The sequence below is a fragment of the Salmo trutta genome, chromosome 3 (assembly GCF_901001165.1).
Source record: "Salmo trutta chromosome 3, fSalTru1.1, whole genome shotgun sequence".
In the NCBI taxonomy this organism is placed as follows: domain Eukaryota; kingdom Metazoa; phylum Chordata; class Actinopteri; order Salmoniformes; family Salmonidae; genus Salmo; species Salmo trutta.
The window spans coordinates 11,634,045-11,778,223 of NC_042959.1; the positions used below are offsets into that span (position 1 = coordinate 11,634,045).

A 144,179-nucleotide genomic window follows, 5' to 3' on the forward strand; every position below is an offset into this window, starting at 1 on the left:
TCAAGGACATTCAGAGACTTGTCCCGAAGCAACTCATGCGTTGTCTTGGCTGTGTGCTTAGGGTTGTAAGGTGAACCTTCCCCCCAGTCTGAGGCCTGAGCACTCTGGAGCAAGTTTTCATCGAGGATCTCTCTGCACTTTGCTCCGTTCATCTTCGCCTCGATCCTGACTAGTCTCCCAGTCCCTGCCGCTGAAAAACATCCCCACAGCAAGATGCAGCCACCACCATGCTTCACTGTAGGGATGGTGCCAGGTTTCCTCCAGAAGTGACGCTTGGCATTCAGGCCAAAGAGTTCAATCTTGGTTTCATCAGACCAGAGAATCTTGTTTCTCATGGTCTGAGAGTCTTTACGTGCCTTTTGGCAAACTCCAAGCGGGCTGTCATGTGCCTTTTACTGAGGAGTTGTGTTCTTGAGGACCTTCAATGCTGCAGAATTTTTTGGGTAAAATTCCCCAGATCTGTGCCTTGACACAATCCTGTCTTGGAGCTCTACGGACAATTCCTTTGTCCTCATGGCTTGGTTTTTGCTCTGACATGCACTGTCAACTGTGAGACCTTATATAGACAGGTGTGTGCATTTCCAAATCATGTCCACTCATTTGAATTTAGCACTGGTGGACTCCAAGTTCTAGAAACATCTCAAGGATGTTCATTGGAAACAGGATGCACCTGAGCTCTGTTTCTAGTCTCATAGCAAAGGGGCTGAATACTTATCTAAATAAGGTATTTTTGTTTTTTATTTGTTTTCACTTTGTCATTATGGGTTATTGTCTGTACATTGCTAAGGACTTTTTTTTATTCATCCATTTTAGAATAAGGCTGTAATGTAACACAATGTGGAAAAAGTCAAGGGGTCTGAATGCTTTCCGAAGCCTGTACCCAGGTCATGTATTTTAACACAAGCAGACCCTCATTTGTGATTGATGTTTGCACTTTACTGAATTATTTCCTACTACCTGGAGATGGTTTATGGGTTGTGATAAATACATTAATAAATACATGTTCTCAGAAGACCAACACTCCCGTGTGTGTGTGTGTTTGTCTGCGTGTGTGTGTGTGTGTGTGTGTGTGTGTGTGTGTGTGTGTGTGTGTGTGTGTGTGTGTGTGTGTGTGTGTGTGTGTGTGTGTGTGTGTGTGTGTGTGTGTGTGTGTGTCAGGTGGGCTATTCACAGCTCTCCAGATGCAGGGTCAACACCTGTCTGTCCATTGGGTACTTGGTCAGGTCTACGTCACACAGGATTGACATAAAGGGTGGAGATCGTAGTGAACTGCATTTGAGACTCCGGTTCATTGAAATGCACAAGAAGGAGCATCTGATGTAGCTTGGTCCCAGATCTGTTGGTGCTGTCTCACCAACGACTGTAACAATTTCATAATAGGAGTTGGACAGACAACACAAACAGACCTGGGACCAGGAAACATTCCTTACCCCCAGACACTTCAACAGGTGACTATCCCAGAAATAAAGACAAAGGAGCACTCTGTTTCTGCATTGATCTGTTATTTATTGACCAAGTTAGATCTGATTGGCAGATTTTCTCATTTGATTATTGACGTGTAGACTAGGTTAAGGACAGATTTGCATACAGTACTGTATAGGTACACCTGCAGATACTCTCACCAGTCTTGATTCATTTCTAGATGATCTGTGATCAGTGTTTCTTCCTATCAACGTCAGCAGAGGATGTAGCAGCATTTAAAATAAACAGTGGTAAACTGGTGAGCTGTTTCCTGTGGTGGCTACCAACACTGATCACAGATCAGTTGTAAGAGCAGTAGGTTTGTTATTAGCATGAGGAAATGAGAACGCAAGAAGATGTATGATATAAATCCACTGCACTCTCCAGTCAATGTAAATATAAGCGGTGATATACAAGTCCACTCCACTCTTCAGTCAACTCTTCAGCCACCAAGCTAACACAGCTCAGTGGAGCCCCAGTTACAGACAGATATGATACCTGCAGTGATACTGATGGTCCTGTCCTGGAGCACAGGTAGGATTCTGTGGTAACACTTAACTTGACACCCAGCGTCATAACACGTTATGATACGGTCATAACCATGTCATAATATGTCATAACACTGTCATGACACATAGTGTATACAGTACCGTGAAAAAGTATTTACTTGTTTTTCTATATTGTTGATACTGAACATTATCAAATCTTCAACCAAAACCTAATATTAGATAAAGAGAACCTGAGTGAACAAATTACACAATTACATACTTGTTTTTTAAATTTAATTAACAAAGTTTTGCAACACCCAATGCCCCTGTGTGAAAAGTAATTGGCCCCTTACACTCAATAGCTTTTTCAAGCATGAACTGCTCGTTTCAAATCCTGCCACATCTCAATTGGGATTAGGTCTGGACTTTGATTAGGCCATTCCAAAACTTCAAATGTGTAGCTTTTTAGCCATTTTCATGTAGACTTGATTGTGTGTTTTGGATTATTGTCTTGCTGCATGACCCAGCTGTCCTTCAGCTTCAGCTCACAGACGGAAGGCCTGACATTCTCCTGTAGAATTCTCTGATACAGAGCAGAATTCATGGTTTCTTCTATTAAGGCAAGTCGTCCAGGTCCTGAGGCAGCAAAGCATCTCCAAACCATCACACTACCACCACCACCATGCTTGACCATTGGTATGAGGTTTTTACTGTGCTATGCAGTGTTTGGTTTTCACCAGACATAATGGGACCCATGTTGTCCAAAACGTTGACTCAAGTTTGCCAAAAAGCACCTGGAAGCACCTGGATGATCCTCAATACTATTGGAAGAATATTCTATGGACAGATGATTCAAAAGTCTAACTTTTTACGACATCTACATAAGTTTCAAAACCCCAAAAACCTACCACAAAAGGCAAAACATTCCATTACACCATACCGTTCAACAGTATATTTCCGTTGTATACATATATTTTTTAATTACCATATTAAATTATCATTGTAATTGTGCACACATTGATGTCAGACATGCACCTACCCCAATGCTGTGTTTCTGATGACTGGGATGAATGCAGGAGCAGATTTCAGGAGCAGGACAAGACACCCTCTTTTTAACTGATGACTGACATAAGGGCATGTACGTGAGAGGCCTGGGTTATAGGATTATGATGGCCATAATGCTTCTTCACAGTGTCACAAAGCGTATATTTTTAGTCCAAGTAGTCTCATAACATCTCCTCTGAGAGTGAGCTCCTCTCCCTCACTGTCACAGGTAATTGAGAACGAACCAGACTTTTTACTTTGTCAGAGTTTCCCTAGACGGATCTCATGATAATCAATCCACTTCCTTATCAAATGTGTTTCTGTTGCAGCCTCTCCTATGACAGCTTTCACTATCAGACTGGTAGTAGTGCTGCTGATCTTGGTCACCACCTCTATCTGCACTTCAACACCACCACGGCCCTCAATCTGTACTTCAACACCACCGCGGCCCTCTATCTGCACTTCAACACCACCACGGCCCTCTATCTGCACATCAACAACACCGCGGCCCTCTATCTGCACATCAACACCACCACGGCCCTCTATCTGCACTTCAACACCACCACGGCCCTCTATCTGCACATCAACAACACCGCGGCCCTCTATCTGCACATCAACACCACCGCTGCCCTCTATCTGCACTTCAACACCACCGCGGCCCTCTATCTGCACATCAACAACACCGCGGCCCTCTATCTGCACATCAACACCACCGCGGCCCTCTATCTGCACTTCAACACCACCGCTGCCCTCTATCTGCACATCAACACCACCGCGGCCCTCTATCTGCACATCAACACCACCACGGCCCTCTATCTGCACTTCAACACCACCAGGGCCCTCTATCTGCACCTCAACACCACCAGGGCCCTCTATCTGCACATCAACACCACCAGGGCCCTCTATCTGCACCTCAACACCACCAGGGCCCTCTATCTGCACATCAACACCACCAGGGCCCTCTATCTGCACCTCAACACCACCACGGCCCTCTATCTGCACCTCAACACCACCAGGGCCCTCTATCTGCACCTCAACACCACCACGGCCCTCTATCTGTACTTCAACAGGCTCCTTCCCCCTCTTCCTTTGCTCTCACCATATTTACTCAATAACTTCTACATCTGCATTGCTTGCTGTTTGGGGTTTTGGGCTGGGTTTCTGTATAGCACTTTGTGACATCGGCTGATGTAAAAAGGACTTCATAAATACATTTGATTGATTGATTGATTGATTGATTGATTGACTGATATAAAATGCTGTTCAGACCACTTAGCGTATGCATATGATTATTATTGGCTGTAAATGACAGAAATGTAATTAAACGTGTGTGTGTGTGTGTGTGTGTGTGTGTGTGTGTGTGTGTGTGCGCGCGCCCATACCCAGGGCCAGTTGTTTGCAGGAGTGTTTACCCAGGAGAGAGAATCAGCTGCAGCTGTAACACCAGTAATCTCTTCCCTAATGCCAACTCTCCTTCCCCTTAAGTCAACAGCATAACGTTACAGCTGGCATTGGAGTGATTCATTCCTCTGACAGCCCTCCCCAGCGGTTTAGATTAGAATATGACAGCTTCCCAAATGGCTCCCTTCTTAGGGCACTACCTTTGAGCAGAGCCCATAAGGAATAGGGTTCTGTTTGGGATGTACTGTAGACACAACATCTGCTGCATGTGAAAAATTCAACATGTAAAGGTTTTGAATGAGTCATTCATTTTAATAGAGTTTTGTCGGGTACATTACTCTACATGGCAGTGAAACTAAGCAGACGTGCTACCTGTCACTCTCTCTAGTCAGATCCCTTAGAAATAATGTTCTGTACATTTCTGTCCTCTATATGTTGTAATATTAACGTCATTACCATAGTGTATGTTCTCATATTAACGTCATTATCATAGTGTATGTTCTCATATTAACGTCATTACCATAGTGTATGTTCTCATATTAACGTCATTATCATAGTGAATGTTCTCATATTAACATCATTATCATAGTGTATGTTCTCATATTAAAGTCATTATCATAGTGTATGTTCTCATATTAACGTCATTACCATAGTGTATGTTCTCATATTAACGTCATTATCATAGTGTATGTTCTCATATTAACGTCATTATCATAGTGTATGTTCTCATATTAACGTCATTATCATAGTGTATGTTCTCATATTAATGTCATTATCACAGTGGATGTTATCACATTAATGTCATTATCATAGTGTATGTTCTCATATTAAAGTCATTATCATAGTGTATGTTCTCGTATTAAAGTCATTATCATAGTGTATGTTCTCATATTAATGTCATTATCACAGTGGATGTTATCACATTAATGTCATTATCATAGTGTATGTTCTCATATTAAAGTCATTATCATAGAGTATGTTCTCATATTAATGTCATTATCATAGTGTATGTTCTCATATCAATGTCATTATCATAGTGTACGGTCTCATAATGTCATTATCATAGTGTATGTTCTCATATTAAAGTCGTTATCATGGAGTATGTTCTCATATTAATGTCATTATCATAGTGTATGTTCTCATATTAATGTCATTATCATAGTGTATGTTCTCATATTAACGTCATTATCATAGTGTATGTTCTCATATTAACGTCATTATCATAGTGTATGTTCTCATATTAAAGTCATTATTATAGTGTATGTTCTCATATTAACGTCATTATCATAGTGTATGTTCTCATATTAATGTCATTATCATAGTGAATGTTCTCATATTAATGTCATTATCATAGTGTATGTTCTCATATTAAAGTCATTATTATAGTGTATGTTCTCATATTAACGTCATTATCATAGTGTATGTTCTCATATTAACATCATTATCATAGTGTATGTTCTCATATTAACGTCATTATCATAGAGTATGTTCTCATATTAATGTCATTATCATAGTGTATGCTCTCATATTAAAGTCATTATCATAGTGTATGTTCTCATATTAACGTCATTATCATAGTGTATGTTCTCATATTAACGTCATTATCATAGTGTATGTTCTCATATTAACGTCATTATCATAGTGTATGTTCTCATATTAAAGTCATTATCATAGAGTATGTTCTCATATTAACGTCATTATCATAGTGTATGTTCTCGTATTAAAGTCATTATCATAGTGGATGTTCTCGTATTAAAGTCATTATCATAGTGGATGTTCTCGTATTGATGTCATTATCATAGTGTATTTTATCGTATTAACGTCATTATCATAGTGTATGTTCTCATATTAACGTCATTATCATAGTGTATGTTCTCATATTAATGTCATTATCACAGTGGATGTTATCACATTAATGTCATTATCATAGTGTATGTTCTCATATTAAAGTCATTATCATAGAGTATGTTCTCATATTAATGTCATTATCATAGTGTATGTTCTCATATCAATGTCATTATCATAGTGTACGGTCTCATAATGTCATTATCATAGTGTATGTTCTCATATTAAAGTCATTATTATAGTGTATGTTCTCATATTAACGTCATTATCATAGTGTATGTTCTCATATTAACGTCATTATCATAGAGTATGTTTTCATATTAATGTCATTATCATAGTGTATGCTCTCATATTAACGTCATTATCATAGAGTATGTTTTCATATTAATGTCATTATCATAGTGTATGCTCTCATATTAAAGTCATTATCATAGTGTATGTTCTCATATTAATGTCATTATCATAGTGTATGTTCCCATAATGTCATTATCATAGTGGATGTTATTACATCAACTGTCCTTCCAGCACAGCTGTCCTCACCCACAAATGTTTCATGTATTAGAGTGGATAAAGTAAAAGCATATACATATAATAACATATAATAACATATAGGGGCTGTTTCCCAGACACAGACTAAGCCTGGTCCTGACATTAAAAGCAAAAATGGATCATCTCCATTGAACATGCTTTAGTCCAGGATCAGGCCTAATCTGTGTCCAGAAATCCACCGGTTTCCTCTTTTTCACTGTTTTTTAAATTAGCAAAATAATGAATAAACTTGATCTGACTTGACATCTTCATGCATATAATCTGTGAATACAGGTTCAACCTAAGACTAAGGCACTAGAGTTGATTACACCACCTTCAGTTTTATCAGTAGAAGGACCTTAACCTTTCAGGATTACCAGTTTTCCTCTACTCAGGTTTATAAATCACCAGATGAGGCGGGTTCAGACGAGGCGGGTTTAGAAAATAATAGTTTTTATTATTATTACAGCTTCAATAGTTTTACAGAGGTATTTAATGATTGATTTAGTGTTGTCCATATTATTATGTCTAGATAGGCCACCAGATCCTTTATAAAAAATCTAATACAAATTAAAAAAGTGCAGAAGTAATTGTCATGTTTTGCAGAGGGGTCAAATACTTATTTCCCTCATTAAAATGCAAATCAATTTATAAAATGTTTTACATGCGTTTTTCTGGATTTTTTTGTTGTTGTTATTCTGTCTCTCCCTGTTCAAATAAACCTACTATTAAAATTATAGACTGATCATTTCTTTGTCAGTGGGCAAACGTACAAAATCAGCAGGGGATCAAATACTTTTTTCAATCACTGTATATACTATAGTAAAAGAAACCTGTAGTATATACTTTAGTAATTTAGTAGAGTTTTTGCAGACTGTAGTATACTGTATAGTATTTACTGTACTGTTTTGAAGACTGTAGTATACTTAAGCAATAAGGCCCGATGGGGTGTGGTAATCAAATCATATAGTTTTAGTCACATACACATATTTAGCAGATGTTATTGCGGGTGTAGCGAAATGCTTGTGTCACGGTTGTCTAAAGGAGCAGACCAAAGTGCAGCGTGGTTGTACATTTACATTACATTTAAGTCATTTAGCAGACGCTCTTATCCAGAGCGACTTACAAATTGGTGCATTCACCTATAATATCCAGTAGAACAAACACTTTACAATAGTGCATCTAAATCCTTTAAAGGGGGGGGGGGGGGGGGTTAGAAGGATTACTTTATCCTATCCCAGGTATTCCTTAAAGAGGTGGGGTTTCAGGTGTCTCCGGAAGGTGGTGATTGACTCCGCTGTCCTGGCATCGTGAGGGAGATTGTTCCACCATTGGGGTGCCAGAGCGGCGAACAGTTTTGACTGGGCTGAGCGGGAACTGTGCCTCCTCAGAGGTAGGTAGGCGAGCAGGCCAGAGGTGGATGAACGCAGTGCCCTTGTTTGGGTGTAGGGCCTGATCAGAGCCTGAAGGTACGGAGGTGCTGTTCCCCTCACAGCTCCGTAGGCAAGCACCATGGTCTTGTAGCGGATGCGAGCTTCAACTGGAAGCCAGTGGAGAGAGCGGAGGAGCGGGGTGACGTGAGAGAACTTGGGAAGGTTGAACACCAGACGGGCTGCGGCGTTCTGGATGAGTTGTAGGGGTTTGATGGCACAGGCAGGGAGCCCAGCCAACAGCGAGTTGCAGTAATCCAGACGGGAGATGACAAGTGCCTGGATTAGGACCTGCGCCGCTTCCTGTGTGAGGCAGGGTCGTACTCTGCGAATGTTGTAGAGCATGAACCTACAGGATCGGGTCACCGCCTTGATGTTGTAGTTCCACATTTTATTAAATCCGTGAAACTTTGCAATACATAAATAACTGAATTAACAAAACAACAAACCTGTGACGCAGAGAGAAACAAACACTACTCAAAATATAATAACCCACAAAACCCAGGAAGAAAACCCCTACTTAAATATGATCTCCAATTAGAGACAACGAGGACCAGCTGCCTCCAATTGGAAATCAACCCAAAAAACAACAACATAGAAATAGAAAAATTAGAACTTAAACATAGAAATACAAAACATAGAAAAACACAAAACACCCCCTGTCACGCCCTGACCTACTCTACCATAGAAAATAACCTCTTACTATCGTCAGGACGTGACAGATTGTGTTCCTAGCTCCAACAGTACAGCAATATCTAACAATTCACAACAATACACACAAATCTAAAATTAAAATAATGGAATTAAGAAATATATAAATATTAGGACGAGCAATGTCGAAGTGGCATTAACTAGAATACAGTAGACTACAGTATGAAATGAGTAAAGCGGTATGTAAACATTATTAAAGTGACTAGTGTTCCATTATTAAAGTGACCAGTGATTCCATGTCTATGTATATAGGGCAGCAGCTTCTAAGGTACAGGGTTGAGTAGCTGGGTGGTAGCTGGCTAGTGATGGCTATTTAACAGTCTGCTGCCTTGAAATAGAAGCTGTTTTTCAGTCTCTCGGTCCCAGCTTTGATGCACCTGTACTGACCTCTCCTTCTGGATGATAGTGGTGGTAACAGGCCGTGGCTCAGATGTGTGGGGTTTTTGAGGACTGTAGTTTTATGGCAGACATTCTGTAGTAATTACTACAGTGTTTCTTTGCGGAAAATACTGTAGTATTTACTATAGTTTTCTACAGTATACAATAACATTCAAGAATATGTACTACACATGATCGAGGGATACTACAATGGATTATAGTATTCTACAGTATACTACAGTTTACTACAGAATTCTATTGTAATTATTGTAGTACTGTATAGTAAACTGTTGTATTTTTCCATGTGGGCCTCCACCCCTCCACTCATCCACCCCTCCACTATTCCACCCTTCCACTATTCCATCCCTCCACTATTCCATCCCTCCACTATTCCACCCCTCCACTATTCCACCCCTCCACTATTCCATCCCTCCACTATTCCATCCCTCCACCCCTCCACTATTCCACCCCTCCACTATTCCATCCCTCCACTCCTCCACTATTCCACCCCTCCACTATTCCATCCCTCCACTATTCCACCCCTCCACTATTCCACCCCTCCAATATTCCACCCTCCACTAATCCATCCCTCCACTATTCCACCCCTCCACTATTCCATCCCTCCACCCCTCCACTATTCCACCCCTCCACTATTCCATCCCTCCACCCCTCCACTATTCCACCCCTCCACTATTCCACCCCTCCACTATTCCATCCCTCCACTATTCCACCCCTCCACTATTCCATCCCTCCACCCCTCCACTATTCCACCCCTCCACTATTCCATCCCTCCACTATTCCACCCTTCCACTATTCCACCCCTCCACCCCTCCACTATTCCATCCTCCACCCCTCCACTATTCCATCCCTCCACCCCTCCACTATTCCACCCCTCCACTATTCCATCCCTCCACTATTCCATCCCTCCACTATTCCATCCCTCCATCCCTCCACTATTCCACCCCTCCACTATTCCATCCCTCCACCCCTCCACTATTCCACCCCTCCACTATTCCATCCCTCCACCCCTCCACTATTCCACCCCTCCACTATTCCACCCCTCCACTATTCCACCCCTCCACTATTCCACCCTTCCACTATTCCATCCCTCCACCCTCCACTATTCCATCCCTCCACCCCTCCACTATTCCATCCCTCCACCCTTCCACTATTCCACCCCTCCACTATTCCATCCCTCCACTATTCCACCCCTCCACCCCTCCACTATTCCACCCCTCCACTATTCCATCCCTCCACTATTCCATCCCTCCACTATTCCCACCCCTCCACTATTCCACCCCTCCACTATTATTCCTCCACTAGTTCCATCCCTCCACTATTCCACCCCTCCACTATTCCATTCCTCCACCCCTCCACTATTCCACCCCTCCACTATTCCACCCCTCCACTATTCCATCCCTCCACCCCTCCACTATTCAATCCCTCCACCCCTCCACTATTTCCACCCCTCCACTATTCCACCCCCTCCACTATTCCATCCCTCCACCCCTCCACTATTCCATCCCTCCACTATTCCACCCTTCCACTATTCCATCCTCCAACCCTCCTATTCCATCCCTCCACCCCCTCACTATTCCAGCCCGTCCACACCCTCCACTATTCCCCCCTTACATCCTCCACCCTCCACTATTCCATCCCTCCACCCCTCCACGATTCCATACCCCTCCACTATTCCCCCCTCCACTATTCCATCCCCTCCACTATTCCACTTCCATCCCCGTCCACTATTCCATCCCTTCCACTATTCCATTCCCGCCACTATCACCCTTCCACTATTCCATCCCGCCACTATTCCGATCCCTCCACTAGTATCCATCCCTCCACGATTCCATCCCTCCACTATTCACCCCTCCACTATTCCATCCCTCCACTATTCCAGCCCCTCCACTATTCATCCCCTCCACTATTCATCCTCCACCCCTCCACTATTCCCCCCTATCCACCCCTCCATATCCATCCTCCACTATTCCACCCCTCCACTATGCCAATCCCTCCACCCCTCCACTATCCACCCTCCACTTCCACCACTATTCCACCCTCCACTATTCCACCCCTCCACTATTCCACCCCTCCACTATTCCATCCCTCCACTATTCCACCCCTCCACTATTCCATCCCTCCACCCCTCCACTATTCCATCCCTCCACCCCTCCACTATTCCACCCCTCCACTATTCCATCCCTCCACCCCTCCACTATTCCACCCCTCCACTATTCCACCCCTCCACCCCTCCACTATTCCACCCCTCCACTATTCCATCCCTCCACTATTCCACCCCTCCACTATTCCACCCCTCCACTATTCCATCCCTCCACCCCTCCACTATTCCACCCCTCCCTATTCCACCCCTCCACCCCTCCACTATTCCACCCCTCCACCCCTCCCTATTCCACCCCTCCACTATTCCACCCCTCCACCCCTCCACTATTCCACCCCTCCACTATTCCATCCCTCCACCCCTCCACTATTCCACCCCTCTGCTATTCCACCCCTCCACCCCTCCACTATTCCATCCCTCCACTATTCCACCCCAATCCACTATTCCACCCCTCCACTATTCCACCCTCCACCCCTCCACTATTCCACCCCTCCACTATTCCATCCCTCCACCCCTCCACTATTCCACCCCTCCACTATTCCATCCCCCTCCACCCATTCCTACTTTCCACCCCTCCACTATTCCATCCCTCCACTATTCCACCCCTCCACTATTCCACCCCTCCACCCCTCCACTATTCCACCCCTCCACCCTCCACTATTCCACCCCCACTATTCCACCCCCTCCACTATTCCATCCCTCCACCCCCCACTATTCCATCCACCCCTCACTATTCCATCCCTCCACCCCTCACTATTCCATCCCTCCACTATTCCATCCCTCCACTATTCCACCCCTCCACCCCTCCACTATTCCACCACCCCTCCACCCTCCACTATTCCACCCCTCCACTATTCCATCCCTCCACTATTCCACCCCTCCACTATTCCACCCCTCCACCCCTCCACTATTCCACTCCTCCACTATTCCATCCCTCCACCCCTCCACTATTCCATCCCTCCACTATTCCACCCCTCCACCCCTCCACTATTCCATCCCTCCACTATTCCATCCCTCCACCCCTCCACTATTCCATCCCTCCACTATTCCATCCCTCCACCCCTCCACTATTCCACCCCTCCACTATTCCATCCCTCCACCCCTCCACTATTCCATCCCTCCCTATTCCATCCCTCCACCCCTCCACTATTCCATCCCTCCACCCCTCCACTATTCCACCCCTCCACTATTCCATCCCTCCACCCCTCCACTATTCCACCCCTCCACTATTCCACCCTTCCACTATTCCACCCCTCCACTATTCCACCCCTCCACTATTCCATCCCTCCACTATTCCATCCCTCCACTATTCCACCCCTCCACTATTCCACCCCTCCACTATCCATCCCTCCACTATTCCACCCCTCCACTATTCCATCCCTCCACCCCTCCACTATTCCACCCCTCCACTATTCCATCCCTCCACCCCTCCACTATTCCAATCCCTCCACTATTCCATCCCTCCACTATTCCATCCCTCCACCCCTCCACTATTCCATCCCCTCCACTATTCCATCCTCCACCCCTCCACTATTCCACCCCTCCACTATTCCACCCTCCACCCTTCCACTATTCCATCCCTCCACCCCTCCACTATTCCATCCTCCACTATTCCATCCCTCCACCCCTCCACTATTCCATCCCTCCACATTCCATCCCTCCACCCTCCACTATTCCATCCCTCCACCCCTCCACTATTCCACCCCTCCACTATTCCATCCCTCCACCCCTCCACTATTCCACCCCTCCACTATTCCACCCCTCCACTATTCCATCCCTCCACCCCTCCACTATTCCATCCCTCCACTATTCCATCCCTCCACTATTCCACCCCTCCACTATTCCACCCCTCCACTATTCCATCCCTCCACTATTCCACCCCTCCACTATTCCACCCCCTCCACTATTCCATCCCTCCACCCCTCCACTATTCCATCCCTCCACCCCTCCACTATTCCACACCTCCACTATTCCATCCCTCCACTATTCCATCCCTCCACTATTCCACCCCTCCACTATTCCATCCCTCCACCCCTCCACTATTCCATCCCTCCACCCCTCCACTATTCCACCCCTCCACTATTCCATCCCTCCACTATTCCATCCCTCCACTATTCCATCCCTCCACTATTCCACCCCTCCACCCCTCCACTATTCCACCCCTCCACTATTCCATCCCTCCACCCCTCCACTATTCCACCCCTCCACTATTCCACCCCTCCACTATTCCATCCCTCCACCCCTCCACTATTCCACTCCTCCACTATTCCATTCCTCCACTATTCCATCCCTCCACCCCTCCCACTATTCCACTCCTCCACTATTCCATTCCTCCACTATTCCATCCCTCCACCCCTCCACTATTCCATCCTCCACTATTCCACCCCTCCACTATTCCATCCCTCCACCCCTCCACTATTCCCCCCTCCACTATTCCATCCTCCACCCCTCCACTATTCCATCCTCCACTATTCCCCCCCCTCCACTATTCCATCCTCCCCCCTCCACTATTCCACCCCTCCACTATTCCATCCCTCCACCCCTCCACTATTCCACCCCTCCACTATTCCATCCCTCCACCCCTCCACTATTCCACCCCTCCACTATTCCATCCCTCCACCCCTCCACTATTCCATCCCTCCACTATTCCATCCCTCCACTATTCCACCCTTCCACTATTCCCCCCCTCCACTATTCCACCCCTCCACTATTCCATCCCTCCACCCCTCCACTATTCCACCCTTCCACTATTCCACCCTCCACTATTCCACCCCTCCACTATTCCATCCCTCCACCCCTCCACTATTCCACCCCTCCACTATTCCACCCCTCCACTATTCCACCCTCCACTATTCCACCCCTCCACTATTCCATCCCTCCATCCCTCCACTATTCCACCCCTCCACTATTCCACCCCTCCACTATTCCATCCCTCCACTATTCCATCCCTCCACTATTCAACCTTCCACTATCCCACCCCTCCGACTATTCCTCCCTCCCTCCACTAGTCCAACCCTCCAATATTTCCACCCCTCCACTATTCCATCCCCCACTATTCCATCCCTCCACATATTCCACCCCTTCCACTATTCCACCCCTCCCACTATTCCATCCCCTCCACCCCTCCACTATTCACCCCTCCACTATTCCACCCTTCCACTCTATTCCATCCCTCCACACCTCCACTATTCCTACCCCTCCACTATTCCACCCCTCCACTATTCCACCCTCCCACTATTCCACCCCTCCACTATTCCATCCCTCCACCCCTCCCACTAGTCCAACACCCTCCCCTTTTCCACCCCCTCCACTATTCCATCCCTCCACCCCTCCGACTATTCCACCCCTCCACTATTCCACCCCTCCACTATTCCATCCGTCTCCACCCCTCCACTATTTCCACCCCTCCACTATTTCCACCCCTCCACACTATTCCATCCCTCCACTATTCCACCCCTCCACTATTCCATCCCTCCACCCCTCCACTATTCCACCCCTCCACTATTCCATCCCTCCACCCCCTCCACTATTCCACCCCTCCACCCCTCCACTATTCCACCCCTCCACTATTCCATCCCTCCACTATTCCATCCCTCCACCCCTCCACTATTCCACCCCTCCACTATTCCATCCCTCCACCCCTCCACTATTCCACCCCTCCACTATTCCACCCCTCCACTATTCCATCCCCATCCCTCCACTATTCCACCCCTCCACTATTCCACCCCTCCACTATTCCATCCCTCCCCCCCTCCACTATTCCATCCCTCCCACTATTCCATCCCTCCACCCCCTCCACTATTCCATCCCTCCACCCCTCCACTATTCCACCCCTCCACTATTCCATCCCTCCACCCCTCCACTATTCCACCCTTCCACTATTCCACCCCTCCACTATTCCATCCCTACACTATTCCATCCCTCCACTATTCCACCCCTCCACTATTCCACCCCTCCACTATTCCATCCCTCCACTATTCCACCCTTCCACTATTCCATCCCTCCACCCCTCCACTATTCCATCCCTCCACTATTCCACCCCTCCACTATTCCATCCCTCCACCCCTCCACTATTCCACCCCTCCACTATTCCATCCCTCCACCCCTCCACTATTCCACCCCTCCACTATTCCACCCCTCCCCCCCTCCACTATTCCACCCCTCCACTATTCCACCCCTCCACCCCTCCACTATTCCACCCTCCACTATTCCATCCCTCCACCCCTCCACTATTCCATCCCTCCACTATTCCATCCCTCCACCCCTCCACTATTCCACCCCTCCACTATTCCACCCCTCCACCCCTCCACTATTCCACCCCTCCACTATTCCATCCCTCCACCCCTCCACTATTCCACCCCTCCACCCCTCCACCCCTCCACTCTTCCATTCCTCCACCATTCATCCTTCCATCCCTTAATCTTTATGCAGTCACCAGGATAGCAGGAAAGGATAATTATAATTATTATAGGATAGTAGTAAATTAATATAGGATAGTAGTAAATTATGGTAGTACGAGGATGCCCACTGGTGGTTAGTGGGAGAAAATGGAGCTAGATGTGGTCTATTTTGGTTTAGTTATAAAAAATATTTGGCCTTACCCTCCATTTTCCTTTCTGTCTTCATGCTTTTGTCTTTTTACACTGTATAGTACAGCCACAGGGGCTTGGCTGTGTAGAGCGCTGATATCCACACACACATTTACATTTACGTCACACACACACACACACACACACACACACACACACACACACACACACACACACACACACACACACACACACACACACACACACTGCAGTTCAATTGTCTCAGAGTTCATAGTTTTCACCATCAGAGGGAGTCATTGCCAACCTTGTGGAACCCGGACACCTCTTCGCTCCTATTACACAGAGGTTCAGCCCATATCTCTCTCTCTGTCTATCCTGAGGTACAGCCCATATCTCTTTATCTGTCTATTCAGAGGTACAGGCCATATCTCTCTATCTGTCTATCCTGAGGTACAGCCCATATCTCTCTATCTGTCTATTCAGAGGTACAGCCCATATCTCTCTATCTGTCTATTCAGAGGTACAGCCCATATCTCTCTATCTGTCTATTCAGAGGTACAGGCCATATCTCTCTATCTGTCTATCCTGAGGTACAGCCCATATCTCTCTATCTGTCTATTCAGAGGTACAGGCCATATCTCTCTATCTGTCTATCCTGAGGTACAGCCCATATCTATCTATCTATCTATCTATCTATCTATCTATCTATCTATCTATCTATCTATCTATCTATCTATCTATCTATTCAGAGGTACAGGCCATATCTCTCTATCTGTCTATCCTGAGGTACAGCCCATATCTCTCTATCTGTCTATTCAGAGGTACAGGCCATATCGCTCTCTCTGTCTATTCTGAGGTACAGCCCATATCTCTCTCTCTGTCTATGCTGAGGTACAGCCCATATCTCTCTATCTGTCTATCCTGAGGTACAGCCCATATCTCTCTCTCTGTCTATTCTGAGGTACAGCCCATATCTCTCTCTCTGTCTATGCTGAGGTACAGCCCATATCTCTCTATCTGTCTATGCTGAGTTACAGCCCATATCTCTCTATCTGTCTATTCTGAGGTACAGCCCATATCTCTCTCTCTGTCTATGCTGAGTTACAGCCCATATCTCTCTATCTGTCTATGCTGAGTTACAGCCCATATCTCTATCTCTCTATCCTGCAGTCTCTTCTCCAGTAGTGTGTGACTGTGTGAGTGTGTGAGTGAGTGTGTGAGTGAGTGAGTGAGTGAGTGAGTGAGTGAGTGAGTGAGTGAGTGAGCGAGCGAGTGAGCGAGCGAGTGAGTGAGCGAGTGAGCGAGTGAGCGAGTGAGTGAGTGAGTGAGTGAGTGAGTGAGTGAGTGAGTGGTAATACGTGGTTGATGTACACTGTTTGGTGAAAGACTATTTGGTTGATATTAAGACTGAATGAATGAGACACAGTGACTGAATGCTTGCTATTGAAACAAATTGACTGTTATCCAGGGTTGGGGTCAATTCAGGAAACACACTGAAATTCCAATTCTCTTAAATGCTTTTCAATTAGGAGAATTTGGAATTGGAATTTTGTTTAATTTCTGAATTGACTGGAATTGAAATGGAATTGACCCCAACCCTGCTGTTAGCTACTGAAACAGCCAGTCTAAGCTGAACCAGCAGCCAGCATAACAGACTCTGTTTCCATCTCTATCTCTCTCCATACCTCCCTCTCCTCTCTCACTCTATCTAGCAGGCCCTGCTCTCAGCCCCATGTTTACCCCATGTTGACATGTCAAATATTTTAGGGGGAAATAAGAGTGATCCACTCACACACACACACACACACACACACACACGCACGCACACACACGCTCACAGTGTGTTTGTTGTCTTTAAACTGTATTTTCCCCTAAATGTTGTATATAAGCCAGGGAGAGAGAACGGTGGGTCAGATCATTCACAGCAGACTGAAGCCCAGGGAGAGAGAACGGTGGGTCAGATCATTCACAGCAGACTGAAGCCCAGGGAGAGAGAACGGTGGGTCAGATCATTCACAGCAGACTGAAGCCCAGGGAGAGAGAACGGTGGGTCAGATCATTCACAGCAGACTGAAGCCCAGGGAGAGAGAACGGTGGGTCAGATCATTCACAGCAGACTGAAGCCCAGGGAGAGAGAACGGTGGGTTAGATCATTCACAGCAGACTGAAGCCCAGGGAGAGAGAACGGTGGGTCAGATCATTCACAGCAGACTGAAGCCCAGGGAGAGAGAACGGTGGGTCAGATCATTCACAGCAGACTGAAGCCCAGGGAGAGAGAACAGTGGGTCAGATCATTCACAGCAGACTGAAGCCCAGGACAGGAGATGGACAGCAGATGTACAGGAGGATTGTTTTGGTTTCTGTAAAGGGATTTGGACATGGAATATTGTGATTTGTATGTTGTGATTTTTTGGGAATCTCTGACTTGGAGAATGGTGATCCAGAAATGGAGCTGGAACGGGAATATGGCTCTGACCTTCGTTTTTTACCAGAAAACATAGGCTGGATACGGGTCTGAATTTAATAGCAACAGCTTTGATTAAGAACAAGCTTTTCTTTATGTTTTAGTCATTCTATGTTCCAGACATTGTCTGGATAGAATTGTGTTTCTGTTTCAATAGTATTTATGATTGACGCTCAGAATCCGGTTGAGTATTCTATCTTACCGACAAGTAGTTATGGCTAAACATCTGATTTACAAAAGTTAAATTATGCTGTCAATACATTGCTCGCAATTGATCGATCAAAAAGAGAGAGAGAGAGAGAGAGAGAGAGAGAGAGAGAGAGAGAGAGAGAGGGGGGGGGGGTTAGGGTTAGGGTTAGGGTTAGGGAGAGAGAGAGAAAGTTAGGGAGAGAGTTAGGGAGAGAGAGAGAGAGAGAGAGAGAGAGTTAGGAAGAGTAGTGTGTATGCAAAGCAAGGACATTATATATTTACAAGGACATTATATATATACAAGGACATTTAAGCAATCCCCTCATGTTCTGTGCGTGTGTCAGGAGTGTGTGTGTGTGTGTTTACACACAACAGTGGATTGGGAGACTGTGTGTCCTCTCCTAACTAAAATACAGGATGAGTGGGACAAGCCTTCAAGCCTGACGTCCTTTCTGAGTTTACTAAACAGCACAGATAGGTCATGACTGTTTTAATAAACACAGACGTGTGTGTGTGTGTGTGTGTGTGTGTGTGTGTGTGTGTGTGTGTGTGTGTGCGTGCGTGCGTGCGTGCGTGCGTGGTGTGTGTGCTTGTTGTTTTGTTTCAGAAGGAGGGCGGTTTGCCCGCTGTTTGGGCTGAAGACATTGAAAGTGCTGCTGTTTCTCTCTCAATCCTCTCACATTTTTTTATAGTGACAGACACACACACACACACACACACACACACACACACACACACAGACAGACAGACAGACAGACAGACAGACAGACAGACAGACAGACAGACAGACAGACAGACAGACAGACAGACAGACAGACAGACAGACAGTCCGCAGTGCATTATCTACATAGTTGCCGATCTCTGCCTATTCCCCCAGACACACATACTCCTTGATAGGTTTGACTGGCATCATAATCCTCAAATCAAATCAGATGTATTGATCACATACACGTGTTTAGCAGATGTTATTGTGGGTGTAGCAAAATGCTTGTGTTTCTAGCTCCAACAGTGCAGTAATATCTAACAAGTGATATCTAACAGTTTAACAACTATAGCCAAAATATACGTAAATCTACGTAAGGAATGGATTAAGAATATATACATATATGTCAGAGCGGCATTGGACTAAGATACAGTGGCATAGTATTGAATACAGTGTATACATTTACTTTTTTTTTTACATTTACGTCATTTAGCAGACGCTCTTATCCAGAGCGACTTACAAATTGGTGCATTCACCTTATGATATCCAGTGGAACAACCACTTTACAATAGTACATCTATATCTTTTTTTTGGGGGGGGGGTTAGGAGGATTACTTTATCCTATCCCAGGTATTCCTTAAAGAGGTGGGGTTTCAGGTGTCTCCGGAAGGTGGTAATTGACTCCGCTGTCCTGGCGTCGTGAGGGAGCTTGTTCCACCATTGGGGTGCCAGAGCAGCGAACAGTTTTGACTGGGCTGAGCGGTAACTGTGCTTCCGCAGAGGTAGGGAGGCGAGCAGGCCAGAGGTGGATGAACGCAGTGCCCTTCTTTGGGTGTAGGGCCTGATCAGAGCCTGAAGGTACGGAGGTGCCGTTCCCCTCACAGCTCCGTAGGCAAGCACCATGGTCTTGTAGCGGATGCGAGCTTCAACTGGAAGTCAGTGGAGTGTGCGGAGGAGCGGGGTGACATGAGAGAACTTGGGAAGGTTGAACACCAGACGGGCTGCGGCGTTCTGGATGAGTTGTAGGGGTTTAATGGCACAGGCAGGGAGCCCCGCCAACAGCGAGTTTATATACATATGAGTATACATATGAGATGGGTGATGCAATATTTACACACAGTTAAAGTGACTAAGACACCGTAGAATAGTGTAGAGTACAGTTTATACATTTGAGATGAGTAATGCACGGTACAGAGATATTATTCAAGTGGCCAGTGTTTCATTTCCTTAAAGTGACCAGTGATTCCTAATCTATGTCTATAGGCAGCAGCCTCTGATGTGCTGGAGATGGCTGTTTAACAGTCAGTGGTGTAGTATAGAATACAATACAGTATATACATATGAAATGGGTGATGCAATATGTAAACACAGTTTAAAAGTGACAGATACCGTAGAATAGTGTGGAGTGCAGTTTATATATATGAGATGACTAATGCTGGATACGGAACCTTATTACAGTGGCCAATGATCCATTTCTAAAAGTGGCCAGTGATTCCTAATCTATGCCTATAGGCAGCAGCCTCTGATGTGCTAGTGATGGCTGTTTAACAGTCTGATGGCCTTGTGATAGAAGGGATTCTGGGATCACTGTTCATTCTAAAACAAGCCATCACTCCCATTTTTCTATTAGACACTGTAATGCTGAAACAGGTGTGTGTTCTATTAGTTAAACAGGTGCTATGTGATGTGTGGGGGTGACAGCCACAATCCAGGCAGCAGGTTTATCTGTGGATGTATAGATTTGAATCCTACTGCAGTGATGAGCAGTACCACCCTGGGCCATATGACCTATATCTCCTACTGCAGTGTTGAGCAGTACCATCCTGGGCCATATGATCTGTATCTCCTACTGCAGTGTTGAGCAGTACCACCCCAGGCCACATGATCTATATCTCCTACTGCAGTGTTGAGCAGTACCACCCCAGGCCACATGATCTATATCTCCTACTGCAGTGTTGAGCAGTACCACCCCAGGCCACATGACCTATATCTTCTACTGCAGTGATGAGCAGTACCACCCCAGGCCACATGACCTATATCTCCTACTGCAGTGATGAGCAGTACCACCCCAGGCCACATGACCTATATCTCCTACTGCAGTGATGAGCAGTACCACCCCAGGCCACATTACCTATATCTCCTACTGCAGTGATGAGCAGTACCACCCCAGGCCACATGACCTATATCTCCTACTGCAGTGATGAGCAGTACCACCCTGGGCCACATGACCTATATCTCCTACTGCAGTGATGAGCAGTACCACCCCAGGCCACATTACCTATATCTCCTACTGCAGTGATGAGCAGTACCACCCCAGGCCACATGACCTATATCTCCTACTGCAGTGATGAGCAGTACCACCCTGGGCCACATGACCTATATCTCCTATTGCAGTGATGAGCAGTACCATCCTGGGCCATATGATCTATATCTCCTACTGCAGTGTTGAGTAGTACCATCCTGGGCCATATGACCTATATCTCCTACTGCAGTGATGAGCAGTACCATCCTGGGCCATATGATCTATATCTCCTACTGCAGTGTTGAGCAGTACCACCTTGGGCCATAAGACCTATATTTCCTACTGCAGTGATGAGCAGTGCCATCCTGGGCCATATGATCTATATCTCCTACTGCAGTGTTGAGTAGTACCATCCTGGGCCATATGATCTATATCTGCTACTGCAGTGTTGAGCAGTACCACCCTGGGCCATATGACCTATATCTCCTACTGCAGTGTTGAGCAGTACCATCCTGGGCCATATGACCTATATCCCCTACTGCAGTGTTGAGCAGTACCATCCTGGGCCATATGATCTATATCTCCTACTGCAGTGTTGAGTAGTACCATCCTGGGCCATATGATCTGTATCTCCTACTGCAGTGTTGAGTAGTACCATCCTGGGCCATATGATCTATATCTCCTACTGCAGTGTTGAGCAGTACCATCCTGGGCCATATTATCTATATCTCCTACTGCAGTGTTGAGCAGTACCATCCTGGGCCATATGACCTATATCTCCTACTGCAGTGTTGAGCAGTACCATCCTGGGCCATATGATCTATATCTCCTACTGCAGTGTTGAGCAGTACCATCCTGGGCCATATGATCTATATCTCCTACTGCAGTGTTGAGCAGTACCATCCTGGGCCATATGATCTATATCTCCTACTGCAGTGATGAGCAGTACCATCCTGGGACTTACATTTACATTTTAGTCATTTAGCAGACACTCTTATCCAGAGTGACTTACAGTAGTAAATACATACATTTCATACATTTCCTTTCATGCATTTTTATTTATTTATTTTTTATTTTTTTGTACTGGCCCCCCCGTGGGAATCACACCCACAACCCTGGTGTTGCACACACCATGCTCTACCAACTGAGCCACAGGGAAGAACTGTTAATCTCCCTCGGCCTGGGGCTCCATGCAAGATCTCACCTCGTGGGGTTGCAAAGATCATAAGAACGGTGAGGAATCAGCCCAGAACTACACGGGAGGATCTTGTCAATGATCTCAAGGCAGCTGGGACCATAGTCACCAAGAAAACAATTGGTAACACACTACGCCATGAAAGACTGAAATCCTGCAGTGCCCGCAAGGTCCCCCTGCTCAAGAATACATATACATGCCGTCTGAAGTTTGCCAATGAACATCTGAATGATTCAGAGGACAACTGGTGAAAGTGTTGTGGTCAGATGAGACCAAAATGGAGCTCTTTGACATCAACTCAACTCGCCATGTTTGGAGGAGGAAGAATGCTGTCTATGACCCCAAGAACACCATCTCCACCGTCAAACATGGAGGTGAAAACATTATGCTTTGGGGGTGTTTTTCTGCTAAGGGGACAGGACAACTTCACCGCATCAAAGGGACGATGGACGGGCCCATGTACCGTCAAATCTTGGGTGAGAACCTCCTTCCCTCAGCCAGGGCATTGAAAATGGGTCGTGGATGGGTATTCCAGCATGACAATGACCCAAAACACACGACCAAGGCAACAAAGGAGTGGCTCAAGAAGAAGCACATTAAGGTCCTGGAGTGGCCTAGCCAGTCTCCAGACCTTAATCCCATAGAAAATCTGTGGAGGGAGCTGAAGGTTCGAGTTGCCAAACGTCAGCCTCGAAACTTGAATGACTTGGAGAAGATCTGCAAAGAGGAGTGGGACAAAATCCCTCCTGAGATGTGTGCAAACCTGGTGGCCAACTACAAGAAATGCCTGACCTCTGTGATTGCCAACAAGGGTTTTGCCACCAAGTACTAAGTCATGTTTTGCAGAGGGGTCAAATATTTATTTCCCCCATTAAAATGCAAATCATTTTATAACATTTTTGACATATGTTTTTCTGGATTTTTTTGTTGTTATTCTGTCTCTCACTGTTCAAATAAACCTACCATTAAAATTATAGACTGATCATTTCTTTGTAAGTGGGCAAACGTACAAAATCAGCAGGGGATCAAATACTTTTTTCCCCCACTGTAGATAGATTAGATTAGATTACAGTAGATATGCCTCTGAGAACAATACAATCAATACAGGAAGACAATTACTAACCATCAAGACAGACCTAACAGCAGAATTAAGATGAGGATAAGGCTGGGGATAGGGGGAGACTGCAGATAAGGGGAGCAGTCCTAAAGCTCTTTCCTGCTTACTGCTCCTCTCTGTGTGGACACTCTACATCAGTCATGCTGCCAGTGTTTCTGCTCCTCTCTGTGTGGACACTGTACATCAGTCATGCTGATGGTGTTTCTGTTCCTCTCTGTGTGGACACTGTACATCAGTCATGCTGCCAGTGTTTCTGCTCCTCTCTGTGTGGACACTGTACATCAGTCATGCTGCCAGTGTTTCTGTTCCTCTCTGTGTGGACACTGTACATCAGTCATGCTGCCGGTGTTTCTGTTCCTCTCTGTGTGGACACTGTACATCAGTCATGCTGCCAGTGTTTCTGTTCCTCTCTGTGTGGACACTGTACATCAGTCATGCTGCCGGTGTTTCTGTTCCTCTCTGTGTGGACACTGTACATCAGTCATGCTGCCAGTGTTTCTGTTCCTCTCTGTGTGGACACTGTACATCAGTCATGCTGCCAGTGTTTCTGCTCCTCTCTGTGTGGACACTGTACATCAGTCATGCTGCCAGTGTTTCTGCTCCTCTCTGTGTGGACACTGTACATCAGTCATGCTGCCAGTGTTTCTGTTCCTCTCTGTGTGGACACTGTACATAACAGTCATGCTGCCAGTGTTTCTGCTCCTCTCTGTGTGGACACTGTACATCACTCATGCTGCCAGTGTTTCTGCTCCTCTCTGTGTGGACACTGTACATCAGTCATGCTGCCAGTGTTTCTGTTCCTCTCTGTGTGGACACTGTACATAACAGTCATGCTGCCAGTGTTTCTGCTCCTCTCTGTGTGGACACTGTACATCACTCATGCTGCCAGTGTTTCTGCTCCTCTCTGTGTGGACACTGTACATCAGTCATGCTGCCAGTGTTTCTGTTCCTCTCTGTGTGGACACTGTACATCAGTCATGCTGCCGGTGTTTCTGTTCCTCTCTGTGTGGACACTGTACATCAGTCATGCTGCCAGTGTTTCTGTTCCTCTCTGTGTGGACACTGTACATCAGTCATGCTGCCAGTGTTTCTGCTCCTCTCTGTGTGGACACTGTACATCAGTCATGCTGCCAGTGTTTCTGCTCCTCTCTGTGTGGACACTGTACATCAGTCATGCTGCCAGTGTTTCTGTTCCTCTCTGTGTGGACACTGTACATAACAGTCATGCTGCCAGTGTTTCTGCTCCTCTCTGTGTGGACACTGTACATCACTCATGCTGCCAGTGTTTCTGCTCCTCTCTGTGTGGACACTGTACATCAGTCATGCTGCCAGTGTTTCTGTTCCTCTCTGTGTGGACACTGTACATAACAGTCATGCTGCCAGTGTTTCTGCTCCTCTCTGTGTGGACACTGTACATCACTCATGCTGCCAGTGTTTCTGCTCCTCTCTGTGTGGACACTGTACATCAGTCATGCTGCCAGTGTTTCTGTTCCTCTCTGTGTGGACACTGTACATAACAGTCATGCTGCCAGTGTTTCTGCTCCTCTCTGTGTGGACACTGTACATCAGTCATGCTGCCAGTGTTTCTGCTCCTCTCTGTGTGGACACTGTACATCAGTCATGCTGCCAGTGTTTCTGCTCCTCTCTGTGTGGACACTGTACATCAGTCATGCTGCCAGTGTTTCTGTTCCTCTCTGTGTGGACACTGTACATAACAGTCATGCTGCCAGTGTTTCTGCTCCTCTCTGTGTGGACACTGTACATCAGTCATGCTGCCAGTGTTTCTGTTCCTCTCTGTGTGGACACTGTACATCAGTCATGCTGTCAGTGTTTCTGCTCCTCTCTGTGTGGACACTGTACATCAGTCATGCTGCCGGTGTTTCTGGGTAAATAAAAGCCTACGGTGCCAGAGACGGAAATGTATCAAAAGGGTTTATTTGGATACCAATTTCTCTACAAATATATTGAACAGACTATACATACTATTAATACTTACCAAAAGCTAGAATTTCATTTTCTCCTGATTGTACAACAGATTCAAACTATTTACTTTGTATAGTTTGTGTTAGGTTCAGTAGAAGTAATAAAACATCTACTCAAATATCAGCTGCTATTACTTTCTTTTGTAGTCAATGTCTTGTCCTTTTAGCATTGAAAAAAGGCCCACAGTGTCTCTAACCTGTTCATACCAGGGAGATGGTCATGTACAAAATATGTGCCAATGTAGTACATTAACCAAACTTGTTTTAGTGTGGAAGACAAATTCCCTTGCAGCAATAAAGGATTATCTTTTCATCTAGCTGTGATTGCTCATTTGAACTTTCAGTCAGCACTATGGAGGTAAGGAGGGGATTCGGAGGGGATTGGGAGGGGTTGATGGGTGATGTTTCAAAGTTGTATTTTATCTGGCTAACAGGCTCTATATCTTACTTTATTCTACAACTTACACATGGGAAAAGTACCTCAAACCTCTCACCTCAAAAGTCAACCCCTCCTTATCTCCTTCCCTAAATCCAAGTCTTGTCCAGTCAGCAGGACTGTGAGAAAGAGGGTGAGTTATTGTGCGATAGTAGAGAGAAGAGAGAGGGGTGAGGTATGGGGATTCTCACCATTTTACAACAATCAGTTTGCCCTCCAGGCTTCTATCCATCTACCCATCAGTATATCCTTATCATACCGTAGGATCGAGTTACCCTGACAAGCAGGTTTCCCTGGTTCGCTGGTCATCGTTTCTCTGACAAGGCTGTTTCTGTCCTACCTGTGTGTTTTAGGAGGGTCATTTTTCACTGAAGGCTTGATGCCGTTAACCATCTTTCACAAAGATTTGAGACAGATAACTCCCCTACAACATTAGCCAGTCAGACTGTTTTTTATTTCTGAGTTAAAAAGAGTAAGACGATGAAACATCAGAGAACGTTTTTCTGTATTTTATTATTCTTATCAAAAACAAACATCAGACCAATGTTGGTATAAGCCATACCTGACCTGGGTTTAAATACTACTTAAGGTATTTCAATTACTTTTCAATACATTTCAAAACAAGTATTCAGATTGAATTTATTGGAAGAAAAAAAACAAGTAGTTGAATATTGAAATGTATTTGTAAATACACTTGGAAAATATTAGGAAATACTCAAATACACTGACTCAAATACTCTCCCATGCGTTTAACCCAGGTATCTGAAATGTGTATATGAAATAAATATTTGAAAATACTTTCAAATTCAATCTGGTTGACTATTTGTTTTTTCACAAATAACCATTCAAATGCTCAATTAAAAGTACTTGTTTTGAGCTGTTTATTTGAAAATACTTAAATACACAGAAAAAAGTATTCGAATGACAAATACTCAATACACATGTATCTGAACCCAGGTTTGCACCGTCCATCGCACAATGGCACATGTTGAACAATGTTTTAGACGCAAGCACTCAGAGATAAAAACACATACATAACCAATAAAATACACAACTTAAATACAAATACAAATATATACAAAATGTCATGACAGTCAGCAATTATAGATTTGTGTGTCATGGCTGACTCTGCTGTTTCTGTGGGAACCAGGCCCTGCTAATCCTGCTGTCACATAGAACTGAGCCCTGCCCTGTCAGCGCTAACTGACTGTGTGTGTGTGTGTGTGTGTGTGTGTGTGTGTGTGTGTGTGTGTGTGTGTGTGTGTGTGTGTGTGTGTGTGTGTGTGCAGACAGTTCAGTTCAGTCTCAGGTAGAAGTCTCTTTCTCACTCTCCTTCTTTCTTCAGTCTCTTCAGACCTCTAGCTAACTTCTGCCCATCCCTGTCTCTCCCTCTATCAGTCTCTTCAGACCTCTAGCTAACTTCTGCCCATCCCTGTCTCTCCCTCTATCAGTCTCTTCAGACCTCTAGCTAACTTCTGCCCATCCCTGTTTCTCCCTCTATCAGTCTCTTCAGACCTCTAGCTAACTTCTGCCCATCCCTGTTTCTCCCTCTATTAGTCTCTTCAGACCTCTAGCTAACTTCTGCCCATCCCTGTTTCTCCCTCTATCAGTCTCTTCAGACCTCTAGCTAACTTCTGCCCATCCCTGTTTCTCCCTCTATGAGTCTCTTCAGACCTCTAGCTAACTTCTGCCCATCCCTGTTTCTCCCTCTATCAGTCTCTTCAGACCTCTAGCTAACTTCTGCCCATCCCTGTTTCTCCCTCTATCAGTCTCTTCAGACCTCTAGCTAACTTCTGCCCATCCCTGTTTCTCCCTCTATGAGTCTCTTCAGACCTCTAGCTAACTTCTGCCCATCCCTGTCTCTCCCTCTATCAGTCTCTTCAGACCTCTAGCTAACTTCTGCCCATCCCTGTCTCTCCCTCTATCAGTCTCTTCAGACCTCCGTGCCTTCCCGTGGGTATAGGATGCTTGCTGAGCCCAAGCCAGGGTAGAAATGCCCATTGAACTGGCTGAGGATGGGGCTGCTGTAACCCAGGGAGGAGTGGGTGGGCGAGGAGGAGAGGCCAGGGGGCGGCGGCAGCTGGGAAGCCCACTCCGAAGCACCTGAGCTAGGGCAGTAACTACCAAAACCCCCAGGCTGTGTAGGCCTCTGGGTCCCGTCCAGGGAAAGGGTTATGGGCAGGGCCTGGTTCAGCGAATCTCCTCCGATTACATTGGCTCCCCCAGACGCCACTCCAGACATCTCAGACAGGAAGCTGCCAAGGCAAGGGGCGGTACCTGAGGAGGAAGGGGAGGGGATTCTTTCTGGCGTGGGGGACATGTCGATCCCATGGTTGCTGGGGGGTTGGGGACTCCCCTGGTCATTGGGGTCACCTGACTCCAGCCCCACTGACTCCCCCTCTCCTCCAGACAGTGAATCAGACTTCCTCTTCCTCTTACGACGGAAGTTTCCGTTGTCAAACATCTTCTCACAGTTTGGGTCTAGTGTCCAGTAGTTACCCTTACCTGGAAGAGAGAGAGTGAGGAAAAGACAGAGGGGGGTGAGGGGGGTAGATTAGAATGTGTTTGGGGTTGACACATGGACTACTGACTGCATCATCTACTATCATTACGAAACACAGTTAATCTACCGTTCTATCACACGGCTGTTACACTGTAAAGACAAGCCGTTCTATCACATGACTGTTACACTGTAAAGACAAGCCGTTCTATCACACGACTGTTACACACTGTAAAGACAAGCCGTTCTATCACACGACTGTTACACTGTAAAGACAAGCTGTTCTATCACACGACTGTTACACACTGTAAAGACAAGCCGTTCTATCACACGGCTGTTACACTGTAAAGACAAGCTGTTCTATCACACGACTGTTACACTGTAAAGACAAGCCGTTCTATCACACGACTGTTACACTGTAAAGACAAGCCGTTCTATCACACGACTGTTACACTGTAAAGACAAGCCGTTCTATCACACGACTGTTACACTGTAAAGACAAGCCGTTCTATCACACGACTGTTACACTGTAAAGACAAGCCGTTCTATCACACGACTGTTACACTGTAAAGACAAGCCGTTCTATCACACGACTGTTACACTGTAAAGACAAGCCGTTCTATCACACGACTGTTACACACTGTAAAGACAAGCCGTTCTATCACACGACTGTTACACTGTAAAGACAAGCCGTTCTATCACACGACTGTTACACACTGTAAAGACAAGCCGTTCTATCACACGACTGTTACACTGTAAAGACAAGCCGTTCTATCACACGACTGTTACACTGTAAAGACAAGCCGTTCTATCACACGACTGTTACACACTGTAAAGACAAGCCGTTCTATCACACGACTGTTACACTGTAAAGACAAGCCGTTCTATCACACGACTGTTACACTGTAAAGACAAGCCGTTCTATCACACGACTGTTACACACTGTAAAGACAAGCCGTTCTATCACACGACTGTTACACTGTAAAGACAAGCCGTTCTATCACACAACTGTTACACTGTAAAGACAAGCCGTTCTATCACACGACTGTTACACTGTAAAGACAAGCCGTTCTATCACACGACTGTTACACACTGTAAAGACAAGCCGTTCTATCACACGACTGTTACACTGTAAAGACAAGCCGTTCTATCACACGACTGTTACACTGTAAAGACAAGCCGTTCTATCACACGACTGTTACACTGTAAAGACAAGCCATTCTATCACACGACTGTTACACTGTAAAGACAAGCCGTTCTATCACACGACTGTTACACTGTAAAGACAAGCCGTTCTATCACACGACTGTTACACTGTAAAGACAAGCCGTTCTATCACACGACTGTTACACTGTAAAGACAAGCCGTTCTATCACACGACTGTTACACACTGTAAAGACAAGCCGTTCTATCACACGACTGTTACACGCTGTAAAGACAAGCCGTTCTATCACACGACTGTTACACACTGTAAAGACAAGCCGTTCTATCACACGACTGTTACACTGTAAAGACAAGCTGTTCTATCACACGACTGTTACACACTGTAAAGACAAGCCGTTCTATCACACGACTGTTACACACTGTAAAGACAAGCCGTTCTATCACACGGCTGTTACACTGTAAAGACAAGCTGTTCTATCACACAACTGTTACACTGTAAAGACAAGCCGTTCTATCACACGACTGTTACACTGTAAAGACAAGCCGTTCTATCACACAACTGTTACACTGTAAAGACAAGCCGTTCTATCACACGACTGTTACACTGTAAAGACAAGCCGTTCTATCACACGACTGTTACACTGTAAAGACAAGCCGTTCTATCACACGACTGTTACACTGTAAAGACAAGCCATTCTATCACACGACTGTTACACTGTAAAGACAAGCTGTTCTATCACACGACTGTTACACACTGTAAAGACAAGCCGTTCTATCACACGACTGTTACACTGTAAAGACAAGCCGTTCTATCACACGACTGTTACACTGTAAAGACAAGCTGTTCTATCACACGACTGTTACACTGTAAAGACAAGCCGTTCTATCACACGACTGTTACACTGTAAAGACAAGCCGTTCTATCACACGACTGTTACACTGTAAAGACAAGCCGTTCTATCACACGACTGTTACACACTGTAAAGACAAGCCGTTCTATCACACGACTGTTACACTGTAAAGACAAGCCGTTCTATCACACGACTGTTACACTGTAAAGACAAGCCGTTCTATCACACGACTGTTACACACTGTAAAGACAAGCCGTTCTATCACACGACTGTTACACGCTGTAAAGACAAGCCGTTCTATCACACGACTGTTACACACTGTAAAGACAAGCCGTTCTATCACACGACTGTTACACTGTAAAGACAAGCCGTTCTATCACACGACTGTTACACTGTAAAGACAAGCCGTTCTATCACACGGCTGTTACACTGTAAAGACAAGCCGTTCTATCACACGACTGTTACACACTGTAAAGACAAGCCGTTCTATCACACGACTGTTACACTGTAAAGACAAGCTGTTCTATCACACGACTGTTACACACTGTAAAGACAAGCCGTTCTATCACACGACTGTTACACTGTAAAGACAAGCCGTTCTATCACACGACTGTTACACTGTAAAGACAAGCCGTTCTATCACACGACTGTTACACTGTAAAGACAAGCCGTTCTATCACACGACTGTTACACTGTAAAGACAAGCCGTTCTATCACACGACTGTTACACTGTAAAGACAAGCCATTCTATCACACGACTGTTACACTGTAAAGACAAGCTGTTCTATCACACGACTGTTACACACTGTAAAGACAAGCCGTTCTATCACACGACTGTTACACTGTAAAGACAAGCCGTTCTATCACACGACTGTTACACTGTAAAGACAAGCCGTTCTATCACACGACTGTTACACTGTAAAGACAAGCCGTTCTATCACACGACTGTTACACGCTGTAAAGACAAGCCGTTCTATCACACGACTGTTACACGCTGTAAAGACAAGCCGTTCTATCACACGACTGTTACACTGTAAAGACAAGCCGTTCTATCACACGACTGTTACACTGTAAAGACAAGCCGTTCTATCACACGACTGTTACACTGTAAAGACAAGCCGTTCTATCACACGACTGTTACACTGTAAAGACAAGCCGTTCTATCACACGACTGTTACACTGTAAAGACAAGTCACAATGGCTACTTAAAGTAAAGACACATGACAACTAAAGTAGACTGTTGACTTGACTAAAGATACATAGCAGGTTGACAGTAGTCTGTCATGACAGATTTGGTTCTGGGTGCCAAGGTTAGATTCAAAATGAATAATTCTACCATCAAATACTGTCATACCTTAGATTGATTGGTTATTTTATTTTATGGGCTTTTTGTAAACCAAACACATAATGTAGTCAGTCTTACCAGGATCGTCCTCATCTCTGGGGACCTTCTTAAAGCAGTCGTTGAGTGACAGGTTGTGCCTGATGGAGTTCTGCCAGCCAGCCTTGCTCTTGTTGTAGAAGGGGAAGTTATCGGCCACATACTGGTAGATCTGACTCAGGGTCAGCCGCCGCTCCAGGGCGCCGTGGATCGCCATGGCGATGAGGGCAGAGTAGGAGTAGGGCGGCCGTACCAGCTTCATCAGGTCTTCCTGTGAGGGCAGAGAGAACCAGCTCAGCTCCCCCCCAGGGACCCCCGCCCCGCTGGACCCCAGGTAGGGCCTCTGCATTCCGTAGTGCTGGGGGACGAAGGGGGGCCCGGGGTTACCTGGAGGCCCGGCAGTGGCCAGGTATGGGGGAGCGTTGATGCCGGATCCGTTGAACCACAGGTAAGGGTTGGGGGAGGAGGTGCTGTAGTCGTAGGAGGTGTTGGGGGTGCGCTGGGGGCTGGGGAGCGATGGAGGAGGATAGTAGCAGTCACTGTACATGCTGAGTTCTGGAGGTTCCTGGCCCAGGCTGGGGAACTGGGGGCCACAGCAAGGAGGAGACTGGCCCTGAGGTTCGAATGACGCCATGGTCAGAGTCTTTAGTCTCTCTCTCACCTGTGTTGGTCCTTGGAAGATGATGACTGTTTCAGTGTCTGAGTTGTGCCCACGGGATCTCTCTCTCTCTCTCTCTCTCTCTCGTCTGTCGCTCACTCTCTTTGTGTGTGTATGTCTCTCTCTCTCGCTCTCTCTCTCTTTCTCTATCTGTTACCTGTTTACTCCTTGCCCTCGCTCTATGTCAGCACTGTCAACTGTTGCACAGGTTTTATCCGTTTCCCTGGCAACACCCGTTTCTCCTGATTGGTTGTTTAGCCAGGTGAGGATTCTGACAGGATTGTCTGTCAGCCAGTTCCTTCAGGCTCCCTCTCTCCACAGGAATATACACCCATACTCTAGTATGTGTTTCATTCCATTTTTGTGTTAATTTGAATAAAAAAATTCAAATTAAATATACATTTCTTGAAACGTGTATGATTGCTGATAATCCGCCTACACAATTTCCGAATGCCTTTTCACTGAACCTAAAAAGTTGTCTAGATTGCTGTTGAATTCTAGAGCTGCCGTTGATGGGAAACATTATAAATATGTCTTTCTTCTCTCCCTCAATTGTGTCTGTTGTTGCCATAACTTTGTAAAGTGTATTTTTGGCATCTCAGTCAAATGAAAGGGTAGTGGTTCAGCTGTAACTTTGTTGCTTGGTTAGAACCTGGCGCCTCCGTGTGGGGAAAAAATGTGATAGCACCCAGTAAAATGTGATAGCACCCAGTAAAATGTGATAGCACCCAGTAAAATGTGATTGTGATAGCTCCCAGTAAAATGTGATAGCACCCAGTAAAATGTGATAGCTCCCAGTAAAATGTGATAGCACACAGTAAAATGTGATTGTGATAGCACCCAGTAAAATGTGATAGCACCCAGTAAAATGTGATTGTGATAGCTCCCAGTAAAATGTGATAGCACCCAGTAAAATGTGATAGCTCCCAGTAAAATGTGATAGCACCCAGTAAAATGTGATAGCACCCAGTAAAATGTGATAGCACCCAGTAAAATGTGATTGTGATAGCTCCCAGTAAAATGTGATAGCACCCAGTAAAATGTGATAGCTCCCAGTAAAATGTGATTGTGATAGCACCCAGTAAAATGTGATAGCACCCAGTAAAATGTGATTGTGATAGCTCCCAGTAAAATGTGATAGCACCCAGTAAAATGTGATAGCTCCCAGTAAAATGTGATTGTGATAGCTCCCAGTAAAATGTGATAGCACCCAGTAAAATGTGATAGCTCCCAGTAAAATGTGATAGCACCCAGTAAAATGTGATAGCTCCCAGTAAAATGTGATAGCTCCCAGTAAAATGTGATAGCTCCCAGTAAAATGTGATAGCTCCCAGTAAAATGTGATAGCTCCCAGTAAAATGTGATAGCACCCAGTAAAATGTGATAGCACCCAGTAAAATGTGATGGCTCCCAGTAAAATGTGATAGCACCCAGTAAAATGTGATAGCACCAGTAAAATGTGATAGCACCCAGTAAAATGTGATAGCACCCAGTAAATGTGATAGCTCCCAGTAAAATGTGATAGCACCCAGTAAAATGTGATAGCACCCAATAAAATGTGATAGCACCCAGTAAAATGTGATAGCTCCCAGTAAAATGTGATAGCTCCCAGTAAAATGTGATAGCACCCAGTAAAATGTGATAGCACCCAGTAAAATGTGATAGCACCCAGTAAAATGTGATAGCTCCCAGTAAAATGTGATGGCTCCCAGTAAAATGTGATAGCACCAAGTAAAATGTGATAGCTCCCAGTAAAATGTGATAGCACACAGTAAAATGTGATAGCTCCCAGTAAAATGTGATAGCACCCAGTAAATGTGATAGCTCCCAGTAAAATGTGATAGCACCCAGTAAAATGTGATTGTGATAGCTCCCAGTAAAATGTGATAGCACCCAGTAAATGTGATAGCACCCAGTACATGTGATAGCACCCAATAAAATGTGATAGCACCCAGTAAAATGTGATAGCTCCCAGTAAAATGTGATAGCACCCAGTAAAATGTGATAGCACCCAGTAAAATGTGATTGTGATAGCTCCCAGTAAAATGTGATAGCACCCAGTAAAATGTGATAGCACCCAGTAAAATGTGATTGTGATAGCTCCCAAAAAAATGTGATAGTACCCAGTAAAATGTGATGGCTCCCAGTAAAATGTGATAGCACCCAGTAAAATGTGATAGCACCCAGGTAAATGTGATAGCTCCCAGTAAAATGTGATAGCACCCAGTAAAATGTGATTGCTCCCAGTAAAATGTGATGGCTCCCAGTAAAATGTGATAGCACCAAGTAAAATGTGATAGCTCCCAGTAAAATGTGATAGCACACAGTAAAATGTGATAGCTCCCAGTAAAATGTGATGGCTCCCAGTAAAATGTGATGGCTCCCAGTAAAATGTGATAGCACCCAGTAAAATGTGATAGCACCAGTAAAATGTGATAGCACCCAGTAAAATGTGATAGCACCCAGTAAAATGTGATAGCACCAGTAAAATGTGATAGCACCCAGTAAAATGTGATAGCACCAGTAAAATGTGATAGCACCATTAAAATGTGATCCACACAGCACGAGGCAGCATGTTTGTTCCTCAGTGCGCGAGGGCATACAGAGGAAGAGGCCGCTAGATAACCGGATATCGTAAGTATTTAGTTCACTTGTAAATATTTATAAATAAGAAGGTGCCTGTTTAATTAAAGTACTCAAAAGTTGGTTATTTTATCCAAGATTGACAAGCTCACTGACTTCACATTTAGTTTACTTTGGATACATTTTGCAATGGTTAGCCTGGCCAGCCAACGGTACTAACGTCAGCTAACGGCTAGTACACCTGTCAATGAAAGACATTAAGAAAGATAAAATATTCGAAGTTTATAAATGTAAGCTTAAGCACGTCCTTGCATTATACCTACTAAGCTGTTTATCCATTGATTATGCTATGTTTCTGAAACATTTTCAGTGTGCTTAAGTTCTGCTTGGTTTTGGTGAGTTAATTCATTTATGATTCGAATGTTCATATGAATATCGCGCGTTTATAGATGGCGAATCTCCGGCTTACATTTTACATTTTTACATTTTGAGTCATTTAGCAGACACTCTTATCCAGAGAAACTTACAGTAGTGAATGCATACATTTCATACATTTTTTTTTTTTCTGTGCTGGCCCCCCGTGGGAATCGAACCCACAACCCTGGTGTTGCAAACACCATGCTCTACCAACTGAGCTACAGGGAAGGCTTCATCTGGCGACCATCAAAAGGACTGTGGCGAAGAGATGATGGCGTTGAACAAGGGTTTAGAGAGAATGATTGAAGACATGGAAAATCAATCAGGTATGTTGTCGTATTATGGTAATCGCTACCATTTGAATGTTGTAGGCTGTTTAATTTTGTAATATTTTTACATCTAGGTTTTCTGTATGACGATGTATGTAGCTATAGCTGTTATTTTCAGAAATAATAAAACCAAATAGTTAGTAGCAAAAATCATTTTACTTTACTTATGGCTCGATCACATAGACAGGGTTTTGCGCAAAATGTGCACAACATAAGTTCAACATTCTCGTTCTGCTACGATTTCTGTCAAGCCGTCTACGCATACAGTTTGACTTACTGTCAACGTTCAATAAATCCAACGTATGCACCACACAGATCGCACTGCAGCTGCCTCTGCAACGCAATGCTGCAGGGCAAACGCAGCGCTCCATTGGAAATGAATGTTCTTCTGGTGTACCAAAATTACACAGTAGGTGTGATCGAGGTGTTAGACTTAAACCCTACCTTCTTATCGCCTTATTATCCATTTACTACCCACTCTTTAATATTCCATTTAGAAAAGTTAATGGGTGTGTGTAATTCATTATAAATTCTGCCTTGTTTTTTTAAGTCGTACTCAGTATGGCCCACTTCTGATACTCACAGCCCTGTCCCTCTTGTCTCCCCTGTGGTTTCTCAGTGCAGCTGAAGTGGATGGCCTATGACATGGTGGTGCAGCGGACCAGTCCTGATCCAGTGGATGGTATTCCGCCTCCACCACACTAACAGAGATGCATAATTCACTAGGAGTGTCTGATGTTCCGACCTTTATTCAAATGAATATACCAGGCTACTATATGGATTTCTATGTGAATCAGTGACCATGCAGGTTGACATGACTTTGTTGCACTGACTGAATGGAATCTAGTTGACTGGTGTTTCAGATGGAGAGAAGAGAGAGGAGCACTGAACAGGGTGACTACTGATCTGGACCACATTCTGAAGGGGCTGGACTCCATGTCTGAGTGTCTGGACAGACTGGCATGTACGTATGTCTGTAGGGCTCTGGTCAACAGTAGTGCACTATTGGAATAGGGTGTCATTTGGGACTCAATCAGCGTTCTAATGTGTAGATACTATGCATATCGAGTGATGTAACTGTTGTGTTACCTCTGAAATGCGTCTTCCTGCACGTCCAAAATAGAATTTCGACCCGCCAGCCAACGAACCGCTGTGCAATTCAGCCATGATGTTCAGATGTTCAACCTGTCAGAATTTGGCATGTGGCTTATCGATGGCCTTTAGATAGGATGGGCCCCCAGTTGATGTGTTAGATATGGGGACATGTGTCTAGGCTATGACAGGCAGGCTGATTATGAGATGATTTGATGTGAAGACATGAAGCTGTGTCTCTGCCAAGGGAGACGGATAGTTGGCAAACAAGCGTTCATCACTACAACAGTGAGGCTGTGTCCCAAAAAGGCACCATATTCCCTACATAGTGCACTACTTTTGACCAGAGACATGGAGCCTGGTAAAAAGTAGGGCAGTATATAGGGAATAGGGTACCATTTGGGACACAACAGTCAGGCTGCAGTAATCCTTCCCATCATGCCGTGCTGTCTGACTAGACAACATATCAACTAGAGATCTCTGTGTCTCACCAAGCCTCCAGGCCAGAGAAAACATGAGGAGCTTTGTTTGATCAGAGAGAGAGAGCAAGAGAGAGATGGATACTCTTGGTTTTGCACAGGGACACTGACACATTAAACATATGTCCCTGGAACACAACAATAATATGACATCTTAATCTCAGAGATTATCATCTGTATCTTATTATACATAATGAACTGGTAGACATTTCCCCTCTTGATTTTCTTATGGGGTTTCTTGTTTGTTTCCTATAAGAAGAAAATCATTCAGCTCTCCTTTTGTATTGGATTGGATTTAGTTTGAACAAGAATATATTAGATGTTATTCTGTTGTGTATCACAGGTAGGACCAAGCTGAGACAGTGTGACCTGATCGTGTGCTTCAGCCAGCCAGAAAAGATGGCCTCTCTGAACAGAATGGACCAGGTGGTGACCTGGCCCAAGCCGACCTCAGGCTGAGGAGGGAGGGAGGAGAGGAGGTGGAGGAGGAGAGGATGAAGATGGAAAATAATATATAGAGGAGGAAGAAGAGGAGGCGGTAGAAGAAGAAGAGGAGGGAGAAGAGGAGGAGGTAGAAGAAGAAGAGGAGGAAGAAGAGGAGGAGGTAGAAGAAGAAGAGGAGGAAGAAGAGGAGGAGGTAGAAGAAGAAGAGGAGGAAGAAGAGGAGGAGGTAGAAGAAAAAGAGGAGGGAGAAGAGGAGGCGGTAGAAGAAGAAGAGGAGGAAGAAGAGGAGGAGGTAGAAGAAGAAGAGGAGGAAGAAGAGGAGGAGGTAGAAGAAGAAGAGGAGGAAGAAGAGGAGGAGGTAGAAGAAGAGGAGGAGGAAGAAGAGGAGGAGGTAGAAGAAGAAGAGGAGGGAGAAGAGGAGGAGGAGGAAGAGGAGGAGGTAGATGAGGAGGGGGAGGAAGAGGTAGAGAGGGAGGTAGAAGAGGAGGGGGAGGAAGAGGAGCAGGTAGATGAGGAGGGGGAGGAAGAGGTAGAGAGGGAGGTAGAAGAGGAGGGAGAAGGGGGAGGTAGAAGAGGAGGGAGAAGAAGAGGGGGAGGAAGAGGTAGAGAGGGAGGTAGAAGAGGAGGGGGAGGAAGAGGAGCAGGTAGATGAGGAGGGGGAGGTGGAGGAAGAGGTAGAAGAGGAGGAGGAAGAAGATGAAGAAGAGGGGGGTGTCGAAGAGGAGGGGGAGGAAGAGGAGGAGGTAAAAGGGGGGAGGTAGAAGAGGAGGGGAAAGATGAGGAAGAAGAGGGGGATGTAGAAGAGGGGGGGAGGAAAAGGAAGAGGAAGAAGGAGAAAATGGAAATGTGAAGGAGGAGGAGAAGATTAAGAGAAGAGGAGAAAGCATGTGTGTGAGGAAAGTAGAGTTAGAGGGTGGGTTATAAAACTGGATAGGCTCAACAGGAAATAGTCCATACATACATTTATTTTATTTGACATTTATTCTCTGAGTTTAATGATCAAAACTGAAAAATGATAGATCAAGATCAGTGTAATGTATACAACTTCACTACATTTAACTTGACGTGCAACATCAAACATTAACCTTATAACATAAAAATAAACCTTCAACTGTGAATTGGCTACTACACAATAAAAGCTACTTTATGTCATATTTTTTCCATTGTGCAGCTCCCTACCACACACACACACACACACACACACACACACACACACACACACACACACACACACACACACACACACACACACACACACACACACACACACACACACACAGTGTCTCCTGTGCTGCTGGTTCTGGTTAGAGTGGTGCAGGGTGCAGCAGGCAGCACTGGCTCTGTGCTCCAGGTCCTCTCTCCATGTTTATGAGCAGCAGAGGTGTGTGTGTGGTGTGGTCTATCATCTCTTTCACTCCTGGGAAACTCTGCTGCAGCATAGAATGGAAAGACCCATTGGTTAGTTTATGATGAATTAAGGCATCAAGTCAACAAGTGGGTGGCGTTTCTCCTTGCACAGCCAATAAGCCCTACAGCCTCGTCCCAGATCTGTTTGTAAAGTCTAAGCTCCTTTAGATAAAAGTGCCTGAAAGATAGACCAATGTTTAATTGCATTTGTATGCTATGCTGAACAGTCTTGAATTCCCCGGGCTGGTCTAGTGGTAATGACGCAGCCTCCATCAGTCTTGGTATAGGTACACGACCTCTATCTTTTCCCACTGTCATCCTCTCACTATCTGTTCAATAAAATCATTTAAAAAAAGAAGTAGAATTCTTGTTTGTGAGGGGATCCCTTGACGGAGCAGAGAGGAGGCTGTTTGTTTACCTCGCTACCCATGAGGCCGGTGCCCAGGTGGTATGTGTTGCCTTGGTGACATATCTGAATGTTGTAGACCTTGCCTTGGTTCAGCACCATGAGGGTGTAGGACTGCTCAGAAGAGCCTTGGAACTGTCCCTCACCAGAAATGCTCCATCCTGAAACACACACCACTACGTTGATACACACTGTGTGTGTGTGTGTGTGTGTGTGTGTGTGTGTCAGAGGAGGCTGGTGGGAAGAGCTATAGAAGGAGGGGCTCATTGTTAAGACTGGAATGGAATGGTCCTACATCAAACATGGAAACCAAATGTTTAACTGTGTTCCATTTATTACAATGAGCCTGTCCTCATAGCTCCTCCCACCAGACTGGTGTGTGTGTGTGCGTGCGTGTGCGTATGTTTGTGTGTCAGTGAGGAACACCAGGGGAGGGGTGTTCCTGACCTTGTTAACTCGCCTCTGGTCACCAGTCTTCCAAACCACCCAGGGTCCAAGCCTATACCCTGCAGACACACACACACACACACACACACACACACACACACACAGCAGGGAACAACACTGTTAAGAATCTTAGGAACTTTATCCCACTTTATTTGGGTGTGTTTGGTAGGTTTTGTAATAGAACTACATAGAATGCATATAGAATAGTGAATTATAGGATCTCCATGGGTTTTGTATTGTGTATTGTGTGGACCCCAACCCTAGTAGTTTTGTATTGTGTATTGTGTGGACCCCAACCCTAGTGGTTTTGTATTGTGTGGACCCCAACACAAGTGGTTTTGTATTGTGTATTGTGTGGACCCCAACCCTAGTGGTTTTGTATTGTGTATTGTGTGGACCCCAACCCTAGTGGTTTTGTATTGTGTGGACCCCAACCCTAGTAGTTTTGTATTGTGTATTGTGTGGACCCCAACCCTAGTGGTTTTGTATTGTGTGGACCCCAACCCTAGTGGTTTTGTATTGTGTATTGTGTGGACCCCAACCCTAGTAGTTTTGTATTGTGTATTGTGTGGACCCCAACCCTAGTGGTTTTGTATTGTGTGGACCCCAACCCTAGTGGTTTTGTATTGTGTATTGTGTGGACCCCAACCCTAGTGGTTTTGTATTGTGTATTGTGTGGACCCCAACCCTAGTGGTTTTGTATTGTGTATTGTGTGGACCCCAACCCTAGTGGTTTTGTATTGTGTATTGTGTGGACCCCAACCCTAGTAGTTTTGTATTGTGTATTGTGTGGACCCCAACCCTAGTGGTTTTGTATTGTGTATTGTGTGGACCCCAACCCTAGTGGTTTTGTATTGTGTATTGTGTGGACCCCAACCCTAGTGGTTTTGTATTGTGTATTGTGTGGACCCCAACCCTAGTGGTTTTGTATTGTGTATTGTGTGGACCCCAACCCTAGTGGTTTTGTATTGTGTATTGTGTGGACCCCAACCCTAGTGGTTTTGTATTGTGTATTGTGTGGACCCCAACCCTAGTGGTTTTGTATTGTGTGGACCCCAACCCTAGTGGTTTTGTATTGTGTATTGTGTGGACCCCAACCCTAGTGGTTTTGTATTGTGTATTGTGTGGACCCCAACCCTAGTGGTTTTGTATTGTGTATTGTGTGGACCCCAACCCTAGTGGTTTTGTATTGTGTATTGTGTGGACCCCAACCCTAGTGGTTTTGTATTGTGTATTGTGTGGACCCCAACCCTAGTGGTTTTTGTATTGTGTGGACCCCAACCCTAGTGGTTTTGTATTGTGTATTGTGTGGACCCCAACCCTAGTGGTTTTGTATTGTGTATTGTGTGGACCCCAACCCTAGTGGTTTTGTATTGTGTATTGTGTGGACCCCAACCCTAGTGGTTTTGTATTGTGTATTGTGTGGACCCCAACCCTAGTGGTTTTGTATTGTGTATTGTGTGGACCCCAACCCTAGTGGTTTTGTATTGTGTGGACCCCAACCCTAGTGGTTTTGTATTGTGTATTGTGTGGACCCCAACACAAGTGGTTTTGTATTGTGTATTGTGTGGACCCCAACCCTAGTGGTTTTGTATTGTGTATTGTGTGGACCCCAACCCTAGTGGTTTTGTATTGTGTATTGTGTGGACCCCAACCCTAGTGGTTTTGTATTGTGTATTGTGTGGACCCCAACCCTAGTGGTTTTGTATTGTGTATTGTGTGGACCCCAACCCTAGTGGTTTTGTATTGTGTGGACCCCAACCCTAGTGGTTTTGTATTGTGTATTGTGTGGACCCCAACCCTAGTGGTTTTGTATTGTGTATTGTGTGGACCCCAACCCTAGTGGTTTTGTATTGTGTATTGTGTGGACCCCAACCCTAGTAGTTTTGTATTGTGTATTGTGTGGACCCCAACCCTAGTGGTTTTGTATTGTGTGGACCCCAACCCTAGTGGTTTTGTATTGTGTATTGTGTGGACCCCAACCCTAGTAGTTTTGTATTGTGTATTGTGTGGACCCCAACCCTAGTGGTTTTGTATTGTGTATTGTGTGGACCCCAACCCTAGTGGTTTTGTATTGTGTATTGTGTGGACCCCAACCCTAGTGGTTTTGTATTGTGTATTGTGTGGACCCCAACCCTAGTAGTTTTGTATTGTGTGGACCCCAACACAAGTGGTTTTGTATTGTGTATTGTGTGGACCCCAACCCTAGTGGTTTTGTATTGTGTGGACCCCAACCCTAGTGGTTTTGTATTGTGTGGACCCCAACCCTAGTGGTTTTGTATTGTGTGGACCCCAACCCTAGTGGTTTTGTATTGTGTATTGTGTGGACCCCAACCCTAGTGGTTTTGTATTGTGTATTGTGTGGACCCCAACCCTAGTGGTTTTGTATTGTGTATTGTGTGGACCCCAACCCTAGTGGTTTTGTATTGTGTATTGTGTGGACCCCAACCCTAGTAGTTTTGTATTGTGTATTGTGTGGACCCCAACCCTAGTGGTTTTGTATTGTGTGGACCCCAACCCTAGTGGTTTTGTATTGTGTGGACCCCAACCCTAGTGGTTTTGTATTGTGTATTGTGTGGACCCCAACCCTAGTGGTTTTGTATTGTGTGGACCCCAACCCTAGTGGTTTTGTATTGTGTATTGTGTGGACCCCAACCCTAGTGGTTTTGTATTGTGTGGACCCCAACCCTAGTGGTTTTGTATTGTGTGGACCCCAACCCTAGTGGTTTTGTATTGTGTGGACCCCAACCCTAGTGGTTTTGTATTGTGTGGACCCCAACCCTAGTGGTTTTGTATTGTGTGGACCCCAACCCTAGTGGTTTTGTATTGTGTGGACCCCAACCCTAGTGGTTTTGTATTGTGTGGACCCCAACCCTAGTGTTCAAACAGGGAAATGCTTCCAACCGTTTTTTCCACCATTCATTTTCCCATAGGGAATTTTAGAAATAATGGCTGTGTTTTGTGTAGACTTCCCCTGGCGTAACGTTTTGATAACCATTTCAATCTCTCTCGGACAAGGTTACTTTTATGAATATATTTGGCTTTATTTATTCTCAGAATCGAAAATGCTACTTAGGATCAAAGTAGACATCATGCAAGACTACAAATCCCAGCAAGCTTCTGCACGTCATCTCTAGCTGACATCTTTGCGAACAGATATTGTGTCAATTTAAAACTTACACAAGACAGTTCACAGAATTGCAAATGTAAAGAAATGTAGCCAATGTATTCATTAATAAATGTAACTAACATTAGATATTTCATCCAGAGATTCTTACCTTTGCCGCGATTCGGGACCGAATTTGGGAAACCATGCTGTATGGTACTGTATGTTGAGATGGTCCTTTCCCAAATGCCTGGCAATGAATGATTCTGCCACTAAGTGGCGGCAGTGTTCCAGTTTATACTCCAAGCACCAGCACAGGACGGGCCGGGTTCCATTCTCTCCCTCCTCCCTCAGCCTCCCCCTTCCCTAACCTCTGCGCAGTCAGTTCAAATCACAGAGAGGGAAAGAGACAACGAGCAGGCAGGCGGCAGTGGTTCATTCTGCAGTGGCCATAGCGAAAATCTGCCTTCTCTGCAAAGTCCCGAGAGATGCCAACTTTATACAACAGATTTGATAGCTATTCAGTTGATTGGCTACCACACGAAACATCTATTGCCTGAGAAAGAATCTGCATGCAAAATATGGTAAGCGCCAATTTGTATTTTCTTGTCTTGCACTTGCAGCAGCTAGAATACACGCTGCTCCCACAACCACAAATGTTTACTAGTTTTCCCTAACTAAAACAGATTGCCGTTTTGAAACTGAAGTAAAAGTGCAGTAACTGCAGTCGACTGTGGTATTTTGGACGCAGTAATTGCAGAATTAGATTGTGTAAGTGCAGTTAAACAGCACTGTCACTGCAGTTACACTGCAAAATTACTGAAGTAAACACAACTGTGTTATTTTGGACGCAGTATTTGCAGCATACCGCAGTTATACTGCATTCTGATTGCAATCTTTTTTTTCGTAAGGGTTGACCTACGTTCTTCTTATGACTGACGTTTTACACAGGTTAGATCACTGGCTAATTGACATACTATTCAGAAGTTTTTGCAGTTACTTTACCCGCATACCGACGTCCCTGTCGAACATGCACGGGGCGGATTCATTTAGCCTCGCCAATAAAATAGGTAATACACCGCAATCGAGGCTAATCGCAGGTGTCCAGCAAATATCGCCAAATTACATCTGCAATTTATAACCAGTTAGTTACATGATTACTCCTTCCTCTTTGTTTAACTCATATTCACAACTCACTGTCGGGGCCTGGAATGCGTCGGACCCCTACTTCATTTGGAGCTACTCAGTCATCCTGCTAATTTTACAGGAATCCGACCGGTTTTATTGAGCAAATAGATGAAGGAAGCGAAGTGCAGCCCACGTCTCTCCAGCTTTGTGGACTCGAATCGCCTGAACCACTGTTGACATTGTTGGCGCCTGAAAAATGGCATTTTATACATTATAATATTAATGGTCCACGTATCATGCTAGAAAATCAGACACGTTGCATTTCTGCCAGATAGGTTCCATTTAATGTATTTTTGATGGTCCAAAAAAGCAGTTTATTTGAGCCTGACCTCTACAACAACACAACTCCTCTCTGGTGAAGTGTGTGTGTGTGTCAGCCTTAGTGTTTTTGGCTCCATCCATCTCCTCTGACAGCTGTAGGTGGTCTGTGGTGCCCTGCAGTGTTCAGAGTCAGACAGGGATGTGATCTGCTGTTAATGTTTGGGTACAATGTGTACACTGCACTCACAGAATACTCTCTCAATCGCTCTCTGTATCTCTCTCTCTCTCTCTCGCGCTCTCTATCTCAAATGAAACACAGCAGCTATGTTTTGTATTGATAACATTCCTATGTCTTTGACAGAATCTGAATATATTGACCTGTAGCTTGGCTGGATAGATAGCTAGCTGAAGGGGTTCTCACTGACAAGCCTGGTCATGGTGAGGTAATGAGCTTTGGGAGTAGAGGCCTGAGAGAGTACTGCTGATTGATGGAACACACAAACACACACAACACACTGTCAGGTGAGAAGTGACGAACTACATGCAGTCTCTGGTTGGACTCCTCACTCTCTCCAGAAATGCCTCCCCCGAAGATTTAAGGAGAGACAGCTAGGAGAGACCATGGCTGATATCTCCCTGTCCCTCAGACAGCTATTTGCTCTTACAAATCTTTTGATGAGAAGGAAAAACGTTAACCAGCAAGGTAGCTTATTAAAGGCACATCTTGTAATTTCAATACCTTGTTACTTTAGTCATTAAATTAAAGGGGCAATTCGGGATTTGGGGAAGAAAAGATAAACAGCTGTGCTGTACATCAGCACCACTAGCTGCACCTCTCCTCTCAGCACAGCAGCAGTACCACTAGCTGCTCCTCTCCTCTCAGCACAGCACAGCAGCAGTACCACTAGCTGCTCCTCTCCTCTCAGCACAGCACAGCAGCAGAACCACTAGCTCTCCTCTCAGCACAGCAGCAGTACCACTAGCTCTCCTCTCAGCACAGCAGCAGTACCACTAGCTCTCCTCTCCTCTCAGCACAGCAGCAGTACCACTAGCTCTCCTCTCAGCACAGCAGCAGTACCACTAGCTCTCCTCTCAGCACAGCAGCAGTACCACTAGCTCTCCTCTCAGCACAGCAGCAGTACCACTAGCTCTCCTCTCCTCTCAGCACAGCAGCAGTACCACTAGCTCTCCTCTCAGCACAGCAGCAGTACCACTAGCTGCTCCTCTCAGCACAGCAGCAGTACCACTAGCTGCTCCTCTCAGCACAGCAGCAGTACCACTAGCTCTCCTCTCAGCACAGCAGCAGTACCACTAGCTCTCCTCTCAGCACAGCACAGCAGCAGTACCACTAGCTGCTCCTCTCAGCACAGCAGCAGTACCACTAGCTGCTCCTCTCAGCACAGCAGCAGTACCACTAGCTGCTCCTCTCAGCACAGCAGCAGTCCACTAGCTGCTCCTCTCAGCACAGCAGCAGTACCACTAGCTGCTCCTCTCCTCTCAGCACAGCACAGCAGCAGTACCACTAGCTGCTCCTCTCAGCACAGCAGCAGTACCACTAGCTCTCCTCTCAGCACAGCAGCAGTACCTCTAGCTCTCCTCTCAGCACAGCAGCAGTACCTCTAGCTCTCCTCTCAGCACAGCAGCAGTACCACTAGCTCTCCTCTCAGCACAGCAGCAGTACCACTAGCTGCTCCTCTCAGCACAGCAGCAGTACCACTAGCTGCTCCTCTCCTCTCAGCACAGCAGCAGTACCTCTAGCTCTCCTCTCAGCACAGCAGCAGTACCTCTAGCTCTCCTCTCAGCACAGCAGCAGAACCACTAGCTCTCCTCTCAGCACAGCAGCAGTACCTCTAGCTCTCCTCTCAGCACAGCAGCAGTACCACTAGCTGCTCCTCTCAGCACAGCAGCAGTACCACTAGCTCTCCTCTCAGCACAGCAGCAGTACCTCTAGCTCTCCTCTCAGCACAGCAGCAGTACCACTAGCTCTCCTCTCAGCACAGCAGCAGTACCACTAGCTCTCCTCTCAGCACAGCAGCAGTACCACTGCCTGTCACTCTCCCCTCTCCTCCTATAAGCAGGGCCTGTAGGCTATCTGACATCTTTATGTAGCTGTTTGAGGCTCAGTGCTGGGCTTGGCCTGCCAGAGGGCCCGTCCCAAATGGAACCATATTCCCTGTATAGTGTGTGTGTGTTGTGTGTGTAGTGTGTGTGTGTGTGTGTGTGTGTGTGTGTGTTGTGTGTGAGTGTGTTGTGTGTGTGTGTAGTGTGTGTGTGTGTGTGTGTGTGTTGTGTGTGAGTGTGTTGTGTGTGTGTAGTGTGTGTGTGTGTGTGTGTGTGTGAGTGTGTGTGTGTGTGTGTGAGTGTGTTGTGTGTGTGTTGTGTGTGAGTGTGTTGTGTGTGTGTGTGTAGTGTGTGTGTGTGTGTGTTGTGTGTGTGTGTACAGTGTATGTCTGCTGCTAATCAACACACTAACCACCCTGTCAGAACACTGCTGCTCTCTATTCTATTCAATGGACTTTATTGGCATGAGAAACATGTTTTTATTGCCAAAGCAATAAAATAGATAATAAACAAAAGTGAAAAAAAACTGTAAAAAAAAAACAGTAAAGGAATAGAGACATTTAAAATGTCATATTATGTCTATATACAGTGTTGTAATGATGTGCAAATAGTTAAAGTACAAAAGGGAAATTAAATAAACATATATATGGGTTGTATTTACAATGGTGTTTGTTCTTCACTGGTTGCCCTTTTCTTGTGGTATTTCACCCAGTAGATATGGTAGTTTATCACAATTTGATTTGTTTTCAAATTCTTTGTGGATCTGTGTAATCTGAGGGAAATATGTGTCTCTATTATGGTCATACATTTGGCAGGAGGTTAGGAAGTGCAGCTCAGTTTCCACCTCATTTTGTGGGCAGTGTGCACATTATTTTTAAATATAAACTCAGCAAAATATAAACTCAGCAAAGATAATTCATAAAAATACAACTTCACAGATCTTCATTGCAAAGTGTTTTAACACTGTTTCCCATGCTTGTTCAATGAACCATAAACAATTACTGAACACACACCTGTGGAACGGTCGTTAAAACACTAACAGTTTACAGACGATAGGCAATTAAGGTCACAGTTATGAAAACTTAGAACACTAAATAGGCCTTTCTACTGACTCTGAAAAACACCAAAAGAAAGATGCCCAGGGTCCCTGCTCATCTGCATGAATGTGCCTTAGGCATGCTGCAAGGAGGCTTGAGGACTGCAGATGTGGCCAGGGCAATAAATTGCATTGTCCGTACTGAGACACCTAAGACAGCGCTACAGGGAGACAGGACGGACAGCTGATTGTCCTCGCAGTGGCAGACCTCGTGTAACAACATCTGCACAGGATCGGGACAGGTACAGGATGGCAACAACTTCCCGAGTTACACCAGGAACGCACAATCCCTCCATCAGTGCTCAGACTGTCCGCAATAGGCTGAGAGAGGCTGGACTGAGGGCTTGTAGGCCTGTTGTAAGGCAGGTCCTCACCACACATCACCGGCAACAATGTTGCCTATGGGCACAAACCCACCGTCGCTGGACCAGACAGGACTGGCAAAAAGTACTCTTCACTGACGAGTTGCAGTTTTGTCTCACCAGGGGTGGTGGTCAGATTCACATTTATTGTTAACACCCCTACTCTTACAATAAGTGCCATGGGATCTTTAGTGACCACAGAGAGTCAGGACACCTGTTTAACATCCCATCCGAAAGACAGCACCCTACAGGACAATGTCCCCAATCACTGCCCTGGGGTATTGGGATATTGTTTTAGACCAGAGTTGAAGGAGTGCCTCCTACTGGCCCTCCAACACCATCTGGTCTCCCATCCAGGACCAACCCTGCTTAGCTTCAGAGGCAAGACAGCAGTGGGTTGCAGGGTGGTATGCTGCCTGTCTTCTCTTGAGAGCTAGGTCTACCTACGGTGGCCTTTCTCAATAGCAAGGCTATGCTCACTGAGTCTGTACATAGTCAAAGCTTTCGTTAGGTTTGGGTCAGTCACAGTGGTCAGGTATTATGTCACTGTGTACTCTCTGTTTAGGGCCAAATAGCATTCTAGTTTGCTCCGTTTGTTTTGTTAATTCTTTCTAGTGTGTCAAGTAATTATCTTTTTGTTTTCTCATGCTTTGGTTGGGTTTGATTGTGTTGCTGTCCTGCGGTTCTGTGGGGTCTGTTTGTGTTTGTGAACAGAGCCCCTGGACCGGCTTGTTTAGGGGACTCTTCTCCAGGTTCATCTCTCTGTAGGTGATGGCTTTGTTATGGAAGGTTTGGGAATCGCTTCCTTTTAGGTGGTTGTAGAATTTAACGTCTCTTTTTTGGATTTTGATAAGTAGCGTATATTGGCCTAATTCTGCTTTGCATGCATTGTTTGTTGTTTTACATTGTAGCCAGAGGATAATTGTGCAGAATTCTGCATGCATAGTCTCAATTTGGGGTTTGTTCCATTTTGTGATTTCTTGATTGGTGAGCGGACCCCAGACCTCACAATCATAAATGGCGTTAGGTTTTATAACTTATTCAAGTATTTTTAGCCAGATCCTAATTGGTATGTCAATTTTTTTGTTTGTTTTGATGGTGTAGAAGGCCCTTCTTTCCTTGTCTCTCAGATCGTTCATAGCTTTGTGGAAGTTACCTGTGGCGCTGATGTTTAGGCCGAAGTATGCATATTTTTTTTGTGGGCTTTAGAGTAACGGTGTCTAGATGGAATTTGTATTTGTGGTCATAGCAATTGGACCTTTTTTGGAACACCATTATTTTTGTCTTACTGAGATTTACTGTCAGGGCCCAGGTCTGGCAGAATCTGTGGAGAAGATCTAGGTGCTGCTGTAGGCCATCCTTGGTTTGGGACAGAAGTGCCAGATCATTCAGCAAACAGTAGACATTTGACTTCAGATTCTGTTGTTGAGGCCAGGTGCTGCTGTTCTAGTGACCTCGCCAATTCGTTGATATATATGTTGAAGAGGGTGGGGCTTAAGCTGCATCCCTGTCTCACCCCACATTCCTGTGGAAAGAAATGTGTGTGTTTTTTGCCAATTTTAACCGCACACTTGTCATTTGTGTACATGAATTTTATAATGTGGTATGTTTTCCTCCCCAACACCACTTTTCATCACTTTGTATAGCAGACCCTCATGCCAAATTCAGTCAAAATATTTTTTTTAATCAACAAAGCATGAGAAGACTTTGCTTTTAGTTTGGTTTGTTTTTTTGTCAATTAGGGTGTGCAGGGTGAATACGTGGTCTGTCGTTACGGTAATTTGGTAAAAAGCCAATTTGACATTTGCTCAGTACATTGTTTTCACTGAGGAAATGAACTAGTCTGCTGTTAATGATAATGCAGAGGATTTTCCCAAGGTTGCTGTTGACGCATATCCCATGGTAGTTATTGGGGTCAAATTTGTCTCCACTTTTGTGGATTGGGGTGATCAGTCCTTGGTTCCAAATATTGGGGAAGATGCCAGAGCTAAGGATGATGTTAAAGAGTTTAAGTATAGCCAATTGGAATTCGTGGTCTGTATGTTTTATCATTTCATTGAGGATATCATCAACACCACAGGCCTTTTTGGGTTGGAGGGTTTGTATTTTGTCCTGTAGTTCATTCAATGTAATTGGAGAATCTCTGTCTCTGTCTCTCTCTCAATTTCAATTCAATTCAAAGGGCTTTATTGCCATGGGAAACTTATGTTAACATTGCCAAAGCAAGTGAAATAATGAACAAAATAAACAGATAATTGCCATGGCCAGCGAAGAGCCCGGATCTCAATCCCATTGAGCACATCTGGGACCTGTTGGATCGGGACGTCTGGGACCTGTTGGATCGGGACGTCTGGGACCTGTTAGATCGGGACGTCTGGGACCTGTTGGATCGGGACGTCTGGGACCAGTTAGATCGGGACGTCTGGGACCTGTTATATCGGGACGTCTGGGACCTGTTAGATCGGGACGTCTGGGACCAGTTAGATTGGGACGTCTGGGACCTGTTAGATCGGGACGTCTGGGACCTGTTGGATCGGGACGTCTGGGACCTGTTAGATCGGGACGTCTGGGACCTGTTAGATCGGGACGTCTGGGACCTGTTTGATTGGGACGTCTGGGACCTGTTATATCGGGACGTCTGGGACCAGTTAGATCGGGACGTCTGGGACCAGTTAGATCGGGACGTCTGGGACCTGTTAGATCGGGACGTCTGGGACCAGTTAGATCGAGACGTCTGGGACCTGTTGGATCGGGACGTCTGGGACCTGTTTGATCGGGACGTCTGGGACCTGTTAGATCGGGACGTCTGGGACCTGTTTGATCGGGACATCTGGGACCTGTTGGATCGGGACGTCTGGGACCTGTTAGATCGGGACGTCTGGGACCTGTTAGATCGGGACGTCTGGGACCTGTTGGATCGGGACGTCTGGGACCTGTTGGATCGGGACGTCTGGGACCTGTTTGATCGGGACGTCTGGGACCTGTTTGATCGGGACGTCTGGGACCTGTTTGATCGGGACGTCTGGGACCTGTTGGATCGGGACGTCTGGGACCTGTTGGATCGGGACGTCTGGGACCTGTTAGATCGGGACGTCTGAGACCTGTTGGATTAAACCGTTTCCATCTCATTTTGTGGGCAGTGTGGACATAGCCTGTCTTTTCTTGAGAGCCAGGTCTGCCTTTGGCAACCTTTCTCAATAGCTAGGTTATGCTCACTAAGTGTGTACATAGTAAAATATTTCTTTAATTGTTGGTCAGTCACAGTGGTCAGGTATTCTGCCACTGTGTACTCTCTGTTTAGGGCTAAATAGTGTTCTGGTTTGCTCTGTTTGTGTGTGCGTGTGCGTATGTGTGTGTTAGGCCCAGGGAAAGTATTGTGCTGCTCGGTGACTGTGAGGAGATTAAACTGCTTTCACTAGAGGGTCATCCTCTAGTGCTGTGCTCCTCTGACGCCCTGCCTTTATCCCGCTGAGAGACCCGTCTGTCGCTGTGATTAAAGACCTGCCTACTGGTGTTAATACTGAATGTACCACTTCTTGGAAGTGACTTGGAAAACAGGATTGAGTTGAGCTGTTTTCTCTCTCTCGTTTGACTCGCTGATACAGGTCACCGACACACCCAGGTTAATCATTGCGGTGCTGCTCAGTTGCAGCTGCACAAGGCACCTGTTGTTGTTTGAATGCCCATTACACCCCTACTTAAAAACTGCTTCATGAGGTTTCTAATATTAGGTCGTTATAATTAGGGGTTCAAGCAGCAAGGCTGGGTGAAACCCTATTGTATTTGTTGGCGTATATTATTATTATTATTCTGGTTCCACCAAAATCTGGTGAAAAGATGAACATTCCCATGACATGATAAGGCCTAGGTAAAGCCTTTACCATCATGCAACCTGGCATGATGGTGAAGGGCCAAGGGCCACACCCTGTCATGCAATACCATGCCAACTGGCCACATTGTGGCGCTATAACAAGCGATTGAAAATGCAAACTTTAAAAGCTCATGCCCCTCACCCCGTGTAGTAATTTTTCAAACATATGACTATTTTACACCATTTTAAAGACAAGACTCTCGTTAATCTAACCACATTGTCCGATTTCAAAAGGGCTTTACAACGAAAACAAAACATAAGATTATGTCAGGAGAGTACCCAGCCAGAAATAATCACACACCCATTTTTCAAGCTAGCATATAATGTCACAAAAACCAAAACCACAGCTAAATGCAGCACTAACCTTTGATGATCTTCATCAGATGACACTCCTAGGACATTATGTTATACAATACATGCACGTTTTGTTCAATCAAGTTCATATTTATATACAAAACCAGCTTTTTACATTAGCATGTGACGTTCAGAACTAGCAAACATACCGAAAACTTCCGGTGAATTTACTAAATTACTCACGATAAACGTTCACAAAAAACATAACAATTATTTTAAGAATTATAGATACAGAACTCCTTTATGCAATCGCAGTGTCAGATTTTAAAATAGCTTTTTCGGCAAAAGCACATTTTGCAATATTCTGAGTAGATAGCTCGCCATCACGGGCTAGCTAATTTGACACCCACCAAGTTTGGCGTTCACTAAACTCAGAATTACTATAAGAACAATTGGATTACCTTTGCTGTTCTTCGTCAGAATGCACTCCCAGGACTTCTACTTCAACCACAAATGCTGTTTCGGTTCAAAATAATCCATAGTTATGTTCAAATATCCTCTGTTTTGTCCGTGCGTTCAGGTCCCTATCCGAACGGTGACGCATGTCGTGACAAAACATTTCGAAATATTCCATTACCGTACTTCGAAGCATGTCAAACGCTGTTTAAAATCAATTTTTATGCGATTTTTCTCGTAAAATAGCGATAATATTCCGACCGGGAGACGTTGTTTTCGTTCAAAGACTGAAAGTAGAAAATGGTGTCTTCACATGCACGCGCGCACCCATGTCATTGTCATTGTTTTCAGATCGACCACTATCCAAATGCGCTACTGTTTTTCAGCCAGGGACTGCAGAGTCATCATTCCCCGTTCTGGCGCCTTCTGAGAGCCTATGGGAGCCTTAGAAAATGTCACGTTACAGCAGAGATCCTCTGTTTTCGATAAAGAGGCTATAGAAGGCCAAGAAATGGTCAGAGAGGGCACTTCCTGTATAGAATCTTCTCAGGTTTTGGCCTGCCATATGAGTTCTGTTATACTCACAGACACCATTCAAACAGTTTTAGAAACTTTAGGGTGTTTTCTATCCAAATCAAACAATTATATGCATATTCTAGTTTCTGGGCAGGAGTAATAACCAGATTAAATCGGGTACGTTTTTTATCCAGACGTGAAAATACTGCCCCCTACCCAAGAGAGGTTAATAAGGACCTGTAAGTTCGTCACTTAAAACGCTAATACTCTGGCACTGTTTGACCAGTCTGCACAAAACTTAATATATGGCATCTATGGGCCAAGGTTTCACAATGCAATATTTTCCAGATTAGTATGTCAAACAACATGGCCACTACTGACCAATAAACATTCACATGGGTGTGGTCAGGCTCATAAAGGCATATAAATCAGACACAGATATTTGTATTGTAACAACTTGGTACACATGTTCCAAACACTGTCAAGACTCAACATATATAAGCACATTCATATCGACCACACGGTGGCGCTATAACAGGCACATGTTTATATCGCTTGATCTGTTTGACTCAGAGTGATGAGCACACATGCTCAGGGAGCTGGAGTCCTGGAAAATATGGTGCCAATCGGTCCAGCGGTTCTGGAGAAGAAGACTTTAAAGTAGTCAACATCATTTGAAAATGTTCCAAAATACAACATTTTGGATTTGAGATCAAATGGTTTATAAATCAAATCAAATTTTATATGTCACATACACATGGTTAGCAGATGTTAATGCGAGTGTAGCGAAATGCTTGTGCTTTTAGTTCTGACCATGCAGTAATATCTAACAAGTAATCTAACAATTTCACAACAACTACCTAATACACACAAGTGTAAAGGAATGAATAAGAATATGTACATATAAATATATAAATGAGTGATGGCCGAACGGCATAGGCAAGACGCAGTAGATGGTATAGAGTACAGTATATACATATGAGATGAGTAATGTAGGGTATGTAAACATTATATAAAGTGGCATTGTTTAAAGTGACTAGTGATACATTTATTGCATCCAATTTTTAATTATTAAGTGGCTAGAGATTTGAGTCAGTATGTTGGCAGCAGCCACTCAATGTTGGTGATGGCTGTTTAACAGTCTGATGACTTTGAGATAGAAGCTGTTTTTCAGTCTCTTGGTCCCAGCTTTGATGCACCTGTACTGACCTCGCCTTCTGGATGATAGTGGGGTGAACAGGCAGTGGCTCGGGTGGTTGCTGTCCTTGATGAACTTTTTGGCCTTCCTGTGACATTGGGTGGTGTAGGTGTCCTGGAGGGCAGGTAGTTTGCCCCCGGTGATGTGTTGTGCAGACCGCAGCACCCTCTGGAGAGCCTTACGGTTGTGGGCGGAGCAGTTTCCATACCAGGCGGTGATACAGCCCGACAGGATGCTCTCGATTGTGCATCTGTAAAAGTTTGTGAGTGTTTTTGGTGACAAGCCAAATTTCTTCAGCCTCCTGAGGTTGAAGAGGCGCTGTTGCGCCTTCTTCACAACGCTGTCTGTGTGGGTGGACCATTTCAGTTTGTCCGTGATGTGTACGCCAAGGAACTTAAAACTTTCCACCTTCTCCACTACTGTCCCGTTGATGTGGATGGGGGGTGCTCCTCTGCTGTTTCCTGAAGTCCACGATCATCTCCTTTGTTTTGTTGACGTTGAGTGTGAGGTTATTTTCCTGACACCACACTCCGAGGGCCCTCTCCTCCTCCCTGTAGGCCGTCTCGTCGTTGTTGGTAATCAAGCCTACCACTGTAGTGCTGCCTGCAAATTTGATGATTGAGTTGGAGGCGTGCATGGCCACGCAGTCATGGGTGAACAGGGAGTACAGGAGAGGGCTGAGAACGCACCCTTGTGGGGCCCCAGTGTTGAGGATCAGCGGGGTGGAGATGTTGTTTCCTACCCTCACCACCTGGGGGCGGCCCGTCAGAAAGTCCAGTTGCACAGGGCGGGGTCTGGAGGGTACTATGGTGTTAAATGCTGAGCTGTAGTCAATGAACAGCATTCTTACATAGGTATTCCTCTTCTCCAGATGGGTTAGGGCATTGTGCAGTGTGATTGCGATTGCGTCGTCTGTGGACCTATTGGGGCGGTAAGCAAATTGGAGTGGGTCTAGGGTGTCAGGTGATATGATCCTTGACTAGTCTCTCAAAGCACTTCATGATGACAGAAGTGAGTGCTAGGGGGCGATAGTCATTTAGCTCAGTTACCTTAGCTTTCTTGGGAACAGGAAGAATGGTGGCCCTCTTGAAGCATGTATGAGGTGACTGTACAAAATGTAATATTTTATTTGAGTGTATTTTCATACATACAGGGCCTTGTGAAAGTATTCACCCCCTTGGCCATTTTTCCTATTTTGTTGCCTTACAACCTGGAATTAAAATATATTTTTTGGGGGGTTGTATCATTTGATTTACACAACATTCCTACCACTTTGAAGATGCAAAATATTTTTTATTGTGAAACAAACAAGAAATAAGATTAAAAAAAAACAGAAAACTTGAGCGTGCATAACTATTCACCCCCCCCCCCCCCCAAAAAAAAGTCAATACTTTGTAGAGCCACCTTTTGCAGCAATTACAGCTGCAATTTTCTTGGGGTATGTCTCTGTAAGCTTGGCACACCTAGCCACTGGGATTTTTGCCCATTCTTCAAGGTAAAATTGTTCCAGCTCCTCCAAGTTGGATGGGTTCCGCTGGTGTACAGCAACATTTAAGTCATACCACAGATTCTCAATTGGATTGAGGTCTGGGCTTTGACTAGGCCATTCCAAGACATTTAAATGTTTCCCCTTAAACCACTCGAGTGTTGCTTTCGCAGTATGCTTTGCGTCATTGTCCTGCTCGAAGGTGAACCTCCATCCCAGTCTCAAATCTCTGGAAGACTGAAACAGGTTTCCCTCAAGAATTTCCCTGTATTTAGTGCCATCATTCCTTCAATTCTGACCAGTTTCCCAGGCCTGCCGATGAAAAACATCCCCACAGCATGATGCTGCCACCACCATGCTTTACAGTGGGGATGGTATTCTTGGGGTGATAAGAGGTGTTGGGTTTGCGCCAGGCATAGCGTTTTCCTTGATGTCCATAAAGCTCAATTTTAGTCTCAACTGGCCAGAGTACCTTCTTCCATATGTTTGGGGAGTCTCCCACATGCCTTTTGGAGAACACCAAATGCATTTGCTTATTTTTTTCTTTTAGCAATGGCTTTTTTCTGGCCAGTCTTCCATAAAGCCCAGCTCTGTGGAGTGTACGGCTTAAAGTGGTCCTATGGACAGATACTCCAATTTCCCCTGTGGAGCTTTGCAGCTCCTTCAGGGTTATCTTTGGTCTCTTTGTTCCCTCTCTGATTAATGCCCTCCTTGCCTAGTCCGTGAGTTTTGGTGGGTGGCCCTCTCTTGGCAGGTTTGTTGTGGTGCCATATTCTTTCCATTTTTTTTATAATGGATTTCTGATATTTTTTATAACCCAACCCTGATCTGTACTTCTCCACAACTTTGTCCCTGACCTGTTTGGAGAGCTCCTTGGTCTTCATGGTGCCACTTGCTTGGTGGTGCCCCTTGCTTAGTGGTGCCCCTTGCTTAGTGTTGTTGCAGACTCTGGGGCCTTTCAGAACAGGTGTAAATATACTGAGATCATGTGACAGATCATGAGACACTTAGATTGCACACAGGTGTACTTTATTTAACTAATGATGTGACTTCTGAAGGTAATTGGTTGCACCAGATCTTATTTAGGGGCTTCATAGCAAAAGGGGGTGAATACATATGCACCCACCACTTTTCAGTTTTTATTGTTTTGAATTTTTTGAAACAAGTAATTTTTATCATTTCACTTCACCAATTTGGACTATTGTGTGTATGTCCACTACATGAAATCCAAATAAAAATCAATTTAAATTACAGGTTGTAATGCAACAAAATAGGAAAAACGCCAAGGGGGTCAAATACTTTTGCAAGACACTGTACCTGGTGTGGAATAGAGTTCCATGTAGCCATGGCTCTATGTAGTACTGTGTGCCTCCCATAGTCTGTTCTTGACTTGGGGATTGTGAAGAGACCTCTGGTGGCATGTCTTTGGTATGCATGGGTGTCTGAGCTATGTGCTAGTAGTTTAAACAGACAGCTCAGTACATTCAGGTTGTCAACACCTCTTACAAAAACTAGTGATGAAGTTAATCTCTCCTCCACTTTGAGCCATGGGGGATATACATGAGTATTAATAATGTTAGCTCTCCGTGTACATTTAAGGGCCAGCCGTGCTGCCCTGTTCTGAGCCAATTGTAAAATTCTGTGGTCCCTCTATTTGGCACCTGACCAACCTGCTGAACAGTAGTCCAGGTGAGACAAAACTAGGGCCTGTAGGATCTGCCTTGTTGATAGTGCTGTTAAGAAGGTAGAGCAGTGCTTTATTATGGACAGACTTCTTCCCATCTTAGCTACTGTTGTATCAATATGTTTTTACCATGACAGTTTACAATCCAGGGTGACTCCAAGCAGTTTAGTCACTTCAACTTGCTCAATTTCCACATTATTTATTACAATGTTTAGTTGAGGGTTAGGGTTTTGTGAATAATTTGTTCCAAATACAATGCTTTTAGTTTTCTTTTATATTTAGGACTAACTTATTCCTTGCCACCCATTCTGAAACTAACTGCAGCTCTTTGTTAAGCGTTGCAGTGACTTCACTCACTGTAGTAGCTGACGTGTATAGTGTTGAGTCATCCGCATACATAGATACTCTGGTTTTACTCAAAGATTGAAAAACGTAAGGGGTCTAGTCAGCTGCCCTGGGAAATTCCTGATTGTAATCTGGATTATGTTGGAGTGGCTTCCATTAAAGAACCCTCTCTGTGTTCTGTTAGACAGATAACTCTTTATCCACAATATAGCAGGGGTGTCATTGCCAACATGGGTGGTAGTTTGCCAAACTTTTCTCCTGGGCTTAAAGGATATATAATGTGATCCAGGATAGACCCTGTCGGTTCGCCTGGCTTGGCCCTGACCCTGCCCACCCCTCAGCTCACACAGTGGTTGCATCCCAAATGGCACCCTATTCCCCTGTATAGGAAAATGCACAGAGGGCTCTGGTCTAAAGTAGTGCACTATAAGGCCCGAGGGGGTGTGGTATAGAGGTCGGCCGATTAATCGGAATGGCCGATTAATTAGGGCCGATTTCAAGTTCTCAGAACAATCTGTAATTGGTATTTTTGGCCACCGATTTGCCAAATTTTTAAAAATATTTTTTTATATATATTTTTTTTAGACCTTTATTTAACTAGGCAAGTCAGTTAAGAACACATTCTTATTTTCAATGACGGCCTAGGAATGGTGGGTTAACTGCCTTGTTCAGGGGCAGAACGACAGATTTTTACCTTCTCAGCTTGGGGATGCAACTTTCCGTTAACTAGTCCAACGCTCTAACCACCTGCTTTACATTGCACTCCACGAGGAGCCTGCCTGTTACGCGAATGCAGTAAGAAGCCAAGGTAAGTTGCTAGCTAGCATTAAACTTATCTTATAAAAAACAATCAATCACTCATAATCACTAGTTAACTACACATAGTTGATGATATTACTAGTTTATCTAGCCTGTCCTGCGTTGCATATAATCGATGTGGTGCGCATTCGCAACATCAATGTCTTTCTTAAAATCAATACACAAGTATATATTTTTAAACCTGCATATTTAGTTAATATTGCCTGCTAACATGAATTTCTTTTAACTAGGGAAAATGTGTCACTTCTCTTGCAAACAGAGTCAGGGTATATGCAGCAGTTTGGGCCACCTGGCTCGTTGCGAACTGTGAAGACTATTTCTTCCTAACAAAGACAGCCGACTTCGCCAAACGGGGATGATTTAACAAAAGCGCATTTGCAAAAAAAGCACAATCGTTGCACGACTGTACCTAACCATAAACATCAATGCCTTTCTTAAAATCAATACACAGAAGTATATATTTTTAAACCTGCATATTTAGCTAAAAGAAATCCAGGTTAGCAGGCAATATTAACCAGGTGAAATTGTGTCATTTTGCGTTCATTGCACGCAGTCAGGGTATATGCAGGTTGGGCCGCCTGGCTTGTTGCGAACTAATTTGCCAGACTTTTACGTAATTATGACATAACATTGAAGGTTGTTCAATGTAACAGGAATATTTAGACTTAGGGATGCCACCAGTTAGATAAAATACGGAACGGTTCCGTATTGCACTGACAGGAAAAACGTTTTGTTTTCAAGATGATAGTTTCCGGATTCGACCATATTAATGACCTAAGGCTCGTATTTCTGTGTGTTATTATGTTATAATTAAGTCTATGATTTGATATAGCAGTCTGACTGAGTGGTGGTAGGCAGCAGCACGCTCGTAAGCGTTCATTCAAACAGCACTTTTGTGCGTTTGCTAGCAGCCCTTCGCAATGCATTGCGCTGTTTATGACTTCAAGCCTGTCAACTCCCATGTGAAATGGCTAGCTAGTTAGCCGGGTGCGGGCTAATAGCATTTCAAACGTCACTCGCTCTGAGACTTGGAGTAGTTGTTTCCCTTCCTCTACATGGGTAACGCTGCTTCGAGGGTGGCTGTTGTCGATGTGTTCCTGGTTCGAGCCCAGGTAGGAGCGAGGGGAGGGACGGAAGCTATACTGTTACACTGGCAATACTAACGTGCCTATAAGAACATCCAATAGTCAAAGGTATATGAAATACAAATCGTATAGAGAGAAATAGTCCTATAATTCCTATAATAACTACAACCTAAAACTTCTTACCTGGGAATATTGAAGACTCATGTTAAAAGGAACCACCAGCTTTCATATGATCTCATGTTCTGAGCAAGGAACTTAAACGTTAGCTTTTTTTACATGGCACATAGTGCACTTTTACTTTCTTCTCCAACACTTTGTTTTTGCATTATTTAAACCAAATTGAACATGTTTCATTATTTATTTGAGGCTAAATTGATTTTATTGATGTATTATATTAAGTTAAAATAAGTGTTCATTCAGTATTGTTGTAATTGTCATTATTACAAATAAAAAAAATCCCCACAAAAATGTCAGATTAATCGGTATCGGGGTTTTTGGTCCTCCAATAATCGGTATCGGTATCGGCGTCGAAAAATCATAATCGGTCGACCTCTAGTGTGGTATAAGGCCCGAGGGGGTGTGGTATAAGGCCAGAGGGGGTGTGGTATATGGCCAGTATACCACGGCTAGGGCTGTTCTTCCGCACGACGCAACACGGAGTGCCTGGACACACCCTTTAGCTGTGGGATATTGACTGTATACCTCAAACCCAGGAGGTGCCTTATTGCTATTATAAACTGTCATGTAATTAGAGCAGTAAAATACATGTTCTGTCATACCCGTTGTATACGGTCTGATATACCATGGCTTTCAGCAAATCAGCATTCAGGGTTCGAACCACCCAGTTTATAATACCTTTTAGCCCATGTCTGATCCGTGGTTATTGTGTGTTTATCCGAAGGTAAACATGCTATATTGACTGTTCATATGGAGTGGAGTGAAACCAGCTTTCAAACGTCAACACACCAGGTCTACATTGACCGTTTCACATCCTGGTCTGACCGACCAAACTAGCCCCTAGAATGGAGTCCTTTGAGGAATACATGCAGAGGAGAGGAAACGAGAGGAGAGATGGAGGTCGAGGTGGATATAACCAGAGAACTGGTCTGACTGCAGTGGCCTCTAGAATAAATCCTGTGTGAATGCACACAGAAAGGACAAGGGAAAATGAAAGAAGTGGAGGGAGGAGGAGAGGTGTAAAGGAGAGGAGTGGAGGGAGGAGGAGAGGTGTAAAGGAGAGGAGTGGAGGGAGGAGGAGAGGTGAAAAGGAGAGGAGTGGAGGGAGGAGGAGAGGTGAAAAGGAGAGGAGTGGAGGGAGGAGGAGAGGTGTAAAGGAGAGGAGTGGAGGGAGGAGGAGAGGTGAAAAGGAGAGGAGTGGAGGGAGGAGGAGAGGTGTAAAGGAGAGGAGTGGAGGGAGGAGGAGAGGTGGAAAGGAGAGGAGTGGAGGGAGGAGGAGAGGTGAAAAGGAGAGGAGAGGAGTGGAGGGAGGAGGAGAGGTGGAAAGGAGAGGAGTGGAGGGAGGAGGAGAGGTGAAAAGGAGATGAGAGGAGTGGAGGGAGGAGGACAGGTGTAAAGGAGGTGAGAGGAGTGGAGGGAGGAGGAGAGGTGTAAAGGAGATGAGAGGAGTGGAGGGAGGAGGAGAGGTGTAAAGAAGATGAGAGGAGTGGAGGGAGGAGGAGAGGTGTAAAGGAGATGAGAGGAGTGGAGGGAGGAGGAGAGGTGAAAAGGAGATGAGAGGAGTGGAGGGAGGAGGAGAGGTGTAAAGGAGATGAGAGGAGTGGAGGGAGGAGGAGAGGTGGAAAGGAGATGAGAGGAGTGGAGGGAGGAGGAGGAGAGGTGTAAAGGAGTGGAGGGAGGAGGAGAGGTGGAAAGGAGATGAGAGGAGTAGAGGGAGGAGGAGGAGAGGTGGAAAGGAGAAGAGAGACAGGAAGGAGGGGACAGACGAGGAGAAGAGGAGAGAGATGTAAAGGTACCAAAGAACAGGTCTGACCGTACTGTCACCTAAAGAAGACGAGAGGACAGGAGAGAAGACAAGAGGAGAAGAATGGATTAGTAGTCGTGTCTGGCCTGTAGGTCAGCCCCTCCCTTCCATCACAGAGCACTAGAGAGAGGAAGTCAGGTGGTGAAACCGGTGATGAGCGAGAGCAAAGGTGTGTGTGTGTTTATGGGGGAGAGAGACAGTGAGAAGAGAGAGAGGCTGTGTGTGTGTGTTTACGGGAGAAAGAGACAGTGTGAAGAGAGAGGGAAAGAGAGAGGCTGTGAGAAGAGAGGGAAAGAGAGAGAGAGAGAGGCTGTGTGTGGGACCAGGAGAGAACTGAAGTCACAGCTTAATTCACTGACAGGTGAACAATGTTATTTTGTTTATTTAGTTATATAAGGTCAGATTGACAAGGTATCATTATGGCAGCAGTACTGTAGTGTCGCAGGCACGAGTTGTAGTAGAATAGAGTTCATAGTATGTTATTTCAATGTGTTTTAAGACACTTCACTGACAGTGAAATAAAAAAGCAGCAGAGTCTTAAGTTAGAAATGAAAATATGGATCTCTACAGTTATACTAATAACACACATCACAGAGTTGAGTTTAGAGAAGACTAGTAAAAATCCTGCAGACATTTTTATGTTGTTGTGTTTCATGTTGTGGCTTTAATAAACAAGACTTAAAAGCTGTGAGGGTGATGGGGAGTCATTGGAAATCACTTTTAGTCCAGGAAGCTCATTTGTGCTTGAAATGAATGGGGAATTCTTCACTTAATCTTTGATCCCGAGCAGAGTGGGTGATGTCATTACTGAGGCAGTAGTTTGTATTGTTCACAACAACATCCTCATTCACTGACTAGCAGGAAAGAACATATGCAAATTCCCTTTGTTGGTATAAACCATATTGCCTCTGTTGGTATAAACCGTATTGCCTTTGTTGGTATAAACCCTATTGCCTCTGTTGGTATAAACCATATTGCCTCTGTTGGTATAAACCGTATTGCCTTTGTTGGTATAAACCATATTGCCTCTGTTGGTATAAACCGTATTGCCTTTGTTGGTATAAACCATATTGCCTCTGTTGGTATAAACCCTATTGCCTCTGTTGGTATAAACCGTATTGCCTCTGTTGGTATAAACCATATTGCCTCTGTTGGTATAAACCATATTGCCTCTGTTGGTATAAACCCTGTTGCCTCTGTTGGTATAAACCCTGTTGCCTCTGTTGGTATAAACCATATTGCCTCTGTTGGTAAAAACCATATTGCCTCTGTTGGTATAAACCATATTGCCTCTGTTGGTATAAACCGTATTGCCTCAGTTGGTATAAACCATATTGCCTCTGTTGGTATAAACCCTGTTGCCTCTGTTGGTATAAACCGTATTTTCTCTGTTGGTATAAACCCTATTGCCTCTGTTGGTATAAACCCTGTTGCCTCTGTTGGTATAAACCATATTGCCCCTGTTGGTATAAACCGTATTGCCTCTGTTGATATAAACCATATTGCCTCTTTTGGTATAAACCGTATTGCCTCTGTTGGTATAAACCATATTGTCTCTGTTGGTATAAACCCTATTGCCTCTGTTGGTATAAACCCTGTTGCCTCTGTTGGTATAAACCCTATTGCCTCTGTTGGTATAAACCCTGTTGCCTCTGTTGGTATAAACCATATTGCCCCTGTTGGTATAAACCATATTGCCTCTGTTGGTATAAACCATATTGCCTCTGTTGGTATAAACCCTATTGCCTCTGTTGGTATAAACCATATTGCCTCTGTTGGTATAAACCATATTGCCTCTGTTGGTATAAACCGTATTGCCTCTGTTGGTATAACCCATATTGCCTCTGTTGGTATAAACCCTATTGCCTCTGTTGGTATAAACCGTATTGCCTCTGTTGGTATAAACCGTATTGCCTCTGTTGGTATAAACCGTATTGCCTCTGTTGGTATAAACCGTATTGCCTCTGTTGGTATAAACCCTATTGCCTCTGTTGGTATAAACCATATTGCCTCTGTTGGTATAAACCGTATTGCCTCTGTTGGTATAAACCGTATTGCCTCTGTTGGTAAAAACCGTATTGCCTCTGTTGGTATAAACCATATTGCCTCTGTTGGTATAAACCGTATTGCCTCTGTTGGTATAAACCATATTGCCTCTGTTGGTATAAACCATATTGCCTCTGTTGGTATAAACCGTATTGCCTCTGTTGGTATAAACCATATTGCCTCTGTTGGTATAAACCGTATTGCCTCTGTTGGTATAAACCATATTGCCTCTGTTGGTATAAACCGTATTGCCTCTTTTGGTATAACCCATATTGCCTCTGTTGGTATAAACCCTATTGCCTCTGTTGGTATAAACCATATTGCCTCTGTTGGTATAAACCATATTGCCTCTGTTGGTATAAACCATATTGCCTCTGTTGGTATAAACCGTATTGCCTCTGTTGGTATAAACCGTATTGCCTCTGTTGGTATAAACCCTATTGCCTCTGTTGGTATAAACCCTATTGCCTCTGTTGGTATAAACCCTATTGCCTCTGTTGGTATAAACCATATTGCCTCTGTTGGTATAAACCATATTGCCTCTGTTGGTATAAACCCTATTGCCTCTGTTGGTATAAACTGTATTGCCTCTGTTGGTAAAAACCATATTGCCTCTGTTGGTATAAACCATATTGCCTCTGTTGGTATAAACCGTATTGCCTCTGTTGGTATAAACCCTATTGCCTCTGTTGGTATAATTCAGAAGCCCATGGAGAGATGTTTAGACCACAATAGCTAATAATGAGGTTTAAAGTTGATCTCCTGTTGAGCATCTTAATGTATTTTATACACTGTCACAAGTCTCGCTGTTGCCTGCCAATAGTCCTCCATTCATTTGGGCTACATTGGTGTTTTATGGGGTTACGTCAGTAGGCTCGTGTTACGTTAGGAATTCCCCCAGTGATTGTTCACCCATTTATTCACTGAAGCATGATGACAAGTGAGATTAGAAGTCAGGCTTGTCCCTGTGTCTACTATCTGGAAGGCGGTTCTCTCTCAAAGTCCTGTGGCGTCTGCAACCTTTTTGTTCCCACCGGTCTCATACTCTGCTCTCTGTGGGCTCTCTGTGATTCACACAAAAAGACCAGTACAGCAAAGTCAACACAGATCAGTATCAATGTTTACCACACAGACCCTCATGTTTCCTCTCTCTCTCTCTCTCTCTCTCTCTCTCTCTCTCTCTCTCTCTCTCTCTCTCTCTCTCAATTCAATTCAAGGGGCTTTATTGGCATGGGAAACTTATGTAAATATTACACTCACACAAGTTCCAAAAGAATAAAGACATTTTAAATGTCATATTATGTCTATATACAGTGTTGTAATGATGTGCAAATAGTTAAAGTACAAATAAATAAAAAGTCTCTCTCTTTTTCTCTCTCCATCTCGCTCTCTTCATGCCTCTCTTTCTCCCCCTCCATTTCTCTCTAATACTTCTGACAGTGTGAGGTGATAGAGGCTAAGGTTAGCTACTTCAGGTATGGGCCTTAGTGTAGCTAGTTGACGTGGGAAACACTCCACTCTATCAGATCAGTATCTAATACTGTAATCGCAGAACACTGACTCCTATGTGAACCTGTTCCCTTGCAGCAGGAAACAATGGAGTCCTTTTTAGACACAACACCCCTTCTCTCTACTCTCTCCTCCTCTCTCTCACCTCTCTCTATACTATCTATCTCTCTACTCTCTCCTCCTCTCTCTCACCTCTCTCTATACTATCTATCTCTCTACTCTCTCCTCCTCTCCTCCTCTCTCTCACCTCTCTCTATACTATCTATCTCTCTACTCTCTCCTCCTCTATCTCACCTCTCTCTATACTATCTATCTCTCTACTCTCTCCTCCTCTCTCTCTCTCTCACCTCTCTATACTATCTATCTCTCTCCAGGTTCATGTTCACTCTCCTCCTCTCTCACCTCTCTCTATACTATCTATCTCTCTCTCTCTCTCTCACCTCTCTCTATACTATCTATCTCTCTCTCTCTCTCTCTCTCTCTCTCTCTGTTCAGGTTCATGTTCACTCTCTCTAAGTTAATGAGATGTTTGTTCTTTCTGTTCTGTTCCTTCCTTTATTAACTTAGCCTGGTACTGGGACTGGGATGTCATTTCCTGCTCACAGACTTGATTCTGTTGGGGGAATTATGGGTCATTATATGTCTGCTAGCCAGGACAATCTCAGTCCTGTTCCCTTGAGAACCAAAGATGATGTGTGTGTGTGTGTGTGTGTGTGTGTGTGTGTGTGTGTGTGTGTGTGTGTGTGTGTGTGTGTGTGTGTGTGTGTGTGTGTGTGTGTGTGTGTGTGTGTGTGTGTGTGTGTGTGTGTGTGTGTGTGTGTGTGTGTTGAGCCCCTGTGAGGTATTGTGAGTTCACCCTGCATGTAGCTGCTACACATCTGTCCTATTTAGCTGTGATTAGGCCGAGCCCTAAAGTCACAGGACCCTGTGTAACCTAGAGGTGTACTGGTTGGTTTAACAGGACCCTGTGTAACCTAGAGGTGTACGGGTTGGTTTAACAGGACCCTGTGTAACCTAGAGGTGTACGGGTTGGTTTAACAGGACCCTGTGTAACCTAGAGGTGTACGGGTTGGTTTAACAGGACCCTGTGTAACCTAGAGGTGTACGGGTTGGTTTAACAGGACCCTGTGTAACCTAGAGGTGTACGGGGTTGGTTTAACAGGACCCTGTGTAACCTAGAGGTGTACGGGTTGGTTTAACAGGACCCCTGTGTAACCTAGAGGTGTACGGGTTGGTTTAACAGGACCCTGTGTAACCTAGAGGTGTACGGGTTGGTTTAACAGGACCCTGTGTAACCTAGAGGTGTAACGGGTTGGTTTAACAGGACCCTGTGTAACCTAACCTAGAGGTGTACGGGTTGTTTTAACAGGACCCTGTGTAACCTAGAGGTGTACGGGTTGGTTTAACAGGACCCTGTGTAACCTAGAGGTGTACGGGTTGGTTTAACAGGACCCTGTGTAACCTAGAGGTGTACGGGTTGGTTTAACAGGACCCTGTGTAATCTAGAGGTGTACGGGTTGTTTAACATAGAGGTGTACGGGGCCTGTGTAACCTAGAGGTCTTATTGATTGTGTTAGTTCTGTAGTCACATTAACAGCAGCTCCATCACATTGTGTTAGTTCTGTAGTCACATTAACAGCAGCTCCATCACATTGTGTTAGTTCTGTAGTCACATTAACAGCAGCTCCATCACATTGTGTTAGTTCTGTAGTCACACTAACAGCAGCTCCATCACATTGTGTTAGTTCTGTAGTCACATTAACAGCAGCTCCATCACATTGTGTTAGTTCAGTAGTCACACTAACAGCAGCTCCATCACATTGTGTTAGTTCTGTAGTCACATTAACAGCAGCTCCATCACATTGTGTTAGTTCTGTGGTCACATTAACAGCAGCTCCATCACATTGTGTTAGTTCTGTGGTCACATTAACAGCAGCTCCATCACATTGTGATGGTAAATTATTTCAATATAATTATTTCGATATATAGCCATCCAACAATAGAATTTGATTTTGTGTCAGTGTGTCTGAGAAAGAGTATCAATTCAATTCAAGGGGTTTTATTGGCATGGGAAACATAGTTTAACATTAACAAAGCAAATGGAGTATCTCTATCTGGTGTGTGTGTTTGCGTGTGTGTGTGTGTGCTTCTTTCTCTATGCAGCAGTGTGCCTCTCGTCTAGTCTGTGTTAACTTTTAAGTTCTCTCCAAAGTATCCAGTACCACCTCATCTCTCCAGCAGAATAGTCCCCAGTACCACCTCATCTCTCCAGCAGAATAGTCCCAGTACCACCTCATCTCTCCAACAGAATAGTCCCAGTACCACCTCATCTCTCCATCAGAATAGTCCCAGTACCACCTCATCTCTCCATCAGAATAGATTCAGTACCACCTCATCTCTCCATCAGAATAGATTCAGTACCACCTCATCTCTCCATCAGAATAGTCCCTGTACCACCTCATCTCTCCATCAGAATAGTCCCAGTACCACCTCATCTCTCCATCAGAATAGTCCCTGTACCACCTCATCTCTCCATCAGAATAGTCCCAGTACCACCTCATCTCTCCATCAGAATAGTCCCAGTACCACCTCATCTCTCCATCAGAATAGATTCAGTACCACCTCATCTCTCCATCAGAATAGTCCCTGTACCACCTCATCTCTCCATCAGAATAGTCCCAGTACCACCTCATCTCTCCATCAGAATAGTCCCAGTACCACCTCATCTCTCCATCAGAATAGTTTCAGTACCACCTCATCTCTCCAGCAGAATAGTTTCAGTACCATCTCATCTCTCCATCAGAATAGTCCCAGTACCACCTCATCTCTCCAACAGAATAGTCCCAGTACCACCTCATCTCTCCAACAGAATAGATTCAGTACCACCTCACCTCTCCAGTTAAATAGTCCCAGCACCACCTCATCTCTCCATCAGAATAGTTTCAGTACCACCTCATCTCTCCATCAGAATAGTTTCAGTACCACCTCACCTCTCCAGCAGAATAGCCCCAGTACCACCTCATCTCTCCATCAGAATAGTTTCAGTACCACCTCACCTCTCCATCAGAATAGTTTCAGTACCACCTCATCTCTCCATCAGAATAGTTTCAATACCACCTCACCTCTCCAGCAGAATAGTCCCAGTACCACCTCATCTCTCCATCAGAATAGTCCCCAGTACCACCTCATCTCTCCATCAGAATAGTCCCCAGTACCACCTCATCTCTCCAGCAGAATAGCCCCAGTACCACCTCAGTAAAGCCAAGTTCAACACACCCAGGATTTCAGAGGTAGACCTAGCTTGTTTGTATAGAGAGAGAGGTGTGATAGGTGAAGGGATGAAGTCACATTCCCTACATTTCTGAGTGGTAAAGCAGTGTTACAGAGGCATCCAGAGTCATTCTACACAGGTAGGCTAGTCTGTGTGTCTGGCCCGAAAACCGGTTTTACTGTAACAGAATAGTCCCCTGTCCTCTAAGGTTTCCAACACTGACAGCGTCAGTGAAAGGCCTTGCAGCGTTGCGTTGCAGCGTTGCGTTGCAGCGTTGCGTTGCAGCGTTGCGTTGCAGCGTTGCGTTGCAGCGTTGCGTTGCAGAGGCAGTTGCAGCGTTGCGTTGCAGCGTTGCGTTGCAGAGGCAGTTGCAGAGCGTTCGGTGTGCTGCATACTTAGGATTTATAGAACGTATGCATCATACTGTATGTGTAGACGGCTTGACAGAAATGGTTGCAGAAGTTGAATGTTGAACTGTTGTTACATACATTACCAGATGATGCTGTGTACCTTTTTGCTCAATGATGCTGCGTACCTTTTTGCTCAATGATGCTGCGTACCTTTTTGCTCAATGATGCTGCGTACCTTTTTGCTCAATGATGCTGCGTACCTTTTTGCTCAATGATGCTGTCAGAGTGTTGGAAGCATAATAACCTCTAAATTGAGACATGAGACAGCAGAAATGTTTCCCTTGAACTAGTGGACTATTCCCCTCTGTTCTGCTCTCTCTCTCTCTCTCTCTCTCTCTCTCTCTCTCTCTCTCTCTCTCTGTATCTCTCTCCCTCTCTCTGTATCTCCCTCTCTCTCTCTCTCTCTCTGTATCTCCCCTCTCTCTGTATCTCCTCTCTCTCTGTATCTCCCTCTCTCTCTCTCTCTCTCTCTGTAACTCTCTCTCTCTGTATCTCCCTCTCTCTGTATCTCCCTCTCTCTCTCTCTCTCTCTCTCTCTCTCTGTATCTCCCTCTCTCTCTCTCTCTCTCTCTCTGTATCTCCCTCTCTCTCTCTCTGTATCTCTCTCTGTATCTCCCTCTCTCTCCTCTCTCTCTGTATCTCCCTCTCTCTCTCTCTCTGTATCTCTCTCTCTCTGTATCTCTCTCTCTCTGTAACTCCCTCTCTCTGTAACTCCCTCTCTCTCCCTCTCTCTGTATCTCTCTCTCTCTCTGTATCTCTCTCTCTCTCTCTGTAACTCTCTCTCTCTGTATCTCTGTAAAACATTATAATGTGTTATGTAACATCAGTCAAATACCATCAATCAATGTGTGTGTGTGTGTGGTGTGTGTTTGCGCCGTCAGATAGTAATCAATAGATGATTCCAGCCTGGTCATGGAGCCCTTCACCCTGGTTAACCCCTGTCTCATTAGTACTGTTCTCTAGCGTCCAATAATTCAGTTGGATTCCACAGAGACTGGCTCATGCTCAGCCTGGACCACAATGGTCAAACACCACCAGGATCCATCAATCATTTATTCATTTTTTTGGTTTGCTTAATTCGTTGGTGTCCCATCCAGAATTTGATTTTGTGTCAGTGTGTCTGAGAAAGAGTATCAATTCAATTCAAGGGGTTTTATTGGCATGGGAAACATAGTTTAACATTAACAAAGCAAATGGAGTATCTCTATCTGGTGTGTGTGTTTGCGTGTGTGTGTGTGTGCTTCTTTCTCTATGCAGCAGTGTGCCTCTCGTCTAGTCTGTGTTAACTTTTAAGTTCTCTCCAAAGTATCCAGTACCACCTCATCTCTCCAGCAGAATAGTTTCAGTACCACCTCATCTCTCCAGCAGAATAGTCCCAGTACCACCTCATCTCTCCAACAGAATAGTCCCAGTACCACCTCATCTCTCCATCAGAATAGTCCCAGTACCACCTCATCTCTCCATCAGAATAGTTTCAGTACCACCTCACCTCTCCAGCAGAATAGCCCCAGTACCACCTCATCTCTCCATCAGAATAGTTTCAGTACCACCTCACCTCTCCATCAGAATAGTTTCAGTACCACCTCATCTCTCCATCAGAATAGTTTCAATACCACCTCACCTCTCCAGCAGAATAGTCCCAGTACCACCTCATCTCTCCATCAGAATAGTCCCCAGTACCACCTCATCTCTCCATCAGAATAGTCCCCAGTACCACCTCATCTCTCCAGCAGAATAGCCCCAGTACCACCTCAGTAAAGCCAAGTTCAACACACCCAGGATTTCAGAGGTAGACCTAGCTTGTTTGTATAGAGAGAGAGGTGTGATAGGTGAAGGGATGAAGTCACATTCCCTACATTTCTGAGTGGTAAAGCAGTGTTACAGAGGCATCCAGAGTCATTCTACACAGGTAGGCTAGTCTGTGTGTCTGGCCCGAAAACCGGTTTTACTGTAACAGAATAGTCCCCTGTCCTCTAAGGTTTCCAACACTGACAGCGTCAGTGAAAGGCCTTGCAGCGTTGCGTTGCAGCGTTGCGTTGCAGCGTTGCGTTGCAGCGTTGCGTTGCAGCGTTGCGTTGCAGCGTTGCGTTGCAGAGGCAGTTGCAGCGTTGCGTTGCAGCGTGCGTTGCAGAGGCAGTTGCAGAGCGTTCGGTGTGCTGCATACTTAGGATTTATAGAACGTATGCATCATACTGTATGTAGACGGGCTTGACAGAAATGGTTGCAGAAGTTGAATGTTGAACTGTTGTTACATACATACCAGATGATGCTGTGTACCTTTTTGCTCATGATGCTGCGTACCTTTTTGCTCAATGATGCTGCGTACCTTTTTGCTCAATGATGCTGCGTACCTTTTTGCTCAATGATGCTGCGTACCTTTTTGCTCAATGATGCTGTCAGAGTGTTGGAAGCATAATAACCTCTAAATTGAGACATGAGACAGCAGAAATGTTTCCCTTGAACTAGTGGACTATTCCCCCTCTGTCTGCTCTCTCTCCTCTCTCTCTCTCTCTCTCTCTCTCTCTCTCTCTGTATCTCTCCCTCTCTCTGTATCTCCCTCTCTCTCTCTCTCTCTGTAACTCCCCTCTCTCTCTCTGTAACTCTCTCTCTCTGTATCTCTCTCTCTCTCTGTAACTCCCTCTCTCTCCCTCTCTCTCTCTGTATCTCCCTCTCTCTCTCTATCTCCCTCTCTCTCTCTCTCTGTATCTCCCTCTCTCTCTCTCTCTCTCTCTCTCTCTCTGTATCTCCCTCTCTCTCTCTCTCTCTCTCTGTGTATCTCCCTCTCTCTCTCTCTCTGTATCTCTCTCTGTATCTCCCTCTCTCTCTCTCTCTCTGTATCTCCCTCTCTCTCTCTCTCTGTATCTCTCTCTCTCTGTATCTCTCTCTCTGTGTATCTCTCTCTCTCTGTATCTCCCTCTCTCTCACTCTCTCTGTATCTCTCTCTCTCTCTGTATCTCTGTCTCTCTCTCTGTATCTCTCTCTCACTGTATCTCTGTAAAACATTATTAATGTGTTATGTAACATCAGTCAAATACCATCAATCAATGTGTGTGTGTGTGTGGTGTGTGTTTGCGCCGTCAGATAGTAATCAATAGATGATTCCAGCCTGGTCATGGAGCCCTTCACCCTGGTTAACCCCTGTCTCATTAGTACTGTTCTCTAGCGTCCAATAATTCAGTTGGATTCCACAGAGACTGGCTCATGCTCAGCCTGGACCACAATGGTCAAACACCACCAGGATCCATCAATCATTTATTCATTTTTTTGGTTTGCTTAATTCGTTGGTGTCCCATCCAGAATTTGATTTTGTGTCAGTGTGTCTGAGAAAGAGTATCAATTCAATTCAAGGGGTTTTATTGGCATGGGAAACATAGTTTAACATTAACAAAGCAAATGGAGTATCTCTATCTGGTGTGTGTGTTTGCGTGTGTGTGTGTGTGCTTCTTTCTCTATGCAGCAGTGTGCCTCTCGTCTAGTCTGTGTTAACTTTTAAGTTCTCTCCAAAGTATCCAGTACCACCTCATCTCTCCAGCAGAATAGTTTCAGTACCACCTCATCTCTCCAGCAGAATAGTCCCAGTACCACCTCATCTCTCCAACAGAATAGTCCCAGTACCACCTCATCTCTCCATCAGAATAGTCCCAGTACCACCTCATCTCTGCATCAGAATAGTCCCAGTACCACCTCATCTCTCCATCAGAATAGTCCCAGTACCACCTCATCTTTCCAGCAGAATAGTTTCAGTACCACCTCACCTCTCCAGCAGAATAGTTTCAGTACCACCTCACCTCTCCAGTTAAATAGTCCCAGTACCACCTCATCTCTCCATCAGAATAGTTTCAGTACCACCTCACCTCTCCAGTTAAATAGTCCCAATACCACCTCATCTCTCCATCAGAATATTTTCAGTACCACCTCACCTCTCCAGCAGAATAGTTTCAGTACCACCTCATCTCTCCATCAGAATAGTCCCAGTACCACCTCATCTCTCCAGCAGAATAGATTCAGTACCACCTCATCTCTCCATCAGAATAGTCCCAGTACCACCTCATCTCTCCAGCAGAATAGATTCAGTACCACCTCATCTCTCCATCAGAATAGTCCCAGTACCACCTCACCTCTCCAGCAGAATAGTCCCAGTGTGGACTTGAACAAGCCTTGCGATAGAGCCTGTATCTGGAGAATTGGGCCCATTGATCCTCAGCTAGATTGAAGCAGACAGTTCACGTCAGTGGGGAGTCTGTATAGAAAGACTTCTGTGTTATAATTATAGGCTATAAGACATAGTAGGCTGTTCTGACCATGATATTACACATGAAGAATTATGGGTTCTATTTTACATAGATTTGACAATACAATATTACACATTAAGAATGATGGGTCCTATCTTCCACAATAGAGGCTATTTATTACATGACCAAGTTGGACACAGACACATACCAGACTATCATGTCATCCTTCACATTCAGTAAATGGACTGTATGTACGTATGTCTGTTTGTATCCCAAATGGCACCCTATTCCCTATAGAGTGCACTACTTTTGACTAGAGCCCTATTAGGTAATAGGGTGCCATTTGGGATGCACACTATGTCTCCCATCTACCGTATAATGACTAACTTGCTGATTAGAGGGTTAGTGCTGTGTTCTGATCTCTCCTGCTGTGCCCTGCAGCACTACACAGCCAGTATACAGACTCTGTCATTACACCATTACACACTGCTCAACCATCTGTCGGCCATATTACATCTGAGGGGACTAACTCTGATGCAGGGTAGATGTGTATGTTACTCTGATGCAGGGTAGATGTGTATGTTACTCTGATGCAGGGTAGATGTGTATGTTACTCTGATGCAGGGTAGATGTGTATGTTACTCTGATGCAGGGTAGATGTGTATGTTACTCTGATTCAGGGTAGATGTGTATGTTACTCTGATGCAGGGTAGATGTGTATGTTACTCTGATGCAGGGTAGATGTGTATGTTACTCTGATGCAGGGTAGATGTGTATGTTACTCTGATGCAGGGTAGATGTGTATGTTACTCTGATGCAGGGTAGATGTGTATGTTACTCTGATTCAGGGTAGATATATATGTTACTCTGATGCAGGGTAGATGTGTATGTTACTCTGATGCAGGGTAGATGTGTATGTTACTCTGATGCAGGGTAGATGTGTATGTTACTCTGATGCAGGGTAGATGTGTATGTTACTCTGATGCAGGGTAGATGTGTATGTTACTCTGATGCAGGGTAGATGTGTATGTTACTCTGATGCAGGGTAGATGTGTATGTTACTCTGATGCAGGGTAGATGTGTATGTTACTCTGATGCAGGGTAGATATGTATGTTACTCTGATGCAGGGTAGATGTGTATGTTACTCTGATGCAGGGTAGATATGTATGTTACTCTGATGCAGGGTAGATATATATGTTACTCTGATACAGGGTAGATATATATGTTACTCTGATGCAGGGTAGATGTGTATGTTACTCTGATGCAGGGTAGATGTGTATATAACTCTGATGCAGGGTAGATGTGTATGTTACTCTGATGCAGGGTAGATATATATGTTACTCTGATGCAGGGTAGATGTGTATGTTACTCTGATGCAGGGTAGATATGTATGCTACTCTGATGCAGGGTAGATGTGTATGTTACTCTGATGCAGGGCAGATATGTATGTTACTCTGATGCAGGGTAGATGTGTATGTTACTCTGATGCAGGGTAGATATATATGTTACTCTGATGCAGGGTAGATGTGTATGTTACTCTGATGCAGGATAGATGTGTATGTTACTCTGATGCAGGGTAGATATATATGTTACTCTGATGCAGGGTAGATGTGTATGTTACTCTGATGCAGGGTAGATGTGTATGTTACTCTGATGCAGGGTAGATGTGTATGTTACTCTGATGCAGGGTAGATGTGTATGTTACTCTGATGCAGGGTAGATGTGTATATAACTCTGATGCAGGGTAGATGTGTATGTTACTCTGATGCAGGGTAGATATATATGTTACTCTGATGCAGGGTAGATGTGTATGTTACTCTGATGCAGGGTAGATATGTATGCTACTCTGATGCAGGGTAGATGTGTATGTTACTCTGATGCAGGGTAGATATATATGTTACTCTGATACAGGGTAGATATATATGTTACTCTGATGCAGGGTAGATGTGTATGTTACTCTGATGCAGGGTAGATGTGTATGTTACTCTGATGCAGGGTAGATGTGTATGTTACTCTGATGCAGGGTAGATGTGTATGTTACTCTGATGCAGGGTAGATGTGTATGTTACTCTGATGCAGGGTAGATATATGTTACTCTGATGCAGGGTAGATATATATGTTACTCTGATGCAGGGTAGATATATATGTTACTCTGATGCAGGGTAGATGTGTATGTTACTCTGATGCAGGGTAGATATATATGTTACTCTGATGCAGGGTAGATAGATATGTTACTCTGATGCAGGGTAGATGTGTATGTTACTCTGATGCAGGGTAGATGTGTATGTTACTCTGATGCAGGGTAGATGTGTATGTTACTCTGATGCAGGGTAGATGTGTATGTTACTCTGATGCAGGGTAGATATATATGTTACTCTGATGCAGGGTAGATGTGTATGTTACTCTGATGCAGGGTAGATATGTATGTTACTCTGATGCAGGGTAGATGTGTATGTTACTCTGATGCAGGGTAGATATATATGTTACTCTGATGCAGGGTAGATGTGTATGTTACTCTGATGCAGGGTAGATATATATGTTACTCTGATGCAGGGTAGATGTGTATGTTACTCTGATGCAGGGTAGATATATATGTTACTCTGATGCAGGGTAGATATGTATGTTACTCTGATGCAGGGTAGATGTGTATGTTACTCTGATGCAGGGTAGATATATATGTTACTCTGATGCAGGGTAGATGTGTATGTTACTCTGATGCCTAACATCGTTCTCTGACATCACTTTTGCTTCAATAGAAACAGTTATACTTCCAAATATACAAAGAGGAAAATCTCATTTTTATAGAGCTGAAGTTTTCTATGTACTCCTGTAATGTGACATTGACTGTCATTAATTACAGCTCCAGTATGTAATTGCCTCAGGTTGTGAGTGACAGCTGGCGAAGAGGAGTGCCTTGCTGAGTCAAAGCCCTGTTGACCCTCAGTGTCTCACAGCAGGCAGGCTGGCAGCGTGTGCCTGTGCGTGTGTGGAAGAGAGAGGTAAAACGTCAGAGCAGCCGAACCCAGCAGGGCTCTAGCTAGGCTTACACAGGTTTTATTTCATATCAGTGTGTGTGGGACTGGTTTAGATGTGACCCACAAAGCAGGCTATGCTACAGTATCCCCACTAATGTAAACAAACATTGATCAGTGTACTGTAGAAGGGAGAGAAAGAGGGAGAAAGGCTTTGAGTCTGTGTGTAAGCCAGGCTTTGAGTCTGTGTGTAAGCCAGGCTTTGAGTCTGTGTGTAAGCCAGGCTTTGAGTGTGTGTGTAAGCCAGGCTTTGAGTCTGTGTGTAAGCCAGGCTTTGAGTCTGTGTGTAAGCCAGGCTTTGAGTCTGTGTGTAAGGCAGGCTTTGAGTCTGTGTATAAGCCAGGCTTTGAGTGTGTGTATAAGCCAGGCTTTGAGTCTGTGTGTAAGCCAGGCTTTGAGTGTGTGTGTAAGCCAGGCTTTGAGTCTGTGTGTAAGCCAGGCTTTGAGTGTGTGTGTAAGCCAGGCTTTGAGTCTGTGTGTAAGCCAGGCTTTGAGTCTGTGTGTAAGCCAGGCTTTGAGTCTGTGTGTAAGCCAGGCTTTGAGTCTGTGTGTAAGCCAGGCTTTGAGTCTGTGTGTAAGCCAGGCTTTGAGTCTGTGTGTAAGCCAGGCTTTGAGTCTGTGTGTAAGCCAGGCTTTGAGTCTGTGTATAAGCCAGGCTTTGAGTGTGTGTATAAGCCAGGCTTTGAGTCTGTGTGTAAGCCAGGCTTTGAGTCTGTGTGTAAGCCAGGCTTTGAGTCTGTGTGTAAGCCAGGCTTTGAGTCTGTGTGTAAGCCAGGCTTTGAGTCTGTGTGTAAGCCAGGCTTTGAGTGTGTGTGTAAGCCAGGCTTTGAGTCTGTGTATAAGCCAGGCTTTGAGTGTGTGTATAAGCCAGGCTTTGAGTGTGTATGTAAGCCAGGCTTTGAGTGTGTGTGTAAGCCAGGCTTTGAGTCTGTGTGTAAGCCAGGCTTTGAGTGTGTGTGTAAGCCAGGCTTTGAGTCTGTGTGTAAGCCAGGCTTTGAGTCTGTGTGTAAGCCAGGCTTTGAGTCTGTGTGTAAGCCAGGCTTTGAGTCTGTGTGTAAGACAAGCTTTGAGTGTGTATGTAAGCCAGGCTTTGAGTCTGTGTATAAGCCAGGCTTTGAGTGTGTGTATAAGCCAGGCTTTGAGTGTGTATGTAAGCCAGGCTTTGAGTGTGTGTGTAAGCCAGGCTTTGAGTGTGTGTGTAAGCCAGGCTTTGAGTGTGTGTGTAAGCCAGGCTTTGAGTGTGTGTGTAAGCCAGGCTTTGAGTCTGTGTGTAAGCCAGGCTTTGAGTCTGTGTGTAAGCCAGGCTTTGAGTCTGTGTGTAAGCCAGGCTTTGAGTCTGTGTGTAAGACAAGCTTTGAGTGTGTATGTAAGCCAGGCTTTGAGTCTGTGTATAAGCCAGGCTTTGAGTGTGTGTATAAGCCAGGCTTTGAGTGTGTATGTAAGCCAGGCTTTGAGTGTGTGTGTAAGCCAGGCTTTGAGTGTGTATGTAAGCCAGGCTTTGAGTGTGTGTGTAAGCCAGGCTTTGAGTGTGTGTATAAGCCAGGCTTTGAGTGTGTGTGTAAGCCAGGCTTTGAGTGTGTGTGTAAGCCAGACTTTGAGTCTGTGTGTGTGTGTGTGTGTAAGCCAGGCTTTGAGTGTGTGTATAAGCCAGGCTTTGAGTGTGTGTATAAGCCAGGCTTTGAGTGTGTGTGTAAGCCAGGCTTTGAGTCTGTGTGTAAGCCAGGCTTTGAGTGTGTGTGTGTAAGCCAGGCTTTGAGTCTGTGTGTAAGCCAGGCTTTGAGTCTGTGTGTAAGCCAGGCTTTGAGTCTGTGTGTAAGCCAGGCTTTGAGTGTGTGTGTAAGCCAGGCTTTGAGTCTGTGTGTAAGACAAGCTTTGAGTGTGTATGTAAGCCAGGCTTTGAGTCTGTGTATAAGCCAGGCTTTGAGTGTGTGTATAAGCCAGGCTTTGAGTGTGTATGTAAGCCAGGCTTTGAGTGTGTGTGTAAGCCAGGCTTTGAGTGTGTGTGTAAGCCAGGCTTTGAGTGTGTGTGTAAGCCAGGCTTTGAGTGTGTGTGTAAGCCAGGCTTTGAGTCTGTGTGTAAGCCAGGCTTTGAGTCTGTGTGTAAGCCAGGCTTTGAGTCTGTGTGTAAGCCAGGCTTTGAGTCTGTGTGTAAGACAAGCTTTGAGTGTGTATGTAAGCCAGGCTTTGAGTCTGTGTATAAGCCAGGCTTTGAGTGTGTGTATAAGCCAGGCTTTGAGTGTGTATGTAAGCCAGGCTTTGAGTGTGTGTGTAAGCCAGGCTTTGAGTGTGTATGTAAGCCAGGCTTTGAGTGTGTGTGTAAGCCAGGCTTTGAGTGTGTGTATAAGCCAGGCTTTGAGTGTGTGTGTAAGCCAGGCTTTGAGTGTGTGTGTAAGCCAGACTTTGAGTCTGTGTGTGTGTGTAAGCCAGGCTTTGAGTGTGTGTATAAGCCAGGCTTTGAGTGTGTGTATAAGCCAGGCTTTGAGTGTGTGTGTAAGCCAGGCTTTGAGTGTGTGTATAAGCCAGGCTTTGAGTGTGTGTGTAAGCCAGGCTTTGAGTGTGTGTGTAAGCCAGACTTTGAGTCTGTGTGTGTGTGTGTGTGTAAGCCAGGCTTTGAGTGTGTGTATAAGCCAGGCTTTGAGTGTGTGTATAAGCCAGGCTTTGAGTGTGTGTGTAAGCCAGGCTTTGAGTCTGTGTGTAAGCCAGGCTTTGAGTGTGTGTGTGTAAGCCAGGCTTTGAGTGTGTGTGTAAGCCAGGCTTTGAGTGTGTGTGTAAGCCAGGCTTTGAGTGTGTGTGTAAGCCAGGCTTTGAGTGTGTGTGTAAGCCAGGCTTTGAGTGTGTGTGTAAGCCAGGCTTTGAGTGTGTGTATAAGCCAGGCTTTGAGTGTGTGTATAAGCCAGGCTTTGAGTCTGTGTGTAAGCCAGGCTTTGAGTGTGTGTGTAAGCCAGGCTTTGAGTGTGTGTATAAGCCAGGCTTTGAGTGTGTGTATAAGCCAGGCTTTGAGTGTGTGTGTGGGTAATGGACGTGCCTGAGCTTGTGTTGTGTAAAGCATCTCCACTCTGCTTCAGTCTGTCTCTCACAGCAGTAGTGACCTGGCTAGTAGTGGTGGGCTTTTCCCAGGTCAAGTGGCTGTATAAGTGGTTTACTGGGTGCTTTTTACACAGAGAGACACTTAGTTAGGTGTTATTATATCATAGTGGACATCCAACAGAAATGAAAAGTTCTTCAATGCTTTTTATTTATTTAACCAGGTCAGTTGACCGAACACTTTCTCATATACAGCAACAACCTGGGAAATAGTTAAAGGGGAGGGGGGATGAATGAGCCAATTGTAAGCTGGGGATGATTAGGTGGCCATGATGGTATGAGGGCCAGATTGGGAATTTAACCAGGACACCAGGGTTAACACTCCTACTCTTACAATAAGTGTCATGGGATCTTTAGTGACCACAGAGAGTCAGGACACCCGTTTAACATCCCATCTGAAAGACAGCACCCGACACAGGGCAATGTCCCCAATCACTGCCCTGGGGCTTTGGGATATATATACACTACCGTTCAAAAATTTGGGGTCACTTAGAAATGTCCTTGATTTTGAAACAAAAGCACATTTTTTGTCCATTAAAATAACATCAAATTGATCAGAAATACAGTTTAGACATTGTTAATGTTGTAAATGACTATTGTAGCTGGAAACGGCTGATTTTTAATGGAATATCTACATAGGTGTACAGAGGCCCATTATCAGCAACCATCACTCCTGTGTTCCAATGGCACGTTGTGTTAGCTAATCCAAGTTTATCATTTTAAAAGGCTAATTGATCATTAGAAACCATTTTGCAATTATGTTAGCACAGATGAAAACTGTTGTCCTGATTAAAGAAGCAATAAAACTGGCCTTCTTTAGACTAGTTGAGTATCTGGAGCAACAGCATTTGTAGGTTTGATTACAGGCTCAAAGTGGTTAGAAACAAAGACCTTTCTTCTGAAACTCGTCAGTCTATTCTTGTTCTGAGAAATGAAGGCTATTCCATGCGAGAAATTCTAAGTGGCCTCCTACTGGCCCACTTCCCATCCAGGACCAACCAGGATCCACCCTGCTTAGCTTCAGAGGCAAGCCAGTGGTGGGATGTAGGGTGGTATGCTGCTGGCTCAATGTCAATCTTTCAGCTTTGAAACATCTTCTCCTCTAGTAACAACCAAATGAGACAACAGACTGCAGTGTGTCTCTGTTTGGTAGAGAACATAGTCTAACCTCAACCTAATAATACTTTTTTTTACATCTACAGTGGGGGAAAAAAGTATTTGATCTCCTGCTGATTTTGTACGTTTGCCCACTTACAAAGAATGATCAGTCTATAATTTTAATGGTAGGTTTATTTGAACAGTGAGAGACAGAATAACAACAAAAAAATCCAGAAAAACGCATGTCAAAATGTTATAAATTGATTTGCATTTTAATAAGGGAAATAAGTATTTGACCCCTCTGCAAAACACGACTTAGTACTTGGTGGCAAAACCCTTGTTGGCAATCACAGAGGTCAGACGTTTCTTGTAGTTGGCCACCAGGTTTGCACACATCTCAGGAGGGATTTTGTCCCACTCCTCTTTGCAGATCTTCTCCAAGTCATTAAGGTTTCGAGGCTGACGTTTAGCAACTCGAACCTTCAGCTCCCTCCACAGATTTTCTATGGGATTAAGGTCTGGAGACTGGCTAGGCCACTCCAGGACCTTAATGTGCTTCTTCTTGAGCCACTCCTTTGTTGCCTTGGCCGTGTTTTTTGGGTCATTGTCATGCTGGAATACACATTTTCAATGCCCTGGCTGACGGATGGAGGTTCTCACCCAAGATTTGACGGTACATGGGCCCGTCCATCGTCCCTTTGATGCGGTGAAGTTGTCCTGTCCCCTTAGCAGAAAAACACCCCCAAAGCATAATGTTTCCACCTCCATGTTTGACGGTGGAGATGGTGTTCTTAGGGTCATAGGCAGCATTCCTCCTCCTCCAAACACGGCGATTTGAGTTGATGTCAAAGAGCTCCATTTTGGTCTCATCTGACCACAACACTTTCACCAGTTGTCCTCTGAGTCGTTCAGATGTTCATTGGCAGACTTCAGACGGGCCTGTATATGTATTCTTGAGCAGGGGGACCTTGCGGGCGCTGCTGGATTTCAGTCCTTCACGGCGTAGTGTGTTACCAATTGTTTTCTTGGTGACTATGGTCCCAGCTGCCTTGAGATCATTGACAAGATCCTCCCGTGTAGTTCTGGGCTGATTCCTCACCGTTCTCATGATCATTGCAACTCCACGAGGTGAGATCTTGCATGGAGCCCCAGGCCGAGGGATATTGACAGTTCTTTTGTGTTTCTTCCATTTGCGAATAATCGCACCAAATGTTGTCACCTTCTCACCAAGCTGCTTGGAGATGGTCTTGTAGCCCATTCCTCGTTACCTGGGAGCCAGAAATCTTTCTGATTGAGAGGGGGTCAAATACTTATTTCCCTCATTAAAATGCAAATGAATTTATAACATTTTTGACATGTGTTTTTCTGGATTTGTTTGTTGTTATTCTGTCTCTCACTGTTCAAATAAACCTACCATTAAAATTATAGACGGATCCTTTCTTTATAAGTGGGCAAACGTACAAAATCAGCAGGGGATCAAATACTTTTTTCCCCCACTGTACCTATAGCTCCCCACCAACTGAACTTTGATGTTCTGTTCATGTTTGCCAAAGTTGACACCTTTGAAACTAAAACAACACAGTTTGTTACGAACATAAATCAATGTTGTAGCTTTCAATTAACCTTTCAAGTTAATTAGAAGCTGTGTGTGTGTGTGTGTGTGTGTGTGTGTGTGTGTGTGTGTGTGTGTGTGTGTGTGTGTGTGTGTGTGTGTGTGTGTGTGTGTGTGTGTGTTGTGTGTGTGTGTGTGTGTGTGTGTGTGTGTGTGTGAGAGAGAGAGAGAGAGAGAGCACACAGGGGAATGCAGTAAGAATAGTCCACTAGTTGTAAGGAAATGTGTTATACTGGTAGTAGAGGACAGGGGACTATTCTGTTACAGTACAAACTGGTTTTTCGGGCCAGACACAGACTAGCCTACAGGTTGTAGAGAGAGAGAATATGTGTGTGTCAAGGACCCTGCCTTGGGAAGCCTATGCTAGGCTGTAAATCTGTGTTTGCCTCCTGGCTTGCCCAGGCCCATTAAGTAGAGGCCAATTACTGAAAACAACTGGACGGAACATTTATCCAGTCCACACAAGATTTGTGGCCAAGGCCTAAAAGGATGTTTACCCTACCACCTACCCCCTCAAGTTATTGCATCAGTAGACATCAGTAACGCACACACACACACACACACACACACACACACACACACACACACACACACACACACACACACACACACACACACACACACACACACTCCATCAACGAGCACAGGGCTTGGATCATTACTTACTTTGGTATTGACATTCTAAACCTGGTGGCTTTTCCAACAGTTTCAGTCTGAGGCGATTTCACAGCTTCTCCCTCCCTCCATTTACTCTTCTCTCTCCCTCCATTCACGCTTCTCCCTCCCTCCATTTACTCTTCTCTCTCCCTCCATTCACGCTTCTCTCTCGCTCTTCCTCCCTCCCTCCATCCACGCTTCTCTCTCTCTCATATTTCACTAAAGCATGGCATACTGTATAGTCATTAATATGACCACTGAATAACCACAGTGTGCTGTAGTAGGTTACACTGTTCTGTATAGTCATTACCACTGAATAACCACAGTGTGCTGTAGTAGGTTACACTGTTCTGTACAGTCATTAATATGACCACTGAATAACCACATTGTGCTGTAGTAGGTTACACTGTTCTGGCTGTAGATTAGAAGGTCAATAAGAAGCACTGACTGAATGGATCATGTTATTTGATAGAAAGCAGAAGGGGAATAATGAATCAAGTAGATACTACAAGACTGCCCTGATTATAAAGGAACATCCTCGTCCGTCTCTGCTGCCTGATTCAAAGCACTCTGCCTCTTTATCAGACAATTAGGATTTGCTGTAGTCAGTAGCATCACGGAGGGAGAATACACACACACACACACACACACACACATACACACACACATACAGTTACATAACAGGCTTCTGATGGTGCATATGTTATCTGCTCCTCTTCCCCAAGAGGCTCTCACATACACACACACACGCACACACACTCTACATCTGTGATCATATCTTTTAGTTTACTTCTCATGAGGTGTCTCTGGCAGGAGGTTGATGCATTATTTGGGATTTTGAAGTGTTAATAACTATAGGTAAGGGTTTTGGTTCTTTATGTTGCTCTATGATAAGCTAGTAGTTGAGCGGGGTTGGACCATACTGGTGTTGTGCTGTGTGGCTTTGCACTATGGGACTCATTTATTAAGACTAGATCACAGCTTAGGTGGGTTTATTCTAAAGGTTTTAGGTGGGTCACTGACTGCACAAAACTGCCTCGACACACACACACACACACACACACACACACACACACACAGCTGATCACAGAGGAGCCACATGTCAAGTCACGCTCTGAGAGAGGAGATATGAAGCCAGACAGGGAAAAAGACAGGAGGAGTATGACTGGAATGCACATCAACAACAGACTGGTAACTAGGGTAAAGGCTACGGGGAAATACTGAGGAAGACAGAGGGAATGGGACCACCTACAAGTTAATATGGTTTATTCAAGTGATCAGATGAACAGAGGAAGACAGACAGACAGACAGACAGACAGACAGACAGACAGACAGACAGACAGACAGACAGACAGACAGACAGACAGACAGACAGACAGACAGACAGACAGACAGACAGACAAAGACAGAAAGACAGACAGCTGAAGACATACTGTAAACAACTTGGTCTTGGTTAAGATGGTTTATTGCCAAAGAGATAAGATATTACAGAGATAAGATATTACAGAGATAAGATATTACAGAGATATTACAGAGATAAGATATTACAGAGATAAGATATTACAGAGATAAGATATTACAGAGATATTACAGAGATAAGATATTACAGAGATAAGATATTACAGAGATATTACAGAGATAAGATATTACAGAGATATTACAGAGATAAGATATTACAGAGATATTAAAGAGATAAGATATTACAGAGATAAGATATTACAGAGATATTACAGAGATAAGATATTACAGAGATAAGATATTACAGAGATATTACAGAGATAAGATATTACAGAGATATTACAGAGATAAGATATTACAGAGATATTAAAGAGATAAGATATTACAGAGATAAGATATTACAGAGATATTACAGAGATAAGATATTACAGAGATATTACAGAGATAAGATATTACAGAGATATTACAGAGATAAGATATTACAGAGATATTACAGAGATAAGATATTACAGAGATAAGATATTACAGAGATATTACAGAGATAAGATATTACAGAGATAAGATATTACAGAGATATTACAGAGATAAGATATTACAGAGATATTACAGAGATAAGATATTACAGAGATATTAAAGAGATAAGATATTACAGAGATAAGATATTACAGAGATATTACAGAGATAAGATATTACAGAGATAAGATATTACAGAGATATTACAGAGATAAGATATTACAGAGATATTACAGAGATAAGATATTACAGAGATATTAAAGAGATAAGATATTACAGAGATAAGATATTACAGAGATATTACAGAGATAAGATATTACAGAGATATTACAGAGATAAGATATTACAGAGATATTACAGAGATAAGATAGTACAGATAAGATATTACAGAGTACAGTTAGAAGGTGAATAGGAAGTTGTCATGGTGATAATGGTTTATGATGGCAAAGCTGATATTTTACAGGGTTCTGAATCAGATGACAGTTGGTTTATATCCATTCTCTGTTTCTCAACCTCTTTCTTCCTCTTGTCTCCTCTACCTCAAGAGTTCCCTGTCCTGTAACCAATGGCAACGTCGGTCCAAACCCTTCCTCTGACCCACGAACCCAGCAAGACATTCCGTGATCCCATTTCGACCCCTATCCGGCCCACAGCCCTATTGGACCGGTTCAGTATGGGTAGTGTAGGCAGCCTAGTGGAGCGCCAAGACGCGTCCCCAGCTAAAGGCAGCCGGGCCGTGCCCCAGGTGGGACCCAGGCAGACCAACAGGTTATTAAAGAAAGGCTTCAACCAGAGAGAGTTGCTCAACTACCTCAGCATCACCAGGTTAGTGAGCTCTCTGATAGGCACAAAATGGCTGCCATGTTTCATCAACATCACCAGGTTAGTGAGCTCTCTGCTAGGCACAAAATGGCTGTCATGTTTCATCAACATCACCAGGTTAGTGAGCTCTCTGATAGGCACAAAATGGCTGTCGTGTTTCATCAACATCACCAGGTTAGTGAGCTCTCTGATAGGCACAAAATGGCTGTCGTGTTTCATCAACATCACCAGGTTAGTGAGCTCTCTGATAGGCACAAAATGGCTGTCGTGTTTCATCAACATCACCAGGTTAGTGAGCTCTCTGATAGGCACAAAATGGCTGTCGTGTTTCATCAACATCACCAGGTTAGTGAGCTCTCTGATAGGCACAAAATGGCTGTCGTGTTTCATCAACATCACCAGGTTAGTGAGCTCTCTGATAGGCACAAAATGGCTGTCGTGTTTCATCAACATCACCAGGTTAGTGAGCTCTCTGATAGGCACAAAATGGCTGTCGTGTTTCATCAACATCACCAGGTTAGTGAGCTCTCTGATAGGCACAAAATGGCTGCCATGTTTCATCAACATCACCAGGTTAGTGAACTCTCTGATAGGTATAAAATAGCTGCTGTGTTTCATCACCCAGATGGGTTTTACAGTAGAGAGTCTATGTATTCCATAGTGCAGAGAAAGCGGTAAAGAGTTGTCTGTTTCAAATAGAAGGCATTAATGATGCTCTTGGGTAATAACATCACCTGTGATTCCATAGTGATGTTAGTGCTACTGCCAGGTGGGTGCCACACATAGTGAGCTGGTAGGAGGTTTCCACTCACATATTTGGGAAGTAGGCTATTACAATATAAAGTTGTAGCTCGATGAAGTCAAAATCATTTTCATTTGTTTCAAGTTTTAATGTCACATGCCTCAGTACAGTGAAATACCTTTCTTCCAAACTCGAATATAAATAATTTTCATAACAAGCTGTTATCGCTCAGGAGAACAGGTTATCAATTGACTTGATTGGTTATCAATTGACTTGAAGCCTGAATGAAAACCTTTATAATGATCCCCACCAGGAAAGAGGCCAAAGCGGGTAGCGGTCCAGGCAGCAGTAGGAAGGACATCTTCTCCAGCATGCAGTCCATGAAGAGAGAGCATGGACATGAGGAGGAACACATTAAGTTCTACCACAAAGACAGAACTGAGGTGGACGTGTCAAAGAACTCACTGCCCATTAGAGGGAAGTATGAGAAGGTAAGAAGAATGATGATATCCCTGGGACAACATATAGGGATGATATCCCTGGGACAACATATAGGGATGATATCCCTGGGACACATATAGGGATGATATCCCTGGAACAACATATAGGGATGATATCCCTGGGACAACATATAGGGATGATATCCCTGGAACAACATATAGGGATGATATCCCTGGGACACATATAGGGATGATATCCCTGGGACAACATACTGTATAGGATGATATCTCTGGGACAACATATAGGGATGATATCCCAGGGACAACATATAGGGATGATATCTCTGGGACAACATATAGGGATGATATTCCTGGGACAACATATAGGGATGATATCTCTGGGACAACATATAGGAATGATTTCCCTGGGACAACATATAGGGATGATATCTCTGGGACAACATATAGGAATGATATCCCTGGGACAACATATAGGGATGATATCTCTGGGACAACATATAGGGATGATATTCCTGGGACAACATATAGGCATGATATCCCTGGGACAACATATTGTATAGGGATGATATCCCTGGGACAACATATAGGGCTGATATTCCTGGGACAACATACTGTATAGGGATGATATCTCTGGGACAACATATAGGGATGATATTCCTGGGACAACATATAGGCATGATATCCCTGGAACAACATATTGTATAGGGATGATATCTCTGGGACAACATATAGGGATGATATCCCTGGGACAACATATAGGGATGATATCCCTGGGACAACATACTGTATAGGCATGATATCCCTGGGACAACATACTGTATAGGTATGATATCCTTGGGACAACATATAGGGATGATATCCCTGGGACAACATATTGTATAGGCATGATATCCCTGGGACAACATATAGGTATGATATCCCTGGGACAACATATTGTATAGGCATGATATCCCTGGGACAACATATTGTATAGGCATGATATCCCTGGGACAACATATAGGTATGATATCCCTGGGACAACATATTGTATAGGCATGATATCCCTGGGACAACATATTGTATAGGCATGATATCCCTGAGACAACATGCTTTATAGGTATGATATCTCTGGGACACATATAGGGATGATATCCCTGGGACAACATATAGACATGATATCCCTGGGACAACATATTGTATAGGGATGATATCTCTGGGACAACATATAGGCATGATATCCCTGGGACAACATATAGGGATGATATCTCTGGGACAACATATAGGCATGATATCTCTGGGACAACATATAGGTATGATATCCCTGGGACAACATGCTTTATAGGTATGATATCTCTGGGACAACATATAGGGATGATATCTCTGGGACAACATATAGGGATGATATCCCTGGGACAACATATAGGGATGATATCCCTGGGACAACATATAGGGATGATATCCCTGGAACAACATATAGGGATGATATCCCTGGAACAACATATAGGAATTATATCCCTGGGACACATATAGGGATGATATCCCTGGGACAACATATAGGGATGATATCTCTGGGACAACATATAGGCATGATATCCCTGGGACAACATACTGTATAGGCATGATATCTCTGGGACAACATACTGTATAGGAAGGAACATGTACATCTGCAGTTATCTTTTTTAACATTAGACTCTTCTTAAGAAAGCTAATTCAAAGGACATCCAGACAGAGAACGTCCTTTAATACTCTGGCCAACATGTCTCTCTGACAGAGAATGTCCTTTAATACTCTGAAGCCAACATGTCTCTCTGACAGAGAACGTCCTTTAATACTCTGGCCAACATGTCTCTCTGACAGAGAATGTCCTTTAATACTCTGAAGCCAACATGTCTTGGACAGATCAGTCACTGGCAGCACTAGATGACTGACGTTGCCGTGGTGACTGTGTGTGCGGTGTGTGTGTGTAGGAGACATAATGACATGCTACCAGGTGTCACCTGGCTAGGCTGGAGGAGGTGTTTTAAAATGTCCTGCATTAGTTATTTATAAGAGCATGTTTCAATAAGATGCCAACGCCTCCCCCTTCAGTGTTTTGCTGGTGTAAATCACACACACAGTCCCTCCAGCTCTCTTTGTTAAGACTGAGCAGTGTAGTAGGGTGAATTCATCACCTCCAGGCCTGAGAAACAACACACCTCCAGCATGTCATCTCCCCTCTCCCTGTCTGTCTCTCTGAACCCCTCTCCCTGTCTGTCTCTCTGAACCCCTCTACCTGTCTGTCTCTCTATACCTCCAGCATGCCATCTCCCCTCTCCCTGTCTGTCTCTCTAAACCCCTCTACCTGTCTGTCTCTATACCTCCAGCATGCCATCTCCCCTCTCCCTGTCTGTCTCTCTGAACCCTTCTACCTGTCTGTCTCTCTCAATACCTCCAGCATGCCATCTCCCCTCTCCCTGTCTGTCTCTCTGAACCTCTCTACCTGTCTGTCTTTCTATACCTCCAGCATGCCATCTCCCCTCTCCCTGTCTGTCTCTCTAAACCCCTCTACCTGTCTGTCTCTATACCTCCAGCATGCCATCTCCCCTCTCCCTGTCTGTCTCTCTAAACCTCTCTACCTGTCTGTCTCTCTATACCTCCAGCATGCCATCTCCCCTCTCCCTCCCTGTCTCTCTAAACCTCTCTACCTGTCTGTCTCTCTACACCTCCAGCATGCCATCTCCCCTCTCCATGTCTGTCTCTCTAAACCCCTCTACCTGTCTGTCTCTCTACACCTCCAGCATGCCATCTCCCCTCTCCCTGTCTGTCTCTCTAAACCCCTCTACCTGTCTGTCTCTATACCTCCAGCATGCCATCTCCCCTCTCCCTGTCTGTCTCTCTGAACCCCTCTACCTGTCTGTCTCTCTATACCTCCAGCATGCCATCTCCCCTCTCCCTGTCTGTCTCTCTAAACCCCTCTACCTGTCTGTCTCTCTATACCTCCAGCATGCCATCTCCCCTCTCCCTATCTGTCTCTCTGAACCCCTCTACCTGTCTGTCTCTCTACACCTCCAGCATGCCATCTCCCCTCGCCCTGTCTGTCTCTCTAAACCTCTCTACCTGTCTGTCTCTCTATACCTCCAGCATGCCATCTCCCCTCTCCCTGTCTGTCTCTCTAAACCCCTCTACCTGTCTGTCTCTCTACACCTCCAGCATGCCATCTCCCCTCTCCCTGTCTGTCTCTCTAAACCTCTCTACCTGTCTGTCTCTCTATACCTCCAGCATGCCATCTCCCCTCTCCCTCCCTGTCTCTCTAAACCTCTCTACCTGTCTGTCTCTCTACACCTCCAGCATGCCATCTCCCCTCTCCATGTCTGTCTCTCTAAACCCCTCTACCTGTCTGTCTCTCTATACCTCCAGCATGCCATCTCCCCTCTCCCTGTCTGTCTCTCTAAACCCCTCTACCTGTCTGTCTCTATACCTCCAGCATGCCACCTCCCCTCTCCCTGTCTGTCTCTCTAAACCTCTCTACCTGTCTGTCTCTCTATACCTCCAGCATGCCACCTCCCCTCTCCCTCCCTGTCTCTCTAAACCTCTCTACCTGTCTGTCTCTCTACACCTCCAGCATGCCATCTCCCCTCTCCCTGTCTGTCTCTCTAAACCTCTCTACCTGTCTGTCTCTCTATACCTCCAGCATGCCATCTCCCCTCTCTACCTGTCTGTCTCTCTATAACTCTCTACCTGTCTGTCTCTATACCTCCAGTATGCCATTTCCCCTCTCTACCTGTCTGTCTCTCTATACCTCCAGCATGCCATCTCCCCTCTCTACCTGTCTGACTCTCTATACCTCCAGCATGCCATCTCCCCTCTCTCCCTGTCTGTCTCTCGTTACCTCCAGCATGCCATCTCCCTTCTCTACCTGTCTGTCTCTCTATACCTCTCTACTTGTCTGTCTCTCTATACCTCTCTCCTTGTCTGTCTCTCTATACATCTCTCCCTGTCTGTCTCTCGTTACCTCTCTACCTGTCTGTCTCTCTATACCTCTCTACCTGTCTGTCTCTCTATACCTGTCTAGCCTGTCTGTCTCTCTATACCTCTCTACCTGTCTGTCTCTCTATACCTGTCTAGCCTGTCTGTCTCTCTATACATCTCTCCCTGTCTGTCTCTCGTTACCTCTCTACCTGTCTGTCTCTCTATACCTCTCTACCTGTCTGTCTCTCTATACCTGTCTAGCCTGTCTGTCTCTCTATACCTCTCTACCTGTCTGTCTCTCTATACCTCTCTCCTTGTCTGTCTCTCTATACATCTCTCCCTGTCTGTCTCTCTATACCTCTCTCCCTGTCTGTCTTTCTATACCTCTCTACCTGTCTCTCGTCACCTCTCTACCTGTCTGTCTCTCTATACCTCTCTCCCTGTCTGTCTCTCTATACCTCTCTAGCCTGTCTGTCTCTCTAAACCTCTCTACCTGTCTGTCTCTGTATACCTCTCTCCCTGTCTGTCTATACCTCTCCCTGTCTGTCTCTCTATACCTCTCTCCCTGTCTGTCTCTCTATACCTCTCTACCTGTCTGTCTCTCTCTACCTGTCTGTCTCTCTATACCTCTCTACCTGTCTGTCTCTCTATACCTCTCTAGCCTGTCTGTCTCTATATCTCTCTACCTGTCTGTCTCCCTATATCTCTCTACCTGTCTGTCTCTCTATACCTCTCTACCTGTCTGTCTCTCTATATCTCTCTCCCTGTCTGTCTCTGTATACCTCTCTAGCCTGTCTGTCTCTCTAAACCTCTCTACCTGTCTGTCTCTGTATACCTCTCTCCCTGTCTGTCTATACCTCTCCCTGTCTGTCTCTCTATACCTCTCTCCCTGTCTGTCTCTCTATACCTCTCTCCCTCTGTCTCTCTATACCTCTCTACCTGTCTGTCTCTCTCTACCTGTCTGTCTCTCTATACCTCTCTACCTGTCTGTCTCTCTATACCTCTCTAGCCTGTCTGTCTCTATATCTCTCTACCTGTCTGTCTCTATATCTCTCTACCTGTCTGTCTCCCTATATCTCTCTACCTGTCTGTCTCTCTATATCTCTCTACCTGTCTGTCTCTCTATACCTCTCTACCTGTCTGTCTCCCTATATCTCTCTACCTGTCTGTCTCTTTATATCTCTCTACCTGTCTGTCTCTCTATACCTGTCTAGCCTGTCTGTCTATACCTCTCTACCTGTCTCTCTCTATACCTCTCTAGCCTCTGTCTCTCTATACCTCTCTAGCCTCTGTCTCTCTATACCTCTACCATACCATCTGCCCTCTCTACCTGTCTCGTTACCTCTCTCCCTGTCTGTCTCTCTATACCTCTACCTGTCTGACTCTACCTTGCGTCTCTCTCTCTCTCTCTCCACCCTGACAGTTTGACGTACTAACTCTTCTAGTCTATCTCTTCCTCCAGTCTCGTCTCAGGCCGTCTGCCTTCAAGCCTGTCACACCCAAGAACTTCAGTTCCATGCAGAACCTCTACCCTGCCAAGATGGAGGACTCAGACCAGGGCCTGTCCAACCGGCTCCACCGGGCCTACGCACACACACCTAGAGCGGTCTCCACCTCCTCTTCCTCCTCCTCCCCCTCCCGCCATGGAGGACCCACCTCAAGCGGAAACAAGGTGCCCCTGCGCATGCCACCGTTTTAGTCTGGTGATTTGTGTCTGGTCCTGAAACATGTGCAGTGTATGTGTTACTAGTGTTCTTTTAAAACATCAGGAAGGGACTTTATCAGTACTGTCCAATGTACTATGATGATAGTGGTGATAGTTCATATTAATGGTGATTATGATGATAGTGGTGATAGTTCATATTAATGGTGATTATGATGATAGTGGTGATAGTTCATATTAATGGTGATTATGATGATAGTGGTGATAGTTCATATTAATGGTGATTATGATGATAGTGGTGATAGTTCATATTAATGGTGATTATGATGATAGTGGTGATAGTTCATATTAATGGTGATTATGATGATAGTGGTGATAGTTCATATTAATGGTGATTATGATGATAGTGGTGATAGTTCATATTAATGGTGATTATGATGATAGTGGTGATAGTTCATATTAATGGTGATTATGATGATAGTGGTGATGATGATGGTGGTGATGATGATGGTGATGATGATAGTAGTGATGCTGGCGATGATGATAGTGGTGATGCTGGTGATGATGATGATAGTGATGATGCTGGTGATGATGATGGTGATGATGACGATAGTGGTGATGATGATAGTGGTGATGATGATAGTGGTGATGATGATGGTGATGATGACGATAGTGGTGATGATGATGGTGATGATGCTGGCGATGATGATAGTGATGATGCTGGTGGTGATGATGATAGTGGTAATGATGCTGGTGATGATGATGATAGGGATGATGCTGGTGATGATGATAGTGATGATACTGGTGATGATGATAGTGGTGATGCTGATAGTGATGATGCTGGTGATGATGATAGTGATGATGCTGGTGTATTGATGATAGTGATGATGATGATGCTGGTGATGATGATGCTGGTGATGATGATAGTGTTGATGATGCTGGTGATGATGATAGTGATGATGCTGGTGATGATGATAGTGGTGATGGTGGTGATGATGCTGGTGATGATGATAGTGTTGATGATGCTGGTGATGATGATAGTGATGATGCTGGTGATGATGATAGTGATGATGATAGTGATGATGATGCTGGTGATGATGATAGTGATGATGATAGTGATGATGATGGTGATGATGATGATGCTGGTGATGATGATAGTGATGATGCTGGTGATGATGATAGTGATGATGCTGGTGATGATGATGATGATAGTGGTGATGATAGTGATGATGATGGTGATGATGATGGTGATGATAGTGATGATGATGGTGATGGTGATGATGATGGTGATGATGCTGGTGATGATAAGATAACAGTTGGTATTAATGTTGTGATACAGGTGGTGGCGTCAGTGCGTGGGATGAGTCAGGAGGATGAGAACCTGTCAGACTCTGGTCATAACTCCATGAACAGTCTTCCTCCATACAGACCTCCCTTCAGACCACAGCTGGCTCACATCAGGTCTACTCCTGTTTCTCTCTGTGTGTCTCTCTCTGTGTCTGTGTGTCTCTCTGTGTCTGTCTCTCTCTGTGTCTGTGTGTCTCTCTGTGTCTGTCTCTCTCTGTGTCTGTGTGTCTCTCTGTGTGTCTGTGTGTCTCTCTGTGTGTCTGTGTGTGTGTCTCTCTTTGTGCCTGTGTGTGTGTGTCTCTCTCTGTGCCTGTGTGTGTGTGTCTCTCTGTGTCTGTGTGTGTGTCTCTCTCTGTGTATGTGTGTCTCTTTGTGTCTGTGTGTCTCTCTCTGTGTCTGTGTGTCTCTCTGTGTCTGTGTGTGTGTGTGTGTGTGTGTGTGTGTGTGTGTGTGTGTGTGTGTGTCTCTGTGTCTGTGTGTCTCTGTGTCTGTGTGTCTCTGTGTCTGTGTGTTTCTGTGTGTGTGTGTGTCTTTGTGTCTGTGTGTGTCTCTCTCTGTGTCTGTGTGTGTGTCTCTCTCTGTGTCTGTGTGTGTCTCTCTTTGTGTCTGTGTGTCTCTTTGTGTCTGTGTGTCTCTTTGTGTCTGTGTGTCTCTCTCTGTGTCTGTGTGTCTCTGTGTGTGTCTGTGTGTCTCTCTCTGTGTCTGTGTGTGTCTGTGTGTCTCTGTGTGTGTCTGTGTCTCTGTGTGTGTCTGTGTCTCCGTGTGTGTCTGTGTGTCTCTCTCTGTGTCTGTGTGTCTCTGTGTGTGTCTGTGTTTCTGTGTGTGTGTGTGTGTCTCTCTCTGTGTCTCTGTGTGTCTCTGTGTGTGTCTGTGTTTCTCTGTGTGTGTCTGTGTGTCTCTCTGTGTCTGTGTGTCTCTCTGTGTGTGTGTGTGTGTGTGTGTGTGTGTGTGTGTGTGTGTGTGTGTGTGTGTGTGTGTGTGTGTGTCTCTGTGTGTGTCTGTGTGTCTCTCTCTGTGTCTGTGTGTGTCTGTGTGTCTCTGTGTGTGTCTGTGTCTCTGTGTGTGTCTGTGTCTCCGTGTGTGTCTGTGTGTCTCTCTCTGTGTCTGTGTGTCTCTGTGTGTGTCTGTGTTTCTGTGTGTGTGTGTGTGTCTCTCTCTGTGTCTGTGTGTCTCTGTGTGTGTCTGTGTGTCTCTCTCTGTGTCTGTGTGTCTGTGTGTCTCTCTCTGTGTCTGTGTGTGTCTGTGTGTCTCTCTCTGTGTCTGTGTGTCTCTGTGTGTGTCTGTGTGTCTCTCTCTGTGTCTGTGTGTTTCTTTGTAGTGATGATAAAGAGGAGGAGGATAGATATGACGATGATAATGAGAATGATGAAGATGTATGTTATCACCCTCAGTGCCTCTATGAGCCACATCAACACCATTGGCTCTCTGGACCGAGCATCAAAGGTTGCGGGGTCGTCGGGGGTTGCTATGGCGGAGATGGCAATGTCGTGTCGTAGCATGGCAACGCTCAGCCGCCTGGCGCCATACGGAGGGGAGGCTCCGCCCCCTTACAAACTGTCGTTCTCCGTAGAGGAGGTGGTGAGTGATGGATGGATCAGTTGTTTGATTGATTTGTTGATTTCATTAGTTGAATGACTGGTTGATTGGTTGATTGATTGACTGTCCAGGTGCGTGATCTGGAGGAGAGGCTGGTGGAGAAGGAACACGAGCTGAAACAGATGAGGAGGAACCTGGATGAGAGTGAAGGAGCCATTGCACAGGTTATGAGTAGACCAGCTTGTGTGTTTGTGTGTGTGTTTGTGTGTGTGAGTGAGTGAGTGGGTGGGCATGTGGGTGTGCGTCTATAACTCTCTCTTTTTTCTCTCTCTCTCCCTCTCCCTCTCCCTCCCACTCTCTGCCTCCCTCCCCCATCTCTCCCTCTCTCTCCCTCCCTCCTCCCTGCCTCCCTCCCTATAGGTGTTTGAAGGTAAACAGCGTCTGTGGGAGAAGGAGTTGGAGGAGTTGAAGCATCTGTACGCCGCCAAGCTGCGTCAGATTTCCCAGCATGCTCAGCATTCCCAGCATGCACTGCAGCTGCAGCTGTACAAGGCCCAGCAGGAGAAGAACAGACTGCAGGACGAACTGGACGCTCTGAGGGGGGGGAGTCAGAGAGAGGGTCAGGGGAGTCTGAAGGGAATCAGTCCTACACTGGAGGAGACTCAGTGGCAGGTGAGAGGGTTGAGGGATGGAGTGGGGAAGGTGAGAGGGTTGAGGGATGGAGTGGGGAAGGTGAGGGGGTTGGGGGATGGAGTGGGGAAGGTGAGAGGGTTGAGGGATGGAGTGGGGAAGGTGAGGGGGTTGAGGGATGGAGTGGGGAAGGTGAGAGGGTTGAGGGATGGAGTGGGGAAGGTGAGAGGGTTGAGGGATGGAGTGGGGAAGGTGAGGGCGTGGGAGGATGGAGTGGGGAAGGTGAGAGGGTTGAGGGATGGAGTGGGGAAGGTGAGAGGGTTGAGGGATGGAGTGGGGAAGGTGAGGGCGTGGGGAGGATGGAGTGGGGAAGGTGAGAGGGTTGAGGGATGGAGTGGGGAAGGTGAGAGGGTTGAGGGATGGAGTGGGGAAGGTGAGGGGGTTGAGGGATGGAGTGGGGAAGGTGAGAGGGTTGAGGGATGGAGTGGGGAAGGTGAGAGGGTTGAGGGATGGAGTGGGGAAGGTGAGGGCGTGGGAGGATGGAGTGGGGAAGGTGAGAGGGTTGAGGGATGGAGTGGGGAAGGTGAGAGGGTTGAGGGATGGAGTGGGGAAGGTGAGGGGGTTGAGGGATGGAGTGGGGAAGGTGAGAGGGTTGAGGGATGGAGTGGGGAAGGTGAGGGCGTGGGAGGATGGAGTGGGGAAGGTGAGAGGGTTGAGGGATGGAGTGGGGAAGGTGAGAGGGTTGGGGGATGGAGTGGGGAAGGTGAGAGGGTGGGAGGATGGAGTGGGGAAGGTGAGAGGGTTGGGGGATGGAGTGGGGAAGGTGAGAGGGTTGAGGGATGGAGTGGGGAAGGTGAGGGGGTTGGGGGATGGAGTGGGGAAGGTGAGAGGGTTGAGGGATGGAGTGGGGAAGGTGAGAGGGTTGGGGGATGGAGTGGGGAAGGTGAGAGGGTTGGGGGATGGAGTGGGGAAGGTGAGGGCGTGGGAGGATGGAGTGGGGAAGGTGAGAGGTTTGAGGGATGGAGTGGGGAAGGTGAGAGGGTGGGAGGATGGAGTGGGGAAGGGGAGAGGGTTGGGGGATGGGGTGGGGAAGAAGAGAGGGTTGGGGGATGGAGTGGGGAAGGTGAGAGGGTGGGAGGATGGAGTGGGGAAGGTGAGAGGGTTGAGGGATGGAGTGGGGAAGGTGAGAGGGTTGAGGGATGGAGTGGGGAAGGTGAGAGGGTTGGGGGATGGAGTGGGGAAGGTGAGAGGGTTGAGGGATGGAGTGGGGAAGGTGAGAGGGTTGGGGGATGGAGTGGGGAAGGTGAGGGGTGGGAGGATGGAGTGGGGAAGGTGAGAGGGTTGAGGGATGGAGTGGGGAAGGTAAGGGTTGGGGGATGGAGTGGGGAAGGTGAGGGGGTGGGAGGATGGAGTGGGGAAGGTGAGAGGGTTGAGGGATGGAGTGGGGAAGGTGAGAGGGTTGGGGGATGGAGTGGGGAAGGTGAGGGGTGGGAGGATGGAGTGGGGAAGGTGAGGGGGTGGGAGGATGGAGTGGGGAAGGTGAGAGGGTTGGGGGATGGAGTGGGGAAGGTGAGAGGGTTGGGGGATGGAGTGGGGAAGGTGAGGGGGTGGGAGGATGGAGTGGGGAAGGGGAGGGAGTAGGAGGATGGAGTGGGGAAGGTGAGGGGGTAGAAGGATGGAATTGGGGAAGGTGAGGGGGTAGAAGGATGGAGTGGGGAAGGTGAGGGGGTAGAAGGATGGAGTGGGGAAGGTGAGGGGGTAGAAGGATTGAGTGGGGAAGGTGAGGGGGTAGAAGGATGGAATTGGGGAAGGTGAGGAGGGGGTAGAAGGATGGAGTGGGGAAGGTGAGGGGGTAGAAGGATGGAGTGGGGAAGGTGAGGGGGTAGAAGGATGGAGTGGGGAAGGTGAGGGGGTAGAAGGATGGAGTGGGGAAGGTGAGGGGGTAGAAGGATGGAGTGGGGAAGGTGAGGGGGTAGAAGGATGGAGTGGGGAAGGTGAGGGGGTAGAAGGATGGAGTGGGGAAGGTGAGAGGGTTGAGGGATGGAGTGGGGAAGGTAAGGGTTGAGGGATGGAGTGGGGAAGGTGAGAGGGTTGGAGGATGGAGTGGGGAAGGTGAGGGGGTGGGAGGATGGAGTGGGGAAGGTGAGGGGTGGGAGGATGGAGTGGGGAAGGTGAGAGGGTTGAGGGATGGAGTGGGGAAGGTAAGGGTTGAGGGATGGAGTGGGGAAGGTGAGAGGGTTGGGGGATGGAGTGGGGAAGGTGAGGGGGGTGGGAGGATGGAGTGGGGAAGGTGAGAGGGTTGAGGGATGGGGTGGGGGGATGGAGTGGGGAAGGTGAGAGGGTTGGGGGATGGAGTGGGGAAGGTGAGAGGGTTGAGGGATGGAGTGGGGAAGGTGAGGGCGTGGGAGGATGGAGTGGGGAAGGTGAGAGGGTTGAGGGATGGAGTGGGGAAGGTGAGAGGGTTGAGGGATGGAGTGGGGAAGGTGAGGGGTGGGAGGATGGAGTGGGGAAGGTGAGGGGTGGGAGGCTGGAGTGGGGAAGGTGAGGGGGTGGGAGGCTGGAGTGGGGAAGGTGAGAGGGTTGGGGGATGGAGTGGGGAAGGTGAGAGGGTTGGGGGATGGAGTGGGGAAGGTGAGAGGGTTGAGGGATGGAGTGGGGAAGGTGAGAGGGTTGAGGGATGGAGTGGGGAAGGTGAGAGGGTTGGGGGATGGAGTGGGGAAGGTGAGGGGTGGGAGGATGGAGTGGGGAAGGTGAGGGGTGGGAGGATGGAGTGGGGAAGGTGAGAGGGTTGGGGGATGGAGTGGGGAAGGTGAGAGGGTTGAGGGATGGAGTGGGGAAGGTGAGGGGGTGGGAGGATGGAGTGGGGAAGGTGAGAGGGTTGGGGGATGGAGTGGGGAAGGTGAGAGGGTTGGGGGATGGAGTGGGGAAGGTGAGAGGGTTGGGGGATGGAGTGGGGAAGGTGAGGGGGTGGGAGGATGGAGTGGGGAAGGTGAGGGGGTGGGAGGATGGAGTGGGGAAGGTGAGAGGGTTGAGGGATGGAGTGGGGAAGGTGAGAGGGTTGGGGGATGGAGTGGGGAAGGTGAGGGGTGGGAGGATGGAGTGGGGAAGGTGAGGGGGTGGGAGGATGGAGTGGGGAAGGTGAGAGGGTTGGGGGATGGAGTGGGGAAGGTGAGAGGGTTGGGGGATGGAGTGGGGAAGGTGAGGGGGTGGGAGGATGGAGTGGGGAAGGGGAGGGAGTAGGAGGATGGAGTGGGGAAGGTGAGGGGGTAGAAGGATGGAATTGGGGAAGGTGAGGGGGTAGAAGGATGGAGTGGGGAAGGTGAGGGGGGTAGAAGGATGGAGTGGGGAAGGTGAGGGGGTAGAAGGATTGAGTGGGGAAGGTGAGGGGGTAGAAGGATGGAATTGGGGAAGGTGAGGGGGTAGAAGGATGGAGTGGGGAAGGTGAGGGGGTAGAAGGATGGAGTGGGGAAGGTGAGGGGGTAGAAGGATGGAGTGGGGAAGGTGAGGGGGTAGAAGGATGGAGTGGGGAAGGTGAGGGGGTAGAAGGATGGAATTGGGGAAGGTGAGGGGGTAGAAGGATGGAATTGGGGAAGGTGAGGGGGTAGAAGGATGGAATTGGGGAAGGTGAGGGGGTAGAAGGATGGAGTGGGGAAGGTGAGGGGGTAGAAGGATGGAGTGGGGAAGGTGAGGGGGTAGAAGGATGGAGTGGGGAAGGTGAGGGGGTAGAAGGATGGAGTGGGGAAGGTGAGGGGGTAGAAGGATGGAGTGGGGAAGGTGAGAGGGTTGGGGGATGGAGTGGGAAGGTGAGGGGGTAGAAGGATGGAGTGGGGAAGGTGAGGGGGGTAGAAGGATGGAGTGGGGAAGGTGAGGGGTAGAAGGATGGAGTGGGAAGGTGAGGGGGTAGAAGGATGGAGTGGGGAAGGTGAGGGGGTAGAAGGATGGAATTGGGGAAGGTGAGGGGGTAGAAGGATGGAGTGGGGGAAGGTGAGGGGGTAGAAGGATGGAGTGGGGGAAGGTGAGGGGTAGAAGGATGGAGTGGGGAAGGTGAGGGGGTAGAAGGATGGAGTGGGGAAGGTGAGAGGGTTGGGGGATGGAGTGGGGAAGGTGAGGGGGTAGAAGGATGGAGTGGGGAAGGTGAGGGGTAGAAGGATGGAGTGGGGAAGGTGAGGGGGTAGAAGGATGGAGTGGGGAAGGTGAGGGGGTAGAAGGATGGAGTGGGGAAGGTGAGGGGGTAGAAGGATGGAGTGGGGAAGGTGAGGGGGTAGAAGGATGGAGTGGGGAAGGTGAGGGGGTAGAAGGATGGAGTGGGGAAGGTGAGGGGGTAGAAGGATGGAGTGGGAAGGTGAGGGGGTAGAAGGATGGAGTGGGGAAGGCGAGGGGGTAGAAGGATGGAGTGGGGAAGGTGAGGGGGTAGAAGGATGGAGTGGGGAAGGTGAGGGGGTAGAAGGATGGAGTGGGGAAGGTGAGGGGGTAGAAGGATGGAGTGGGGAAGGTGAGGGGGTAGAAGGATGGAGTGGGGAAGGTGAGAGGGTAGAAGGATGGAGTGGGGAAGGTGAGGGGGTAGAAGGATGGAGTGGGAAGGTGAGGGGGTAGAAGGATGGAGTGGGGAAGGTGAGGGGGTAGAAGGATGGAGTGGGGAAGGTGAGGGGGTAGAAGGATGGAGTGGGGAAGGTGAAGGGGTAGAAGGATGGAGTGTGGAAGGTGAGGGGGTAGAAGGATGGAGTGTGGAAGGTGAGGGGGTAGAAGGATGGAGAGTTGATGGTAAGTGAAGGTAAAAACATAGAGATGGGTCCATGAACTAAGAGGACGGAGGACAGGCATAGAGAGAGGAGGAATTGACTGAGGGATGCTGGTGAAGAGCAGGGTTTAATTAGCGTCCTCATTCACCACTCCTCCCTCCTTACCTTTCAGGTGTGTCAGAAGTCGGGTGAGATCTCGTTGTTGAAGCAGCAGCTGCGTGACTCCCAGGCGGAGGTGACCAGCAAGCTGTCAGAGCTGTTCCAGCTGAAGACCCAGCTGAGAGAAACCAGAGGAGAGCTGCAGAGACGTGATGGACAGATAGACACGCTGCAGACAGCCCTACAGGGGGCGCAACTTCAACAACTGGAGAAAGGTGGAGCGGAGGAGAGTGGAACACTAGAGTCTCGAGGATCAGGAGGGGCATCAGGTATGGATATGTGGTCCTCTGTAGCTCAGTTGGTAGTGCATGGCGCTTGCATCGCCAGGGTTGTGGGTTTGATTCCTGGGGCCACCTATACATAAAATGTATGCAAGCATGACTCTAAGTCGCTTTTGATAAAAGTGTCTGTTAAAGATAATTTCTTATCATGTTATGTTTGATTGTTATGTTTGATTGTTATTTTTGATTGTTATGTTAATATGTTATGTTTGTTGTGTTATGTTATGTTTGATTCTTGTGTTATGTTTCATTGTTGTGTTATTATGTTTGATTGTTATGTTTGATTGTTGTGTTGTGTTATGGTATGTTTGTTGTGTTGTGTTATGTTTCATTGTTGTGTTATGTTTTATTGTTGTGTTATGTTTGTTGTGTTATGTTTGATTGTTATGTTGTTTGATTGTTATGTTTGATTGTTGTGTTGTGTTATGGTATGTTTGTTGTGTTATGTTATGTTTGATTGTTGTGTTATGTTTTATTGTTGTGTTATGTTTGTTGTGTTATGTTTGATTGTTATGTTGTTTGATTGTTATGTTATATTATGTTTTATTGTTATGTTGTTTGATTGTTATTTAATCTTATGTTGTGTTTGATTGTTATATTATATTATGTTTGTTATTTAATGTTATGTTTGTTTGTTATGTTTGTTTGTTATTTAATGTTATGCTTGTTTGTTATTTAATGTTATTCTTGTTTGTTATTTAATGTTATGCTTGTTTGTTATTTAATGTTATGCTTGTTTGTTATTTAATGTTATGTTTGATTGTTATGTTTGATTGTTATTTAATGTTATGTGTGATTGTTATTTTTGTTTGTTATGTTTGTTTGTTATTTAATGTTATGTTTGATTGTTATTTAATGTTATGCTTGTTTGTTATTTAATGTTATGCTTGTTTGTTATTTAATGTTATGCTTGTTTGTTATTTAATGTTATGTTTGATTGTTATGTTTGATTGTTATTTAATGTTATGTGTGATTGTTATTTTTGTTTGTTATGTTTGTTTGTTATTTAATGTTATGTTTGATTGTTATTTAATGTTATGTTTGTTTGTTATGTAATGTTATGTTATGTTTGATTGTTATGTTATGTTGGATTGTTATTTAATGTTATGTTTGTTTGTTATGTAATGTTATGTGTGTTTGTTATGTTATGTTTGATTGTTATTTAATGTTATGTTTGTTTGTTATGTGTTTGTGTGACTAATGTTACTGTGTTGACCAATAAGCTAATTGGTGATCATTAAAATATCTGTCACTATCGCTCTCTCTCTGCTCCCTTCTCTTTCTCTTCCTCCTCTCTCCCTCCCTCTCTTTCTCTTCCTCCTCTTCCCCTCTCTCTTTCCCTCCCTTCCTCTCTTTCTCGTCCTCCTCTCTCCCTCCCTCTCTTTATCTTCCTTCTCTCCCTCCCTCTCTCTCTTTAACTGCAGGCCCTACAGAGGAGCGTCTGCGAGCAGAGCTGTTGTTAGAGCGTCGTCAGAGCGAGGCCCAGGCTACAGTCTTCGAGCAGGAGAGACAGACGTGGCAGACAGAGAAGGAGAAAGTGATCTGCTACCAGAGAGAGCTGCAGGCCAATTACCTGGACATGTACCACCACAACCAACTACTGGAGAGAGAACTATACCTGCTCAGAGGAGGAGGAGGAGGAGGAACCCTGGAGAGAGAACTATACCTGCTCAGAGGAAGAGGAGGAGGAGGAACCCTGGAGAGAGAACTGCAAGATGTGAGAGAAGGAGGAGGGCGAGAGATGGGAGACTACAGTAACGAGTCACTGGAGAGGGAAGTGCAGGACGTGAGGAGAGGAGGAGGAGAGAGAGAAAGAGGAGAGGAAGACAGCATACCTCCTCCTGGTCTTCCCTGGATAGAGAGGATAGAGTCGTCTGAGATTTGACTGAGTGGACACTAGATGGGGGGCCCATTCCAAACCAAACACTCAACCCCTCTTCCTATTTCCTTGATGAATACTCAGGCTTCTTACAGACTTTAAAGGACAGGAGGGCCCCATTCCAAACCAAATCCTCACCCCTTATCTTTATGTCCTTGTGGAGGGCCCAGTTCCAATTCCAAAACAACGCTGCACTCCTATACCTATGTGAACTAGACTGAATAATGTGCATATATAATCAGCAATACAATGATACCCTCTCTGGTACTGTTTATTGGAAGTTCCACTTCCTACTTCCTGTTTCAATCCACCAATCAATGACAACTTCCTGTTTCAGTCCACCAATCAATGACAGCCTATTAGAGTCAAGAACACTGTACAATCCTTCAAGCACGACACCGACCAAACCTCACTTTAGAGGGCTGCTTGTATGTACAAAGGATAATAATAATAAACTATTTGTAAATGTTACTTATTCAACAAAAAAATCTGTGTATATATAATCAAACCAGTATGTTTGATAGTTCTGATCCTCACAGCCGTTCTGTGGGCTAGTTGAGGTTCAAACACTGACTGGGGATAAGTAAGGGTATGTTACGTCCCAAATGGCACCCTATACCCTGTATAGTGCACTACTTTTGACCAGGACCAATGGGGCTCTTGTCAAAAGTAGTGCACTACATAGGGAATAGGGAGTGGTTTCAGATGCGACCTAGGACGTTGTCCAAAGGATCTAAAGGGATTTGGGTTTTGTCCCGGTGTGGTGAGGTACAGTCATTGTCACTGGATAATAAGTCTGTAGTGTGTACAGTAGGCCTAATGTACATGACATTCAGGGAGCGTCCAGGGAGCGTCCAGGGAGCGTCCAGGGAGCGTCCAGGGAGCGTCCAGGGAGCTGGGCTCAGAGGAGAAACATAACATCACTAGACCATCAGAGCCCAATACACAGATGATGTTGCTCTGCCATTAACAACAAGGGGAATTTTTGTCTTGTTTTTTGTTGTTGTAAAATTACCCTTTAAGAAACCTGTAATACTGTAACAATACTGTATTCAGGAAATTTTATGGAATTTATATTTATTGTCATGTGATTCTATTTTCTATCCCCAAATCACTATATTGTAATGTGTATATAGTTGTTAGTTAGATATACTAATGCTGTTAGAGGAAATAGACTGAATAGCCAAATATTACAGCTCTGGTCATTATTCTGCATCCCATTGGACTAATTACTGATCATCTATCGTTGCTGTCGGAGAAAAAAACTCTTATCTCCTAAGCAGATACTTTTCAGCAAATGGAAGAAAATTGCCATATTTTCCCATTAACAAGCATACAATTACATAACTTGAGAAAAGCTATTTTGAATTTTCTTGGACATAGATTCATTAAATATTCAGAGTTCATTGACGGGAGTTACTGCTTTCAATACATGTAAAAAAAAAATATATATATATATATATGGCAAAAATAGTTTTTCATTCAACAGCGACACTTTGTTTAGGGAAAAATAAATACTGTACTATACTGTGACTTGCGTTAAACCACTGGAGTTAAATAAATATATAAACATTATATATGTTGGTTCTGAATTTCTATAATAAACATTTATCAAGTGGTGTGAGAGTTTCTTTCAGGGCTATTTCCTTTACATTAGTTGTTGACTAAGTAATACAAACAAAAGCACAACCTGTCTCTACAACTTGTAGTAATTCACCTGTATGCTATACTACACTATACTATAATGTACTGTACTATGCTATACTACACTGAACCCGGTAACATACATAAACCCTAGAGTCTTCTACTACACAGTAAAAATAAAAGTGTTCATTTAACTCCTAAGAGGTGAATTCAAAACTGTTTCAGATAAGATTTGGTCCCAGTCTATATAGTCTTAAAGTTACTCTACAGGTAGTGTCACATTTTCAGAGTCAATTTGACTCAAAAGGGTGTTACAATTCACACATAAATGTGTAATAATATTTTTTCATTCCACTGAATTGAGTTTAATTTACACTGCAATGACTATCATTTTACACAAATTTTACAAGACTAAAATTCCCCTTGTTGTTAATACTCATCCTGGGTTAAAGTCAACACTGTAATTTTTACACCCCTTTTTTACTGTGTACATTCATCTCAGACTTGGTTACCTTTCCCCCATCCTCCTGGGACTTTAAATACCAATTTGTTGTGTGCAGGACTGGACAATGGGAGAATCTCTCAATTGCATACTGTTCGCCTCCTTCTCAAAACCCATTGGAGGAGAAGGTCAGAGGGACGGGACACCTGGCTTATTCATCCAATGGGTTTTGAGAAGGTGGAGAGGAGAGAGGACGCGAGGAGTATGCAACTGAGATTCTCCCAATATCTGTAGTGAAGTAGACTATTAACTGAGAGATTCGTTTTTGTGGCCCCTCTGAACTACAGACTGGAGGAAGCTGCTGGGAAAGTACCCTTTAGAATGTCTCGGCCTTGGATCCTTATCACCACACACACTGTCACTCCCCTGTACAAACCTGGCCCTTACATACCTCCTCCCTGAGTTTGGACATTACAGGGCAGAGGTCAGCCTAGATGGAAACAGAGGAGGATCTTTGTTAGCGTAAGGAACAGGTCTTTCCATGGGAGCCAGCCAAGGCAAGCGGAAGAGAAGGGTGGCTGCCCTGGGTGGTTTTGTGAAGTTGAGTGCTGGACACACAAACACCCAGTGTTCTTTTAGAACCCCGATGGAAAAATATCTGTATCCACAGGAGGTTGGTGCCACCTTAATTGGGGAGGACGGGCTCGTAGTAATGGCATGTACGGAATATATGGAATGGCATCCAACTCATTAAACACCTGGTTTCCAAGTGTTTGATACCATTCCATTCACTCCATCCCAGCCATTATTGACCCTCCTGCCACCCACTCTCAAGCATATTTGACTTGTGTAGTTGCCAGGTTCATGGTTTGAGCAGTTAGCAAACAGTCCTGTGTTAGACTTGACGTGCATGTTCCCGGGGAGGGGGGGGGGTCAAGCCAAACACCATCTCTCCCTCTGACTCACCAACCTCCATCTAACGTTATATAAACCAGGGGCTTAATATAACTCCACAGCTCACATAGGTGACTGTCTTCTGAGTGTGGGATGATGATGAAAGATATTAACTCATGATTCTGTGTATTGCTGCTCTGTATGTAGGAGGGACTCTACACATGCAAATTACACTGCTTGGAGCATTCAATGTTAGGCGGCTTACAGTATTACTTACATACAACTATACCACACACTAGTTAAAGTCAACAGGAGGACAGTTGTTTGCGTGAAGTGAATACAGCTAACCCAGGTGGAGATATTTCTGCAACTAAAATCTCAGGCTAAGGCATGTTGTTTAGTATGTAGTCATCTGGTGTGGTAAGGCCGCCATCAGGTGGCAGATGCAGGAAGAGCATGTGAGTCAATATCAGTAGCTAGTATTGTCGGTCACCAAAAAATAACTACCCGGTACATCTTTCTGCAGCTAACCAAACAAAACAACCAAACTCTGATACATTTCACAAACATAGAAACAGAGTTGGAGTATAAAGTTTTTATTCCATTTCAAGATGCAAGTATAATATGAAACATGTTAGAGAATAAATATGTACAATAAAACTTGAATAAAGAGAAGCAGGTAAAAGGCAAACCTATCATACAAGAACTCAATAACTCTGACTACTGGAAAAGAAGCCATAACAGACCTTAATGTATTCTGGGAAAGGAGGTGAATGATTGTCAACCAAAAGCAGTAAATAAAATGTCAAATCAACTAAACACAAAACAAACGTGTACGCACACAAACCATCAAATAAAGACCTGTTACCATCATTCATTCTGACTGGAGATCAGTGCAGAGTTGATATAATGGCTGAGTGCTACCATGTGTCAGCTGTTAAAGATATGCTGGTGCAGACCTTGCTGACATCACCATTTCATGGGCTGGTATGACATCACCATTTCATGGGCTGGGAGCTATCCGTTTGGTCCAAGGAGAAGGATTTGATCATGGATCCAATACTGATGTTGCTATTTTGTGGCAGAATTATATTTCATAAAAAGGTGTAAAGTTACTTATGGTTTCACTATTTTACAGGAGACTTGATTCTAGCTATGATAAATAAAAACAAAAGCAGACTTCACAGTAGTATCATTGTTTTTGTTAAATACATAGGCCTACACAGAACAAGAAAACAGGAAAAATCTTGTTATTGGAGGCAGTTGCAAAATCAATCAGCCAATTGACCCTCGACCTCTCCATCGATCACAACTGTTGATCATCACACTGATACATGTACTGTAACCCATAGTGACTTTCAACCAATCAGGGCCTTTATTACATCATAGCCAACAGGCAAAATGTTACTTTTTACAATCAGTGTTCCATTCACAAACTGTAACCACGGTCACCTCAACCTATCAGCCAATCACAACCTCTCAATACAATATATATGTGAATATACTTTCTCAGAGGCCACTTAGCTATACCTCTGTAATATAGAAGTTTAAATACTCTCCTGAAATCAGACAACTTCCTAAAAACCATAATGTCACATCACCTCTCTAACATCCATTCAACCGACCATTCTGTGTTCTGAGGAAAGCCTACAGATGGATATATAGAGGATTCTGTGTTCTGAGGAAAGCCTACAGATGGACATATAGAGGATTCTGTGTTCTGAAGAAAGCCTACAGATGGACATATAGAGGATTCTGTGTTCTGAAGAAAGCCTACAGATGGACATATAGAGGATTCTGTGTTCTGAAGAAAGCCTACAGATGGACATATAGAGGATTCTGTGTTCTGAAGAAAGCCTACAGATGGACATATAGAGGATTCTGTGTTCTGAGGAAAGCCTACAGATGGATATATAGAGGATTCTGTGTTCTGAAGAAAGCCTACAGATGGACATATAGAGGATTCTGTGTTCTGAGGAAAGCCTACAGATGGACATATAGAGGATTCTGTGTTCTGAGGAAAGCCTACAGATGGACATATAGAGGATTCTGTGTTCTGAGGAAAGCCTACAGATGGATATATAGAGGATTCTGTGTTCTGAGGAAAGCCTACAGATGGACATATAGAGGATTCTGTGTTCTGAGGAAAGCCTACAGATGGATATATAGAGGATTCTGTGTTCTGAGGAAAGCCTACAGATGGATATATAGAGGATTCTGTGTTCTGAGGAAAGCCTACAGACGGACATATAGAGGAAAGAAACAAGGAACAAAGCAGTCGTCCAAAAACTCCACAACTCAACTTGATACCCTTTGATAACGCATCATCACATCCTTAATAAGAATAAGCCTATATTCTGCAGGCAGCTGCAAATGAGTGTCAATGAATGAATGATCCTTTTGAGATGTCTCTCTCTCAGGAGGTAGGATGGGGGATTTACAGGGGTCCTGGGGTAGCAGGTAGCTACTGTAGCTCAAAGGGGCTCCACTTTGCCTGGGGCCTGGGGGTTTCTAGAAACAGGATGGGGGATCAAAAGAAGATCTGCTTGGCATCTGACGGGTTCTGCTCCATGGGACAGTAGGGGCATTTCAGTCTGAGGAGATGGAGGACAGAGTTAGACATATACAGACCGGCAGGAGAGTTTAACCACAGAGTTCCACAGGTCTGACTGTCAATGGTTGAGTGCTTGTTTGTCTGTCAACCTGGATCAGACTCACTTTCCAGCGTTGGTGAGTTTGTTGAGGGCGTCTCTGGAGATGACGTGTCCACAGATGAGCTTCATGGGAGGGTTGCTCTCTGACGTCTGCTGCCGGAGGATGGGACAGGCGAACACGGAATGGTACCAGCACTTCTTCCCCAGGTCTATCTCAATCTGGAGACAGGACAGACAGGACAGACAGGACAGCACCGTTACCCTTTATGACAACCTTCATTAATAATCCATTAGAAATGGTTATAGTATTATACATGTTATTTTTTATTTTAAAAAAAATCATGAATAGTTATGAATTACAATTCTTGATTTTAAATGCTAATAAATACTCTGAGGATTCACCACCCAGAGAAAGTCACGAGAGCATAGAAAGGGAGACTTACAGGCAGCTCGTCCTTGTGTGTCCAGACTCCGCTACACTGTCTCTGTTCAATCACCTGTTTGATGTTCATCAGGACTGGTAGAGCCATGCAGCCTGACGCAAAACTGACAGAGAATACCATTCAACACAGAGAAACAGACATGGAAATCACAGATACAGTTGAAGTGGGAAGTTTAAAAGTATTTGGCTAAAGTGTATGTAAACTCAGTTTTTCACAATTCCTGACATTTAATCCAAGTAAAAGAATCCCTGTTTTAAGTCAGTTAGCATCACCACTTTATTTGAATGTGAAATGTCAGAATAATCGTAGAGAGAATGATTCATCTCAGCTTTTATTTCTTTCATCACATTCCCAGTGGGTCAGAAGTTTACATACTACCAAATACTAATCGAGTGCATTGCCTTAAAATTGATTGAACTTGGGTCAAACATTTTGGGTATCCTTCCACAAGCTTCCCACAATAAGTTGGGTGAATTTTGGCCCATTCCTCCTGACAGAGCTGGTGTAACTGAGTCAGGTTTGTAGGCCTCCTTGCTCACACATGCTTTTTCAGTTCTGCCCACAAATTCTCTATAGGATTGAGGTCAGGGCTTTGTGATGGCCACTCCAATACCTTGACTTTGTTGTCCTTAAGCTATTTTGCCACAACTTTGGAAGAATGCTTGGGGTCATTGTCCATTTGCAACCAAGCTTTAACTTCCTGACTGATGTCTTGAGATGTTGCTTCAGTATATCCACATAATTTTCGTTCTTCATGATGCCATCTATTTTGTGAAGAGCACCAGTCCCTCCTGCAGCAAAGCACACCCACAACATGATGCTGCCACCCCCGTGCTTCACGGTTGGGATGGTGGTCTTTTGGCTTGCAAGCCTCCCCATTTTTCCTCCAAACATAACAATGGTCATTACAGCCAAACAGTTTTATTTTTGTTTCATCAGACCAGAGGACATTTCTCCTGTGCAGTTGCAAACCGTAGTCTGGCTTTTTTATGGCGTTTTTTGAGCAGTGGCTTCTTCCTTGCTGAGCAGCCTTTCAGGTTATGTCGATATAGGACTCATTTTACTGTGGATATAGATACAGTACCATATTTTTCATTTATTTTTTATTTTAAAAAAATGCATGAAATGAAATGTATGTATTCACTACTGTAAGTCGCTCTGGATAAGAGCGTCTGCTAAATGACTAAAATGTATAAAATTTAAATGTTTTATACCGGTTTCCTCCAGCATCTTCACAAGGTCCTTTGCTGTTGTTCTGGGATTGATTTGCACTTTTCGCACCAAAGTACGTTCATCTCTAGGAGACAGAACGCGTCTCCTTCCTGTATGGTATGACGGCTGCGTGGTCCCATGGTGTTTATACTTGCGTACTATTGATTGTACAGATGAACGTGGTGCCTTCAGGCATTTGGAAATTGCTCCCAAGGATGAACCAGACTTGTGGAGGTCTACAATTGTTTTTCTGAGGTCTTGGCTGATTTCTTTTGATTTTCCCATGATGTCAAGCAAAGAGGCACTGAGTTTGAAGGTAGGTCTTGAAATACATCCACAGGTACACCTCCAATTGACTCAAATGATGTCAATTAGCCTATCAGAGGCTTCTAAACCTATGACATAATTTTCTGGAATTTTCCAAGCTGTTTAATGGCACAGTCAACTTAGTGTATGTAAACTTCTGACCCACTGGAATTGTGATACAGTGAATTATAAGTGAAATAATCTGTCCGTAAACAATTGTTGGAAAAACGACTTGTGTCATGCACAAAGTAGATGTCTTAACCAACTTACCAAAACTATAGTTTGTTTACAAGAAATTTGTGAAGTGGTTGAAAAACGAGTTTTAATGACTCCAACCTAAGTGTATGTAAACTTCCCACTTCAACTGTACATACTGCAGTGAAAAACAATGACAATGAATCTTACTATAAGCATTATACTGCCGTGTGTGTGTGTCTAACCTGACACTGAGAGGTGACTCTACAGAAAGCCCCAGCAGAGCGCAGGCGTCCCTGGTGAAGCTGTTACAGATGTCAGCCCACTGGTTGGTCTCTAACAGAGAGCGGTAGGGAGAGTTCTCTATGCCGTGCCGCAGGTACACCAGACTACCCATGAGGATCTGGATGTCTGGGGGAGAGGAGACACTGCTATAATGGATGTCTGTAGGGAGAGGTCTGGGGGAGAGGAGGCAGTGATCATGAAGGAGGGAGGAAGGATGTCTGGGGGAGAGGAGACAGTGTTATCCAGTATGTCTGGGGGAGAGGAGGCAGTGTTATTCAGTATGTCTGGGGGAGAGGAGGCAGTGTTATTCAGTATGTCTGGGGGAGAGGAGGCAGTGTTATTCAGCATGTCTGGGGGAGAGGAGGCAGTGTTATCCAGTATGTCTGGGGGAGAGGAGACAGTGTTATTCAGTATGTCTGGGGGAGAGGAGAAAGTGTTATCCAGTATGTCTGGGGGAGAGGAGGCAGTGTTATTCAGCATGTCTGGGGGAGAGGAGGCAGTGTTATTCAGTATGTCTGGGGGAGAGGAGGCAGTGTTATTCAGTATGTCTGGGGGAGAGGAGGCAGTGTTATTCAGTATGTCTGGGGGAGAGGAGGCAGTGTTATTCAGGATGTCTGGGGGAGAGGAGGAAGTGTTATTCAGTATGTCTGGGGAGAGGAGGCAGTGTTATTCAGTATGTCTGGGGGAGAGGAGGCAGTGTTATTCAGCATGTCTGGGGGAGAGGAGGCAGTGTTATTCAGTATGTTTGGGGGAGAGGAGGCAGTGTTATTCAGGATGTCTGGGGGAGAGGAGGAAGTGTTATTCAGTATGTCTGGGGAGAGGAGGCAGTGTTATTCAGTATGTCTGGGGGAGAGGAGGCAGTGTTATTCAGTATGTCTGGGGAGAGGAGGGAGTGTTATTCAGTATGTCTGGGGAGAGGAGGCAGTGTTATTCAGCATGTCTGGGGGAGAGGAGGCAGTGTTATTCCGGATGTCTGGGGGAGAGGAGGCAGTGTTATTTTAGGATGTCTGGGGGAGAGGAGGAAGTGTTATTCAGTATGTCTGGGGGAGAGGAGGCAGTGTTATTCAGTATGTCGGGGGGAGAGGAGGCAGTGTTATTCAGTATGTTTGGGGGAGAGGAGGCAGTGTTATTCAGCATGTCTGGGGGAGAGGAGACAGTGTTATTGAAGATGTCTGGGGGAGACAGTGGTCATGGAGGAGGGAGGAAGGAAGGTGTCCATTCACAGACTATTGGAACAGATCATTTGTCAGTCAGCTGGTAAGAGAATGAAGCTATGAAGTCCTGTAGGAAAGCTATTGAGAAAAGACAAATGAGGGTTTCTTATTGGACAGGTAGTTCCTCCCTGTTTCAGTAAAAAAAAAAATATATATATATATATATATATATATATATATATATGAACATGATCCCTGTCAAAAAGCTCTTCAATACCCCCAGGAGGCCCCAGCCAGGGTGTCAGACAGACAGTCCCAACCTCTCTTCAAGACCACCCAAAGGCCCCAGCCAGGGTGTCTGTCCCTACCTCTCTTCAAGACCACCGGGAGGCCCCAGCCAGGGTATGTCTGTCCCTACTTCTCTTCAAGACCACCGGGAGGCCCCAGCCAGGATATGTCTGTCCCTACCTCTCTTCAAGACCACCGGGAGGCCCCAGCCAGGGTATGTCTGTCCCTACCTCTCCTCAAGACCACCGGGAGGCCCCAGCCAGGGTATGTCTGTCCCTACCTCTCTTCAAGACCACCGGGAGGCCCCAGCCAGGGTATGTCTGTCCCTACCTCTCTTCAAGACCACCGGGAGGCCCCAGCCAGGATATGTCTGTCCCGCCTCTCTTCAAGACCACCGGGAGGCCCCAGCCAGGATATGTCTGTCCCTACCTCTCTTCAAGACCACCGGGAGGCCCCAGCCAGGATATGTCTGTCCCGCCTCTCTTCAAGACCACCGGGAGGCCCCAGCCAGGATATGTCTGTCCCTACCTCTCTTCAAGACCACCGGGAGGCCCCAGCCAGGATATGCCTGTCCCTACCTCTCTTCAAGACCACCGGGAGACCCCAGCCAGGATATGCCTGTCCCTACCTCTCTTCAAGACCACCGGGAGGCCCCAGCCAGGGTATGTCTGTCCCTACCTCTCCTCAAGACCACCGGGAGGCCCCAGCCAGGGTATGTCTGTCCCTACCTCTCTTCAAGACCACCGGGAGACCCCAGCCAGGATATGTCTGTCCCTACCTCTCTTCAAGACCACCGGGAGGCCCCAGCCAGGGTATGTCTGTCCCTACCTCTCTTCAAGACCACCGGGAGACCCCAGCCAGGGTATGTCTGTCCCTACCTCTGGTGTTGTGAGGCGAAGGGCTGGAAGTGCCTCCGTTCAGACCATCATATATCTGCTGTCTACATTTCTATCTGTCCCACCCTGCTGACCTGAACAGGGCCCAGGCTGCTGTGTCCCCTACCTCTCTGGTGCTGTGAGGCGAAGGGCTGGAAGTGCCTGGCGTACTGTAGCGCCTCCAGCTGGTTCGTGATGCCTCCGTTTAACAGGCTGATGAAGTAGAGGCGGTGCAGCTTGAACTCCAGGGTACTGTTCAGGTCCAGCAGGCGCTGCCGGTTTGTTACTGCCCACCTGGAGCAAGGGACAGAGGGTTATAATCATTAGTGCACACCGTAACAAACAGTTGTAAACTGAAAACAATCATTTCTATTGGACAAATTCAGGTAGGTCCCTACCCATTTCCTTCTGTTTGGTTCTGTTTGGCTCCTAGTGAATAGCCCCAATTCAATCAATTCAGGAAGTCAACCAAAATTCTAATTGACCTTCAACCCTGGCATTTCAGATCTCAATTGTGTTCACTACTCTCAAGTTAATCAGTTACTAAATGGCTCAAAATGATCAAAAAGGGGTTTGATTCACATTCAACTGCATACAGAGAGGAGGTACAGTACATACTCTAGTGCTGGTCTGAGGTCAGTATATAACAGAGAGGAGGTATAGTACATACTCTAGTGCTGGTCTGAGGTCAGTATATAACAGAGAGGAGGTATAGTACATACTCTAGTGCTGGTCTGAGGTCAGTATATAACAGAGAGGAGGTATAGTACATACTCTAGTGCTGGTCTGAGGTCAGTATATAACAGAGAGGAGGTATAGTACATACTCTAGTGCTGGTCTGAGGTCAGTATATAACAGAGAGGAGGTATATTACATACTCTAGTGCTGGTCTGAGGTCAGTATATAACAGAGAGGAGGTACAGTACATACTCTAGTGCTGGTCTGAGGTCAGTATATAACAGAGAGGAGGTATAGTACATACTCTAGTGCTGGTCTGAGGTCAGTATATAACAGAGAGGAGGTACAGTACATACTCTAGTGCTGGTCTGAGGTCAGTATATAACAGAGAGGAGGTATAGTACATACTCTAGTGCTGGTCTGAGGTCAGTATATAACAGAGAGGAGGTATAGTACATACTCTAGTGCTGGTCTGAGGTCAGTATATAACAGAGAGGAGGTACAGTACATACTCTAGTGCTGGTCTGAGGTCAGTATATAACAGAGAGGAGGTATAGTACATACTCTAGTGCTGGTCTGAGGTCAGTATATAACAGAGAGGAGGTATAGTACATACTCTAGTGCTGGTCTGAGGTCAGTATATAACAGAGAGGAGGTACAGTACATACTCTAGTGCTGGTCTGAGGTCAATATATAACAGAGAGGAGGTACAGTACATACTCTAGTGCTGGTCTGAGGTCAGTATATAACAGAGAGGAGGTATAGTACATACTCTAGTGCTGGTCTGAGGTCAGTAAATAACAGAGAGGAGGTATATTACATACTCTAGTGCTGGTCTGAGGTCCTGCATCCTCAAGGCCTCCAGGATCCTGTTGAGTTCCAAGAATGGCTGCTTCATGCTCATGTCAATCACTACTCCAGACTCCTGGGAGACACACACACGGCAGGCAGTTATAATACACATGAAATACACCAAATGTCTTCAACTCTGGTTCTGGGGACCAACAGGGTGTGCAGGCTTTTGTTTCATCTCAGCTGTTTACCTGACATAGGTCCTCTGCCACGCTCAGCATGCCTTGTCTGTACAAGTGTTCCACAATGGTCTCACTCAGGTACTTCTGTCTCTCAGGTGAGTCCCACACTGTCTCTGCCACCACTGCACTCACCTCTGCATCAAAGTTCTACAGAAACACAACCAGGAAACAACCAAAGGATAAGTGGAAATAAAACACACAGAATCTGCTGAAATTTCTCCCTTGTGTGCTTAAGGTACATTTTTACAATAATATTGGCTTAAACCACAAGGAAATTGTGTCATCATTCATCTTTTCTAAAATGTAAAGATTCTATAATGAAAGCATTTATTGGGAAAATCTTACCCTGTCGATAGCTTTGCCGACTTTGGAGACACTGCCGTGGATGTCCTTGTGTCTGGAGGCCAGCAGCTGTACTGTTTCTTTAATGTTCTTACAACACTGGGCCATCGTCTGAGATAGCACCGAAAGATCTGCATCTTGTACCCCTGAAGGAGAGCCATATATTTAGAGAGTTGGTACATTGAGGTTTCTGCATTGTGATTGACATGACAAAACTCTGTGGCAGCCATGTTGCGCCGTAGAAATATAATGACTTATACCATGCCATTGTTGAATACTCGTTTCTGATTGGCTTGAAGGGCATTCTAGAGAGTGAATTATTTCCCTATAATGCGCGGTATATTTGCACGGTGGAATTCAATGGCTATAGTTCATTCTTACAAGTTCTATGTTTGAGCTGCTTTTGAATGCAGAGCCCCTCATTGATTATCCCTTACATATTTCTATGGTTATCGACCCCATTACATGGGAACATTTGAACAATGCTATGTAACAGAATGTCTAGAATTAGAACGATATTCAAGTGATGCCTCTGCTCTGAAGGAGACAACAATCAGGTTAAAACAAATCAGAACATTAAAAAGGTTAAAAACAGTCTTGTTGAATGTACATAAAGAAAGCTATGAATCCCTTCTGTACCTGAACCCTCATGAGACAAGGCACGCAACCAGAGCAAAACAATGTTTCATTTCTCTAGGGCCACATTGTTTAAAGAACTTCATTGCATATTGTTCCGTGCTTTAGATATACTCTTGCAAGGAATTCCTCGAATATAGGGCCTTTAACAGTGTGTGCAGTTATCCATCATTCTTTACCATGCACCTGCAAATGACTTGAAGACTTGAGTGGACACTACTTCTAAACTAGAGCGTGGAGATGGCTTGGCCTTACCGAATGTAACCAGCTGTCCCCGTAGCTCACAGACGCTGCGTAGTAGTTCGTCCAGACGTTCCTCTGACTGGTGTCCATACATGACGAACCTATGGAGCACCTTCTCCAGCTCCCGCTCCACACACGCACACTGTTCCATACCTAGACTGGGACTCTACCGCATTCACTACCACCTGGGAGAGACAAGACATATGGAACTAGGCCTAGGTCAGTGGTCCTCAGACCTCTCCCCGGGGACCACCAGACATTTCACAATATTGTTGTAGCCCTGAACCAGCTCACCTGAATCACCTAGTCAAGGGCTTGATGATTCGTTGACAGGTTGAATTAGGTGTGCTACCTCTGGGATATAGCAAATACATAGAACAACTTGGGGTCCCGAGTAGAGGTTTGAGAACCACTGAACAAGGTCACAGACAAGCGCTCAACATTTTGCAATCCTCCCATAACCCCTACAGTTTTGTTTCACTACTGGTATAACTGATTTAGTCTAACTGGTAAACAAAATCCTTTATTAGTTGAATCAGATTTGCTAGAGCCTAAAGTGTGCAATGACATAGTATTCATAATCATTGACAGGCAACAGAAAATATGAAAGAAGATATCAGTCTTCTTTCATATTTTGATATCAACAAGTGGATATCACTGTTAGGCCTGAATGTTTTGGTCTCATTGACACATTAGGCATCCCTGCTGTATACATTTGAAAAACATTGCTTAGCAACTTTCCTCTTCTATTCATAAAATATCAAAACTTTTCTTTTGAATTTTTCATCTGACAAATAAAAAATAGCTATAGTAGGAAGCTAAACATACTTTTGGAACCGTTTTGCTCGCTGAAGCTAATAGGCCCTGTCCATAGCCTCAAGCCCTCAACCAATGACATTCGACTGCAAAACAGGGTTCCAACGGTATGCTAACTAGACAAATCGTTTGCTGTCACTTTGTTTGAGTCAAGTAGCTAGCTAAAGACTAACAATCTAGCCAGCTATGTTCTTGCTACTTACTAAACTGACAACACATCTCTGATAACAGCTATGTTAGCAAATATCAAGTTAGCTAAGCTAACTAGCCATATCCACAACAATATTAACAGTTCCAAGCCAGCTAGCGTAGCTAGTTGTTATCTAGCTGTATAAGACGTCGTATCAAACACCACTTGGTTACAATGGCGATTATCATACAGCGAGAAATCCCAAAGGCAACTGAGAAATGTTGGTGAGTAAGTTAGCTAGCTACGTTTGTCGCATAACGTAAACAAACAGCTAGCTAACGGTAATGTAAACCTAGCATGGACCGAAGCAGTTTGTTTGACTTGGCAATAATGGTGTGTTTTAATCGATTGCATAGTTAGAAAGATAGCAAAACTTTGCAAATATTTTTTTCAATTCTCAAATGTATCAACAACATGTCATAAAATATCAAAATAAGTTAAAATAACAACATAAAACGTCAATATAAACACCACTTACCTGTCGTGACAGCTATTCTCCACCAGTCGTCCTTCGATCTGCGGAACTTCCTTCCTGTGTAGCATGTCTCGGATTTTCATAATAAAAGTACTGTAGTTACTTTACCCATGAATGTGAGGTTCTTAGACTTGATTCAATGTTTCAGTATTTACAGAGTGTAAAGATACTATATTTTCAGAGTTCCATCCTCTGATACATAATCATGTATGCCTATAAAACAAGTAAAATGTAGATTTCAAAGTGATAGCATTTGATTCCAATATTAAATTGTCTCACAATAGCCTACAAGTTCATTGCGAACCCCAGGTGGTGCTGTATGGACGGTTATGAATGGAGATATATGGCCAGATTGCAGACCTATGATGAAGACAGGTGTGTGGCTTGGAGCTGCCCAGGGGATTCCCCACCTGTGATATAACTATCTGGTAATGACCCCAGGCCGGCATTGATGTAAAACACACACACACACACACACACACACACACACACACACACACACACACACACACACACACACACACACAAACCATAATTATGCATGTAGATTACTGAAAGTCACTCATAAGACATGTCTCAATTATTCATGTAATCAATAAATTCAAGGTCTAAATTCCGTTGCTTCAATAACTTGCATTGCCACATACTGAGTGTATCAAAATAAAGAAAAATCTTGCACTAGGGATTCTGTGATAAAGCTAATCAGTGGCGATTTTAGCATGTAAATCTTGGTGGGGCAAACTCCCCAAACTGTTTTTAGATGCATGCCAGCAAAGCCACTACACAACACTAAACAATACACGAATTGCACTATAACAGTGACAAGCGGTGCCTACATAAAGCCACCACCTTACTACTGCTACACCTGGCTGTCAGCGGAATCCCACCACCTTACTACTGCTACACCTGGCTGTCAGCGGAGTCCCACCACCTTACTACTGCTACACCTGGCTGTCAGCGCAGTCCCACCACCTTACTACTGCTACACCTGGCTGTCAGCGGAGTCCCACCACCTTACTACTGCTACACCTGGCTATCAGCGGAGTCCCACCACCTTACTACTGCTACACCTGGCTATCAGCGGAGTCCCACCACCTTACTACTGCTACACCTGGCTGTCAGCGGAGTCCCACCACCTTACTACTGCTACACCTGGCTATCAGCGGAGTCCCACCACCTTACTACTGCTACACCTGGCTGTCAGCGGAGTCCCACCACCTTACTACTGCTACACCTGGCTGTCAGCAGAGTCCCACCACCTTACTACTGCTACACCTGGCTGTCAGCGGAGTCCCACCACCTTACTACTGCTACACCTGGCTATCAGCGGAGTCCCACCACCTTACTACTGCTACACCTGGCTGTCAGCGGAGTCCCACCACCTTACTACTGCTACACCTGGCTGTCAGCAGAGTCCCACCACCTTACTACTGCTACACCTGGCTATCAGCGGAGTCCCACCACCTTACTACTGCTACACCTGGCTGTCAGCGGAGTCCCACCACCTTACTACTGCTACACCTGGCTATCAGCGCAGTCCCACCACCTTACTACTGCTACACCTGGCTATCAGCGGAGTCCCACCACCTTACTACTGCTACACCTGGCTATCAGTAGAGTCCCACCACCTTACTACTGCTACACCTGGCTATCAGCAGAGTCCCACCACCTTACTACTGCTACACCTGGCTGTCAGCAGAGTCCCACCACCTTACTACTACTACACCTGGCTATCAGCAGAGTCCCACCACCTTACTACTGCTACACCTGGCTATCAGCAGAGTCCCACCACCTTACTACTGCTACACCTGGCTGTCAGCGGAGTCCCACCACCTTACTACTGCTACACCTGGCTGTCAGCGGAGTCCCACCACCTTACTACTGCTACACCTGGCTGTCAGCGCAGTCCCACCACCTTACTACTGCTACACCTGGCTGTCAGCGGAGTCCCACCACCTTACTACTGCTACACCTGGCTGTCAGCGGAGTCCCACCACCTTACTACTGCTACACCTGGCTGTCAGCAGAGTCCCACCACCTTACTACTACTACACCTGGCTATCAGCGCAGTCCCACCACCTTACTACTGCTACACCTGGCTATCAGCGCAGTCCCACCACCTTACTACTGCTACACCTGGCTGTCAGCAGAGTCCCACCACCTTACTACTGCTACACCTGGCTATCAGCGCAGTCCCACCACCTTACTACTGCTACACCTGGCTATCAGCGGAGTCCCACCACCTTACTACTGCTACATCTGGCTGTCAGCGGAGTCCCACCACCTTACTACTGCTACACCTGGCTATCAGCGGAGTCCCACCACCTTATTACTGCTACACCTGGCTATCAGCGGAGTCCCACCACCTTACTACTGCTACACCTGGCTGTCAGCAGAGTCCCACCACCTTACTACTGCTACACCTGGCTGTCAGCGGAGTCCCACCACCTTACTACTGCTACACCTGGCTATCAGCGGAGTCCCACCACCTTACTACTGCTACATCTGGCTGTCAGCGCAGTCCCACCACCTTACTACTGCTACACCTGGCTGTCAGCAGAGTCCCACCACCTTACTACTGCTACACCTGGCTGTCAGCAGAGTCCCACCACCTTACTACTGCTACACCTGGCTATCAGCGGAGTCCCACCACCTTACTACTGCTACACCTGGCTATCAGCGGAGTCTTCTCTGGCAGCGAAACACTTCATTCAGCCTCATTTACTGCCTTTTAAAAAAACATAGCTGATGTGGCTGACTTGCTTAAACAAAATGTGGTTTCTACTGACAATTGAGATGTATAAACTATGGCATAAGGGAATGACGAGCGGATAAGAGGCAATACTTAATTTTGATGAACACATTAATGAGGCTACTATGCTGTAGGTGCATGATGGTCAAACAAGCAAGGGGCGTACCACAGATTAGAGAAGCACTAGGAAGTAAGATAAGTGTTGTTCTCTGCAGCTCAGTTGGTAGAGTAGGGCTCTTGCAACGCCATTATAGTGAGTTCGATTCCCTGAACCACCCATACGTAAACATTGATGCAAGCTTGACTGTAAATGGCTTTGGATAAGAGTGTCTGCTAAATGGCATATGTTATTATTATATTAGGATATCTGTACAAGTCAAATTAACTCCAATTGATCTCATCTTTCACTCCTTATGATCTAAACATGCATAATCACACTTCACAACAGACGATTGGAGGGATTTTTTCATGGGATCTATCTAGAAGGCGCAATGAATCACCCAATAGGCTAGATTACAGTCATGCACATAAATCCTTAGATTGCTTCAAGTTAGGTGACAGATTCACAAACCACAATTACACCCCAAAAAGGACATCACAACAAACTAGGGCAGTTGAAAAAAAGGCACATTTGAAATGTAACCCTGCTGGTTTCTATTCAGTCCTGTTTGTCATGAATACTAAGGGATTGGTTGGTTCTTAAATACCCTCTATTCAGTCCTGTTTGTCATGAATACTAAGGGATTGGTTGGTTCTTAAATACCCTCTATTCAGTCCTGTTTGTCATGAATACTAAGGGATTGGTTGGTTCTTAAATACCCTCTATTCAGTCCTGTTTGTCATGAATACTAAGGGATTGGTTGGTTCTTAAATACCCTCTATTCAGTCCTGTTTGTCATGAATACTAAGGGTTTGGTTAGTTCGTAAATACCCTCTATTCAGTCCTGTTTGTCATGAATACTAAGGGTTTGGTTAGTTCGTAAATACCCTCTATTCAGTCCTGTTTGTCATGAATACTAAGGGATTGGTTGGTTCTTAAATACCCTCTATTCAGTCCTGTTTGTCATGAATACTAAGGGGTTGGTTGGTTCTTAAATACCCTCTATTCAGTCCTGTTTGTCATGAATACTAAGGGATTGGTTGGTTATTAAATACCCTCTCATGAGACTTGGCCTTGGTTTAGCATCACAGCCCAAAGATAAGAACACAGCAAATGAACACACCCTTATGAGTTTACTGTCTGAGGGGGAAATGAGGTATATTAGACCAGGCTGAGACTGCTGCACCCAACCTTATACTGAACCTACCTGACAATGTGTTAGACCAGGCTGAGACTGCTGCACCCAACCTTATACTGAACCTACCTGACAATGTGTTAGACCAGGCTGAGACTGCTGCACCCAACCTTATACTGAACCTACCTGACAATATGTTAGACCAGGCTGAGACTGCTGCACCCAACCTTATACTGAACCTACCTGACAATATGTTAGACCAGGCTGAGACTACTGCACCCAACCTTATACTGAACCTACCTGACAATATGTTAGACCAAGCTGAGACTGCTGCACCCAACCTTATACTGAACCTACCTGACAATATGTTAGACCAGGCTGAGACTGCTGCACCCAACCTTATACTGAACCTACCTGACAATATGTTAGACCAGGCTGAGACTGCTGCACCCAACCTTATACTGAACCTACCTGACAATGTGTTAGTACATGTATTACCTCACGAGATCACTTTATAACAACACACATGACAGGAACAATACACACTACTATAATGATCATGTCTATAACAGTGCATGATGTAGCCAGAAGTCTGGTGTTTGGGTGGGTGGATGGTGGGTGGGTATTGTATTGCTATTGATAGAGTAGGTGTATAATTGTATTGGAGACGAAGTGGCTGCTGTGGTTAATCTAACCATGGGCTGAACGTAAAGTCCCTTCATAGTCGAGGTGCCAGGCATACTTTCTCCTGAGTCCACCACTAGACCACTAGCCCCACAGCAATACAACAATCCCATGAACTCTGGGATGACAGAGAGAGAGGGAAAGAGAAAGAGAGAGAGGTGGGGAGAGAGGGATGGCAGAGAGAGAGGGAGACAGAGAGGGGTGGGGAGAGAAGGAGAGAGAGATTTGGTGGATTAGAACGAGAGAGAGAGAGTGAGAGAGAGAGAGCGAGAGTGGGAGAGATGAGAGATCGAGAGAGAGAGTGAGAGAAAAAGATAGAGAGAGATGTGTGAGAGTGAGAGAGAGAGAGAGATGAGAGAGTGAAAGAGCGAGATAGGGAGATGAGAAAGCAAGAGAGAGAAAGAGAGAGAGAAATGAGAGAGAGATGAGAGATACGAGAGAGAGATGAGAGAGAGAGAGATGAGAGAGATGCTTTGTTGATTTCAAAAAAGCCTTCGACTCAATTTGGCATGAGGGTCTGCTATACAAATTGATGGAAAGTGGTGTTGGGGGAAAAACATATGACGTTATAAAATCCATGTACACAAACAACACGTGTGCGGTTAAAATAGGCAAAAAAACACACACGTCTTCACAGAGGGCCGTGGGGTGAGACAGGGATGCAGCTTAAGCCCCTCCCTCTTCAACATATATATCAACGAATTGGCGCGGGCACTAGAAAAGTCTGCAGCACTCGGCCTCACCCTACTAGAATCTGAAGTCAAATGTCTACTGTTTGCTGATGATCTGGTGCTTCTGTCACCAACCAAGGAGGGCCTACAGCAGCACCTAGATATTCTGCACAGATTCTGCCAGACCTGGGCCCTGACAGTAAATATCAGTAAGACCAAAATAATGGTGTTCCAAAAAAGGTCCAGTTGCCAGAACCACAAATACAAATTCCATCTAGACACCGTTGCCCTAGAGCACACAAAAACTATACATACCTTGGCCTAAACATCAGGTAACATCAGGTAACAGGTAACTTCCACAAAGCTGTGAACGATCTGAGAGACAAGGCAAGAAGGGCCTTCTATGCCATCAAAAGGAACATAAAATTCAACATACCAATTAGGATCTGGCTAAAAATACTTGAATCAGCTATAGAACCCATTGCTTTTTATGGTTGTGAGGTCTGGGGTCCGCTCACCAACTAAGAATTCACAAAATGGGACAAACACCAAATTGAGATTCCGAAATGCAGGATTCTGCAAAAATATCCTCAGTGTATAACGTAGAACACCAAATAAGGCATGCAGAGAAGAATTAGGCCGATACCCGCTAATTATCAAAATCCAGAAAAGAGATGTTAAATTCTACAACCACTTAAAAGCTGGTCCTGGGGCTCTGTTCACAAACACAAACAAACCCCACTGAGCCCCAGGACAGCAACACAGTTAAACCCAACCAAATCATGAGAAAACAAAAAGATAATTACTTGATACATTGGAAAGAATGAACAAAAAAAACAGAGCAAACTAGAATGCTATTTGGTCCTAAACAGAGAGTACTCTGTGGCAGAATTCCTGACCACTGTGACTGACCCAAACCTAACGAAAGCTTTGACTATGTACAGACTCAGTGAGCATAGCCTTGCTATTGAGAAAGGCCGCCGTAGGCAGACCTGGCTCTCAAGAGAAGACAGGCTATATGCACACTGCCCACAAAATGAGGTGGAAACTGAGCTGCACTTCCTAACCTCCTGCCCAATGTATGACCATATTAGAGACACATATTTCCCTCAGATTCCACATATCCACAAAGAATTTGAAAACAAACCCGATTTTGATAAACTCCCATATCTACTGGGTGAAATACCACAGTGTGCCATCACAGCAGCAAGATTTGTGACCTGTTGCCACAAGAAAAGGGCAACCAGTGAAGAACAAACACCATTGTAAATACAACACATATTTATGTTTATTTATTTTACCTTTTGTACTTTAAACATTTGTACATAGTTAAAACACTGTATATACATAATATGACATTTGTAATGTCTTTATTCTTTTGGAACTTCTGTGAGTGGAATGTTTACTGATCATTTTTATTGTTTGTTTCACTTTGTATATTATCTACCTCACTTGCTTTGGCAATGTTAACATATGTTTCCCATGCAAATAAAGCCCCTTGAATTTAATTGAATTGAATTGAGAGAAATGAGAGAGAGAGAGAGAGAGAGAGAGAGAGAGATGAGAGCGGAACAGAGCGATGAGAGAGATGAGAGATGAGAGAGATGAGAGAGAGAAATTAGAGAGAGGGAGAGTGAGAGAGATGAGAGAGGGAGAGAGAGATTAGAAAGAGAGAGATGAGAGAGAGAGAGAGAGAGAGGTGAGGTGAGATGAGAGAGAGAGAGATGAGAGAGAGAGATAAGAGAGATGAGAGATGAGAGAGAGAGAGATGAGAGATGAGAGATATGAGAGAGAGAGAGAGTGAGAGAGAGAGAGAGAGAGAGAGCGAGCGAGCGAGAGAGAGAGAGAGAGAGAGAGAGAGAGAGAGAGAGAGAGAGAGAGAGAGAGATGAGAGCGGGACAGAGCGATGAGAGAGATGAGAGAGATGAGAGAGAGAAATTAGAGAGGGAGAGTGAGAGAGATGAGAGAGGGAGAGAGAGGGAGAGAGAGAGAGAGAGAGAGAGAGAGAGGTGAGGTGAGATGAGAGAGAGAGAGATGAGAGAGAGATGTGAGATGAGATGAGAGAGAGAGAGATGAGAGAGAGAGAGATGAGAGAAAGAGAGAGAGAGATGAGAGAGAGAGATGAGAGAGAGAGATGAGAGAGATGAGAGAGAGGGAGAGAGAGGTGAGATGAGAGAAAGAGAGAGAGAGGAGAGAGAGATGAGAGAGATGAGTGAGAGAGAGAGAGAGATGAGAGAGGGAGAGAGAGGTGAGATGAGATGAGAGAGAGAGAGAGAGAGAGAGAGAGAGATAGATAGATAGATGAGAGAGAGAGAGAACATCCAAGAGATTATCTGACCATATGGTATGCCTGAATTTAATGTAATACATGGACAAAAGTTAACAGTGATCTGGCTCACAATTTCCCTCCCATGTTGTGTCTGATAGTGATAGTGGTTCACTGTTCCTCCCATGTTGTGTCTGATAGTGATAGTGGGTCACTGTTCCTCCCATGTTGTGTCTGATAGTGACAGTGGTTCACTGTTCCTCCCATGTTGTGTCTGATAGTGATAGTGGGTCACTGTTCCTCCCATGTTGTGTCTGATAGTGACAGTGGGTCACCGTTCCTCCCATGTTGTGTCTGATAGTGATTGTGGTTCACTGTTCCTCCCATGTTGTGTCTGATAGTGATAGTGGGTCACTGTTCCTCCCATGTTGTGTCTGATAGTGACAGTGGTTCACTGTTCCTCCCATGTTGTGTCTGATAGTGATAGTGGGTCACTGTTCCTCCCATGTTGTGTCTGATAGTGATAGTGGGTCACTGTTCCTCCCATGTTGTGTCTGATAGTGATAGTGGGTCACCGTTCCTCCCATGTTGTGTCTGATAGTGATAGTGGTTCACTGTTCCTCCCATGTTGTGTCTGATAGTGATAGTGGGTCACCGTTCCTCCCATGTTGTGTCTGATAGTGATAGTGGTTCACTGATCCTCCCATGTTGTGTCTGATGGTGATAGTGGTTCACTGTGCTCTAACACTATGTGTAACTTCTGCCTGGTGATATCTATGTGTATTTATAACGTGTCATAAAATAATGTACGCCAGTTTACTGTAGGAGAATCTGACAAACCATGGCAACCAAACCAACTGCTTGCTGTCTCCTGGCTGTCTGTCTGCTGAGGTCTCTGGTCCAGAATAAAACTACAGCTGGAGAGGATAGCTAGGCGTGTAGGATGACATCGCCGCTTATACTTAAGTGATGATCTAGGATCAGTCTTGCCACTTGCATCCTAATGTTTAAGTCCATAGCTGATGAAGAGCAAACTGATCCTAGGCCTGTGGTTAGAGACACTCTGCCCAGATGTCCAGGGGAATGAGATCTCTCTGCCCCTGACATAACGTTACTGCTATAATGCTCCCTCAGTCACTGTGTGCATTCCAAATGGCTCCATATTCCTTATCTAGTGCATTACTTTGGAACAGGCTCTGGTCAAAAGTAGTGCACCACTTTGGAACAGGCTCTGGTCAAAAGTAGTACACTATATAAGGAATAGGGTGCCTTTTCGTACTAAATCCCACTGTCATTATGTTGCCTTGAATGAGACCAGCGATCAAGGAGTTTCTACTGGCTGTGCTGAATCAGTAAGAGGACAGTAATCCACTGCTTTATTGGGTTAGTCCCAGAGGGACCACTGATTGTCCCCAACATGACAGAACAGTCAGACCACACACACACACTCACACACACACCTTGTTATACATTTTCTCTAGCTACGAGCAGAACCTTCCCAAGTAAAATCTCTCACTGGCCACAACTAAAAACCTCCAAACAGAAATACCTCATGAGGGGTGATATTAACTTGGGTTTCCAAGCAAAGCAGCAACAGACAGCTGAACATGTAGTGTAACAACCTAAACACACCATGGGAACGTACTGGAGTTATTGTTAACCAAACGGTCTCACTAACACACAAACACAGTGCATAAGATGCCTGCCTGTGACATAGTGGCCATTGGGTCGTCTGCAACTTTAACCCTTGACCTGGCTGGCTGACACCCAACCAGTCCTTTGAGAATCCAAACTTCCTCTCACCTCTCTCTCACACACACACACACACACACACACACACACACACACACACACACACACACACACACACACACACACACACACACTCCCAACATCCTGAAAGACCAAAGAGTCCAGAAGTCTAGTAGGCCAGGTAGCCATTTTGTATCCCCCTCTCTTTCCATTCCCATTCCTCTCCCCTCTCCTCCCTTTCTCTCTTCTTCTCCCCTCTCTTCCCTTTCCCCTCCCCTCCCCTCTCCTCCCTTTCTCTCTACTTCTCCCCTCTCTTCCCTTTCCCCTCCCCTCCCCTCTCCTCCCTTTCTCTCTACTTCTCCCCTCTCTTCCCATTCCTCTCCCCTCTCCTCTCCTCCCTTTCTCTCTTCTTCTCCCCTCTCTTTCCTTTCTCTCTTCTTCTCCCCTCTCTTCCCATTCCTCTCCCCTCTCCTCCCTTTCTCTCTTCTTCTCCCCTCTCTTCCCATTCCTCTCCCCCCTCCTCCCTTTCTCTCTTCTTCTCCCCTCTCTTCCCATTCCTCTCCCCTCTCCTCCCTTTCTCTATTCTTCTCCCCTCTCCTCCTTTTCTCTCTTCTTCTCCCCTCTCTTCCCTTTCCCCTCCCCTCCCCTCTCCTCCCTTTCTCTCTACTTCTCCCCTCTCTTCCCATTCCTCTCCCCTCTCCTCTCCTCCCTTTCTCTCTTCTTCTCCCCTCTCTTCCCATTCTCTCTTCTTCTCCCCTCTCTTCCCATTCTTCTCCCCTCTCCTCCTTTTCTCTCTTCTTCTCCCCTCTCCTCCTTTTCTCTCTTCTTCTCCCCTCTCTTCCCTTTCTCTCTTCTTCTCCCCTCTCCTCCTTTTCTCTCTTCTTCTCCCCTCTCCTCTCTTTCTCTCTTCTTCTCCCCTCTCCTCCCTTTCTCTCTTCTTCTCCCCTCTCTTCCCATTCTTCTCCCCTCTCCTCCTTTTCTCTCTTCTTCTCCCCTCTCCTCCCTTTCTCTCTTCTTCTCCCCTCTCTTCCCATTCCTCTCCCCTCTCCTCTCTTTCTCTCTTCTTCTCCCCTCTCCTCCCTTTCTCTCTTCTTCTCCCCTCTCTTCCCATTCCTCTCCCCTCTCCTCTCTTTCTCTCTTCTTCTCCCCTCTCCTCCCTTTCTCTCTTCTTCTCCCCTCTCCTCTCTTTCTCTCTTCTTCTCCCCTCTCTTCCCTTTCTCTCTTCTTCTCCCCTCTCCTCCCTTTCTCTCTTCTTCTCTCCTCTCCTCCCTTTCTCTCTTCTTCTCCCCTCTCTTCCCATTCCTCTCCCCCCTCCTCCCTTTCTCTCTTCTTCTCCCCTCTCTTCCCATTCCTCTCCCCTCTCCTCCCTTTCTCTCTTCTTCTCCCCTCTCTTCCCATTCCTCTCCCCCCTCCTCCCTTTCTCTCTTCTTCTCCCCTCTCTTCCCATTCCTCTCCCCCCTCCTCCCTTTCTCTCTTCTTCTCCCCTCTCTTCCCATTCCTCTCCCTCTCCTCCCTTTCTCTCTTCTTCTCCCCTCTCTTCCCATTCCTCTCCCCCCTCCTCCCTTTCTCTCTTCTTCTCCCCTCTCTTCCCATTCCTCTCCCCCCTCCTCCCTTTCTCTCTTCTTCTCCCCTCTCTTCCCATTCCTCTCCCCTCTCCTCCCTTTCTCTCTTCTTCTCCCCTCTCTTCCCATTCCTCTCCCCTCTCCTCCCTTTCTCTCTTCTTCTCCCCTCTCTTCCCATTCTCTCTTCTTCTCCCCTCTCTTCCCATTCTTCTCCCCTCTCCTCCTTTTCTCTCTTCTTCTCCCCTCTCCTCCCTTTCTCTCTTCTTCTCCCCTCTCTTCCCATTCCTCTCCCCTCTCCTCCCTTTCTTTCTTCTTCTCCCCTCTCTTTCCTTTCTCTCTTCTTCTCCCCTCTCTTCCCATTCCTCTCCCCTCTCCTCTCTTTCTCTCTTCTTCTCCCCTCTCTTCCCATTCTCTCTTCTTCTCCCCCCTCCTCCCTTTCTCTCTTCTTCTCCCCTCTCTTCCCATTCCTCTCCCCTCTCCTCTCTTTCTCTCTTCTTCTCCCCTCTCCTCCCTTTCTCTCTTCTTCTCCCCTCTCTTCCCTTTCTCTCTTCTTCTCCCCTCTCCTCCCTTTCTCTCTTCTTCTCCCCTCTCTTCCCTTTCTCTCTTCTTCTCCCCTCTCTTCCCTTTCTCTATCCCTCTCCCCTCTCCTCTCCTCCCTTTCTCTCTTCTTCTCCCCTCTCTTCCCATTCCTCTCCCCCCTCCTCCCTTTCTCTCTTCTTCTCCCCTCTCTTCCCATTCCTCTCCCCCCTCCTCCCTTTCTCTCTTCTTCTCCCCTCTCTTCCCATTCCTCTCCCCTCTCCTCCCTTTCTCTCTTCTTCTCCCCTCTCTCCCTTTCTCTCTTCTTCTCCTCTCTCTTCCCATTCTTCTCCCCTCTCCTCCTTTTCTCTCTTCTTCTCCCCTCTCCTCCCTTTCTCTCTTCTTCTCCCCTCTCTTCCCATTCCTCTCCCCTCTCCTCCCTTTCTTTCTTCTTCTCCCCTCTCTTCCCTTCCTCTCTTCTTCTCCCCTCTCTTCCCTTCCTCTCTTCTTCTCCCCTCTCCTCCTTTTCTCTCTTCTTCTCCCCTCTCTTCCCATTCTCTCTTCTTCTCCCCTCTCTTCCCATTCTTCTCCCCTCTCCTCCTTTTCTCTCTTCTTCTCCCCTCTCCTCCCTTTCTCTCTTCTTCTCCCCTCTCTTCCCATTCCTCTCCCCTCTCCTCCCTTTCTTTCTTCTTCTCCCCTCTCTTCCCTTCCTCTCTTCTTCTCCCCTCTCTTCCCTTCCTCTCTTCTTCTCCCCTCTCTTCCCATTCCTCTCCCCTCTCCTCCCTTTCTTTCTTCTTCTCCCCTCTCTTCCCTTCCTCTCTTCTTCTCCCCTCTCTTCCCATTCCTCTCCCCTATCCTCCCTTTCTTTCTTCTTCTCCCCTCTCTTCCCTTCCTCTCTTCTTCTCCCCTCTCTTCCCTTCCTCTCTTCTTCTCCCCTCTCTTTCCTTTCTCTCTTCTTCTCCCCTCTCCTCCTTTTCTCTCTTCTTCTCCCCTCTCTTCCCATTCTCTCTTCTTCTCCCCTCTCTTCCCATTCTTCTCCCCTCTCCTCCTTTTCTCTCTTCTTCTCCCCTCTCTTCCCATTCTCTCTTCTTCTCCCCTCTCTTTCCTTTCTCTCTTCTTCTCCCCTCTCTTCCCATTCCTCTCCCCTCTCCTCCCTTTCTCTCTTCTTCTCCCCTCTCTCCCTTTCTCTCTTCTTCTCCTCTCTCTTCCCATTCCTCTCCCCTCTCCTCCCTTTCTCTCTTCTTCTCCCCTCTCTTCCCTTTCTCCCTTCCCCTCCCATCTCTTCCATTTCCTCTCTACTCTCTATCCCCTCTGTCCCCTCATTCTGGGCCCCAGGCAGCTAAACGTACCCTACCATCTCCTCCTGATAGTGTGGGTCTATATATAACCCAGGACCCTGTGACTGAGCTGGCGTGAAGTGTCAGATTCTAGAGGCATGCATCCATCCTGGCTGGAACAGCACCTGCTGCTAACTATAACTCCCCTCCCCTCCACCGGAATCAGACAGGGTAGCTGCTGCCAAACCAAAACCCCCAACCCCAGCCTGTTAGAGAGAGGGGAAAAATGTAAGAAATCAAGGTTAGACTCATCAATTCCTTATCCTTGAGTCGTCTCGGAGGGAAGAGGCAGAGAGAGGCCGAGAGAGGGGCCAAGAGAGGGGCAGAGAGAGGGGGCCGAGAGAGGGGCAGAGAGAGGGGCAGAGAGAGGGGGCCGAGAGAGGGGCAGAGAGAGTGGTGGCTCTCCTGTTGCTCTTTTTCATAAGTGTCTCTTTATAATTCAGCTGGAGTCTATGAGTCTATGAAGTGTCTGTGCTCAGACCGGCTCAGGCTGAGCTGCACTGTACTGGGCTGTACTGGGCTGTACTGGGCTGTACTTTACTGGGCTGTACTGGGCTGTACTGGGCTGTACTTTACTGGGCTGTACCGGGCTGTACTTTACTGGGCTGTACTTTACTGGGCTGTACTTTACTGGGCTGTACCGGGCTGTACTTTACTGGGCTGTACTGGGCTGTACTTTACTGGGCTGTACTGGGCTGTACTTTACTGGGCTGTACTGGGCTATACTTTACTGGGCTGTACTGGGCTGTACTGGGCTGTACTTTACTGAGCTGTACTGGGCTGTACTTTACTGGGCTGTACTGGGCTGTACTGGGTTAAGGTAGAGCGCAGTATTGCAGCAGCAGGAACAGCAGCTCTGTAATGGTTGAAGGTGGAGGCGGTAGTTATATAGCAGTATTGCTGGACTGACTGGACTGACTAGACGGTGGATTAGAGGCAGTGGAATGAATGAGGGGAGTTATTCCAACACAGAAGAACTCACCCTAGGAAGGGAGAACCCCAGACATCTCCAGCCAAAGGTACAGTAGCGATCCCTCTGGCTTTCTCTGAACTATCTCTATGACACACATACTGAGAGGGTGTGAGCTGCGTGCAGCCACAAGGCATGGCAATGAGGAGAAACTAGATACAAGGTCTGTATGAAACAGAGCAATACGTTTATGTACCGCTCCCTTTTTAGGATGTAGCCTATTATTACTCTTCACTGTCTGTAACTCTTGATTACTTTACAAAATGCTTGCAGAAAGAAGTTCATTTTCATTTTATTGTAAAAGAAGCATGTGCGACAGAGCTGCTATGCTAGCTGTTAGCAGAGCACACGCCTGAACTTCTATGGTTGAACAATGCTAATTGCTAAGTCCTAATGCTAAAAATACTGAAAGACAATGTTATTACGCTTTCATGAATCAATCATTCATCGCTATTTTCTACTAAAGTTAGTTATTACTTTAGAATGTGTAGGCTATTTCAAATTATACAGATACCCATATACCTATACCTATGTCCAACCAGACACCTATGTGTGCATAGGCCGTGTCTCTCTGAGACACATGACTGAGTTAGCTTACCGGTTAGCCGGTAAGTTATTGTGACATTGTCACGTCCTGACCATAGAAAGATGTTATTTTCTATGGTAGAGTAGGTCAGGGCATGACAGGTTTTTTCTCTCTATGTTTTCTATTTCTATGTTCAGGTTCTAGTTTTGTATTTCTATGTTGGGGTTTTGTTTGGGATGATCTCCAATTAGAGGCAGCTGGTCTTCGTTGTCTCTAATTGGAGATCATACTTAAGTAGGGGTTTTTCCACCTGGGTTTGTGGGAGATTATTTCTGAGTTAGTGTATGTTTCTACTCTGTGTCACGGTTTGTTGTTTTTGTTCATTCAGTTTATTTGTGTATGTATTGCAAAGTTTCACAGTGAAAATAAAATGTGGAATGACACACACGCTGCACTTTGGTCCGCTTCTCCTTACGACAACCTTGACAGAATCTCCCACCACCAAAGGACAAAGCAGCGTGGTCAGCAGGACAAATGGACTTGGGAGGAGATATTGGGCGGGAAAGGACCCTGGAGGCAGGCTGGGGAGTATCGCCGTCCTAAAGAGGAAATTGAGGCAGCGAGAGCGGAGCGGCGATACTACGAGGCACTATACCAACCACGAGGCAAGTGCGAGAGGCAGCCCCCCAAAAAATATTTTGGGGGGTCACACGGGGAGATTGACAGAGTCAGGTTGGAGACCTGAGCCAAATCCCCGTGCTTACCGTGGGGAGCGAGTGATGAAGCAAGCACCGTGTTATGCGGTGAAACAGTGCGCATTCACAGGCCGATGCGATCTGTGCCCGCACCCCACATTTGCCGAGCTAGGTGGAGCATCCAGCCAGGACGGGTTGTGCCAGCTCTACGCTCGAGATCTCTAGTGCGCCTCCACGGCCAAGTATATCCTGTGCCTGCCCCACGTACCCGGCCTCCAGTGAGTCTATTCAGCCTGGTACGCCCTGTGCCTGCTCCTCGCACTTGCCCTGAGGTGCGTTTTACCAGTCTGGCACCACCTGTGCCAGCCCCACGCATCAGGCCTCCAGTGCGCCTGCCCAGTCCGGGGTGTCCTGTTCCTGCTCCCCGCACTCGCCCTGAGGTGCGTGTTACTAGTCTGGTGCCACCTGTCCCAGCCCCACGCATCAGGCCTCCAGTGCCCCTGCCCAGTCTAGGGTGTCCTGTTCCTGCTCCCCGCACTCGCCCAGAGGTGCGTGTTACTAGTCTGGTGCCACCTGTGCCAGCCCCACCCATCAGGCCTCCAGTGCGCATTCCCAGTCCAGAGCTTCCAGCAACAGTTCCCAGTCCAGAGCTTCCAGCGACAGTTCTCAGTCCAGAGCTTCTGGCGACAGTTCCCAGTCCAGAGATTCCAGCGACAGTTCCTAGTCCAGAGCTTCCTGCGACGGCCTACAGTTCGGAACCTCCTGAGAAGGCCTACAGTCCGAAACCTCCTGAGACGGCCCGCAGTCCGGAACCTCCTGAGATGGCCCGCAGTCCGGAGTCTTCAGCGACAGCCCGCAGTCCAGAGTCTCCAGCGATGGCCCGCAGTCCAGAGTCTCCAGCGGCGGCCCGCAGTCCAGAGTCTCCAGCGGCGGCCGGCAGTCCAGAGTCTCCAGCGGCGGCCCGCAGTCCAGAGTCTCCAGCGGCGGCCCGCAGTCCAGAGTCTCCAGCGGCGGCCCGCAGTCCAGAGTCTCCAGCGGCGGCCCGCAGTCCAGAGTCTCCAGCGGCGGCCCGCAGTCCAGAGTCTCCAGCGGCGGTCGGCAGTCCAGAACCTCTGGTGATGATCGGCAGTCCAGAACCTCTGGTGATGATCCGCAGTCCAGAACCTCCAGTGGCGGTCGGTAGTCCAGAACCTCCGGTGATGATCCACAGTCCAGTGACACAAAAAAACGGAGGGATCAGCGGGGGGAGCGGGTGTTATGCCCTGAACCGGAGCCGCCTCCTCTGTTGAAGGATCCGCGGGATGAGAAGGTTCTGCTTACTGCACCAGAGCCGCCATAGACATTTGCACCCTCCCTAACCCTCCCTTTTCTTTTCTTTTGTTGGTGCGTTCGGAGTCCGCACCTTTGGGGGGGGGGGGTACTGTCACGTCCTGACCATAGAAAGATGTTATTTTCTATGGTAGAGTAGGTCAGGGCGTTTTCTATTTCTATGTTCAGGTTCTAGTTTTGTATTTCTATATTGGGGTTTTGTTTGGGATGATCTCCAATTAGAGGCAGCTGGTCCTCGTTGTCTCTAATTGGAGATCATACTTAAGTAGGGTTTTTTTCCACCTGGGTTTGTGGGAGATTATTTCTGAGTTAGTGTATGTTTTTACTCTGCGTCCCGGTTTGTTGTTTTTGTTCGTTCAGTTTATTTGTGTATGTATTGCAAAGTTTCACAGTGAAAATAAAATGTGGAATGACACACACACTGCACTTTGGTCCGCTTCTCCTTATGACAACCGTGACAGATATTTGAATGATTAGGGCCTCATTGGCCTCATGGAATGATTAAGATGGCAAAATGAGTTCAAATTATGCTATGAATGTTTGTATGTGTTATCCTCTCAATTACACATTCACCCGAATAACTTGTAACACTGACAAAAACATATTAATCAATGCTTAGATGTAAATATGATAATTAGTACTGTATGTGAGTACGCTGGTAATGCTACTTTGAAAACATTTACAAAACTGTGTATCTCTGCCCCCCCCCCCCCCCCCCCCCCCCCGCATACACACACACAAACATACACACACACACACCACAGGAGAAACTGGCTGGTCCCCTGTGAGCCCTGAGTGGTGTAACGATGGACAGCTGGACCCTCCGGGGGGACAGCTACTCCTTCCTCCGCAGCAACGCTCCCCGCGTCTTCTCCCTGCGCCACCGTGACGGAACCCCAAACCATGTGGAGATCTTCGACATCACCAACATCCCCAGCCAACGCTCAGCCATCTCTGAGACCACCTGCCTCTGTGACATCTTTGGGGACGACTGTGAGTCACTCTCCAGTAGCCCAGCTACAGGGGCCTTCGTCCACCCTCCCGTCCCCCCACCCAGGAGGGAGGCAGCAGGGCCAGGGCAGAGCTCAGAGTCGCCCCCAGTGTTGCCCTGCGTGGTGGATGAGCTGAATGACTCGACAAGTTCCTACCACACAGCACCAGAGAGATTTGAGGATTCTACAGAGAAGCTCAGTCCTCCAACGCAGAGGGAGAATAATGATCATTTATCTGAAGGCTGGGAGTCAGGAGCATTAGTTACTGCAGGAAACAACTCATCATCATCGTGGACGTCTAAGGACATCAGCCCAAGACTAAAACAAGGAAATACAGCTCGAACACCTGGATGGAGGACACATGACTCCTCACCTCAGGTGCCTAGCCTTACCTTTAATACTTCAACACCTTCACCTGGCTACAGTAATACTACAACACCTTCACCTGACTACAGTAATACTACAACACCTTCACCTGACTACAGTAATACTATAACACCTTCACCTGGCTACAGTAATACTACAACACCTTCACCTGACTACAGTAACACTACAACACCTTCACCTGACTACAGTAATACTACAACACCTTCACCTGGCTACAGTAATACTATAACACCTTCACCTGACTACAGTAATACTACAACACCTTCACCTGGCTACAGTAATACTACAACACCTTCACCTGAAGGTAGAGGTTCAACTTCATCAGTGGTCCAGCGCTCACCTGCCCCCTCACCACAGTGTAGAGAAACCCACTTGTCACCTAAACCAAAGAATAGATACTCCAGCCCCTCATCTGAATCCGTGGTCCCTGTGCATTCCATTGAGGCCAGAGACAGAGCTATCTCACCTGGAGTCAGAGGCACAGCCTCCTCACCAGACGATACAGATCTGTCTTTACCTGAGACCAGAGTAGCTCAGTGCTTACCTGAACCAAGGAACATCAGCCCCTCACCTGAGTTAATTGCCAACCCTTTTTCACCTGATTACATAGTGTCATTTGAACCTAGGGTTAGAGCCATAACACCTGAGTTAGAGGACTCCGTCAGTACACCTGAGTTAGTGAACTCCGTCAGTACACCTGACATAGAGAACACCGTCAGTACAGCTAAATTAGAGGACTCTGTTAGTACACCTGAGTTAGTGGACTCCATCAGTACACCTGAGTTAGTGGACACCATCAGTACACCTGAGTTAGTGGACACCATCCGTACACCTGAGTTAGTGGACACCATCAGTACACCTGAGTTAGTGGATTACGTCAGTACACCTGAGTTAGAGGACTCTGTCAGTACACCTGAGTTAGTGGACTCAATCAGTACACCTGAGTTAGTGGACTCAATCAGTACACTTGAGTTAGTGGACACCATCAGTACACCTGAGTTAGTGGACACCATCAGTACACCTGAGTTAGTGGATTACGTCAGTACACCTGAGTTAGTGGATTACGTCAGTACACCTGAGTTAGTGGACTCCATCATTACACCTGAGTTAGTGGACTCCATCAGTACACCTGAGTTAGTGGACTCCATCAGTACACCTGAGTTAGAGGACTCTGTCAGTACACCTGAGTTAGTGGACTCCATCAGTACACCTGAGTTAGAGGACTCTGTCAGTATACCTGAGTTAGTGGATTCCATCAGTACACCTGAGTTGATACCTCACCTGTCCCCTGCAGAGAGAGGCCTGAGCTCATCAGAGGAAGCCCAGAGCATCATCTCAACACCTGCCCTCGGGTACACGCCTCCTACACCTGTCACCTCTTCACCTGATCTCAGGTCTACCAGTACCACACCTGAACTCAGATCAGCCAGCATCACACTTGAATTGAGATCAACCAGTGTAACACCTGAACTCAGTCTGCTCAGTGTCCCAACTGAACTCAGGTCAGCCAGTGTCACAACTGAAGTCAGTTTAGCTAGTATCACATCTAGTTCTGAACTACTCAGGTCAACGAGTCTCACACCTGAATTCAAATCAGATCCATCCTCCTCAACTAGCTCATACCACTCAGGTTCCTCCTCATCCTCAGACACCTGGACAAAAACGTCCTCAAGAACCCCCTCACCTGAAACAAAGTACTATAGAACCCTATCAAGAACCCCCTCACCTGAAACAAGGTACTATAGAACCCTATCAAGAACCCCCTCACCTGAAACAAGGTACTATAGAACCCTATCAAGAACCCCCTCACCTGAAACACTCTGTAATAGGACCCTATCAAGAACCCCCTCACCTGAAACAAGGTATTATAGAACCCTATCAAGAACCCCCTCACCTGAAACAAGGTACTATAGAACCCTATCAAGAACCCCCTCACCTGAAACACTCTGTAATAGGACCCTATCAAGAACCCCCTCACCTGAAACAAGGTATTATAGAACCCTATCAAGAACCCCCTCACCTGAAACAAGGTACTATAGAACCCTATCAAGAACCCCCTCACCTGAAGTAAGGTACGCCAGCCCCCCTATAAAACCCAGGAGCTCAGCACAGTCACCTGCGATCAGAATCACATCCTCCACACCTGAGATCAAGAGAAGAGACCTCACACCTGAGGTACCTGGACAGGTAAAGACCAAGTCCCTGGACCCTCGGTTCAACTCTTCCTCCCCCCATGTCTCAGGTATCACCTACTCCATCCTCTCCCCAGAAGCCAGGGTGCTGGTGTCAACACCTGAGATCAACGGTCTCCTCTCCTCAGCTGAGCCACGAGGCAGAACACACCTGTCACCTGAGAGGAAGAGCACCACCCCTACCAAAGAGAACAGACGGAACAGTCTCTCACCTGACTCCATAGGTAGAGGTTCCTCACCTGGAAGCAGAGGTAGCAACTCCTCACCTGAGATTACAGGGATATACAGCTCTATCGTACATTCTCCTGAGACTGAAGAAATAACGGCATCACCACAGCCGCCCAGATATAAAAACCTCTCACCTGAGTATAAAACCCCCTCACCTCCGAAGAGTCATACTGTCTCACCTTATCCAACATATAAAAACCCCTCACCTCTGCCCAGGTACACACCCCCCTCACCTGGAGTGGAAGCTGCTCGCTCCTCATCTGAGCTAAGCACTTCAGCTGACTCACCTGGAGTAAAGAGTCCTGGCCACTCACCTGAACACAGGATGTCACCTGGCTCACCTGGAGTAAAGAGTCCTGGCCAATCACCTGAACGCAGGGCTTCACCTGGCTCACCTGGAGTAAAGAGTCCTGGCCACTCACCTGAACGCAGGGCTTCCCCTGGCTCACCTGGAGTAAAGAGTCCAGGCCACTCACCTGAACGCAGGGCTTCACCTGGCTCACCTGGAGTAAAGAGTCCTGGCCACTCACCTGAACGCAGGGCTTCACCTGACTCACCTGGAGTAAAGAGTCCAGGCCACTCACCTGAACGCAGGGCTTCACCTGACTCACCTGGAGTAAAGAGTCCAGGCCACTCACCTGAACGCAGGGCTTCACCTGACTCACCTGGAGTAAAGAGTCCAGGCCACTCACCTGAACGCAGGGCTTCACCTGGCTCACCTGGAGTAAAGAGTCCTGGCCACTCACCTGAACGCAGGGCTTCACCTGGCTCACCTGGAGTAAAGAGTCCTGGCCACTCACCTGAACGCAGGGCTTCACCTGGCTCACCTGGAGTAAAGAGTCCTGGCCACTCACCTGAACGCAGGGCTTCCCCTGGCTCACCTGGAGTAAAGAGTCCAGGCCACTCACCTGAACGCAGGGCTTCACCTGGCTCACCTGGAGTAAAGAGTCCTGGCCACTCACCTGAACGCAGGGCTTCACCTGACTCACCTGGAGTAAAGAGTCCAGGCCACTCACCTGAACGCAGGGCTTCACCTGACTCACCTGGAGTAAAGAGTCCAGGCCACTCACCTGAACGCAGGGCTTCACCTGACTCACCTGGAGTAAAGAGTCCAGGCCACTCACCTGAACGCAGGGCTTCACCTGGCTCACCTGGAGTAAAGAGTCCTGGCCACTCACCTGAACGCAGGGCTTCACCTGGCTCACCTGGAGTAAAGAGTCCTGGCCACTCACCTGAACGCAGGGCTTCACCTGACTCACCTGGAGTAAAGAGTCCAGGCCACTCACCTGAACGCAGGGCTTCACCTGACTCACCTGGAGTAAAGAGTCCAGGCCACTCACCTGAACGCAGGGCTTCACCTGACTCACCTGGAGTAAAGAGTCCAGGCCACTCACCTGAACGCAGGGCTTCACCTGGCTCACCTGGAGTAAAGAGTCCTGGCCACTCACCTGAACGCAGGGCTTCACCTGGCTCACCTGGAGTAAAGAGTCCTGGCCACTCACCTGAACGCAGGGCTTCACCTGGCTCACCTGAGAGGCATGTTGGTGGCCTATCAGAGCGACTCATTACTAACGGCACCTCAAACCCCTTGGGTAATCACCTTTCTCACGACTTCAGGGAAGCATCACCTACTGAAGAGAGTAGAGAGGTCACCTCTTCATCTGTACTAGCAGAAATCCCAGTCCCCTACAACTTCTCTGCCCACTCACCTGAGATCATAAACATCACACCTGAATTCAGAAACTTCACACCTGAAATCAGACCCATCTCACCTGATCCCAATGCCTCTTCAAGAGGAAGGAGTCCCTCCCTTTCACCTGACCAGGGGGTCACAGATAACTCACCTGTCCAGAGACGGGATGACCTGGAGCATAAACATTCAGCCTCATCTCTAACCCCTGACCTTAGTGACAGCAGCAACCCCTCACACAAGTCTCCTACACCTGAGCACCTATGTAGAGAAACCTCACCCAACCCTAGGAATAAAACCATAGAGAGGCTAACTGAAGAAGAAATGGCTCATCGTATGGGTAAGGAAGACACCACTTCTCCTGCCCTCACCAGGTTCACTCCAGTACACATCATACCCCTGGTCCCTGGGAGGCCACATGGCCACTGGGGAAACAGGAATCACAGACCCCCTGAGACCCACGCCAATGAGGTCATAATGGAGTCTGAGAACATGATGGAGTCTGTCACAGAGGCTGTGACATCCAGGGGAAGCCCCACTTTTTCATCTGTTGATAGTAACACCAGGGCCTATGACAGCCAATCACAGCTGGAAAGGTTGGAAAGGGAGAGGGAGGAGGAGAGGGAGAGAGATGAGGAGGAGAGGGAGAGAGATGGGGAAGAGGAGGAGGAGGAGAGGGAGAGGGAAATGTGGGAGATGCAAGAGAGGGATAGAGAGAGGCAGAGGGAAAGAGAAAGGAACATGGAGATGGAGATAAGGGAGAAGGAGGAGAGGGAAAGAGAGATGGAGAGGCAGAGGGAAAGAGAGAGGGAGAGACAAAGGGAGGAGGAGAGGGAGAGAGAGGAAAGGCAGAGACACAGGGAGGAAGAAAGGGAGAGGGCAATGGAGAGGGAGAGAGAGTGGCAAGCGGAGAGGGAGAGGGAAAGAGAGAGGCAGGGGGAGGAGCGGTTGCCTGGAAAGGGGGAGGGAAGGCAGGAGGAGGCCAGTTACAAGGGGGAACAGGTTGACCTGTCATTCAGTGTCAGGAATAGAAAAGGGCCTGCAAGCCGCGACGCAGCTCCCACAAGCAGAGAGAGTCGACAGGGAATGCCAGCAGCGCGCTCCTATTCAGAGAGCCTGCTCACCACCAGACTACAGCAGATACAACAGCTACAACAGCAACAAAACGGTATACTGCACAGAGCTGCACATAGCTCCCAGCCAGAGACAGCCAGAGGAGGTGGACCGGGACCCACCAAGAAGGTTCAGCCCCAGCCCAAGTACAAGCCTGCGATACCCCAGCTCGGGAGCTCCGTTCCTGGATGCGTCTCAGTCGACGGCCCCAGCTCCATTATGGGCAGCAAGCTGGATGAGGAGGGCAACGAGGTGAAGTGGTTCAGTGACGTGACCTTCCGCAGCCTGTCCTCTGGATCCCCTCAGGTGGACTACCTGGACATGTACAACTCCAGCCAGGACAGCCCAGCAGGGGCTAATGCAGCCTTGCTGGCCTACGCCAACCTAAGAGGGTTTGCTCCACGGCTGGACAATGAAGACTTCCCAGTTCCACGCCAGCAGCAGCAGCCCTCCTCTGGGGCTTATTATCCACCCCATGACGACCTGGACCCATCCAAAAAATATGAGATGGGCAGCTTCGAGTGTGTGGACGTGGCTGTGGAGAGAGAGGAGCCCAAGAAGGTGCGGAGAGGAGTGCCCAAGAGACAGATCCAGCTGAAGAGAAGGAATACGGCTGAGCTGAAGATGGGTGAGAACAGCAGTGGTAGTCCTGTCATGGTTCCTGTGGTTCCTGTGGCTTCTATTGTTCCGATGGACAATCTTTCTCTACAGAGACACAACAGAGAGACATTGCAGAGACAACACAGCACTCCAACGGCCTTGCAGGAAGCCTACTGCCCGGAACCCAGCCCTGAACCTGCCACCGAGAGGACTGAGCAGACCAAGAGGAATGGCAAGCTCCAGAAGTCCTTGTCCCTGGACGAGACATGTACCAAAACCAAGATGGCCACCTGCCTGATCAACAACATTCTCTCCAAGAAGATGCAGAATGTTGGTAAACAAACTGGCCAGGAAGGAGAAGGAGCTGACCTCAGACCCTCTGAGGACAAAACCCCTTCTCCCCCTGAGAGTGAGGCGTCAACCCTTAAAGAGTCCACAAAACCAGAGACACCGAATTTGAGTTCCAGCATAAATTCAGATGATAGTTTTTCTTCTGAGCACCTGGCTGTGAGAATAGAGACCAGCCCAAACACTGACGAAAACAGACAACAGAGATGTTTCGGAGTGAAATCCAGTGTTAGACCAATGAACCATACTATTAATACTAACTCCACTTCTCTACAGCGAAACAACGAGAGGCCTGAACCTATCAGCACAACCCCTGAGATGAGTCCCGACACATATTTTGCTCCAGTTACCTTTCCTCTGAGAAACATCGAGAGAATTGAATCTCACAGCAACAGAAGCCCTAACCATGTTAGCCCTTGGATGAGGTCTGAGCCCCCTACTACTAGTTGTCCTCAGAGAAACAGCGACAGAACTGAATCTCCTGCCAGAAACCCAAACTCTTGGAGAACTCAACCGGTCAAACCAGAGATGAGGTCTAAACTGGTGTTCCCGTTTGAGAGTAAAAAACTCACAGAGAAGGATGCCAGGATGAGGGGTAAGCAGACACATGACAGTAAATGGAGGGATGAGTGGGATGACAGTAAACGGAGGGATGAGAGGGATGACAAACAGGCAGGTGACTCAGCAGATGCAGCTGCCCGGAACACCAGCGTTCCCGCTGCCATCCGAGCCAGCAGCACGCAGGCAGGAATGACAAACACAAAGCTGGAATACCCCTCTGACTCTGAAAACCATAAACATCCGTGCGTCAAGAGCACCTACATGTCCAAAACACCAGAGATCACTCTGGAACCCAGCTCTGTTACAGAGATAAAGAAAACCTCGTCTCTCAACATCTCACTGTTGCCCGAGATGGAAATTAAACCTGAGGGTAACCACGAGACTGCCTCCCCTGGGAGGACCTGTCAGAGAGAAACAACAGAAGAAGACAGGAGAGTGGAGACTTCGCATAGAGAAACCAGAGAAGAAGAGAAGGGTGTGAATACCTTGAACAAGATGAATGAACAGACTGTGAATATGGATGCCAATAGGAACAGTAAAGCCAAAGCTCCCGTGCACAAAGTGAGAGATGTGAGAAGGCTGGTGAAAAACACATACAACCTTTCGTTCAAGGCCATGCCAGCACCAGAGAAGGAGGAGAGGGGGGAGGAGAGGAGAGAGGAACAGAGACAGGAAAGGAGGGAGGAGAGAAAAGAGGAAAGGGGGGAGGAAAGGAGGGAAGAGAAGAAAGATGACAGAGTGGAAAGGAAAGAGGGGAAGTGTGAAGAGATAATAGTAAGGAGAGAAGAGAGGAAAGATGAAAAGCTCCCACCTCACCTAATATCTCTCCAGGAAGATGAAAAGCTCCCACCTCACCTAATATCTCTCCAGGAAGATGAAAAGCTCCCACCTCACCTAATATCTCTCCAGGAAGATGAAAAGCTCCCACCTCACCTAATATCTCTCCAGAAAGAGGAAAGGCTCCCACCTCACCTAATATCTCTCCAGGAAGATGAAAAGCTCCCACCTCACCTAATATCTCTCCAGGAAGATGAAAAGCTCCCACCTCACCTAATATCTATCCAGGAAGATGAAAAGCTCCCACCTCACCTAATATCTCTCCAGAAAGAGGAAAAGCTCCCACCTCACCTAATATCTCTCCAGAAAGAGGAAAAGCTCCCACCTCACCCAATATCTCTCCAGAAGGAGGAAAAGCCGATGCAGATAGAATACAAAGCTATCAGCTGGAGAGAAAACAAAAACAAAACAACAACAACGTCCAACAAAACAGACAGAGAAACGTCTAGAGGCAAACCTAAGACTGATTCTTTACAGCAGGTGTCCAAAGGACCCCGGGACCTCTCTGATGTAACACCTAAGAGTTGCGCAACAGAGGAAGTAGCTGTGACAGAGACAGAGTCAAACCAACACAAGACCCCTGTACAGGACACTGTCAAAACAGAAACAGGCAACACCAAGGTGAAACCCAGTGAAACAGAGTCACCGAGAGTAACCAGGAGACACCGAAGTATATCAGAGTCTAGTGACAAACCTGAAGTAGTGAGAAGAGATACCAAGCCACCTATGCTGGGGAGCAGCCCTAAACTCCCCAGTAAAGACAGAAGAGTG

At 46.0% G+C, this 144,179-nt stretch overlaps 5 protein-coding genes across 11 annotated transcripts in view; 3 read left to right on the forward strand and 2 right to left on the reverse strand.

The window, feature by feature from the left end:
• Positions 1-26,776: 26,776 nt before the first annotated feature.
• Positions 26,777-33,122, reverse strand: LOC115168258 (forkhead box protein I1-ema-like). 3 transcript variants are annotated; one of them, XR_003870644.1, is made up of 3 exons: positions 32,222-33,121; positions 27,693-28,788; positions 26,777-27,639 (listed from the first exon to the last, which is right to left on the reverse strand). XR_003870644.1 is itself a non-coding variant. In XM_029723371.1 (3 exons), the coding sequence occupies exons 1-3, from the start codon at positions 32,811-32,813 to the stop codon at positions 28,164-28,166; spliced, it is 1,164 nt and encodes a 387-aa protein (XP_029579231.1). In that variant the 5' UTR covers positions 32,814-33,122; the 3' UTR covers positions 26,777-28,163. The 3 variants fall into 3 exon arrangements, 2 of the variants coding, with proteins under 2 accessions (XP_029579231.1, XP_029579217.1); XM_029723371.1 differs by having other exon boundaries at positions 26,777-28,169; positions 28,223-28,788; positions 32,222-33,122; XM_029723357.1 differs by having other exon boundaries at positions 26,777-28,788.
• A 10,776-nt stretch (positions 33,123-43,898) lies between these two features.
• Positions 43,899-103,830, forward strand: LOC115168267 (NEDD4-binding protein 3-A). Of its 4 annotated transcripts, none has more exons than XM_029723403.1 (11): positions 43,899-44,131; positions 85,719-85,998; positions 87,051-87,228; positions 92,588-92,797; positions 94,128-94,249; positions 95,527-95,713; positions 95,803-95,895; positions 96,092-96,343; positions 101,213-101,468; positions 102,905-103,108; positions 103,157-103,830. In XM_029723403.1, exons 2-11 carry the CDS (start codon positions 85,739-85,741, stop codon positions 103,363-103,365), a joined length of 1,971 nt encoding a protein of 656 aa, XP_029579263.1. In that variant the 5' UTR covers positions 43,899-44,131; positions 85,719-85,738; the 3' UTR covers positions 103,366-103,830. The 4 variants fall into 4 exon arrangements, with proteins under 4 accessions (XP_029579263.1, XP_029579254.1, XP_029579270.1 ...); XM_029723410.1 differs by having other exon boundaries at positions 43,914-44,131; positions 85,719-85,823; positions 85,890-85,998; positions 102,905-103,830; XM_029723394.1 differs by having other exon boundaries at positions 85,721-85,998; positions 102,905-103,830.
• Positions 103,831-106,919: 3,089 nt separating this feature from the next.
• LOC115168286 (E3 ubiquitin-protein transferase RMND5B-like) lies at positions 106,920-118,246 on the reverse strand. 2 transcript variants are annotated; one of them, XM_029723424.1, is made up of 10 exons: positions 118,169-118,246; positions 116,697-116,869; positions 115,809-115,951; positions 115,473-115,610; positions 115,254-115,354; positions 113,879-114,045; positions 111,395-111,560; positions 109,437-109,539; positions 109,058-109,212; positions 106,920-108,933 (listed from the first exon to the last, which is right to left on the reverse strand). In XM_029723424.1, exons 2-10 carry the CDS (start codon positions 116,833-116,835, stop codon positions 108,870-108,872), a joined length of 1,176 nt encoding a protein of 391 aa, XP_029579284.1. In that variant the 5' UTR covers positions 116,836-116,869; positions 118,169-118,246; the 3' UTR covers positions 106,920-108,869. The 2 variants fall into 2 exon arrangements, with proteins under 2 accessions (XP_029579284.1, XP_029579293.1); XM_029723433.1 differs by lacking the exon at positions 118,169-118,246 and adding an exon at positions 116,979-118,126.
• A 13,425-nt stretch (positions 118,247-131,671) lies between these two features.
• Positions 131,672-143,430, forward strand: LOC115164030 (mucin-2-like). The gene is made up of 5 exons (XM_029716167.1): positions 131,672-131,959; positions 135,225-137,533; positions 137,576-140,602; positions 140,969-143,149; positions 143,403-143,430. The coding sequence occupies exons 2-5, from the start codon at positions 135,267-135,269 to the stop codon at positions 143,428-143,430; spliced, it is 7,503 nt and encodes a 2,500-aa protein (XP_029572027.1). The 5' UTR covers positions 131,672-131,959; positions 135,225-135,266.
• Positions 143,431-143,544: 114 nt separating this feature from the next.
• LOC115168295 (proline-rich protein 36-like) overlaps positions 143,545-144,179 on the forward strand; it is a 4,605-nt gene continuing 3,970 nt past the window's right edge. The window contains exon 1 of the mRNA XM_029723446.1: positions 143,545-144,179. This exon is cut by the window's right edge and continues 109 nt beyond it. Coding sequence (XP_029579306.1) covers positions 143,769-144,179 — 411 coding nt within the window. The 5' untranslated portion in view covers positions 143,545-143,768.

Coding starts and splice junctions, on each gene's coding strand:
- LOC115168258 (XM_029723371.1), bottom strand. CDS start 32,813: ATGGCGTCATTCGAACCTCAGGGCCAGTCTCCTCCTTGCTGTGGCCCC. Junction 28,789..32,221: donor CAGAGATGAGGACGATCCTG/GTAAGACTGACT, acceptor TCTCTCTTCCAG/GTAAGGGTAACTACTGGACA.
- LOC115168267 (XM_029723394.1), top strand. CDS start 85,739: ATGGCAACGTCGGTCCAAACCCTTCCTCTGACCCACGAACCCAGCAAG. Junction 94,250..95,526: donor CCACAGCTGGCTCACATCAG/GTCTACTCCTGT, acceptor TATCACCCTCAG/TGCCTCTATGAGCCACATCA. Junction 95,896..96,091: donor GTGAAGGAGCCATTGCACAG/GTTATGAGTAGA, acceptor CCCTCCCTATAG/GTGTTTGAAGGTAAACAGCG.
- LOC115168286 (XM_029723424.1), bottom strand. CDS start 116,835: ATGGAACAGTGTGCGTGTGTGGAGCGGGAGCTGGAGAAGGTGCTCCAT. Junction 115,355..115,472: donor TGGCAGAGGACCTATGTCAG/GTAAACAGCTGA, acceptor TGTGTCTCCCAG/GAGTCTGGAGTAGTGATTGA. Junction 114,046..115,253: donor GACCTCAGACCAGCACTAGA/GTATGTAATATA, acceptor CCCTTGCTCCAG/GTGGGCAGTAACAAACCGGC.
- LOC115164030 (XM_029716167.1), top strand. CDS start 135,267: ATGGACAGCTGGACCCTCCGGGGGGACAGCTACTCCTTCCTCCGCAGC. Junction 140,603..140,968: donor GAGGAGGAGAGGGAGAGAGA/TGGGGAAGAGGA, acceptor CCTGTCATTCAG/TGTCAGGAATAGAAAAGGGC. Junction 143,150..143,402: donor AAAGTGAGAGATGTGAGAAG/GCTGGTGAAAAA, acceptor ATATCTCTCCAG/GAAGATGAAAAGCTCCCACC.